General features: G+C 42.2%; 1 long non-coding RNA gene across 5 annotated transcripts; it reads left to right on the top strand.

Annotated features, from left to right (window-relative positions):
* Positions 1–59,850: 59,850 nt before the first annotated feature.
* On the top strand, positions 59,851–126,154 carry LOC139530180 (uncharacterized). Of its 5 annotated transcripts, XR_011665970.1 has the most exons (7): positions 59,851–60,263; positions 66,621–66,676; positions 66,923–67,113; positions 95,948–104,450; positions 105,454–105,556; positions 119,758–119,847; positions 124,661–126,154. It is a non-coding gene; the product is annotated as an uncharacterized lncRNA (long non-coding RNA). The 5 variants fall into 5 exon arrangements; XR_011665968.1 differs by having other exon boundaries at positions 95,948–105,556; XR_011665972.1 differs by lacking the exon at positions 124,661–126,154 and having other exon boundaries at positions 95,948–95,968; positions 96,163–105,556; positions 119,758–120,582.
* The last annotated feature ends 1,374 nt before the right edge of the window (positions 126,155–127,528 follow it).

Raw genomic sequence — 127,528 nt, 5'->3', positions numbered from 1 at the left:
AAGATTCTATACGATTTTTGATTATAACGCACTTTGTTAAAACAACACATAAACCGTAAGTCATATACCATATTAGAACAAAACTATACGCATGAAAACGTCTAAACTGGAATAATAATTACAGCATAAACTAAAATGACAGACATCAGACCCATCTCTTTGGTTCTGAGAGTTGTTGTTGACCACAAGAAACAGACAAACCACAGAAACCTTTGTTTCAAGACATCCCTGCTTTGTGGTCTCCAGGCCTTTTTCTTCAAAACATGCCCATCCAAATTCCAGATGGATTTCTGAAATAATGAATGTCAACATAAAGACGCAGGGTGACATAAAAAGACACGTATTGGATGTATTCCTGTAATATATGGACTTATTTCTCTCTCTTCAAATGTAACTCTTGGTAAAGGCTGGGTAGGGATGGTCCTGTTTAGTTTAATTAAAATGTTCAAAGGAGCGATTGTGCATTTGTGCGTTCAAACACACACACACACACACACACACACACAAACACACACACAAACACACATACATGCACACAGACACACACACACACACACACACACACACACACACACACACACACACACACACACACACACACACACACACACACACACACACACACACACACACACACACACACACACACACACACACACACACACACACACACACACACACACACACAGAGAGAGAGAGACAGAGAGAGAGAGAGAGAGAGCATTTGGGACAGGGAGGACTCATCAATCTAGCCACGTCATATGCCACATAACACAATGCACCGAGTGGTTTAAAAGGGAAAACTGTGGTGATATTCATGTGATTGTAGTTCATGTGATAATTAATTAAGACAGTCAAGACACTTGCAGACAGTCAAGAACATTTAGATATTGATGATGTTCAAATTAGTTACATATTTACAGTGCATATCATATGTAGGCCCAGGAGTTTTTCCTGACCACCAAACCTTGGGTCCCAACTACGTAATCAGGAAAACTCCCGGACCTATTTGGTTTTGTTTAGTCTTTTTGACCACTTCCTCTTACCTGTAGATAGAGTCACTATTTGACCCAATCACAAACATTATGTTGCACATATATACACTAAATTGTATGGACCGTTTTGGCCCATTTATATTGTGTTTCTAAATTCCAAAGGCTGTCCCGTGAAAGGTTCTGATATCTCTACAGTTTGCTCCTCTATCCAGCATTGCTTTCCAATGTGAAGCAAAACAAGTTTGAAGATTGCACAATTGTATCTGCTTCTTTAAATTTACGATCTTTTAAACTGCAGGAGGGTAGAAGGAAAGTGAAAAAAATATTGGTCTGTATTTTGGCAGATGTCAGATGATATGTCGTACTGTCTTCTTGAATATTATTAAGTACTCTTGACCGACAACTAAATAAGAAAACCCACCAGGCATCCATATGTTTGTGTGGGAGCCCTGTCAGCTGGAAAGCGGCTGCAGCAATGCACTGAAATGGATGAATGCAGCAGCATGCCAAACCATGGAGCGGCGTCTGGGGCTGGGTCCGCCACATCTACACAAGGCCCCAGGCAGACACAGGCAGGAGGGGGAACCAACTGGCTATTATGCTGCTCCCTGATGGCCCGGGCTCCATCAGCTCCACACTCTGTCTGCCTCCAGATTTTAACACTTCCCTCAATTAGCCCAGGGAAGATTTCGTTTGGCACGGACAAGGTCTGGATGAAAGGGAGCTTCCTATCCCTGAATGGGGGCCCCAGCCCATGGTCTGCCTGAGAGAGAAGAGACTGAGACCAGGATATGGATCACATCAGAGAGAGGAGAGAGAGGGAAAGAGAGAGAAAGAGAGGGAGACAGGGTTAGAAAGAGACAGAGACAGAATGGGTGAGAGAGGGAAAGAGAGAGAAAGAGAGGGAGACAGAGCTAGAAAGGGACAGAGACAGAATGGGCGAGAGAGTGCGTGACCTGGATGACCTTGGCAGACAGCATCACCTCGTACATCACACAGTGAGGTATTTTCACAATTCTAAGGTCAAATGTCAAAAACTGCCCCAACAGGTCCTCCACTCCTCCAAACCAGACAGATGTGATTGAACTCCACCTTTTCTGGTCGGGCACAGCTGTGGATGCCCGTATGGGGGTGTGGAGTGGAGCGCGGCCTGATTAATTCCCCAACATGCCCACTTATATTTTGGGTCCTGAGAGGAAGGGGCCTGACTGGGCGTGTGTAGATATGCCAGACTGTGTCCACATGCGGCCCTGCTAGCTCCACTGGCTGATTAGTGCAAGCTGAAATGCTCCATCATGCCTTCTCGATGGAAAGCAGGTTTTCTGAGGTTCACCGTTGCTTGCCAGAGCCGAATGCCACATCGAGCGCTTGGATAAAGATTAATAAAAAAAAATCTAAAGTCAGTGGTGTTTTTGCTCATGTTAAACCTTCAAACGCTAATCTGAGATGTTGCTATTTTAAATATGGCTCACTTCTCACCGGAGCCCCTTGCCAACCTTTCAAGTGTGTTTTTCTGATCAGCCGATCTCAGAGACAGTGCAGAGAGACCCGGTTCGATTTACCCAGATCTGACAGTGTGGGACTCAAAGCCAAAGCCCTTTTTTCAATAGCACATTCACAAAAATGGTCTGGTGGCTTAGAGGGGAAAAAAGCGTTCGGTTTCAAGCTGGAGAGGAGCTCTCTCTGTCTGAGATGACATTAGGATGGGCTGCTACTACTCTGTCCTGGTCATGGTGCGCTGTGTGTTGAGTAGGTTCAGAAGTTTTTCGAGAACAAATGACCTGATTAGGAGAAAATGCTTGTTCTTCCCAGTCAGGTCACATCAAAAGTTTCTCTTCTGAGGTGAGTGACCAGAGATTTCTCATCTCAGTACAACAAAATGGTCCCAATATTTAACTGAAGGCCTCGTATGTAGAGTGGTGACTCTGTATAGGATGTCCACCAGTGGAGGCTGCTGAGAGGAGGACGGTTCATAGTAATGGCTTGAATGGAGTCAAAGGAATTATTTCAAAAACATCAAACACGTGGTTTCCATGTGGTTGATACCATTCCATTGACTCCATTCCAGCCATTATTATGAGCCATCCTCCCCTCAGCAGCCTCCACTGGTGTCCACCCACTCTGCCAAGAGTATTTGGTAAAGACCAAGTCCACTTTATGGCAAAAACAGCTCAAATAAGCAAAGATAATTATTTTAGATATGAAGGTCAGTCAATACGGAACATTTCAAGAACTTTGATAGTTTGTGCAGTCGCAAAAGCCATCAAGTACTAGGATGGAACTGGCTCTCATGAGGACCACCACCTGCAAAGGAAGACCCAGAATTACCTCTGCTGCAGAGGATAAGTTCATTAGAGTTTCCAGCCTCAGAAATCGGCAATTAACTGCACCTCAGATTACACCTTACAGAGTTCAAGTAACAGACACATCTCAACATTAACTGCTCAGAGAAGTCTGCGTGAATCAGGCCTTCATGGTCGAATTGATGCAAAGAAACCACTACTAAAGGACAACAATAATATGAAGAGACTTGCTTGGGCCAAGAAACACGAGCAATGGACTTCAGACCAGCGGAAATCTGTCCTTTGGTCTGATGAGTCCAAATTTGAGATGTTTGGTTCCAACCGCCATGTCTTTCTGAGATGCAGAGTAGTTGAACGGATGATTGCTCCATGTGTGGTTCCCACCGTGAAGCATGGAGGAGGAGGTGTGATGGTGTGTGGGTCATTTGCTGGTGACACTGTTTGTGATTTATTTACAATTCAATACACACTTAACCAGCATGGCTTTCACAGCATTCTGCAGCGATACGCCATCCCATCTGGTTTGAGCTTAGTAGGACTATCATTTGTTTTTCAACAGGACAATGACCCAACACACCTGCAGGCTGTGTAAGGGCTATTTGATCAAGAAGAAGAGTGATGGAGTGCTGCATCAGATGACCTGGCCTCCACAATCACCTGACCTCAACCCAATTGAGATGGTTTGGGATGAGTTGGACCACAGAGTGAAGGAAAAGAAGCCAAAAAGTCCTCAGCATATGTGGGAACTCCTTCAAGATTGTTGGAAAAGCAAAAGTTGAAGCTGGTTGAGAGAATGCCAAGAGTGTGCAAAGCTGTCATCAAGGCAATCGGTGGCTACTTTGAAGAATCTCAAATATAAAATAGATGTTGATTTGTTTAACACTTTTTTGGTTCCTAAATTATTCCATATGTGTTATTTCATAGTTTTGATGTCTCCACTATCATTCTACAATGTAGAAAATAGTAAAAATGAAGAAAAACCCTTGAATGAGTAGGTGTGTCCAAACTTTTGACTGGTACTGTATATATATTTTTTAACATTTTGTAGTCTGTGGGTCGCAAAAAGCTAAATTGTCATGACAGGAGCTGAATTAAATGTAAAAGACTTTGAAAATAAAAGCTTGGTATGCAATCAGTGCTCCGTACATTTTTTACAGAGATACGTTTCTTTTTTGTTTGAAATCTTTGAAAAATAACAGGAATTTAGAAATAATATGAAAAGCATACAGTAAACTATGTCATGTGTCAAAATTCATCTTACCTCTTTATTGTTTTATGTCCTGCGGTTTCGATAAGAAAGATTGCGAGTTCAACGCGAGCGTGAGCCTGTAGCCTATAGCCAGTATGGATTTTTTTGATTTTTGCCAAAAATGACATACCCAAATCTAACTGCCTGTAGCTCAGGCCCTGAAGCAAGGATATGCATATTGTTGGTACCATTTGAACGGAAATACTTTGAAGTTTGTGGAAATGTGAGTTGAATGTAGGAGAATATAACACAATAGATCTGGTAGAAGAAAATACAAAGAAAAAACCAACCAGTTTTTTTCTACCACCATCTTTGAAATGCAAGAGAAAGGTCCCAGTTCTAGCCATCACTCGTGTTGTAATTCCGATGTCCACAAGATGGCAGCAGTGTATGTGAAAAGTTTCCGACGGATAACTTGAAGTATGAGCAAACTACATGACATTTAGTGTGAAGTCACCCAGGTACATTTGAGCAAATCGTGAAGGGGATCTTTTTCTGCAAGAATATTGTCAAATCTGTATACTTGGACTTTGATTTAACAAATTTGGTGTCCTATAGGACATACTACACTCCTAATGATATAGTGAAGTCTGGTTACATTCTAGGATCTCTGAGGAATAAATACGAACGTGATTTGAGTAGTTGAAACAATGTTTAGGGTTAGATTTTCACAGATTCCTTTCTTTGCAAATTGAACCAGTGGAAATACAAAATCGATCGTGCATGCTATATGGACCTTTTTAGGATATGAAAAATGACTTTATCTAACAAAATGACACTCCATGTTATCTCTGGGACCCTTTGGATGATAAATCAGAGCAATATTTCAGAATGTAAGTACACATTTAACCTTCAGAGGAGAATTTATCAAACCTATCGCGGTGAAAAAATTGTTTTGTTGTTAGGAGCTCTCCTCAAACAATAGCATGACATTTTTTCGCAGTAATAGCTACTGTAAATTGGACAGTGCAGTTATATGAACAAAAATGTAACCTTTCAGCCGATATAAGACACTTATATGTACCGACATTTGTTGTTTCTCTAAAATCTGCGATCGTGACACGCGGCACTGCATGATTTACAACTGTCCCGTTGACGGGACGCCGATCCCTAAGAAGTTTCAGCCCAGCTGGCGCTATGCAATTTTCTTAATTTTTGAACAGTTTTTTTCTTTGGCCTCCATTGATTTAGTCACCTTAATTCTGGCAGTCCTACCAGGGTAAAACTCCAATACATTTTGAGCAAATTATGATAGAGACATAAGGTTCAGACCATTGGTTTTCTTAGTGGTTTATCTACACAATTAACATTTTATTTTACCCGTTGGCCAATCTTTTATTATCTTACTAGGCAAGTTAGTTAAGAACAAATTCTTAGTTTCAATGATGGCCTAGGAACTGTCTTGTTCAAGGGTAGAACCAAAGATGTTTTACCTTGTCAGCTTAGGGATTTGACCTTGCAACGTTTTGGTTACTAGGCCAACGCTCTAACCCCTAGGCTACCTGCAGCCCTGAAATTTGGTAAAAGATGCGCTTTGATTGGACAACCTACTCTCTAGTGATGGACTAGTCACATCCCACATTACCCCTACTGGTCATAGTGATTACAGGGGAAAACAGTCAGTTGATGACTTATGATCCCATCTGGGAGTCCATTGTGTGACGTGTCCTCCCCAAAGCTCTGAGATAATAGACTCAACAAACACTTTGGCCATATGTAGTACTGCATGAGTCCCACTCCCTGCAGCATACCAGACCTCCACTTAATCATCGTCTCCCAGCCATGTTGAATATGTGAGTGCCCACAGCATCCGGACATAATGTGCCTCTCTTAAGCCCCTTAGATCCCGTCATTATGTATCAATACTCCAATTCATTCGAGGGATAGAAGTCTCCTATCCCTGCTCACAGGGCCTCTGCAATAGTTAGAGAAACAATTTGTATGCAGATGTTTCAATTGAGATCAGATGGACAAGAGGCCATCGCCACATTTGTGTACGGGGATTGTCTGATGGAATGAGGACGTCCATAAAGGAGCATGTGTGTTGTGTTTTGGGATGTGCGGTAGACAAATGGCTGCATTCAGCTTTAGTTACTCCTGTTTTCATATGCTGCCTATGGACAGGGTCCAGTTCGTCTAATAGCGGGCACGGGCAGAAATCACTAACTGTAGTCATATGTGAGTTCATCATTCAAAAAACAAAACAAAAAATGATTGCACTTACCCAAAAAACTGAAACCGCATTAATTTGCTGGTCTGCAAATGAAACTGAAGAATTTACATTCACAATAAAATCTGACAGACATATGGCTTATGTCTTTAAGGGCCAAGGTATTATGTGCAGTTGAGAAAATACGACCAATGCATCTCTATGTTAATAACTCACTGTATATGAGAGAAAGTTTTAGAACAGACAAATAAATGTAATTTAGTGAAGTAAAATGTCATGCAATGACATTTTACGAGCATTATACATATTTTATTTATGTCCAGAGGAAAGGGCGTAGGAGCCCTAGGGAGACAGGGGGGAGACACATGACCCCCCAATGTTAGAAGCAGGTAAAATGTATAATTATACAAACATAATAATAATAATAATAGGCAAGAGTTTAATTTAGAAAAATGAGTCGCCAGATTTGTCGAGGGACTTTTATTTTGAAAAAGCCTCTGTTGCTGGAACTTGTGTCACTTCCGCCGCCCCCACTGACTGCCCTGTTCTCACTCTACAAGCAGTGTGGCAGTGTGTGAATGAGAGAAAAAGCACTGTGCAGCACCACCTTCATTACTCACTGCACCGGGTAAAGTAATTGTTTTTGCAACGACAAAGTCAGTTTAAGTAAAAAGTTTATGGATGTGAATAAATCAAATCAAATCAAATCAAGTTTATTTTATATAGCCCTTCGTACATCAGCTAATATCGACAAAGTAAATAAACTTTGATATAGAATGAACATGAGCAACCATAAGCTTTCTCCTGGCTAGTAGCTTGTTAGCTTTACATTTACAGTTTAGTCATTTTTAGCTGTGTCAGGATATATCTAACTAGCTAACGCTGGCTAGTCCTGGCATAGCGTGAATACATCTCAGTTCTCCAAGCTGATAGAGTTCATAGATAGATGATCTGTCATAGCGTGAAAACATCTGAGTTATCATATATGATCTCTGGTGAAATGATAGCATCTTAAGTCGAGAAGGTATGTATTGCATGTGTCAACTTCATGCAGGAGAGAGGCAGCCATGATGATGTTACATTTTTGATAATTGTGTAGAGCAGAGATTGATTCTTTTCAGTTTGAGCTGTAATACCTACTTAACATTTAGATTTTTTTAAGTTAACTGTGTATGTTGCGGGTTATTATTACAGTATAATAACTGTATTCTAAGTTGAAAATATCACGTTACGTTTCAAACCAAAAAGTATGTAGAGCAGCAGTAGAAAAATACTAGGAAATTAATCATACAGTAGCAGAGAAAGAGTTCAAAATGGTTGTTTAATTGAAAATATCCACATTAAGTCACACTGGTATTCAGTACAGTATGAATGGCCCTCAGACTGATTGGACTACCAGAGTAAGTGCACCTCTGCAAGGCCCCCCTTATCCTTGTACATTTGCCCATTTGTAAGTTAAGATTTGTCTCTATCCTTTTCTCGAAAGTCTCTACAAAATAGCATTTAAAACCTGCTTAAACCCCCCAATCCTACCCTCCCCCAGCCTTATATAATTCATTTTAGTCTTATTTTCAAATACCTGTAGACGGAATGACAGAGATAGACAATAATAACCTACATTTAATAGATTGTGCTGATTTCCATAGTTGTGTCACCGTTGCAAGTCTTAAGGCTATCCAGTAAAGTAATGTCAATGAAACAAACCTAATGTCATCCAACTAATATTAATGTGTTGCTTTGTTGGTATTGATTTATTTCAGCGGATATTGCCAGGTAGGTCACAGTACTGTCTTTGAACTCTTTGTCATTCCTTGGGCAATACTTACGCGTACATCAAATGAATGGGATTCCGCATGAGTTTACATACCTGAAAAAGACTAACAGACTTCATTGACTCGGGTGCGGCCCTGCAATCGTACCTGACCGCAGTTACGGATGGACCTCTCGACACACACACGCACACACGCGAGCGAGAGCACGCACACACACCCGCACACACACACACCCACGCACACACACACACCGCTCCACTCCCTCTGAACAGCTGGGGGTGTTTGCTGTGTGAGTAGGTCACCTATTCTCCTCTCCACTCTCTCTCACACCATAGCCCCGTGTACTGTCTGTGTTTGCTCCGCGTCCAGTTCAAACAGACAATGTTTCCATCCCCAGCTCATTCAACCATACTCAAAGCTTGGCTTTTGTTGCTAACACACATTGCAGCGAGAGAAAAATAGCCTAAGAGCAGAGTTACTTGAAAAACAAGAGCCTCAGTTCATTGAGAAATCAATCGGAATCCTAGTAATGTACCGAATATGTTCTCTCAACGTTCTGTGTCATCTATTGACAATGTGTTGGTATTCCAAGCACTTTCTCACACCATATGAGCATGCTGAGTATGACTTGGGTGCTCTGCAGAAGAGAGATATGTACAGTGCTAGGTCAAATAAATGATATTACTTTTCAGCTTGTTTCAGCATACGGTTTGCTCTCTTTCCCCTCCGTCTCACTCTCTTACTATAACATCTACCCTGTCCTTATTTAAATCTCACTGTTTATCTTTAACATTGTACTTGGGTGTTTTTAAGGATCTTATTCCAATATGGTATGGGCTGATATGTTTAGCTATAAGATTGTGGTTTTCTTTCTTGGCATTGCAACAAGGTACTTTCATTTATACTATCATAACATCAAACACGGCGTATTGATATCACGGCCGGCAGGTCCTCTGTTATTTCCTCACGTCCATTGATGGCTTGGCATCGCAGCAAGAGAGGGAGCCTTCTATTGGACTAACGTATTACTGCAGGATTGAGAAAGTACAGACAGTTTTTACTGACTTCTAAGCCCATGCCATTCTCAAAGCTCAAGGGCACGGTAGGTCATGTGCAGTACATTACATACATAGTCGACAATTTGTTTAACAAGTTTACTTCAAAACCTTTTGTCATGATTAAGCCAGCTCTTATGCTACAGTATACTATTGCTACAGGGTAAAGGTTATAGCCTTCACAGAGCCAACAAAAGTTTTCATGGTCAGGTCACATGGGCAGACAAACCTGCTATTCCTATGCTTAAACACATAGTTTGAATATACTGTGCTGTACGTCACAGCAGTCTACACAACACACTGTGACAAATTGCTGTTATTTTACAGCAACACATTTACAGTTATCTACTGTAATTCAATATTACAGTACAGTACTGTAAAGAGCAATGTATTATGGGGGATCAATGGCATTCCACTACACTGCTGTGGGTGGGGGGAAAACTCTGGCTCATTAAAATATTTGGAGACGTGCCTCGTAAGAGGCTATATTTGTTGCACCCGTTAGTGAGAATGCTGTACCCCACAGAACACAGTACTGTATTTTTTTAATTTGAAAATCTTTTCTTGTAACTATACAATAATTTACTGGCTACTGTCTTGCCAGTAAATGACTGTAATTCACTACCACCCCACAGAATACAGTACCGTACCATATTTTGACAGCGCCAAAAACCTCTTGAACGCTAGTGGGTGCATGGTTTTGTTATTCCATTTCATGAACATATTTTGAGGCGTGCCTCGCAAGAGATTATATTTGTTGCACCTGTTAGTGAGAGCGCTGTACCAAGTTAACCAAGTTAATTGCTGTTTTGCTGTATATGTACTGCACCAATCTGTAAATGATGGTGCATTGTGGAAAAAATCACTGGCTCATTAACATAAACTATATATACAAAACTATGTGGACACCCCTTCAAATTAGTTGATTTGGCTATTTCAGCCACATAAAATCGAGCACACAGCCATGCAATCTCCATAGACAAACATTGGCAGTAGAATGGCCTTACTGAAGAGCTCAGTTACTTTCAACGTGGCACCGTCATAGGATGCCAGCTTTCCAACAAGTCAGTTCATCAAATTTCTGCCCTGCTAGAGCGGCTCCGGTCTACTGTAAGTGCTGTTATTGTGAAGTGGAAACGTCTAGGAGTAACAAAGGCTAAGCCGTGAAGTGGTAGGCCACACAAGCTCACAGAACAGCATAAAAATGGTCTGTCCTCAGTTGTAACACACACTACCGAGTTCCTAACTGCCTCTGGAAGCACAAGAACTGTTCATCGGGAGCTTCATGAAATGGGTTTCCATGGCTGAGCAGCTGCACACAAGCCTAAGATCACCATGCGCACTGCCAAGTGTCGGCTGGAGTGGTGTTAAGCTCACCACCATTGGACTCTGGAGCAGTGGAAACATGTTCTCTGGAGTGATGAATCACACTTCACCATCTGGCAGTCTGATGGATGAATCTGGGTTTGGCGCATGCCAGGACAACGCTACCTGCTCGAATGTAAAGTTTGGAGGAGGAATAATAGTCTGGGGTTGTTTTTCATGGTTCGGCGAGGTCCCGTAGATCCAGTGACGGGAAATCTTAACGCTACAGCATACAATTACATTCCAGATGATTCTGTGCTTCCAAATTTGTGGCAACAGTTTGGGGAAGGCCCTTGACTGTTTCAGCATGCCCCGGTGTACAAAGCGAGGCCCATACAGAAAGGGTTTGTCGAGATCAGTGTGGAAGAACTTGACTGGCCTGCATAGAGCCCTGACCTCAACCCTATCGAACATCTTTAGGATGAATTGGAATGAGCCAGGCCTAATAGCCCAACGTCAGTGCCCGACCTCACTAATGCTCTTGTGGCTGAATGGAATCGAGTCACCACAGCAATGTTCCAACATCTAGTGGAAAGCCTTCCCAGAAGAGTGGAGGCTGTTATAGCAGCAAAGGGGAGAACAACTCCATATTAATGCCCATGAATTTGGAATGAGATGTTCGACGAGCAGGTGTCCACATACCTTTGGTCATACAGTGTGTTTGGAGGAGTGCCTTTTAAATGGCTATATTTTTGTTGCACCCGTTAGTGGGAATGCTGTACCAATTGAACAGAAACAGTTTACAAACACTTAGGTTGGAGTCATTAAAACTCATTTTTCAACCACTCCACACATTTCTTGTTAACGAACTATAGTTTTGGCAAGTCGGTTAGGACATCTACTTTGTGCATGACACAAGTAATTTTTCCAATATTAGTTTACAGACAGATTATTTAACTTATAACTCACTGTATCACAATTCCAGTGGGTCAGAAATGTACATACACTAAGTTGACTGTGCTTTTAAACAGCTTGGAAAATTCCAGAAAATTATGTCATGGCTTTAGAAGCTTCTGATAGGCTAATTGACATAATTTGAGACAATTGGAGGTGTACCTGTGGATGTATTTCAAGGCCTACCTTCAAACTCAGTGCCTCTTTGCTTGACATCATGGGAAAATGTAAAGAAATCAGCCAAGACCTCAGAAAAAAAATTGTAGACCTCCACAAGTCCGGTTCATCCTTGGAAGAAATTTACAAATGCCTGAACCACGTTCATCTGTACAAACAATAGCATGCAAGTATACACACCATGGGACCATGCAGCCGTCATACCGCTCAGGGAAGGATACGCGTTCTGTCTCCTAGAGATGAACATACTTTGGTGCGAAAAGTGCAATTCAATCCCTGAACAACAGCAAAGGACCTTGTGAAGATGCTGGAGGAAACAGGTACAAAAGTATCTATGTCCACAGTAAAATGAGTCCTACATCGACATAACCACAAAGGCCGCTCAGCATGGAAGAAGCCACTGCTCCAAAACCGCCATAAAAAAGCCAGACTACGGTTTGCAACTGCACATGGGGACAAAGACCGTACTTTTTGGAGAAATGTCCTCTGGTCTGATGAAACAAAAATCGAACTGTTTGGCCATAATGACCATCGTTACATTTGGAGGAGAAAGGGGGAGGCTTGCAAGCCGAAGAACACCCTCCCAACCGTGAAGCACAGGGGTGGCAGCATCATGTTGTGGGGGTGCTTTGCTGTAGGAAGGACTGGTGCACTTCACAAAATATATGGCATCATGAGGCAGGAAAAGTATGTGGATATATTGAAGCGACATCTCAAGACATCAGTCAGGAAGTTAAAGCTTGGTTGCAAATGGGTCTTCCAAATGGAAAATGACCCCAAGCATACTTCCAAAGTTGTGGCAAAATGGCTTAAGGACAACAAAGTCAAGGTATTGGAGTGGCCATCACAAAGCCCTGACCTCAATCCTGAATAAAATGTGTGGGCAGAACTGAAAAAGCGTGTGCGAACAAGGAGGCCCACAAATCTGACTCAGATACACCAGCTCTGTCAGGAGGAATGGGCCAAAATTCACCAAACGTATTGTGGGAAGCTTGTGGAAGGCTACCAGAAACATTTGACCCAAGTTAAAAAATTTAAAGGCACTGCTAACAAATTCTAATTGAGTGTATGTAAACTTCTGACCCACTGGGAATGTGATGAAAGAAATAAAAGCTGAAATAAATCATTCTCTCTACTGTTATTCTGACATTTCACATTCTTAAAATAAAGTGGTGATCCTAACTCACCTTAGACAGGGAATTGTGAAAAAACGGAGTTTAAATGTATTTGGCTAAGGTGTATGTAAACTTCCGACTTCAACTGTATGTGGCAGTAGTGCCCTAACAATTCAATGTGTATAGGGATCAGATTAGTGGCAGCAAGTCTTAAACTGTTACTGGTTGAGTGTTTTACCCTGTAATTAGAGCCAGTTTGAAAGCCTTTGTTCAGGCCTCTAATCATACATATGCTCTAATATACAAATAACCAACAGCCAACCTGCATGCACCAATCCCATGTAATTACAGTAAAATAAAAAGATGATTACAGTAGCATTTCCTAGTGCTGGGGAAACGAAGCGTCCTGAAGCATTGACGCTTTACAGCCAATTGTGTCGAAAATAGGTTAATTACGCAAGGCTTTGATCAACACAGTGTACACTAGTGGCACCTGCTGGTCAAAATAATTTAGAGCAGCCAAATTATTATAGACGACATCCCACACTCGCTAGCACGTGTGCAGCTTAACCTTCAGACGTCATTCATCACGTGCTTCTGTTAAAGTGATACAGGCATCGGCACACTGCTTCGAAGTAAACTTCTTAGTGATTTTGACACATGCCGCAAACGTAACATCAAGAACATTTACTTTCTAACAGTATAGTTTGATAATTTTACAGTATTGTACTGTATCGTTGTTCTGATATTACAGTAAATTACAGGAAGCTGGTGACAAGTTACTGTGAATATTACAGTCATTTACTTGGCACTTGCCAGGGATGGGCATCTTCTTCGGTGAGTTTTAACTGCGGTTAGCCTCCAATGTGTTGCATTATCGACCCCAACTGAACTATGGTATAGATCTGTTACACTTTGGGATGCAAAAATATAATTAAGTTAAAATATACATACATTTTAATTACCCTACCAATACTCATTACAACCCATCGTCAATGGCCTGAGAGGACAGGACACTACCACTCAACACACTCTGTAACTCTTCTGATGTCAAATCTCGTACCCCCAAATACTTCTCTGCAGCTGCCACCACAACATCTATTTTCTGTTATTTACGTAACCATTTCTGCGGTACTGTTGATAGCCATTCCTATGATTGCTAAGAAGCCAATCTTACTGAAGCATATACCACTCATTGGCCTGTCCCTCTGTGCTGGCACATATCTACTATTCAGAATCCTTCACCCTTGACTCGTCCTCTACTTTCTTCACTGCCTCAGCATACGACACCTTCTGCACTACTCTGACTCTGGCCACCTCAACCTGCCTCTCTCGCACCGGACACTTCCCATCCCCAGCAAAATGTGCACCCCTACCGTTGACACACACAACTTTATTCACTGAAACGACACAATCCTCTATCCCATGCCCTCCTGCGCACTTCACACATCTTGAAATATCCCTCCTACACACTTCTACGACCATAAAAGTAGCACCTGATTCGCCACAAACGCTCTAACAGGATTACTGATATATCCTAACATGACCTTGTCGGGTAAAGACTCTGACTCAAATACAAAACACCTTGAAGAACGGTTACGGGAACGTTTTACTTGCTATGACTGTGATATTTGTTACTTTAATCAACCTTAGCTTAACTCGCTCTGGACAAGAGCGTCTGCTAAAATGACCAAAATGTAAATGTAAAAATTAACACTTACAAAGCACACTGCTGGGTATAATTCTAATGAGCTCCGCCCTCAAACTATTTGTATTTTGATCAAATTTGGCTTCTTTGGGGGTGGTCATTAGAATAATACCCAGCAGTGTGCTAGGCAAGTGTTCATGTTTACGTTTACATTTTGGTAATTTAGCAGCCACTCTTATCCAGAGGGACTTACACTCAGTGAATTCAACTATGGTAGATAAACAAGAACATATCACAGTCATAGCAAGCAAAAATATGATGTTGCCGTTACTGAGAATGTTGTTGTAGTTAATTGGGCTACTTATAAATTTGCTGCAATATTATAAAATACACATATTTGAATTATAGTATTCAAATTAAATGGTTATGACATACAGTTGCAGTTAAGGCCAATGAAATACAAATGTCAAAATAAGTATATAAACTATTGAAATACCTTTATCAAATGCATATCACAGAAATACTGCCCATCGTTGCCTCTAGCTGCCTGCACTGTAAATCTGCAACGGTATCCAATCTACTGCGTTTCCAGTAATGCACTGTAAATTCTCTGTAAATTCTCTAAATACAACATGTTGCTGTTGTCAGGTGCTCCAGTAATATGCTGTAAATTTGTGTTTCATTAAAGCCTTCTGTGCTGCTAGTAATTGACTGTAATAATATTGATATTAAATATTTTACACTGCAGTATCTGAGTCGTGCTATTGTGCCTCTGACCTACAGTATTATAAGTGAGGTGGATGTCCTAGACTTCTTTAGTTCTAGTGTGACCTAGTGTGTGTGTTCTTTCTGGCCTCAGGTTTGGTATGGTGCTGTATGTCAAACACAGGTGCCTTTGTTGTGTCTGTCTGCAGTCCAGGAGAGTGCTTCTGCCTCCACAGGGCTTCACACACAAAGGAATGTTTAGAGGGATATATTACACACTGACTGCTTGTTTGTCTGGGACCTCGCAACAGCAACCTGACGATATCCCAGTCAAGTCAGGGAAGGATTTCAACCTCTACAGTAGAGTGAATGTTGAACCTTTTTCACAGGATTTGATGTTAAGTTTGAGGACATGACTTTAAAAAATACTAAAAAAGTTCTCAATGTCTTCTAGCTACCATTTGTACTCAACACACACCCTATTTCAACCCCCGTCTTGTAGATGGCCTGTGGTGAACCCCAAGTTCTTCCCAGTGTTTGTGAGTTGATGAAAAGGCTGCTTTCTTGTGTTTCAGTAATGGAGCGTCACATTGAACTTGACGTCCTCACAGAAATGACTGTTATTTCAACTCAAGACAGTTTAGTGCTTGTGGTCGGTCGGTCGGTCGGTCGGTCGGTCGGTCGGTCGGTCGGTCGGTCGGTCGGTCGGTCGGTCGGTCGGTCGGTCGGTCGGTCGGTCGGTCGGTCGGTCGGTCGGTCTGTCTGTCTGTCTGTCTGTCTGTCTGTCTGTCTGTCTGTCTGTCTGTCTGTCTGTCTGTCTGTCTGTCTGTCTGTCTGTCTGTCTGTCTGTCTGTCTGTCTGTCTGTCTGTCTGTCTGTCTGTCTGTCTGTCTGTCTGTCTGTCTGTCTGTCTGTCTGTCTGTCTGTCTGTCTGTCTGTCTGTCTGTCTGTCTGTCTGTCTGTCTGTCTGTCTGTCTGTCTGTCTCTCTGTCCGTCTGTCCGTCTGTCCGTCTGTCCGTCTGTGCGTCCGTCCCCTGGCTTTTCCTCAGCCATGTGAGACTGAGGATGGAAAGCGGTGGGTTTCTGCAGCACAGAAGAGTGACAGTCACTATGGGCGACCCAGATTCCCCACCGAGAGGCTGAAGTCTAGTGGAACTGCAAGCAGAAAGCATTCTGGGGGTTTTGGTGACAGAAGGTCAAAGGACACATTTGGGTTCTGTTGTTGGAGTTTGTCTGTGGTTGCGGTGACGATTATTTTCTCCTCTCCCCTCCTCCTTGGCTATTTTTTTTCTTATTTTCATCTGTGTCGCTCAGTCTGCTGTCTCCATCTTGTTTCTCTCCAGTGTGTGGCCGAGGTGACAACAGATGGAGGCGGACTCAGAGAGGGAGCCATCTTCAAGTCTACGCTGAAGCCATTACCTCAGCTGCCACAGAGATGACAATGACATTTTTAGTCACCGCGTAACTCAGCTATAAACTGGAGCTGTTTGACATGAAAGGCATCCATTTCGTTTTATTTTGCTCTGGTGCATGAGTTCACTACATGCGTTTTCTTTGAGAATTAAGTAACAGTTTGGTCTATAGTTAAACAATTACTCAGAGGCCACACTCAAGTGTAAAACAGGCCACCGTCAGGTCCTGCATGCACGAGGCCCGTCTAGAGAGACTCACTGGGGAGCCATGTTGTTATACAGTGTGATATGTTTATGTGGAATAAGTTGCAATGACTTTATTCCAGAGGCCCTCTTGAGGCCCTTTGCTCCACTAGGAGTTAAATGTAATAAGTCAAGTCTTTATTCCGAATCCAGGGGCCTTTCTTTAATACCGTAAAACAAGCTGGGATCAATAATTAGTATAGTAAGCATAACTAGGCAACAAATCAAATCAAATTTGATTTGTCACATACGCCGAATACAACAGGTTACAGTAAAATGCTTACTTACAAGCCCTATAGCCCAATAGTTAGTATAGTTAGTATACTGAGGCCCACAGCGACCTATTAAACCAGACGGCGATATACAAGACACAGCTTACCTTGTGACACACTGTCTAAGAAACGGTTCGTTTAGATAATACCTCATTTAGCCTCTGTTGCTGTAAATAAATAAATACAGACGCACATGTAAATGCTGAAGAAATAGCATGCAGTGGCTCCAAACACTGTTCCCCTGGGAACTTATTTCTTCTTCAGTGAATTTATTTGCTTTATGGTCAAATCGGCCACCTCCGTATCTGGCGAAGTCAACGTTGCACCAGGGAGTGGTTGGCTATGAATGGATTAAGACTTTTCCATTGACCAGCGGTTTACAGAGGTTATAATCTTGGGTCCCATTGAGTGATTTCCCGTTAAGCCCAGGAAAGCTGTCAAATGTTACTTACTGGAATCCAGTGGAATTTGTAGCTAGCGCTGAGTCGTTGGCAGTGATGTACATGGACACAAAGCTCACAGGAAGTGGCAAATAGGACTGTCTGTGGACAATGAGGTTCTCTTTTATATAGTAGAGAACAGAACAGAACAGGGCAACAAACTAGTATTTATTTGATCATAATGTTTTACTGAAAACATGGCTGTAATGGCTCCCGAACGTACACAGATCTGGCGCCGAGTGTTGTTGGACAGATGAATCATTTCCTAACCAAGTGATTTAATAATTTGAGGGATATATTGAAGCTAGCGGGTGGTTGGTCTAACCCTGGCAGTCTTACATGATATTCAGACCTGCCTTTCATGCACATTGTCATTCTATGCATGTTAAAATAAGATATCTCATCATGTCTGTGTGGTTCAATACAGTGAAGTCTTAAAGCAATATGTTGTAAACTATATGTTTCGATATTTAACCTCTGTATTTTGTTGCCATTTCTGTTAAAATGATTGAGTAGCTGGCCATTACTGTATGTTGGTGAATGCACGCTTGTGTAATGTCATAGTAACACACACATCCACTGCCATAGTCAAATATTTTGCAATCAAGCTGTCTTCATCACCCATGGAATGTCCTCCACTGTTGCATTGAGAGATCAGTCAGTCTGCTTGTTGAGTAATGGCTTGAAAGAGAAAATCAGGTTGCCAAAGAAATCTAAGTAAAGAAGAAGTTCCTAACCCTCCCATAGATGAAGACAGAGTAGGGTGAGCAGATCTAAAATGGACTAAAATGGTTGAACATTTATTCAGGGAGAACGCTGTATGCCTAACAAGTAATATCACCACAGATGAAGAAACGTGATGTGTATTATGTGCTATAGATTGGATGATTTTGCATGTGTTCTAGTTTGAGAAGCCAAGTGGCTAAACCTTGGCTTCTCAAACGGCAGATCAGGACCAGGAAATTCAAACAGCAGATCATACAGGATTCACACATACACACAAGCACGCCCGCCCGCGCGCACACACACACACACACACACACACACACACACAATGGAAGACAAGATCCATTCGATTTTACAATGCAGTTTATTTTCAGCGCCCGATTTGTATTAACGCCTTGAAATCATAGGAAGTTTTATTAACAATGCCCACCAGAGGGTGCTATACCCTAAGTATTCACAGTAAGCTAAGCAGGAGGTCCTGATTCAAACACCCTCAACAGTGGAGTGGATCTGAGCTGGAGTTACAACCGTCCTCCGGTCATTCCGCCATCTTAATTGCAGCGGTCTTAGTAGGAACGCCTCGCGCCATTATCGAGGCGTTTTCGCGCCACATCGACGGCTACTCACGGTCATAACTGGGGCTTAATTTCGATGAAGTGTGAATAGGTGGGTGGTGGTTCTGTTGACTTTCTACATCGTCTGTGTTCATTATTATCATAGCATATGCTTACTGTACACTAAAGACACTCTGGTTAAGAGCACATATGTTCCATATTCTTATTATTATTTGCTACAGTCAGGCAACATGTGGAGGCTAGGTTGAACTCACTGTCTGCATATAATCATGTATCACTAATGTATAATGAGCACTACCTTCCCTTGTCCTCAGGCTCACAGAGTATCTGGATAAAAACTCCCTATTTAAAACTGTATATCAACCCCAGTATTTTCTCAGTTGGTTGTTGAGACACTTCTCTGAGACTGCTGCTGTGTGCCAAATGGCAGACTATTCCCTATAGTGCTATGGGCCCTGGACAAAAGTAGTTCACTATTAAGAGAATGGGTGCCATTTGGGATGCAGCCTGGTGTTGCATAACACAAAGTCTGGTGGAAGCCTCATCTCCCCCACCCTCAACTCCTCTCTCCCCCTGACTGGGTACTTTGATTCCCCCTTCCGTCTCTTTCTGTCTCACTGTTAAAGTGGGTCTAAACTTACAGATTTAGCCTCGGTTTCAATCGTCCTCTCTAGGAAATGCAACAGAGAACGAGATTTGGGTCATGAAGGTGTGTTTTGATGTGGGTGTCTCCTATGTGTGTGTGCTTGCATGTGGGAAGTGTTTGTACATTCACTCTGCCAAAACGGTATACAGTTACAGTCATTCACCCTTCTAGATAACCTGAAACAGCCTAACTACATTTTGTGTCTGGAAGTAGCCAACGTCTTTCTCCAATTATCTTCAGCCGGCCGGTGTGCGACCGTGGCAAAGTTGGAGCTGACTTTGGATAGATCTATGGGGCTAGTTAGGAACCGTCAACAGGGGCAGTTCCTAACTTGCTACTTACATGCTACTGACTCATAACATAGGCAGTACACTATAGTACAGCGTTTCTCAATTTGTACCAGTGAACAGTGAATGATTGTCCTCCTCTTCTTTTAATAACCAGTTATTTTTAACCAACTCATGTTTAAGACAAATGTATCATGTAAAAGCACCACAGGAGATAAAACTTACTACCAATATTACCTCTAATTTTCCCTCTGAAGGTCTGCTGAACGCAAACTTGAACATTGTGAAAATTCTGTGCAACTTCCAGCACGCGTTGACTGTGAACACTGAGGCTGTACCAGCTTTAAGTTACAGTTTCAACAGTGGCCATGTAGGCTACTGTGGCTATTTGATCATATTATAGGCCTACCAGGGTGTCCTACCATCAAAAACAATGGAGAAAATGCATCCTATATGCATGGAAATAGCTGTTCTATCATTCAGCTTACAGTCGTAGCCAATGTGTGGTGTTCAATGTAAGCCTACATTCCATTAGACTTTTGAGAAAAAAAATGCTGGGCTTGGCATTAACTTGTTCATCCACTGTCCTTCAGACGAGGGGGGAACTGAAAATGTTGTTGTCACGTTCTGACCTTAGTTCCTTTTTTATGTCTTTATTTTAGTTTGGTCAGGGTGTGAGTTGGGGTGGGCATTCTATGTTGTTTTTCTATGTTTTGTTCTGATGTTCTATTTCTATGTGTTTGGCCTAGTATGGTTCTCAATCAGAGGCAGGTGTCAGTCGTTGTCTCTGATTGGGAGCCATATTTAGGTAGCCTGTTTTCCTTTGTGTTTGGTGGGTGGTTGTTTCCTGTGTCTGTACCATACGGGACTGTTTCGATTTTTGTTTGTTAATTCACTTTGTTCATTCACTGTCACTCACTTTGTATTTTTTTGTAGTGTTCAGTTTTATATATTAAAATGGACACTTACCACGCTGCACATTGGTCCGATATCTTTTACTCCTCGTCAGAAGAAGAGGAAAGTCGTTACAGTTGTTGCAAGAAACCACTTTACAAAATAAATTATTACAGAGAATCAGACAAATTATGCTACTCTCTGCCTATTGGCTACTTAGCTTATTCAAGCCTGTCTCAAAATACAACACAAGACAAAAAAAATCAAAATGTACACATTTTGTGCTCTTGTAAGAAGCAATCACTCCCCTATTGCTGACTACAAATGATCTATAACTGGGCTAATAACTCACTAAATAGCAAAGTATTTTAACAAAATGTGCACACGTGGCTACATGCAGCTCTTGCTTTGATCTAAAAACAATCTACTCACGACCGCTCATGCTGTAAACACAGTCCAGTTCAAAGTAAATATCACAGATCCATATATGGCAATGGTCTATTTTTATATAGGTTTACTGCAGCTTTGATTGTTTATGCTGCACTGGTCTGTGTAGAGTAGGGGCTGAGTAGTGCGTGTCAATGCAATAGAATCCTATCCAATGTATTCTGCCTACAACAAAATCTCTTGCATAGTTCGTTTTGTTTCGGAATGTTGCATTGAAGTGGCTAATATTGTGTTGATTCGATCACAATTGCCACAGTAAAGGGAAACATTAGTAGTGTTAACAGGGAAAACTTTAGAACAGTGGTCATCAACCTTTTCTGAGTCAAGATCACTTTGAGTCAAAATGCAAGCCGAGATCTACTGCTCAGATTTTTTATTAACGTGACTTAAAAAGCGTAGGCCTATGCGACATTAACCAATTAAAAACAGTACTGTATCAAAGAGGTTTGTGGAGTAAGCCATAGGTCCAGTACATTATCACCTCATATTTATTGAATTGCCTTGCCAAAGCAATGTTATTCAGGCTATTTTTGTAAATTTATATATTTTTAAATGAGGTAGGCTATATGATTACGACGGTAGTAGATCTGTTGTTGTATAACTTGTGAAGCACAGCTGAGTGAGCATACATTTAAATAATTCGCTTTTTATTTTTATATGTCTGCATCTGATGGTCAGTCTCAGTGGAGGGAAAGAGCAGCAGACTGAGGGGTCCGCCTCTCAACATCCCTCCGCTCTCCCATTCCTCCACTGACACTGACCAGAAAGTATCACTACCTTCCAGCTGATGGCGAAACTCGAGAAGCATCTGCCTCATGCACAAATTCATGTTGTTACTCCTATGAACAGAGAAAGTGAAATATTCCTCGATATTTAAAAAGACTCAAGCGGCTAATAATAACAACACAAGCATGTACAGTTGATACACTTCCCTACTCATTCATTACTGCTGCACTGCTTGTTGTAGCGCTGAGTGGAACTGAGAAGGACGTGCATTTTAGGGCTTATAAAAGTGTTGACAGTGCTGAGTAACAACTTAAACTTGAACTTCACTCATAAGAACAGCATCTCTTCGCTGTATTCGTTGACAGTTTCTGTAATATATTAGCACACTGAGGCAGGGATGTGGTTACAAGAACAACATCAGATGTTATGGGCTTTTCAACATAACCTAAGACATCAAAATTGTCATCACATTGTTATTGTTAATGTATTTTCAATGTTTAATTTATTATTTTTCTTCTTTTTTTGAACAGTCTTTTCAATATAGTCTTTTCAGTAGTGGTAGCGTTTTGGCATTCTGATAGCGAAATCATAGCGAGTTGATTTCACTGGTGTGTCAGTGTTTACATTGTTGCTTTCCACTGTTTGTTTTGGTGTTGTTGGTGCTGGAGAACACACTAGTGAGTAGTTTTCTTCCAGGCTGACACTTGCTTCAGGTTCTCTTTCCACAGTAAGTCCATGATGGTTTCTGAGTGTCTCTCTGGGTGTGTTATTTCATGTGTTTTTAACAGGAGTCTCCGGTTCTTTCTGTAGATTCTTTCGTTTGGTGTTTGTACTATGTATGACCCTGGCTGGTCATGTTTTTCAGGTACAATTGCTGGTTGCCATTTGCTGTCTTATCTGGTCCTGACTCGTTCTCCTTCCTTCATGACCGAAAGCTTACGTGTGCCTTGGTCAAAGTCGTTTTTTTGTCTCGGTTGTCTGCTTGTGAGACGGCTCCTAACAAAAAAAAAAAAAAGTTGATCTTAATTTAACCAGGTAGGCTAGTTGAGAACAAGTTCTCATTTGCAAATGCGACCTGGCCAAGATAAAGCAAAGCAGTTCGACACATACAACAACACCGAGTTACACATGGAATAAACAAACATACAGTCAATAATACAGTAGAAAAAAGTCTATATACAGTGTGTGCAAATTAGGTAGGATAAGGGAGGTAAGGCAATAAATAGGCCATGGTGGCAAAGTAATTACAATATAGCAATTAAACACTGGAATGATAGATGTGCAGAAGATGAATGTGCAAGTAGAGATACTGGGGTGCAAAGGAGCAAGATAAATAAATAAATACAGTATGGGGATGAGGTAGTTGGATGGGCTATTTACAGAAGGGCTATGTACAGGTGCAGTGATCTGAGAGCAGCTCTGACAGCTGGTTCTTAAAGCTAGTGAGGGAGATATGAGTCTCCAGATTCAGTGATTTTTGCAGTTTGTTCCAGTCATTGGCAGCAGAGAACTGGAAGGAAAGGCGGCCAAAGGAAGAATTGGCTTTGGGGGTGACCAGTGAGATATACCTGCTGGAGCGCATGCTAGACCAGTGAGCTGAGATAAGGCGGGGCTTTACCTAGCAGAGACTTGTAAATGACCTGGAGCCAGTGGGTTTGGCGGTGAGTATGAAGCGAGGGCCAGCCAACGAGAGCGTACAGGTCACAGTGGTGGATAGTATATGGGACTTTGGTGACAAAACGGATGGCACTGTGATAGACTGCATCCAATTTGTTGAGTAGAGTGTTGGAGGCTATTCTGTAAATGACATCGCCAAAGTCGAGGATCGTTAGGATGGTCAGCTTTACGAGGGTATGTTTGGCAGCATGAGTGAAGGATGCTTTGCTGCGAAATACGAAGCCGATTCTAGATTTAATTTTGGATTGGAGATGCTTAATGTGAGTCTGGAAGGAGAGTTTACAGTCTAACCAGACACCTAGGTATTTGTAGTTGTCCACATATTCTAAGTCAGAACCGTCCAGAGTAGTGATGCTGGACGGGCGGGCAGGTGTGGGCAGCGATCGGTTGAATAGCATGCATTTAGTTTTACTTGCATTTAAGAGCAGTTGGAGGCCACGGAAGGAGAGTTGTAAAGCATTGAAGCCCGTCTGGAGGTTAGTTAACACAGTGTCCAAAGAAGGGCCAGAGGTATACAGAATGGTGTCATCTGCGTAGAGATGGATCAGAGAATCACCAGCAGCAAGAGCGACATCATTGATGTATACAGAGAAGAGAGTCGGCCCGAGAATTGAACCCTGTGGCACCCCCATAGAGACTGCCAGAGGTCCAACAACAGGCCCTCCGAACAATCTCTTTGATGTCAGAATCTTCGTCTTCAGCCTTCTTCCCATTAGTAGTTGTGCAGGTGAGAGACCTACTTCATCCAGGGGTGTGTTTCTGTACTCAAGGAGAGGTATGTAAGGATCTCCGTTGCTGTCTTGTGCTTTTTTTCAACAGGTTCTTCACAGTCTGAACTGCTCTCTCAGCTTGGCTGTTTGACTGTGGAAATCTAGGTCTCTACGTGACATGTTTGAATTCCCAGTGGTAGAGAACTCTGAAATTTCTTGACTCACCAACTGTCTTCCATTGTCGGAGCACAAAACGACGGGCACCCCATGCCTTGCAAACATGCCTTATGACTTTAGTGCTGTAATGCTGTGTTTACATGTTGTCCTACTGAGCTTGGAGATTTCTGGGTATTTTGAGAAGTAATCCACACATAGAAGATATTCTGTGCCGTTGTAATGGAAGAAGTCCACTCCAATTTTGGTCCAACCTCTCTCTGGGACTGGATGAGACATGAGCGGCTCTCTTTGGTTGTTGTTTTTGTGTGTGTTGCAGACTGCACATTCTGTTACAACATAATCAATCTGTTTAGGCATGCCTGGCCAGAACAGAACATCCCTTGTTCGTTCCTTACATTTTACAATTCCATGTGTGCTTTATAGATTTATTTTCCATAATTTAATCTCTCATTTTCTGAGGAATGACACGTTTTTAACTTTTGAACAGCAGTCCATCTGAGTATGTCAAGTCCTCTCTGAAGGTCCAGTAGTGCTGTATTGTCTTTGCAACTTTCCCTCTCGTGTCTGGCCATCCTTTCTTAACTGTTCTGTGGCCAGTCTTAACTCTTCATCTTCTGCTGTTGCTGATTTGAATTGCTGCAGTTTCTCTTCGGAAACAGGAAGATGATGAGCGATGTAGTTGACATCCATCTCACCATCCAGCAATTCCTCTCTCTGTTCCTTCAGGCACGCTCGGCTCAGTGCGTCAGCGATGTGCTTCACCTTTCCTGGTTTGTATGTCACATGTAAACTGTATCTCTGTAGTCTCGTCAGCTCTACAGTCTGGCTGGTGCTTTCTGGAGCGACTTCTTGAAGATTGTTTCCAAGGGCTTGTGGTCTGACTCCACCTGGATCTGTTTTCCATACAGGTATTGATGAAACTTCTCGCAGTCGTTACACCATTACATCGCCAGTAGATCTTTTTCGATCTCTTTAGACAGTCTGTGAGGGATCTTAACATGTAGGCGATTGGCTGACCATCTTGCAGGATCACAGCTCCCAAGCCTTCTGAGCTTGCATCCACAGATAGTCCCTGTTTTTTTTTTTTTTTTTTTTTTTTTACATCTTAGTACTTTAACACTGGTGCATTGCTGACAAGTGTTTTCAAGCTTTTGATGCTCTGTTCCTGTGCAGACTCTCAGTGCCACTGAACTTCTCCTTCCAGCAGTTGTCTCAGTGGTGCGCTGACATCTGAGAGATTTGGGATGAACTTCGCGAGATACTGCAACATTCCCATGAACCTCTGAAGCGCTGCTTTGACATCTGGCTCTGGCATTTCTTGTATCGATCTGACCTTTTTGGAATCTGGTTTCAGGCCTTCTTTGCGTAAAATTTGTCCAATGTAGCGAATTTCTGTCATTCTGATTTTGCACTTGTCCTTATTCAGTTTCAGTTGATGCTTCTCAGTCTCTCTAGTAGCTGTCTCAGTCCCTGGTCATGGTGCTCTGTGTCATCACCCCAGACAAGAATGTCATCCATGATGTTAACGACACCTTCCGGACCTACCAAATGCTGGGCGAGGCTACACTGGAACACCTCTGGAGCATACGAGATTCCGAACGGCAGTCTCTTTTCATCCAGTTGGATTTGCCAGAATCCTTGGTTTGCATCAGCTACTGAAAATACCTTTGCGTTAGGCATTTCACCAACTACCTCTTCAATGGTACATAAAGGATAATGTTCTCTCTTGATGGCTCTGTTTAGATCCTGTGGGTCCATGCATAGCCATATTTTCTTTGGCTTCACGATTGTCACCAAGCTGTTTACCCATTCAGTGGGCTCAGTTTGCCTGACGACAACATCCATCTTTTCCATGCGGTTTAGGACCTTTTCCAGTTTTTCTTTTAGTGCTACAGGCACTTTTCTGGGTGAGTGAACCACTGGTGTGAGTTCTGGGTCTGTTTGTATGTGATGGACTCCTGGAACACATCCAAGCCCTGTGAATAAATCTTCATATTCACTCAAAATGTCAGTCTCTGTCCTTTGTTCAAGCTTGAATATTCTCTCTATTAAGCCCAATTGCAGACAAGCTGATCTTCCAAGTATTGCAGGTGCATCTTGTTCTATCACTTGACATTCCAGTTCAAACACTTTCTCTTTAAATTGACATTCAAGTGTTGTCTTGCCTTTTGGCTCCATCTGGTGGCCAGAATATGTCCCTAGCTTGCAGTTGGATTTTTGCATGGAATCGTCCGTCACGTTCACTTTCAGCATTTTCAAGTCTCTCACAGACTCCTGTATCCAGTTCAACAGTACATTTGTGGTTGATTATTTACAGTGTTTCTGTCCACTGCTCTTTCTCAGTATTTTTCTCATTGACATCCACTAGCTGATCTACACATTGTACTTTGTTCTGTTTCACTTCAATTGTCCCAATGTCCTCATTTCCTGCTGTCATCTCCCTGTCAATGCCCGAATCTTAAGATTTTCTCTCTGTGTGCGTGTGGAGTACGTTTTGGCGTCATGATTTATTCTGTGACATGCTTTGCATATCTGACCGTATGCTGAACACTTTTTTGGTTCATGTTTGTACCCACAACGTGAGCATTCTCCCTGCGACCTCTATTTTACTAGCTGTACAGTGTATATGTCTCTTCGCCATTGCTGTGTTTTCTTTTGCTTATGCACCTTGTGAATGGGTATCTCGACTTCATCATGAAGTATTTTCAGCAAGCTCTGGTTCACTTCACTTGCACGGGCAAATGTCTATTGCTCTAGCTAGCAGGAGATCTGGTTCTCTGAGTAATCTCCCTCGCACTTGGTCATTTGTGATTCCACACACAATTCTGTCCCGTATCAGTGACTCGGTAAGTTGTTGAAACTCACAGTCTTTATTTTTTAAATCAGTCAGTTGACTCTGTTTGTCCTTGCACTCTCGTAAAACAGATATGCCTCAGGTACATCAGAGTCTTTCTTGGCTCAAAGGACGTCCGGAAAAGCTCTTTTAATACATCCAAGTCATCAACATCATTGTCAAAGTCTAAAGTATTGAATACCTTCATTGTGTCATCTCCAGCTACGTGCAGGAATGTGGCACATTTCACTTTTTTGGATTTCTCGGAGATGCCACTGGCGATGATATAAAGGTTGAATGTCTGGATCCACACTCTCCAAGTTTCGACTAGATTTCCCTCTAGGTTCAGAGTAGTCGGTGGTCTCATTTGTTCCATGTTTCTGAATGTTGCGATTTCCTTGTATAACTTTTAAACTTCTGACACCATGTAATATATTAGCACACTGAGGCAGGGATGAGGGTGGAAGAACAACGTTTATCAGATGTCAAATGCAAGTACAGATGATCACACGTAGTAATTAGTAATAGCGCCACCCTCAGGCACTCCAGGTAAGTACATGTACATACATGACAGTTTCTATCTAGCCATGGTGTTAAACGTTTTTAAATCTCACCTTATAAACTGCTGTAGCTTTATTTTATGTGTGCTACGTTACTGCAGACACGTTCATCTGAGCCATCCGATTGGCCAGCGGAAGACCTTTAGTGCACTTGATTTGCTCTTTGGGCCCGCCGGGAAGGCTGAGTTTGTACCTTCAGACATATGAAATGTTTCAAAATGGCAACAGTTCGCCTACCCGGCGTGCAGTGCAGCTGAATCGGGTGCACGTACTGACAACAACCCGAGATGAATTAAAAAAACACGAACCCAAGGCTTTATCTTTCGGTTCTTTACAGAAATGTTTGGCGATCGACCGGTTGGTGACCACTGCTCTAGAAAGATGAGTGAAGTTCAATCTCGTGCTTCTCTCTGTGGGCTTATTTTTCTATGCAGCAGTCTTGGGGCGCGCGCGTGCAGTTTAGAGGGAACATTGCTCACTACTATGACTACAGCCAGATACTTTTTTTTATTCAGTCGCTCTTTAATCACCACTAACCAAAGCTGAGTAGGAGCTACCATCTGCCTGGGGCTTGCACGGCATGGAGCCAGGTCTTGCACGGCACCGCAGCACACATGCATATCATTAATAACTTCATTAGTGCTTCCTGACTACAGCCAAGGCCATGGTTTGGATTGCTAGCTAAGGAGTGTGTGTGTGTGTGTGTGTGTGTGTGTGTGTGTGTGTGTGTGTGTGTGTGTGTGTGTGTGTGTGTGTGTGTGTGTGTGTGTGTGTGTGTGTGTGTGTGTGTGTGTGTGTGTGTGTGTGTGTGTGTGTGTGTGTGTGTGTGTGTGTGTGTGTGTGTGTGTGTGTGTTTGAACGCACTGTGCATGCATGCGTGTGTGTGATCCATGCCTACATGCATGTGTGTGTCTGCGCATGTGTGTGCGCAAGAGAGGGGTTCTCTTGATTGCATCCACCCCTTGGGGTTCAGAAAACACATCTCCTCCAATTGCATCCTTCCACTGTGATGAGAACAATGCGTGCTTGGGACACCCACACCATTCACCATTCCCACTGTGCAGATTGGGTTCCTAACCTCGATAAGGGTTCAAAGACTTCAAAATGATCAAAGATTGACGCTGCACACACTGCATGAAGACAGAATCCATTATAAGGTGAAGTATGCTAACGTGTTGGCTATCACATGTTATTATTGATAGACCGGACCAAAGGGTCTGTTTCACTCTGGGGGAAATCAACTATCTTAGATTATTCTGCACCGGAATGAAAAGGCTAGGCTGTCCCCTCTTATATCTTTGATTGAAATCATGCAATACACGTACATTGTATAATTCATTATCCTTTCCTTCTCTGCTGTATGAGGGAATTTCTAGCACAATCAGTTGGAAGGAAATGAGGCCCCACTGTTAAGAAGAAATACTTCTCTTATACCTAAATAGCTGAAAAGAATTGTCAGCCAGACATGAAACAATACTGGTAGTACACTCTTAGTAAAAGGTGCTATCTAGAACCTAAGAGGGTTTTTAGGCTATCCCCATAGGAGAACCATTTGAAGAACCCTTTTCTGTTCCAGCTAGAACCCTTTTAGGCTCCATCTAGAAGCCTTTCCACAGATAGTTCTTCATGGAACCCAAAAGGGTTCTACCTGGAACCAAAAGAGTTCTCCTAAGGGGACAGCCGGAGAACCGTTTTGGAACCCTTTTTTATGAGTGTACAGAGGGTGTCTTGACATAAGGTTTTGAATGATTACAATAAATGAGGTCTGACTGCGCTTTCTCTCAACATGCAACCAGAATTTTGATGACCCCAAAAATTATACTTCATGTCCACACTCCACTACCCCGGCATAATCAAATTCCTCTCGCTCGCAATCTAGTTTTGGCACCTTTCAGCAGAGCCATAACCTAGTCAACCACATCACTTTCAGCAAATGTGTTAGCCCAGCCACTTGATCTTACTTTTAATCATATGGGCCAGCTGGAAGCTCAGGTCAAAACAACTGTACACTTGGCAGGTTTGAATTATGTTTTCCATCCTTTGTTCAGATCTAGCATTCCAACATGCAGTGTGAGATCAAACCCTTTGAACATGTATTCAGTCATAACCCATTTAGTTGTCTTGAACTGCTAAAGCTAACTCTCTCTCCTCTGCTCTCATCCTTCTAGACCTATCGGCTGCCTTTGATACTGTGAACCATCAGATCCTCCTCTCCACCCTCTCCGAGCTGGGCATCTCCGGCGCGGCCCACGCTTGGATTGCGTCCTACCTGACAGGTCGCTCCTACCAGGTGGCGTGGCGAGAATCTGTCTCCGCACCACGTGCTCTCACCACTGGTGTCCCCCAGGGCTCTGTTCTAGGCCCTCTCCTATTCTCGCTATACACCAAGTCACTTGGCTCTGTCATATCCTCACATGGTCTCTCCTATCATTGCTATGCAGACGACACACAATTAATCTTCTCCTTTCCCCCCTCTGATAACCAGGTGGTGAATCGCATCTCTGCATGTCTGGCAGACATATCAGTGTGGATGACGGATCACCACCTCAAGCTGAACCTCGGCAAGACGGAGCTGCTCTTCCTCCCGGGGAAGGACTGCCCGTTCCATGATCTCGCCATCACGGTTGACAACTCCATTGTGTCCTCCTCCCAGAGTGCTAAGAACCTTGGCGTGATCCTGGACAACACCCTGTCGTTCTCAACTAACATCAAGGCGGTGACCCGTTCCTGTAGGTTCATGCTCTACAACATTCGCAGAGTACGACCCTGCCTCACGCAGGAAGCGGCGCAGGTCCTAATCCAGGCACTTGTCATCTCCCGTCTGGATTACTGCAACTCGCTGTTGGCTGGGCTCCCTGCCTGTGCCATTAAACCCCTACAACTCATCCAGAACGCCGCAGCCCGTCTGGTGTTCAACTTTCCCAAGTTCTTTCACGTCACCCCGCTCCTCCGCTCTCTCCACTGGCTTCCAGTTGAAGCTCGCATCCGCTACAAGACCATGGTGCTTGCCTACGGAGCTGTGAGGGGAACGGCACCTCCGTACCTTCAGGCTCTGATCAGGCCCTACACCCAAACAAGGGCACTGCGTTCATCCACCTCTGGCCTGCTCGCCTCCCTACCTCTGAGGAAGTACAGTTCCCGCTCAGCCCAGTCAAAACTGTTCGCTGCTCTGGCACCCCAATGGTGGAACAAACTCCCTCACGACGCCAGGTCAGCGGAGTCAATCACCACCTTCCGGAGACACCTGAAACCCCACCTCTTTAAGGAATACCTAGGATAGGATAAAGTAATCCTTCTAACCCCCCCCCCCCTTAAAAGAGTTAGATGCACTATTGTAAAGTGGTTGTTCCACTGGATATCATAAGGTGAATGCACCAATTTGTAAGTCGCTCTGGATAAGAGCGTCTGCTAAATGACTTAAATGTAAATGTAAATGTTGAATGAAGTACTTCTGAGATGAAAGCTTGGGTGATCTGGATATAACCTTTGAATTGTTCAGAGACCCATAGGGAAAACAGCATTACAAAGACACAGCAGGTATACCGTTTCTGCATCTCGATGTGCTGTCTGTGCCTGGTATACATTTTTTATTATTGTCTACTTCCCCTCAAGTTTTTGCTCTGTGAAAACTTTTTTCGGTCAGTGCCCCTTCTCTCAGAGCCTGCTCTGCTGATATAACACACCATCTTACTCCACCCCTTTGTCCTTCCTGTCTCTGTCATTGGGGGAGACTGAGTTCTGTCGCTGGTGCAAGGGCCCAGCTCAGCAGGGCAGATGTGTGATCTACAGAGAATGAATGAGGGAGGGAGGGAGGGAGGGAGGGAGGGAGGGAGGGAGGGAGGGAGGGAGGGAGGGAGGGAGGGAGGGAGGGAGGGAGGGAGGGAGGGAGAATTTTCTAGCAGGCAATGCTCTCTTAAAGTAACTGTCCAGTGAAAATCTAACTTTTAAAAGTTAATATTATATTAACTCATACCGTTTTGTGTTGTTGACTCATCCTATGCTCATATTTGTGGCCAAAGCATACATTTTGAGAGAAAAAAAAACACTTAAAAAAAACCCACCTCAAACTTGTATCTCAAACACACCGTTTCAAAAATGCCTGCTATTTCCTCATAAAGGATTATGTCATCCTCATGAGGAGGATGAGCTGGCCAATGAGCAGTTTACTCAGCAGTCTACAACTGTCTACTTGTGTGGAAATGCAACAATTAAAGAGTGAGATGGGTGCGCTGGGTATTGCTTTGGGTATTGAGAATGTTAGAGAAAGATTCCTAGCTGTATCTAGATTATCTAATATAAATAGTATTATTTGCCAAATTCGTACAAAAAATATTAGAAGTAATATGGAAATAAGAATTTTACGTTGCTGTTTATAATAGCATACCTACAGAATCATAAACCAGTAATAGTCACAGCCATCTTTTTGGGAAAAACAAATTTTCTTCATAAACATACAGTAGATGGCTATGATTCTGTTGACATGATTGAATGTTTTGAAGCTCTCAAAAGTTATCTGACCTTGCTGGACCCGTGAGTGTCTGCAGCACAAAGGAAGTGAGTGTTCTGGTTCTGCACTTGTACAATGCATGTTTGTCATCACTGGGTGCAAAAGGGAGTGTATGGGACATACAGTAATGTTATTGTGTACCCATGGGTGTGTCTGGCTCAATACTGTAAGTTCAGAGAGGTCATTTACTGTAGGGAGGGAGAATGTTGTTCAGCCCAGTTACAAATCCACAGCAGGCTTAGCATTACCATTCATTACACCATTGTCTTGCCTGTGTGTTTCATGAGCAGGGTTTTTACTGTAAGTACAGGCAAGGATAAAACGACATCGATCTGTTATATCACTTCAACTTAGACATTGAAATGTCCCCCTGCCTTTGAGTTATAACATGGTGTATTCTCAAAAGGGAGTTAACATGAACAATCAACTCAAATTAAATATGATAACTCAGACAAACCACAAAGCCAACAAATCGGTTTGGTAAACAGAATGCTAGACATTTGTAACAGGCTTTGACAGCTCATGACAGTGTATGACAAATGACACACAAAGTGTTGTGCAACGACTGCAGCCAGGCTGGGAGCTGGCCAGTCAGCGAGCCTAAATCTCTGCAGATCTCGGGTCTGATGCTTGGAGGAACCCTGGAAGTGGAGCAGATCTGAGCTAGCCTAGGACTGAGTCTCACACGGGGACGAGGCGGAAATGCCACTGGAAACAACGGATCAAGGTTGTTTAGGATGAACAACACAATACCACACACACGTGAACATGCACGTAGACGCAGGCGCACATTTATACACGTATATACACACATTACAGTCAGAGTTTCCTCAAGCATGCGCCAGCCAAGCCTAGAATGAAGTGATAAATATTTGCTTTCTGTCTAACTTTTATGGGGGTCTTGTTTATGATTCTCTTCAATACTCTTTTCTACCACTTTGAGTTTTCAAGTGTTGAACCAACAGAGTTATAGCTATGGGGAAGGCCTAGTAAAACTGAGGTTCCAGTTTATTTGGATGATTTGTTTACCTGACTAGAACTTGCAAATCGTTTGATTTCCCTGAGCTGCTATTTCCAGGGGTGAGCGAGTCCATGGAGTCCCGTGATGACCCAGAGTGGCTGTGAGCTCATTTTAATGTATTACTGGGGCTTGATATCTTGTTAAGACACATCTGCCAACCAGCCTAAGCCTGTCGTTGTGTTGTGTAGTTAGGGGTAACAAACAAGAGACAGCAGAGACAACTAGGAGAGACAGTTGGCAGCAGCCTATGGGAGCTCACTGTTAGGGCTCAGACACACCAGTAGTGTTTGCTGGCCGAGAGTACTTAGCGCCGCAGAAAGTAATTTGCAAACCGAGTGCCCACCGATTTTACATGTAGAACCATGTGAAAAATGTCTGCAATCAGACATCTACAGCGGATGATCCCTCAGCAAACAAACGCTAGATCCACATTCGGTCTGATGTGTGCGAGCCTATAGAGTTATCCTTAAAATAGGTCACAGGAAGCAGAGAATAAGGATATAGAGCAGCCTTTCTTAAAGATGCACTGTGCAGAAACCGTTCTGCCATTTCCTGGTTGCTAAAATTCTAATAGTTTGCCTAATTTCAGTTGATCTGAGAAAACAGGCAAGTGTAGTGTAGAGAATCATTGTACCATCTAAACCGTTGTGGAATATGTTTTCCAGAACCAAAAAAATTGTATTTTCAACTGTTTGAAGCTGGTGTACAAAAATGAAAGTAAAAGAAACAAAACTGAACTTAAGAACGGGAAGCATAGAAATAGCACACATAGAACATATGAATGATGGATCTATAGCGCACATTTCTATGTGAATTTTGTTCGGACGGCCAAACAGTTACATATTGCAGCTTTAAAGGTAGACTCAGTGAAATTAAGTTGCCACGAGCAGCACCGCAGATGACCGAGATACAAGACTTCGCTTTCATAGTCACACACAGTATCTGCCCTACTGAGTCTACCTTTAAGGTTGCAATATGTAACTTTTTGGGCAACCCAACAAAACTCATATAGAAATGTGAATTATAGATCTATCATTCTCATTGATTTAGAATAGTAGAACACAAGGTGCAATTTCAAAATGTGGTTGTACATCAGCAGTTTTTCCTCTACTCTTACTGACAGTTACTCAATTAGTTATATCAGCTAACAATTTTTTGATTGTTAACTTAGTCTAGAAAACGAATCTCACTTAGGGCACCCAAAGCGGGCATGTTTTGATGTGCTTGGGTCCCATGAAAACACTGAATTTCTCATTTGAGTCGCAGGCTGAAAACATATATTTTTTTTAAACCTGATGTAGAGCAGTGATTCCCAACCTTTTTCGTTATTGTTCGTTATTGGACCACAAACTGAATCTTACTCTTCCCAGAGTACCCCTGAAGTACCCCCTCATGTGCATGTTACCAGTAAGCCTATGGTCTCATGAGTCTTCTCAGGTACCCCCTGTGGATAGTCCAAGCACCCCCAGGGGTCAGTACCCCTAGTTGGGAACCACTGATGTAGTGGACAGTCCTCTGACTTGTCTGAATGTCCTGGCTTTTGGCTGTGTATCAACCCATGTTGTCAGCCTGAGCGCTAATGTAGCCACCCACGGCATATGGGGCCAAGTTCTGCCACTGCCACATCATTGGATAAGGTCCCTCCCTGTGTGACTGCATTATCTCTTCTTCACCTGAGATAACCCCACCAGATAAGAATAGATTACTATCTATGCGAAGCTCTGCCTGTAGCTTATGTGACGTATTTTATCCATGATAATTATGATAATGTAATCTGAGCCACTGTACACCTTAGGGCTCAACCACTAGCTGAATGGTGCTGCTTACACTGTGTCATGACTTTGTTGGTACAATAGCAGCTTACCCTATAGCAGCTATATAGGCAGGTTGAGATGTAATTATTGACCTTGATGAACCTGTGTGAGGACCCGGTGCACTGGTTGTGCCAACAAAGTGATGACACAGTGCCTAGGCTGCTGTCTGTTTCCTTTGGTCTGTCTTATACATAAACTAAACATGATTTTTATGAGGGCACAGTCACCAGGCTTGTGACATAAGTGGCCAAGTCACCAGCTGGCACATTACTATAATTGAATGTGAATCTATGTGAGGTCACAGTCCAAGCTGTTGTTTTGTCTCAGTCTTCAATGCATCTGTACTTTAACCTGCAATATGATAATCTACCTAAGCTGCTGTCTGCCTGGCTGTCCTTCAGTCTCATGCATCTGTAACAGTGACCTTTAATGAGGACATAGATCTTCTAAGATAGCTCCTTTTCGAGGATCCAAAATCACATCAAGTGATTTAATTAGAGTATATGAACCAGTGAACTTATATGAGGACACAGTCCAAGCTTTTGTCCCACTTTAGTCTCATGTGGGAAAAAAAACTCTTGAAAATACCTCTTTTAACCATATAAGTCATTTCTGACCCCAAATTGGTAATGATTGCAAAGAGTAAATCAGTAACACTTTTTATTTTATTAACCTTTTGTAACTCAAGTAAAATGGTTTAAATTCCCTAAAAAATAAGCATACTGTACAGTGCATTCGGAAAGTATTCAGACCCCTTGACTTTTCCCACATTTTGTTATGTTACAGCCTTATTCTAAAATGGATTAAATACATTTTTTTCCTCCTGAAAATAGCTGTGCAGCGACACTCCCCATCCAACCTGACAGCCTGAGAGGATCTGCAGAGAAGAATGGGAGAAACTCCCCAAATGCAGGTGTGCCAAGCTTGTAGCGTCATACCCAAGAAGACTCGAGGCTGTAATCGCTGCCAAAGGTGCTTCAACAAAGTACTGTGTAAAGGGTCTAAATACTTATGTAAATATAGTATTTCAGTTTTTTATCCTTAATACATTTGCAAAAATGTCAAAAAAATAGTTTTTGCTTCGTCATTATGGGGTATTGTGTGTAGATTGAAGGGAAAAAAGGATTTAATACATTTTAGAATAAGGTTGTAACGTAACTAAATGTTGAAAAAGTCAAGTGTTCTGAATACTTTCCGAATGCCCTGTAATATACGTTTTTGCATGTTTGTCATGTTTTGAACAGATATTTATATGTTTATCCATAGACACTCGTTATGAACATTTATTTGTCCGTTATTCATTCAAAGTGTTGCGTTTCTGTGATACTCAGAGGCTGAGAAATTGGCGATTTGAGCTAATCTGACATACCGGTAGAACCTAAGATGGCCGCTGGCATGGGAGCTGGTGCCGTCAGGCTTTTAGTTCTAACTTTGGAACGCAATGGGCTATCAACTCAGATCCAATTGCATCTAAAAGATGAGACTCTTGACTTGGTGTAGATACGTTGACTGTAAGCTAAATATGTATTTATAATTTTTTTTGTTATGGTGGCTGCAACCCCCAGAGGCCAAATCTGAGGTGGCTCCATACCTTTTCAGCATACATACATCTACCTCTGTGCCAAATGTTGTGCTTTTATCGCAAAGTTTACTATTGTGTTCACATATACAACGTTTAGATCATTTTTCTAACCTCCACATTAACACAGAAATCATGGTAAACGCAGATTTGACATAGTCCTACAATTTCAGAAGGATAAAAAAACGGGTGCCCTTGTCAAACGTAGTGCACTATATAGGGAATAGGGTGCCATTTGGGACACAGCCTTTGACATGAAGCATTTGGAGATCCAGATCATGTGTTTGTCCAGCAGTGACAGAAACACTATATTCCCTCACTGTGAAACAATCTGTTGGCATTAGATAGTTCTGAGTGACACATCAGACCCAGAGCTCTCCTATATTAACCCAGGCCAGGTTTATAGCTGTGTGAAGCGGTGCAGCGAAAGCTTGTGTTCCTTTCCAAACACTGCCACTTATTCAATCCAGAACCAACTTCCTTTTAACATTCAAACTCCTAGAACACGAGAGCCCTGCTGAAAGACTGATTATTAATATGACCAAGTTAAAGGATTTCTGGGCATTCCGAGGCCTGCAAAATTATAGTGGAATGCATGCCTGCAAGCCAACGTTACCATACAATTTACAGTAATAAGATGAAAACCATATAATTATCAACTGATGTATGAAGGCCTGAAGTATGACATGTTAAAAAACATCTTAATCAGCAAAATTCTATGAATTTCATCCATATTGAGCTTCTTGCTGTATTATATAGCCTAATAGAGTACAGCCTAAAGACTTTTCCCTGTACCTTGTGCATGTGATACTCTGAGACTGATCAATTCAGTAAGTGATGTAGTATAGTTAAGCCTAGAGGCCTGTTGGCCAAACCCAGGGGAGTATCTGGTCCAAGTTTTTTATTTTTTTATTTTATTTAACCTTTATTTAACCAGGTAGGCAAATTGAGAACACGTTCTCATTTACAATTGCGACCTGGCCAAGATAAAGCAAAGCAGTTCGACACATACAACAACACATAGTTACACATGGAGTAAAACAAACATATAGTCAATGATACAGTGAAAAAAAATAAAAATAAATAAGTCTATATACAATGTGAGCAAGTGAGGTGAGATAAGGGAGGTGAAGGCAAACAAATATATGTATAAATAAATAAAAATATAAAAAGGCCATGGTGGCGAAGTAAATACAACACAGCAAGTAAAATAAAACTTAAAACACTGGAATGGTTGGTTTGCAGTGGAAGAAAGCGCAAAGTAGAGACAGAAATAATGGGGTGCAAAGGAGCAAAATAAATAAATAAATACAGTAGGTAAAGAGGTAGTTGTTTGGGCTAAAATTATAGATGGGCTATGTACAGGTGCAGTAATCTATGAGCTGCTCTGACAGCTGGTGCTTAAAGCTAGTGAGGGAGATAAGTGTTTCCAGTTTCAGAGATTTTTGTAGTTCGTTCCAGTCATTGGCAGCAGAGAACTGGAAGGAGAGGCGGCCAAAGGAAGAATTGGTTTTGGGGGTGACCAGAGAGATAAACCTGCTGGAGCGCGTGCTACAGGTAGGTGTTGCTATGGTGACCAGCGAGCTGAGATAAGGGGGGACTTTACCTAGCAGGGTCTTGTAGATGACCTGGAACCAGTGGGTTTGGCGACGAGTATGAAGCGAGGGCCAGCCAACGAGAGTGTACAGGTCGCAGTGGTGGGTAGTATATGGGGCTTTGGTGACAAAACGGATGGCACTGTGATAGACTGCATCCAATTTATTGAGTAGGGTTTTGGAGGCTATTTTGTAAATGACATCACCGAAGTCGAGGATTGGTAGGATGGTCAGTTTTACAAGGGTATGTTTGGCAGCATGAGTGAAGGATGCTTTGTTGCGGAATAGGAAGCCAATTCTAGATTTAACTTTGGATTGGAGATGTTTGATGTGAGTCTGGAAGGAGAGTTTACAGTCTAACCAGTCACCTAGGTATTTGTAGTTGTCCACATATTCTAGGTCAGAGCCGTCCAGAGTAGTGATGTTGGACAGGCGGGCAGGTGCAGGCAGCGATCGGTTGAAGAGCATGCATTTAGTTTTACTTGTATTTAAGAGCAATTGGAGGCCACGGAAGGAGAGTTGTATGGCATTGAAGCTAGCCTGGAGGGTTGTTAACACAGTGTCAAAAGAAGGGCCAGAAGTATACAGAATAGTGTCGTCTGCGTAGAGGTGGATCAGAGAATCACCAGCAGCAAGAGCGACATCATTGATGTATACAGAGAAGAGAGTCGGTCCAAGAATTGAACCCTGTGGCACCCCCATGGAGACTGCCAGAGGCCCGGACAACAGACCCTCCGATTTGACACACTGAACTCGATCAGAGAAGTAGTTGGTGAACCAGGCGAGGCAATCATTAGAGAAACCAAGGCTGTCGAGTCTGCCGATGAGGATGTGGTGATTGACAGAGTCAAAAGCCTTGGCCAGGTCAATGAATACGGCTGCACAGTATTGTTTCCTATCGATGGCGGTTAAGATATCGTTTATGACCTTGAGCGTGGCTGAGGTGCACCCATGACCAGCTCTGAAACCAGATTGCATAGCGGAGAAGGTATGGTGGGATTCGAAATGGTCGGTAATCTGTTTGTTGACTTGGCTTTCGAAGACCTTAGAAAGGCAGGGTAGGATAGATATAGGTCTGTAGCTGTTAGGGTCAAGAGTGTCCCCCCCTTTGAAGAGGGGGATAACCGCAGCTGCTTTCCAATCTTTGGGAATCTCAGACGACACGAAAGAGAGGTTGAAAAGGCTAGTAATAGGGGTGGCAACAATTTCAGCAGATAGTTTTAGAAAGAAAGGGTCCAGATTATCTAGCCCGGCTGATTTGTAAGGGTCCAGATTTTGCAGCTCTTTTAGAACATCAGCTGACTGTATTTGGGAGAAAGAGAAATGGGGAAGGCTTGGGCGAGTAGCAGAGGGGAGGGCAGTGCTGTTGTCCGGGGTAGGGGTAGCCAGGTGGAAAGCATGGCCAGCCGTAGAAAAATGCTTATTGAAATTCTCAATTATAGTGGATTTGTCGGTGGTGACAGTGTTTCCTATCTTCAGAGCAGTTGGAAGCTGGGAGGAGGTGTTCTTATTATCCATGGACTTTACAGTGTCCCAGAACTTTTTTGAATTTGTGTTGCAGGAAGCAAATTTCTGCTTGAAAAAGCTAGCCTTGGCTTTTCTAACTGCCTGTGTATACTGGTTTCTAGCTTCCCTGAAAAGTTGCATATCACGGGGGCTGTTCGATGCTAATGCAGAACGCCATAGGATGTTTTTCTGTTGGTTAAGGGCAGTCAGGTCAGGAGAGAACCAAGGGCTATATCTGTTCCTGGTTCTAAATTTCTTGAATGGGGCATGCTTATTCAAGATGGTGAGGAAGGCATTTTTAAAAAATGTCCAGGCATCCTCTACTGACGGGATGAGATCAATATCCTTCCAGGATACCTCGGCCAGGTCGATTAGAAAGGCCTGCTCGCTGAAGTGTTTCAGGGAGCGTTTGACAGTGATGAGTGGAGGTCGTTTGACCGCTGACCCATTACGGATGCAGGCAATGAGGCAGTGATCGCTGAGATCTTGGTTGAAAACAGCAGAGGTGTATTTGGAGGGCAAGTTTGTTAGGATGATATCTATGAGGGTACCCGTGTTTACGGAATTGGGGTGGTACCTGGTAGGTTCATTGATAATTTGTGTGAGATTGAGGGCATCAAGCTTAGATTGTAGGGTGGCTGGGGTGTTAAGCATGTTAAAATTTAGGTCGCCTAGCAGCACGAGCTCTGAAGATAGATGGGGGGCAATCAGTTCACATATAGTGTCCAGAGCACAGCTGGGGGCAGAGGGTGGTCTATAGCAGGCGGCAACGGTGAGAGACTTGTTTTTAGAGAGGTGGATTTTTAAAAGTAGAAGTTCAAATTGTTTGGGAACAGACCTGGATAGTAAAACAGAACTCTGCAGGCAATCTTTGCAATAGATTGCAACACCGCCCCCTTTGGCCGTTCTATCTTGTCTGAAAATCTTGTAGTTGGGGATGAAAATGTCAGAATTTTTGGTGGTCTTTCTAAGCCAGGATTCAGACACGGCTAAAACATCCGGGTTGGCAGAGTGTGCTAAAGCAGTGAACAAAACAAACTTAGGGAGGAGGCTTCTAATGTTAACATGCATGAAGCCAAGGCTATTACGGTTACAGAAGTCATCAAAAGAGAGCGCCTGGGGAATAGGAGTGGAGCTAGGTACTGCAGGGCCTGGATTCACCTCTACATCACCAGAGGAACAGAGGAGGAGTAGGATAAGGGTACGGCTAAAAGCTATGAGAATTGGTCGTCTAGAACTTCTAGAGCAGAGAGTAAAAGGAAGTTTCTGGGGGCGATAAAATAGCTTAAAGGAATAATGTACAGACAATAATAATGTATGTACAAAGTAAAAGTACTCCGCTGATGAAGAGAGCCGGTGTGTGTTTGTGTGTATTGAATATTATGGCGAGGCTGCTGGTTCTACCAACAAGATACAACCTAGCACTGTAGTACCCTGCAAACCATGATCCGTTCTGTATTTTACACCCTGAGTTAAATGTAATGGAGTCTGTTGCACATGTTGTTAATGGTTGCCGTTCATACAAAGACCTGTGCATTGCAAGATATGACCACCTTGCCGACCTGGTAGCTACTGAGGTGAGTCAGGTTGTCTCACCAACAGCGCACATACACATACAGTCTCTTGTCAGAGGAGCCTGGTTTGATGTAGATGATAATGTGTAGATGATTTTATTGTATGCCGAATAGGCAAGATATTGTTGTTTTGGGGGGAGGCCAGAGGGAGGTGGTGATTTTGGAAGTGGGCTGCTCACTCGACTGTTTGCTTTTGCAGACAAGCTCCTCAAAACCAGCCCCTCATATCACGCCTAGACAGCCTGGGATGCAGATGAAGGTAGGTGGCACTGATATTTGGCAGTCTCGGCCACGTATGTAAGCTTACTGTACAAGGCCTCCAGATTGCAGGCCTGCCTAAGACCAGAGCAAGGCAGCTGGCTAGGTACCCACATGAAAAAATACTACAGTTTACTATAGAATACTACAGTACTTACTATATAATTTGAATGTAAACTGTAGTATACTGTAATACTATACTACACACTGTAGCATCCCTCGATCATGTGTAGTACTTCCTATAGAATGTTGTAGTATACTGTAGAATACTATAGTTAATACTACAGTATTATCCGCCCAAAAAATACTGTAGTAAATACTACAGCAATGTCTGAAAAAACACTACAGTCCACAAAAACACTACACTTTTTTAACCTCTACGGGATGGGTGTCCCCAAATCGGGACGGTTGTTGCTAACGTACGCTAATGTGACTAGAATGACGTTGTATACAACAGCCAACTTTCCGGGACATAGACAAGTCGTATATGGGCAGAAAGCTTAAATTCTTGTTAATCTAACTGTAGTGTCCAATTAACAGTAGCTATTACAGTGAAAAAATGCCATGCTATTGTTTGAGGAGAGTGCACAACAACAAAACACTTTTATCATGGCAACTGGTTTGACAAACACTTGGATTCATTATTAGGGGGACAAGGTGACATCACCTTAACTCTCATGTTAATACACCAATGGTGACATGATATTCTCATCGGAGAAAGCGTGTTTGTACAAGGGCTTGGTTTATATAGCTAGATAGCTACTCTACTGGTGCCAAAATTCCACTGTAGAGTGTCAGCAAAAATAATTAAAAGGTTACCCTATTCATCTTTGGCAAAGACACTTATATGTTTCCCCTTTCATCTGTGTCTGATGTTAGCTAGTTACTGGCTAGCTAGGTCTTCAGCCAGCATGAAACAAAAAGGGGAGGAGCGTCATTCAAAACTCTGACACCACTTTTCTATAAAATTCTAATAAAACATGAACACTGTACTGAATATTTCAGTGAAGTCTGCAAAAACACTACAGTGAATACTACAGTAAAGTCTGCAAAAACACTACAGAGGATACTATAGTATTTATACCATAGTAGTATACTATAGTATTTTTTCATGTGGGTACTGCTCTGTTTCGGCGGTTATGGGCAGCCTAGCTGTCTGGAGAATGGTGCTTTTTTGTTCCCTTGAGTGTCCTTGTCTCAATGACCCTTGAAATTGTTGAGTCCTTTGTGATGAAATGTGATTGGTGGATTCAATAAAGCATTTAAAATGAGGAGCCGTGGGAAAGGTAGTGGCAGGTCCACCCAACATGCCTGCCGTGAATTTAACTAATTGAAGATTATGGCAGGGTAGTACGCCGTGCCTCCACCAGCAGATAATCCCCCATCAACGGCTGTCTGGATCCAGAACGAAGGGTGCATTACAGAGAGGGACTCCCCCCACGGAGACACAGACACAGACACTGAGAGGAGGCACTGTTTAATTACCAGTCTGGTAACTGCCTCAGAGCTGGCAGACCGTAGCTTGGAGAGAAACTGGGGAGGGAGGTAGAGGGAAGAGAAGAGAAGGCTGGGGGAGCATAGCGTGGACACAGAGGACTAGGGAGGGAGAGGGCGGAGAGGGAGTCTTTGAGCTGGGGGAGCATATTGTGGAGACTGGGGAGGCAGTGGGGACACTGGGACAGAGAGGGAGTGTATTACGGAGGGTTTGGGGAGGGAATGTCTGCCCCCACTCGCCCAGCTATGGAAAACAGGAACAATAAGATTTTGTTTAGACTGCATGGCTGCGCAGCTTCCCCCTCAAGTTGCCTATTGTCTCCCTGGTTATGGCTTAAGCCTTTGCAGGTTGACAAATCCAGACACATATTGAGTCATTCATGCATCTGTCATTGACAGGGGTGAAGCCCCATGTAGGGGACCCTGCTGGGAGTGTAACGAGCGTGTTTTCCATAAGATGCTATCTCCCAGAGTTAACAGACTAGCATATGATGTGTTTATTGGTTTATGTGAGAAAGTTAAATGCCAATAACTTCACTGTAAGCATTTCACTGTTAGTCTACACCTGTTGTTTACAAAGCATGTGACAAACAAATGTTGATTGGATTTGAATTCAGAACTTGGATCTGATGCCAGTTTTTTGGTTTACAATCCTGTTCATCTTCATGCAATCTGTTGTTAGAAAGCTCCCCTGTGGTCTGTGGGTGGGACAGTTATTGCGGATAGATTCTTCAGGTGGAACCCCAAATGGGGATGCTTGTTATTCAACCTGTTGTATGCAGAAACCATTCCCATCAACGTGCAATTCACGCGAATGTCAGAGTTACTAAAGAAACACAATTCCAGCCTTCATCACTTATACTGGTTAGTAGTAAGCAGCAGACAGATTGCCCAAACTCAATAGAGAGTGGTAACTTTGTACTTGTGGCCCTGTCAATAATCTCCTCTACAAGGGGAAGCCATGGAGAACTTTACAAATAAGTATGGCTTAGTGTGACTTGTGTATAGAGCCTCCAGACAGTCTGGGGTCAAGCGGTAATTAAGGCAAACATCTCACCACAGTTAAAAATAGACCTCACCATTTCTCAGAGTTGGTGTTCACATGAGTGATATGAATACCAGGTAAGAACTCTGAGCCAGCAAGTTGTAATCTTTAAACTAAATATCTAGTGGTTTTGCATTTTGATATGCAAGCGTATTGTCTGACCTGTTGATCAGGCAGTATAAGAAGCTCATTGTCTATAGTTAGAGCTGCACAGCACGTGGGGCTAGGGAAAGCATGTGTCCATGCATTAGAAAAACAGGCTTTCTATCCAACCATAACAAATATGTATTAGGTCTAAATTCACATATATTTCTATTTCAACATCAAGGAAATCAACAAGGTGGAAATTCTAGATCTCCATCCCCTTTCATTTTGTTCCGTACTTGGCGTTCATTCGCTCCTGCAACATTGACTATAAGGCTTAACAGTGAAATAAACTGACATTAAGGCAGAAGTATTGATGTACAGCTGGAATCTCCTGAATATGCAACAGCATGTCCTGTTGACAGCAGTGCCTTGGTTTGACAAGACACTCCACAGTTGTCTTTATTCTTCCGGATGGCTCCATGGCTGTATTGGAAGCAGGGAGCCGGAGCGGCTGTTGGGTGGGCGGGCGCATGGTGGGGCAAAGCAAAGCCTTGTGGAGCTTCCAAAGTAGACTTTCCCTGTGGAGCCTGTGTCAGCACTCTGTAAATCCATGCTTTCTCCCACCACATCTGTTCCTGGATAACATGCAGCATAGGCTAAGACTACGGCTATAGGGCTTTAGGTCTGGGAGACCCTCTTAATCCTGACCAGTGATGACGAGAAGCCCCAGTGTTTCTTCCCAGTCACACCACCACAGGGCTGTTGCACCCACCCTGCAATGTGCTCCCTCCCACCCTGAGCACATCAACAACAACCTGACTAACTTAAGACACATTAAGACACATTCATGCAGTTCTAAGAAAAAGCATAGCTATCAACAAAGGATTTTACAAGAGAATCAGGAATTGCGACATTGGAATGATCCAAAAGCGATGTGAACTGTTGATTCCCATGTATTAGTATTTCATTACACACACAGAGAGACAGTGTGTTCCTTTCAGAACCTCTAGCTCTGTAAGTCCTTACAATCTTTCTTTATACAGAGCACGTAACTCTGCCCTGAGTCCCAGGCTTGGCGAACCCGATCACCCCGGCCCGCCAAGTAATCCCCCTCTCCTAACCTCAGTGATCTCGTCACATGACCAGGGGGCTGAATGGCTGCCTGAATGCGGAATCTGATAAAAGACGTCACCAACAGACTGTCACACTCTGCCTTGGTAATCTCATTAAATCTTGTCTCTCGATGTCACTGCTTGGGTCAACGGGGTTGTTGTGTGTCTTGTCCTACGCTAGGATCAAAATGATAATGTATTTAAGTGCAAAACATGAGTTGGTCAGTTTAAAGCGGCTGGGCATGTTAGTACTACTGCCAGAATGATGAAGCAGCTTGAGTGGACTTACATTCACTCTGCATGGGAGGAAAACATGTCTGGTGTTGTACAAGGGGGGAACATTTTTGGTGGTAAACAAGGGGGGAAGTTGCACGAAATGACCTCCTATGTCCTATATTGTTCACTAAAGTAGTACCATTTCAGAAGCAGCCTTGAACTTATCCTCCTGCAGGAAAAGTCTGCTAGGGCCTGCATTTCCTGTTTTTCAGGCCCCTGGTTGGTTTAACGAGGCTGCTCATGCAGTAGTACAGGTGTAGGTTACTGTAGGCAAGCTGAGAAGTATCTGTGTGACTCGTCATTTCTTCCTCTGAGCTCCCCATGTCCACTGAAGAGACCCCCTCATTTGTCATTGATTGTACAATGTTTGAATTGCACCTTGCCAGAATTATTTTAAGTAAATCAATATGGCTACTGAAAATAGAATATTGAAACAAACAATAAATATGTATCTTGTCAATAGTAGAAACCTTTTTAAATAAGAAGTATAATAGTTAATGTGTATATATTAATTTATGGTGCATGTCCTAAAAAGTCAGAGTGGATATTGACAAACGTGTACCATGACAAATTAAATACATTTGACAATGATGTAAATTAAAATCACTGGTCTAGTTACAGTATACACACCAACAATCATAACTATAGTCACTGAAATACTACTGTAGCTTACTGTGTAGTCATGGATCATGCCCAGTCTGCTTAAAAACTGAGATTTTGGTTATAAAATATTGTGAAATGTCTGTAGAAAACGTTTCATTCCACATTTCATGAAATATTTGCAACATTTCCGACCGTTGTATTAGGCATACTTGTAATGAATGTACTCTATTTGTGCCTCTATAACCATCTCTGAAACACATTTGCATCAGCTTGTTCTGTCAGTTAAAGTAATAATTGGTTGAGTTTGACATTTAATAAATCGAATTGCTTGATTTTATTTTATTAGGATCCCCATTAGCCGACGACAATGGTGACAGCTAGTCTTCCTGGGGTCCGATACATAACGAAAAAGACATCACAGACAAAAATACTTTACAATGTACATACATTTAAAAACATTCAAATAGACATTGCAGACAATATTGGACAAACCTACTCATTCCAGGGTTTTCTTTATTTTTACTATTTTCTACATTGTAGAACAATAGTGAAGACATCAAAACTATGAAATAACAAATATGGAATCATGTAGTAACCAAAAAAGTGTTAAACAAAGTTTCAAAATATAGCCACCCTTTGCCTTGATGACAGCTTTGCACACTCTTGGCATTCTCTCAACCAGCTTCAACTGGAATACTTTTCCAACAGTTTTGAAGAAATTGCCACATATGCTGAGCACTTGTTGGCTGCTTTTCCTTCACTCTGCGGTCCAACTCATCCCAAACCATCTCAATTGTGTTGAGGTCAGGTGATTGTGGAGGCCAGGTCCTCTGATGCAGCACTCCATCACTCTTCTTCTTGATCAAATAGCCCTTACACAGCCTGCAGGTGTGTTGGGTCATTGTCCTTTTGAAAAAAAATGATAGTCCCACTAAGCTCAAATCAGATGGGATGGCGTATCGCTGCAGAAGGCTGTGGTAGCCATGCTGGTTAAGTGTGCCTTGAATTCCAAATAAATCACTGACAGTGTCACCAGCAAAGCACCACCACACCAACACACCTCCTCCTCCATGCTTCACGGTGGGAACCACACATGCGGAGATCATCCGTTCACCTACTTGGCGTCTCACAAAGACACAGTGGTTGGAACCAAAAGTCTCAAATTTGGACTCATCAGACCAAATAACAGATGTCCATGGGTCTAATGTCCATTGCTCATGGTTCTTGGCCCGAAGCAAGTCTCTTCTTCTTATTGGTGTCCTTTAATAGTAGTTTTTTTGCAGCAATTCGACCATGAAGCCCTGATACACGCTGTGGCCTCTGAACAGTTGATGTTGAGATGTGTCTGTTACTTGAACTCTGTGAAGCATTTATTGATGGACTGTCGTTTCTCTTTGCTCATTTGAACAGTTGTTGGCATAATATGGACTTGGTCTTTTATCAAATAGGACTATCTTCTGTATACCACTCCTACCTTTTCACAACACAACTAAATGGCTCAAACACATTAAGAAGGAAAGGAATTCCCACAAACAAGGCACACCTGTTAATTGAAATGCATTCCAGGTGACTACCTCATGAACCTGGTTGAGAGAATGCCGAAGGTGTGCAAAGCTGTCATCAAGGAAAAGGTTGGCTACTTTGAAAAATCTCAAATCTCAAATATATTTTGATTTGTTTAATAACACTATTTTGGTTACTACACGATTCCATATGTGTTATTTCATAGTTTTTATGTCTTCACTATTATTCTACAATGCAGAAAATTGTAAAAATAAAGAAAAACCCTGGAATGAGTAGGTGTTTCCAAACATTTGAATGGTACTGTATAAGTATAGATAGTGTCCATAAAACTACAACTAAATCAAATCAAATCAAATCAAGTTTATTTTATATAGCCCTTCGTACATCAGCTAATATCTCGAAGTGCTGTACAGAAACCCAGCCTAAAACCCCAAACAGCAAGCAATGCAGGTGTAGAAGCACGGTGGCTAGGAAAAACTCCCTAGAAAGGCCAAAACCTAGGAAGAAACCTAGAGAGGAACCAGGCTATGAGGGGTGGCCAGTCCTCTTCTGGCTGTGCCGGGTGGAGATTATAACAGAACTATGCCAAGATGTTCAAAATGTTCATAAGTGACAAGCATGGTCAAATAATAATCATGAATAATTTTCAGTTGGCTTTTCATAGCCGATCATTAAGAGTTGAACATAGCAGGTCTGGGACAGGTGGAGGTTCCATAACCGCAGGCAGAACAGTTGAAACTGGAATAGCAGCAAGGCCAGGTGGACTGGGGACAGCAAGGAGTCATCATGCCCGGTAGTCCTGACGTATGGTCCTAGGGCTCAGGTCCTCCGAGAGAGAGAAAGAAAGAGAGAAGGAGAGAATTAGAGAGAGCCAAGATTTTCAAAATGTTCATAAATGACAAGCATGGTCAAATAATAATCAGGAATAAATGTCAGTTGGCTTTTCATAGCCGATCATTAAGAGTTGAAAACAGCAAGTCTGGGACAGGTAGGGGTTCCATAACCGCAGGCAGAACAGTTGAAACTGGAATAGCAGCAAGGCCAGGCGGACTGGGGACAGCAAGGAGTCATCATGCCCGGTTTGCCGTGACGTATGGTCCTAGGGCTCAGGTTCTCCGAGAGAGAGAAAGAAAGAGAGAACGAGAGAATTAGAGAGAGCATACTTAAATTCACACAGGACACTGGATAAGATAGGAGAAGTACTCCAGGTATAACCAACTGACCCTAGCCCCCCGACACATAAACTACTGCAGCATAAATACTGGAGGCTGAGACAGGAGGGGTCAGGAGACACTGTGGCCCCATCAGAAGAAACCCCCGGACAGGGCCAAACAGGAAGGATATAACCCCACCCACTTTGCCAAAGCACAGCCCCCACACCACTAGAGGGATATCTTCAACCACCAACTTACAATCCTGAGACAAGGCAGAGTATAGCCCACAAAGATCTCCACCACAGCACAAACCAAGGGGGGGGCGCCAACCCAGACAGGAAGATCACGTCAGTAACTCAACCCACTCAAGTGACGCACCCCTCCCAGGGACGGCATGAAAGAGCACCAGTAAGCCAGTGACTCAGCCCCTGTAATAGGGTTAGAGGCAGAGAATCCCAGTGGAGAGAGGGGAACCGGCCAGGCAGAGACAGCAAGGGCGGTTCGTTGCTCCAGAGCCTTTCCGTTCACCTTCACACTCCTGGGCCAGACTACACTCAATCATATGACCTACTGAAGAGATAAGTCTTCAGTAAAGACTTAAAGGTTGAGACCGAGTCTGCGTCTCTCACATGGGTAGGCAGACCGTTCCATTAAAATGGAGATCTATAGGAGAAAGCCCTGCCTCCCGCTGTTTGCTTAGAAATTCTAGGGACAATTAGGAGGCCTGCGTCTTGTGACCGTAGCGTACGTATAGGTATGTACGGCAGGACCAACTCGGAAAGATAGGTAGGAGCAAGCCCATGTAACGCTTTATAGGTTAACAGTAAAACCTTGAAATCAGCCCTTGCCTTAACAGGAAGCCAGTGTAGGGAAGCTAGCACTGGAGTAATATGATCAAATTTCTTGGTTCTAGTCAGGATTCTAGCAGCCGTATTTAGCACTAACTGAAGTTTATTTAGTGCTTTATCCGGGTAGCCGGAAAGTAGAGCATTGCAGTAGTCTAACCTAGAAGTAACAAATGCATGGATTAATTTTTCTGCATCATTTTTGGACAGAAAATTTCTGATTTTTGCAATGTTACGTAGATGGAAAAAATCTGTCCTTGAAACAGTCTTGATATGTTCGTCAAAAGAGAGATCAGGGTCAAGACTAACGCCGAGGTCCATCACAGTTTTATTTGAGACGACTTTACAACCATCAAGATTAATTGTCAGATTTAACAGAAGATCTCTTTGTTTCTTGGGACCTAGAACAAGCATCTCTGTTTTATCCGAGTTTAAAAGTAGAAAGTTTGCAGCCATCCACTTCCTTATGTCTGAAACACAGGCTTCTAGCGAGGGCAATTTTGGGGCTTCACCATGTTTCATTGAAATGTACAGCTGTGTGTCATCCGCATAGCAGTGAAAGTTAACATTATGTTTTCGAATAACATCCCCAAGAGGTAAAATATATAGTGAAAACAATAGTGGTCCTAAAACGGAACCTTGTGGAACACCGAAATGTACAGTTGATTTGTCAGAGGACAAACCATTCACAGAGACAAACTGATATCTTTCCGACAGGTAAGATCTAAACCAGGCCAGAACTTGTCCGTGTAGACCAATTTGGGTTTCCAGTCTCTCCAAAAGAATGTGGTGATCGATGGTGTCAAAGGCAGCACTAAGGTCTAGTAGCACGAGGACAGATGCAGAGCCTCGGTCTGACGCCATTAAAAGGTCATTTACCACCTTCACAAGTGCAGTCTCAGTGCTATGATGGGGTCTAAAACCAGACTGAAGCATTTCGTATACATTGTTTGTCTTCAGGAAGGCAGTGAGTTGCTGCGCAACAGCTTTTTTTAAATTTTTTGAGAGGAATGGAAGATTCGATATAGGCCGATAGTTTTTCATATTTTCCGGGTCAAGGTTTGGCTTTTTCAAGAGAGGCTTTATTACTGCCACTTTTAGTGAGTTTGGTACACATCCGGTGGATAGAGAGCCGTTTATTATGTTCAACATAGGAGGGCCAAGCACAGGAAGCAGCTCTTTCAGTAGTTTAGTAGGAATAGGATCCAGTATGCAGCTTGAAGGTTTAGAGGCCATGATTATTTTCATCATTGTGTCAAGAGATATAGTACTAAAACACTTAAGTGTCTCTCCCGATCCCAGGCCCTGGCAGAGCTGTGCAGATCCAGGACAGCTAAGCCCTGGAGGAATATGCAGATTTAAAGAGGAGTCCGTAATTTGCTTTCTAATGATCATGATTTTTTCCTCAAAGAAGTTCATGAATTTATTACTGCTGAAGTGAAAGCCATCCTCTCTTGGGGAATGCTGCTTTTTAGTTAGCTTTGCAACAGTATCAAAAGACACAAAAGACACACTAAAGACACAAATTTGCACAATAATAATAACAACCTTTTATTGTCGCATACAGTGGATAGGTGCAGTGAAGTGTTTTGTTTCAAAGGGTCAGCCATAGTAGTATGGCACCCCTGGAGCAAATGATGGTTAATTGCCTTGCTCGGGGGCACATCGACTGATTTTTCACCTTGTTGGCTCTGGTATTTGAATCAATGACGTTTCGGTTACTGGCCCAACGCTCTAACCGCTAAGCTACCTGCCGCCCAAACAAGAAGTTGCTCATTCAAAAAACCCAATCAATTATCTAGAAAATCTCATCAAATCTCAGGTCTCTTGTCTGTAGCCCTGGTCAACATAGCTCTTCCAGGAAAATGTATCAGCAGCTGCAACACTTTTATATTCATACCTTCACAAATATGTTTTAAAGCCTTCCCACTCAACAATCAATAAATCAAACTTTATTTATAGAGCATATTTCTTACAGGAGATGCATTTCAAAGTGAAAATAAAATAAAATAACAAACCACATCACATTATTCACTAAAGAGTTTCTGGGCACATGTAAATTAAAATTGTGCTTTAATTTAACATACAAATGGAATGACAGCATTTTCCCTAAAACAGGTCTCTGTTGAAAGGGGTCAGTGATATAAAAAGAATCATGCATAGGCCTTAATTGTCATGGGTTAGTTTATAAATGTTTCAATTTGTCTAATAATTTATCTATATTTAATAAATAATCGTATAGTCATTGTAATTAACCACATTTTGAGAGACAGGATTTAGGCCTACGTGAATAGCCTAAACAAAACAATATTTCATATGTGTATAGTTTCATATGCAATAGCCTATTTTAAAAAGAAGAGAGCAAGGACAAAGTAAATAGTCTAGACCTTGAGATAACCAACCGTTTTACTCTCTACGGATCAGCCTATAACAGAAATGGTGAACACGTGCTGTTGGTTGTCTCAAGGATCTTCTGCAAACAGGTGCAATATTCCCACCTTTCAGTTTAATCTGTAGAACACTGTAATGTACTGCATCTATTTTTCTGTTGCACTGTCTGTGTGGTTGGTGTGTGTCAGTGTGTGTTGAATCTTTGATCTAATATTTTATGGGCAGCTTTGTAAAGACACACATCTGCAGATTTCAATCAATGGCCAAAGCATGGACAAAAACGTGTCTGTCCATTCCCACTGATCTGGACCAAATCTGAACCAATCAAAGACATCTATGTTTCACAAATTTGGACAGCACAGTACAGCACAGCACAGCACAGTACAGTACAGTTCAGTAGAGCACAGCAGAGTACAGTACATTACAGTACAAGTACACATTTGGAATACATTTGGTATACAAGCACACAAACAAGCACACATTTGGTCGTTGGGGACAGGATCCGAATCTGAACAAACTGTAGACGTCTAGGCTGTTTTACAAGTCTGAACATCACAGTACAGTACGCACAGTTTAGTACATTAAAGCACAGTAGAGTCAGTGGTGGAAAAAGTATCCAATTGTCATACTTGAGTAAAAATAAAGATACCTTAATAGAAAATGATTCAAGTAAAAGTGAAAGTCACCCAATAAAATAGTACTTGAGTAATAGTCTAAAAGTATTTGGTTTTAAGTATCAAAAGTAAAACTACAATGAATGACATTTTATTTTTGTGTCAAATTGCCATTTGGCAACTCATCCCTTATGGGATTAATTGACACATAAACAAACTTACAATAATTCACTGTGGTAATTAAATTATCATTCTTCTTCCGGCGTTCTCTGCATTGCACATCACATAAAGAGTGAAATATATATATATATATATATATATATATAAAATACATCAATACATAACAGTAAATAAGGTTATCCAAAGAATAATTATATACCTAGAGCAGTAAAATAATACATATACTGTACATATACACATACATACACACTGCATATATACACATACATACATACATACATACATACATACATACATACACACACACACACACACACACACACACACACACACACACACACACACACACACACACACACACACACACACACACACACACACACACACACACACACACACACACACACACATACATACATACATACATACATACATACATACATACATACATACACACACACACACACATACATACATACATACATACATACATACATACATACATACATACATACATACATACATACATACATACATACATACATACATACATACATACATACATACATACACACATACATACAGTGGGGAGAACAAGTATTTGATACACTGCCGATTTTGCAGGTTTTCCTACTTACAAAGCATGTAGAGGTCTGTAATTTTTATCATAGGTACACTTCAACTGTGAGAGACGGAATTTAAAACAAAAATCCAGAAAATCACATTGTATGATTTTTAAGTAATTAATTCGCATTTTATTGCATGACATAAGTATTTGATCACCTACCAACCAGTAAGAATTCCGGCTCTCACAGACCTGTTAGTTTTTCTTTAAGAAGCCCTCCTGTTCTCCACTCATTACCTGTATTAACTGCACCTGTTTGAACTCGTTACCTGTATAAAAGACACCTGTCCACCCACTCAATCAAACAGACTCCAACCTCTCCACAATGGCCAAGACCAGAGAGCTGTGTAAGGACATCAGGGATAAAATTGTAGACCTGCACAAGGCTGGGATGGGCTACAGGACAATAGGTAAGCAGCTTGGTGAGAAGGCAACAACTGTTGGCGTAATTATTAGAAAATGGAAGAAGTTCAAGATGACGGTCAATCACCCTCGGTCTGGGGCTCCATGCAAGATCTCACCTCGTGAGGCATCAATGATCATGAGGAAGGTGAGGGATCAGCCCAGAACTACACGGCAGGACCTGGTTAATGACCTGAAGAGAGCTGGGACCACAGTCTCAAAGAAAACCATTAGTAACACACTACGCCGTCATGGATTAAAATCCTGCAGCGCACGCAAGGTCCCCCTGCTCAAGCCAGCGCATGTCCAGGCCCGTCTGAAGTTTGCCAATGACCATCTGGATGATCCAGAGGAGGAATTGGAGAAGGTCATGTGGTCTGATGAGACAAAAATAGAGCTTTTTGGTCTAAACTCCACTCGCCGTGTTTGGAGGAAGAAGAAGGATTAGTACAACCCCAAGAACACCATCCTAACCGTGAAGCTTGGAGGTGGAAACATCATTCTTTGGGGATGCTTTTCTGCAAAGGGGACAGGATGACTGCACCGTATTGAGGGGAGGATGGATGGGGCCATGCATCGCGAGATCTTGGCCAACAACCTCCTTCCCTCAGTAAGAGCATTGAAGATAGGTCGTGGCTGGGTCTTCCAGCATGACAACGACCCGAAACACACAGCCAGGGCAACTAAGGAGTGGCTCCGTAAGAAGCATCTCAAGGTCCTGGAGTGGCCTAGCCAGTCTCCAGACCTGAACCCAATAGAAAATCTTTGGAGGGAGCTGAAAGTCCGTATTGCCCAGCGACAGCCCCGAAACCTGAAGGATCTGGAGAAGGTCTGTATGGAGGAGTGGGCCAAAATCCCTGCTGCAGTGTGTGCAAACCTGGTCAAGAACTACAGGAAACATATGATCTCTGTAATTGCAAACAAAGGTTTCTGTACCAAATATTAAGTTCTGCTTTTCTGATGTATCAAATACTTATGTCATGCAATAAAATGCAAATTAATTACTTAAAAATCATACAATGTGATTTTCTGGATTTTTGTTTTAGATTCCGTCTCTCACAGTTGAAGTGTACCTGTGATAAAAATTACAGACCTCTACATGCTTTGTAATTAGGAAAACCTGCAAAATCGGCAGTGTATCAAATACTTGTTCTCCCCTCTGTACATACATTCAGTAAACAGACAAATACAGAAAAAAAGAAACAGAAATCACTTGAACCCAGTCTGACACAAAAAGAAGATGCATATGGTAGACAAGCCTATACACAATATATATACATACACCATTAACCACATAGAAGCTAAATATTTTTACAATTTAATTATAGGTAGCCCTTTTTCTTTTATTCCGTGCTTTATGTAAATATTCCGCAAACGGAAATACACAATGGACAAAAAAAACATCTCCATTTCTCCTCATCACTCAGCCACATAATGCCAGGGTATATCTGGTGTGCTTTCTGGAATAAGAGCAAGTGTATATTGCGGTAGAAAAGGCAAAAGAGGATCAAATGAGTTTCATTCTCCATTTCTTAGAGGTCACAATAGTTACATAGTCTTTCCTCTTCTATTTCACCACAATATCCCTGATCTGACCTGTTTCAATACGCAGAGACAATATCCCTGATCTGACCTGTTTCAATACACAGAGGCAATATCCCTGATCTTACCTGTTTCAATACGCAGAGACAATATCCCTGATCTGACCTGTTTCAATACGCAGAGACAATATCCCTGATCTGACCTGTTTCAATACACAGAGACAATATCCCTGATCTTACCTGTTTCAATACGCAGAGACAATATCCCTGATCTGACCTGTTTCAATACGCAGAGGCAATATCCCTGATCTGACCTGTTTCAATACACAGAGGCAATATCCCTGATCTGACCTGTTTCAATACACAGAGACAATATCCCTGATCTTACCTGTTTCAATACACAGAGGCAATATCCCTGATCTGACCTGTTTCAATACACAGAGGCAATATCCCTGATCTGACCTGTTTCAATACACAGAGACAATATCCCTGATCTTACCTGTTTCAATACGCAGAGACAATATCCCTTATCTTACCTGTTTCAATACGCAGAGGCAATATCCCCGATCTTACATGTGCACATAGCAATCTCTTATTTTTAGGTAGGTTACACATAACATATATCTCACACACAAATTAAAACCCTTAATCAAACAAAAGGTTCTCAATTTTGGTTTATGATTCATCTCCTCCACCCATTTGTATTTTTCATATTGCATCAACAGTTGTTTTTTAATCATATCTATGTATCCCTTCATTTGGTTTTCATACAGATGTTCATAGTCAGACTGTTGTAAAAGGTCAGACATTTCAGTTGCCCAGGCTCCCCGTATGGATAGATCCCATTGGAAAACTTTACTAGCTATTCTGGCAGTTGGCAAATCCAACAGTTTATTCCAAAGTCTCACCATCACGCCTTCCATCTCACCTCACAGGGATCCCAGCCCATGTCCCCATTTATTGCAAGTATAGGTGCAAACTTGTGGACACCGAAAAAGTAACATACTGATATGTTATGAACATGTTCGTTTTTAAAATACCTCTTAGCACCCCACACTCCTGCTGAATAGTACAGAACAGGGCACACGCATGTCTGATACTGTCTGGAATATGTAGCGTAACCAGTATCTTTGAGTGTTTTTGTTTCTCCTATAACTACCCCAAGAGCTCTACTTGCTGAGTCAGCCAGGGCAGATGTTCCATATAGAAAGGTAATATGTTAATCAATAGAAAGACCCAAATATTTATAAATGCTAGTAAACTCAAGAATGTCTTCACCAAAACAAAACTGAAAAACACTTCTCTTAGTAGCTGCTTTTCTAAAATGCATTATCCGTGTTTTAGTCTGGTTGATCGTGAGTCTCCATCTTTTACACCAACTGACAGCACATAATAACATGTTCTGCAGGTCTTGTTCAGTTTCTGCCGTCAAAATAATATCATCAGCATGTAAAAGGATACTTAGCATTTCATCATCATATCTTACTCCAATATTTAACTATTTACTTTATTTTGCCAAGTCATTATTAACAAACAAAGCCAACAGAGTCTGTGATAATGCGTCTCCTTGTTTTACACCCGAGGGCGTGGGAAACCAATCTGTATAATATTCATTAACACGCACACAAGCAATTGGTACTTTGTAAAGAGTGGATTGCTTGATAAAATTTCCCATCAAACCCTGTCCTTAACAAAATATAGGCTAAAAGATCCCTATTTACAAAATCAAAAACTTTCTGGAAATCAATGAAACATGCAAAAGTAGGCTTCTCTTCATGTAATCTATTTCTGATTATTGTACAGACCGAGAAGATATGATCTATACAGGCTCTGGATTTATGAAAAACATTTTGTTCTTCCACCAGAATGTTTTGGTCCTCCAAAAATGTAACTAGCCTATTGTTGAGGATGGATGAATATAATTTATAAATGTATAGTTCAGTGGCACTCTCTAGTCATTTTTTGAAGATTTGGGAATGGGATTCATTATAGACTTATACCAAGTGGATGGCTGTATACTATACTCAAAACACATTTGGAGCAAATCATATGGGACGTCAATTAATTTAGGGGATTTTTAAACCTCATTAGGCAGTTCATCAATGCCAAACGCTTTCCCATTTTCTGCAGCATCAATCACCTTCTTAACTTCTGCCACAGACAGCTCCTCATTTTAGTACTGGTTACATATATAAGAGGGTTCTAACGTTGTATTTTCCATTTTAGTTCTTAGGGAACATAAGTCTATATAAAATTCTTCCTCAAAATATGTCACATTTTCATTACCTAAGAACAAACTAGCAAACCCCTTCTCCCACTCCTTAAGTACCTGTGTAATATCAGAGTTCAGCCCCCCCCCTGCTCTTCCCTGACTTCCATTGGAATGTCGTTTTGGTCCTAACTTGTTTATTTGGCTCCAAAACTGTTGCGGATTTATTGTCTGTATCTCCTCAAGGTGTAATAACTGCCCTCTCTGATATCTCAGTTTCAAAAGGCACAGTCTTTTTTTTTTCTTAAACTCCTTCCTACACTCTTGTATTCCTATCTTTACACTGTAAAAATAAGTACTCAGCCTTGTGCATTACTGACCATAGATACCTTAATTCATCATTCCAATAATGCTTGTTCGGTTTGTAAACGTTCCTGGACTTGGGGGGTAATTCTTATTTCCCATTTTTTCCCATTTCAGAATATATAATATCACAAAATGTTTCATACACGTATAAATCAATTAAAATTCCTTATATTAAGCAAACCAGACAGCACCATTTTCTTGTTTTGATCTATTTACAGATAGCTAGAGGTATGCTCCAACACTCCGACATCATTTACAAATGAAGCACGTGTTTAGTGAGTCTGCCAGATCAGAGGCAGGGGATGACTGGGGATGTTCTCTTGATAAGTGTGTGAATAGGATAATTTTCCTGTCCTGCTAAGCATTCAAAATGTAACAAGTACTTTTGGGTGCTAGGGAAAATATATGGAGTAAAGAGTACATTATTTTCTTTAGGTATGTAGTGAAGTAAAAGTAGAAAAATAAAATAAAGTATAGTGTACTGTATTGTACCCTACCTTACTCAAATATACTATACTGAACTAAACTGTACTGTACTCTACTGAATTAAACTATACTGTACTTCACTGTACTGTACTTTACTCTACTGAACTCTTATGAATACAACGCTACTGTCTTTTACCATACAGTGCTCTACTGTGCTCTAACGCATTAAACCGTGCTGTACTGTACTGTGATGTTCAAACTTGTGAGCTTTGGATCTAGTCCTTACCACCAAATGTGTACTTGTTTGGGGGTGGAGCTCATTAAACTAATACCCAGCATGCTTTACAAGTGTTTGTTTTAACATTTACATTTTGGTCATTCAGCAGACGCTCTATGCCGAGTCAGTGCATTCAGCTAAGATAGATAAACAAAATGTATCACAGTCATAGCAAGTAAAAAAATCTGTAACCATTTCTGAGAATTTTATTGTGATTAAAGTGGTTTGTTGGTTAAAGCGGTTGGTTGGACTCCTTTAAACATAGTTGCTGCTAGTTTTAAAGCTTTTGATAAAGCTGGATGTGCATGTTATAAATTATATACTACACTGTAATCTACAGTTCTTCTTTCCTATATTAAGAGGCTTGAACAACGTGTGATACAATGCTTACGTCATTAAGAATGTATAGCAGTTGAAATTTGGCCATACAATCAATGACTGAAAAATACATATTTTCAACGTCTGTAAATTACGTATTTTCAACATCCGGGAAACACGTATTTTCACCTTTCATTCAGCACCTTAAATGCATCTTATTTCAATGTCCTGAAAATACGTATTTTCGACTTCCGTAAAAGACGTATAAACATGTATTTTCGACATACAGAAAACTATTTTCACCTTTCATTCAGCACATAAAATGCACCTGACGTCAACGTTTGTCTACTGGGGGTTTCTGTCAGCCTACTCTATTTCTATGGATCAACATGTGTAATACATAACTGTCCTTTTCATTCCCGAGAGCCGGACATGATCATGCTCAGATAGGCTATCACACCTCTCCATTGGTCGCCTAGTGATGTTCAAACGTTACTTTTTATTATTATGTGTGACTGTGTGCAGTGACTACCGCAGTTTCAGCCTATGGTTCCGTTTTGCTAGCCGGTGCATGATGCACAGCTCGTGGCTATCACGCTAGTGAACACGAATCGGGATGGCAAAAACAGATGAGAAGCTTTCCCCGGGATTAAAACCCCGTCCTCTTCAAAGGTTCTATATCGTCGGCGTCGGTTTCCTTTCTGTACAGTGCTCTACACGCGCGAAAAATCACACAAAGCAAAACTACAAGTAAAATGGTGTGCTTGAAATGTTTTATTGGGTTTTAATTCAGGTCCTTTTACATATGGAAGTCAGATGGGAGACCTGAAAACAACAACGGACAAATGGTAGGTTTTGTGTTTCCCTTGCCATTGGACACTGATATACTTTTGCATGTTTGCTATTGACATAGCCTAAGGTTTATACATTGTTTTATGTATATGGTTTTTTAAATACAGTGTTGTAAATGTAGGAAATACAGTGTTGCAATATGTAGGCCTAGATCTTTGGTGCTGAAACTAAAGGTTTAAATATGATTGAGGTGGAATAGCGTTCTCTCCTTATTTAAAATAATGTTCTTTTTTTATTTAGCCTTTATTTAACTAGGCAAGTCAGTTATATTGTAATGTAGGCCAGCCTATTATAATGTATTACATTATGAGAATAGCCTCTTGTCGAAAATAGCCTATACTTTAATATTATGCATTGGACTGTGATTCTTTAGTTGTTGATGTCTTGCTTCAATATTAGTGTCCATGATTCTGACTGTCCATGCTTCTGACTGTTTACAATTTTAGCCATTTGTATTGAAAAATAGGCAGTTAATGTAGCTTATAATTGTTTACAATACATTTTTGTGTTTCCCTGACTAATTTCCTTAGTATATTAGGCCTATAGGAAAAGAATATGGCAACATTGGAAATCTTCATGCTGTTCCTTCTCTGTTCCTTCTCTGTTCCTTCTCTGCTGTTCCTTCTCTGGTAGTTCATGTTGTAAACAGTCAGTAGTACAGTATATGTTGTGTAACCAAACACAATATCCTGAGGTAGCTGTATGCTGTGTGCTCAAAAGTTTGAGGCGTGCATTTAGAATGTTCAAGGCTACTGTAATTATGTGTTTATTACATGTACTTAGTAGTTCATTGAATGAAGCTCATATGACAAAATACAACGCTAGAAGAGCCTGCAACTTGGCCTTGACCATTCCTCTGACTGAAGTACAGTATACAGGTTTGATATACAGTACAGGTATACTTGGTGTACCTTTGTCAAACTAGAGAGGGCCTTCAAGATGGGATAGAAACGTGTCATATAACAGTGTCACATATGGCCAGGTGTGCATTGGTAGATGTGGAATAATCTTAAAATATATGGCATGTTTCCTACAATCACACAGCCAGACCTCTTTCTAAGAAAGCCTTAACACATACACTCCCCTACGTATTTATTTGGACAGTGGAGTATGGCTCTATACTCCACCATTTTGGATGTTTTGTATGAGGCGACAATACAGAATATCACCTTTTATTTGAGGGTATTTTCATACATATCTGTTTTACCATTTACCATTTGAAGGTGTCATAAGTTTTGTGACGAATTCACTTATAGTGTATTAAATTTAGTCAAAAGGTCAGTATTTTTTTATTTTGCCTTTATTTTGCTAGGCAAGTCAGTTAAGAACAAATTGTTATTTACAGTTGTGATACAGGCTGGAATCGAACTAGGGTCTGTAGTGACGCCTCTAGCACTGAGATGCAGTGCCTTAGATCGTTGCGCCACTCGCGATAGAACCTATTTGGGCCCATATTCCTAGCACGCAATGACCACATCAGGCTTGTGACTACAAACCTTTTGGATGCATTTGCAATTTGTTTCGGTTGTGTTTCAGATTATTTTGTGCCCTATAAAAATGAATGGTAAATAATGTATTGTCATTTTGGAGTCACTTTTATTCTAAATAAGAATAGAATATGTTTCTGAACACTTATACATTAATGTGGATACTACTATTATTGCGGATAATCATGAATGAATCAAGAATAATGAAGGGAGGCATAAATGTCACATCCCCCCTAGCCTCCCCTGTTATTGGGAATGGTGAGAGGTTAGCATGTTTTGGGGACATTTATGCCTCTGTAACTTTCTCACTCATAATTATTCACGATTCATTCATGATTCATTCATGATTATCCTTATGACACCTTCAAATGGAGGGCCTAGAAACATGAAGTGCATTTATTTCTAAATGGTAAAACAGATACGTAAGAAAACAGAACACCCTTAAAGAAAAGGTGACATTCTGTACTGTCGCCTCATAGAAAACATTTGATCTCAAATCCAAAATGCTGGAGTATAGAGTTGTAGCTTCGCTGTCCAAATAAATACATAGGGGAGTGTAACAGTAAACTTCTGGTCTGTGTACGAACGACTTGTTCTCCCCTGTTACCTCCTTCCAGCAAGGCCGTGGCGAGGTTGGGAAGGGGAGGGAAGCCGCATTGGGATTTCTGTCCTGAGAATATTGCTGAAGACATAATAATAGCAATATTAACAAACACACACAAATCGCAAAGGGAAACAATCTAATCTAAACTGTCAATTTTTACACATACATCGTGCACTCTTCTCATGATCCTCATTTAGCTTGGGAAAAGCTCTGGCAGATTCTTATTTTCAATTGATAGTTCCTGAGGTTTGACATGTATTAGCCGGCATTGCAGTGCGCTCTCATTAACGTTGACCTCACTCATCAACTGAGGCTGTACACTCCCAGTCAAGACAAGTGTTACCAAACAATTATCAGTCACTGAATTTCATTGAGTTGATGGCTGACTAATGTAAATAACTTTTGCTGTGTGAGATATTGAGATATGTATTTCTGCTTTGGTATTTAACTTTCACAGCCATGTCACATCATTTCCACTAAGTCACATTCAACCTATTTTCATTGCTGCTGCTGCCCTGGCTCACCTAGGAAATGACAAGTGTGATGCGGCTTTGGGGGTCGTTGACCCTGCTACAATTGACTATTGACTGTCATCATTCAGTGGAGAACAGGGACAGACAGACAGAGAGAGAGAGAGAGAGAGAGAGAGAGCTGGTGAATGATGTGTTCTGCCAGACTAACCCGTAGACCAGACTCAGACTATTGACCATAGCTGACTGGTGGGGCACATCCTCTGTGTAGCCCACTCTCCTTTCCTAAAGTCATCTGTCTCTGTGTTGTGTAATGTCCAAGTCAAATACATGTGAAAAGTCCAAGCTCAGCACATACAGTATGACTAGTTACTTTACTGACAGTACTGGGTGCTTAGAAATGGCCGTTCGCGTTACGTTGGCATGGTTTTTACTGTGTGTGCTTTTCTTGCTGGGTTTCCATGTGATTTTCCGATGACTTTGAAAATGGCCTTTCAAAGTAGTGCATGTTTATCTGTGTGTCTGTGTTTCAGGCCTTTATGTGCATGACCTAATTCTGCAGCGAGCAAATAATCTGCAGTGAAGGCTTTCCTCTGTCTCTGTGTGTGTGTGTGTGTGTGTGTGTGTGTGTGTGTGTGTGTGTGTGTGTGTGTGTGTGTGTGTGTGTGTGTGTGTGTGTGTGTGTGTGTGTGTGTGTGTGTGTGTGTGTGTGTGTGTGTGTGTGTGTGTGTGTGTGTGCCTGCATACACCCTCTCCCTCCCGCCCTCCCTCAACGTTTCCTTGTATGAGCCGGCAGAGAGAAGGAGAGGGAGAGAGAGGGAGGGAGAGAAAGGGAGAGAGGGGGGAGTGAGAGCACACTAAGTTCATCTGAGGACAGGGAAATGCTTTTCTTTCCAGTGTGAATCATTTTGGAAAAATGAGCCTCTGGACTGAATTGCCCCAGCAATTTGGCATGTTTCTCCATTCTGCTTTATTGTCTATTTTGGCTGAACTCACAGTTCTTCGTTTTACTGCCAAGAAAACTTCAGGTCCTTTAAAGATACAGCAGGCAAACCACGTCCTTTAAGCAAATAAAATAAATCTCAGTAGAATGCTGCCATAGCTTCCTGTTTATCTCTGAATTCCAAGGGGAACTGAGCTGGTTCTCCGAGTCTGCATCCATCCAGCGCCCAGGGAGAATTAGTCAGTTTGCGTTTAAGAGGCAGTTTGAAGAACACCCCTTTTTTAAAAGGATTTAAATGTTGGTAAAATGGACATTACATGTTTAATACGTGGTGTTGGTTTTGGTTCAGATCTTTCTTTATGGTAAGTGAATTTCCACACTAAAGATGTTGCCTTTGATTTCAGAAAGAACCTTGAGTTTATCGGCTGCTCATGCACTTATCAGTCAAGCAGTTTGGAAAACAAATGTCTGCAGTGCAGTGAAGAAGAAAAATAAAGTGTAAGAAGGGTGAGGGAGGGAGGGAGGGAGGGAGGGAGGGAGGGAGGGAGGGAGGGAGGGAGAGAAAGGGAGAGGGAGTCAGTCCCCTCTCCCACCACACAAATCATTTTGCTGTCTCCCCCCCTGAGAGAGGAGAAGAGACAAGGGAGAAGTCTGAAGAAAGGAGAGAGAGAGAAAGGGGAGAGAGGGAGTGGCCTGTGTTGGGGTTTAGATGAGGCAGTGGTGGACCCAGTCAGCAACGGCTGGGTCTTTAGTGTCTCACTGTGTCTCCCAGCCAGCCTCCAGCCCTAGCCTCCCAGCCTTCCAGCCTCCCAGCCTTCCAGCCTCTCAGCCTCCCAGCCCAGTCTGAATTATGACACAACAGGGATGGCAAGCAGACTAATTACAATGACTGATTGCCTCTCTGCTGGCATTTCATAGACAGTGATTGTCATGTGAGTGAGCAGGTCTGGAGACCTGGAGGAGGAGGGAGGGTTTTCATTAGCTTGCCTCACTTCCTTTGGACAGAAACGGATGCAGATTCAGATGTGATTGGTTCAGGGCAAAGACAATGTGTTTTTTTAATGACATTTGGCGCCAGACAGAACTTGTGTGAGGAGGCTAGAAGCCAGAAATACAGGTGATTTTGTAAAAAAGAATGGTAGATTTGCTGTTCAGTCTTACTGTGCTGTGTTAGAGCTAAACTATTACATTTGTTAGTTTTATTAGAGTAATATCACGTAGGGAACAGACTCTGGATTATGAATGAAATTGGGTGATCTTTTGCATGGTGTACTTTTTCCTAAATCAGCCATGTCATTTATACTGTGTTATAAGGAAGTAATTGATCTTAGAACCAGCTGAGCTGAAAAGGTGCTGGCTTCTAAGCAGCAAGAGACAAAGTGATATCCATAGGAGGCCTCTTAGAGGTTATTGAAATAAGTGCAGAATTCTCCCTCTATTGACTTCTCATAGTGGTCATTTATGAGATGTGTCTCTGTATATTACTGGGCATATTTATTTTCAAAAGGAGAAAAGTAAGGCCTTGAATTGTCCAGTTGTATATTAGTCAGTCAGTCAGTCAGAGAGCACAGTGAAGTGTGATGTGTGTGTTAAGTGGGAGCTGGTTTGGGTTGGTCTGGACGGCTTTGTCCACTGCTTTGGCTTTTGTTCCTTTAATAATGAATTCTGGAGGCCTTGGCTTGAGCTGGCCTGTCTCATAGCAACTGAAGACAGAGTGGTGGCGAGGCGAGGCGAAGGGAGAGAAGGGCAGAGACAATCACGGGCGTATGTCTGTCTCTCGTGGGGCAGACAGACAGACCACGGCTCAGTCCAGCACACTGAAGAATACTTAGCATGCAAAGTTGATGAAAACCTATTTGCTTTGTATAATGTGATCTATTACTTCCAGATAACACGTCATTTTTTAACTGTAGCTGTGTCATTGTCTGGCATCACAGCTTTCATGTTGTCAACCAATGTTCCATTACACCGTTCCACTTATTTCTTGTCAGGATCTTCCCAAATGAACCAGGGACAAACACATGCTGTATATGTACATGTTGTAAAACATGGAATATACATGTAGTAATACAAAGAGTCTATGACCTCAAATGGGCATCTAACCTTATGAATCAGCTGTCGTTGATTAATGGAAGCCTGTTCCCCTGTATATTAATATTTGTCCTCAGGTCAGCTGGCACCAGTCACCCGAGACGGGTGTGCGTGTGTGCACATGCTGTGTCTGTTTGTGTGTGTGCTTCTGCGCCCTCGTTCACACTGAGCTAGAGTTTTATTAACGAACGGCAGACCGCTCGAGGCTGGCAATGTTTGCCCTGTGACCCAGACACTACCTGTCTGCTGCCATGGTTACAGGGACGGAGCAGATTTAGTGGCCTGACTCCAGGGATCACTTTCTCTGCGTTAACAATCAACCCTGCACCCTCACGGCCATAAAACAGCCACCCTGCTGCCCCACGGGCCACGAGAGACCAGGACACATCAACCCTGGTGCCCTGACGGCTGTTAAAGATGTCCTAAGTGCCCTGTAAGATTAGCTGTAGGCCTAATTGCTGTGGTGTCAGTGAGCGTCTCTCCCTTTGTGATCGGGTTCACTTGGAGCTGTTAGCCCTGTTAAATGAAAGAGCGCGTGAGTATCTGATACCATTTGAAAGCGCTTCTTTGGTTTGCTATTGCATAATGAACTGGCCCGCAGTATGGAGCATAGTGCTTTGTTATGAAGGGAAAATATCTTGTCACATTGTGCCGTTGTATTACGTCCAATGGATTGTTAGCGTTGACTGTTGTGTTCAAAGACCTTTGTGCTGTGGTTAGATACTGTATTTCACGATGTGTGTGTTTTTGTTTTTCAGTGTTACAGAGGGTGGCAAGAAGTCCAGATGAAATGGACTTGAATGAAGCAATACAGGTAAAAGATTAATAAGAAGAATGTTCACAGAGATTCACAGTGCTGTCTCATAATGTGCCCTCATATTAAACATCAGATGGCTCTAGAACCAGTTTTCTCTCTCTTTGAATGAAGTACTGAGCTGGCCAAACCAGCTCCCTCTGAATGAAGTTCGGAACTTGCCTCCTATGCACATATCAAAACCAGCCATATCCACACACATTAGCCTCTCTTTCTTTCTCTCTCTCTCTCTCTCTTTCTCTCCAGTGACTTGCATTGTTGCAGGTGTCCACCAGATGCTGCAAGCAGACAGAGCCTTTGCGGAAAAACCACATGATTTCACATGTGGGAAATCATATGATTTCACGTGACATTTCCACATGTTTTGCACATGAGAAATCATGTGTTTTTGGAACACTTGACGTTTCACATGACTTTTCACATGTGGATTTTCACAGGTAATGCCCTGCAAACATAAATGTATTATAATGATACACACACAGTGCTTTTAATATACATAGTTTTCAACTTATGTACATTGTATATGTTTAGTTATACAGTCATTTTTATTCAACATGACCTTTCCTAAGATTTGAACTCACAACCTCTTGGTTCACAGCATTCTGATCTTGCTGCTATGCCACAATGTCTGTGTCAGTAACTGATTTCACCTTTATTTTTTTTCATTACAACCATGACCACTGATTTGACCTATGAACCTGAAAGGGATACTTTGGGATTTTTGCAATGAGTCAGATGAACTTGTGGATACCATTTTTATGTCTCTGCGTTCAGTTTGAAGGACCTTGTTAACTAGCATGCTAGCAGATACCCATAGACTTCCAGTCATTGTGCTAACACTAGTTAGCATTAGCTCGCAATCAAAACAACCTCTAACTTCCTTCATATTGGACATAGAGACATAAAAATGGTATACACGAGTTCATCTGACTCTGGGGAAGTAGATTACCAAAATCCCAAAGTATCCCATTAATTAAGTCAAATAAATGACCATACAAAGTCAAACAGAAAAACAACAGGAAAGTTGGACAAACACATTTAGATTGTAGATACTGCACAAAGTATATCTTTTTTTGAAGTATAAACATTCGGCGTGATGAAATAGTACTTACCTGATGGTGATTTTTTTTTATTGAGGGTGACTACAATACAACATTGAAAAGATGAAAACATAAAACCACGATACTGTTGGAACACAGTTGGAAATTTCAATCAAAAGTTTCAATCAAACAGAAAAACAACAAGAAAGTTGAATAAACACATTTAGATTGTAGATACTGCACTTTGCCTTTGCATTACCCATATAGATCATACAAAGACATTATGCAGTATCTGCATTTAGGGGTCATACTGTAGGTCAAATCAGTGGTCATGGTTGATATGAATAAAAATGACTTAATAATAAAATGATACGTCAGTGCATTATCACTACAACATATTTGGCTGGCTAGCAAAAAAACGAATGCCATTTTTCACAGTTTCACTGTTGGCGTAGTTGCTCCGTTTTTCTTTGTAGGGAATCATATGAAGCGAAATGCATCATACCGGCTATATTTCTGTATTCTTGAAAACTTGATTACTAACACTGATGATTGTACCTTATATTCAAAATATTGGAAAGAGAAATATCTCATAATACCTACAAGGTACCAAATTGTTAATATGTACAGTCATGGCCAAAAGTTTTGAGAATGACACAAATATTAATTTCCACAAAGTTTGCTGCTTCAGTGTCTTTAGATATTTTTGTCAGATGTTACTATGGAATACTGAAGTATAATTACAAGCATTTCATAAGTGTCAAAGACCTTTATTGACAATAACATGAAGTCGATGCAAAGAGTCAATATTAGAGGTCGACCGATTATGATTTTTCAACGCCGATACCGATTATTGGAGGACCAAAAAAGCCGATACCGATTAATCGGACGCTTTTTTAAATTTATTTGTAATAATGACATTTACAACAATACTGAATGAACACTTATTTTAACTTTATATAATACATCAATAAAATCAATTTAGCCTCAAATAAATAATAAAACATGTTCAATTTGGTTTAAATAATGCAAAAACAAAGTGTTGGAGAAGAAAGTAAAAGTGCAATATGTGCCATGTAAGAAAGCTAACGTTTAAGTTCCTTACTCAGAACATGAGAACATATGAAAGCTGGTGGTTCCTTTTAACATGAGTCTTCAATATTCCCAGGTAAGAAGTTTTAGGTTGTAGTTATTATAGGAATTATAGGATTATTTCTCTCTATTCGATTTGTATTTCATATACCTTATAGGCACTTTAGTATTGCCAGTGTAACAGTACAGCGTCCGTCCCTCTCCTCGTTCCTACCTGGGCTCGAACCAGGAACACATCGACAACAGCCACCCTCGAAGCAGCGTTACCCATGCAGAGCAAGGGGAACAACTACTCCAAGTCTCAGAGCGAGTGACGTTTGAAACGCTATTAGCGCGCACCCCGCTAACTAGCTAGCCTTTTCACATCGGTTACACCAGCCTAATCTCGGGAGTTGATAGGCATAAACAGCGCAATGCTTGAAGCATTGAGAATAGCTGCTGGCAAAACGCACGAAAGTGCTGTTTGAATGAATGCTTACGAGCCTGCTGCTGCCTACCATCGCTCAGTCAGACTGCTCTATCAAATCATAGACTTAATTATAACATAATAACACACAGAAATACGAGCCTTAGGTCATTAATATGGTCGAATCCGGAAACTATCATCTCGAAAACAAAACGTTTATTCTTTCAGTGAAATACGGAACCGTTCCGTATTTTATCTAACGGGTGGCATCCATAAGTCTAAATATTCCTGTTACATTGCACAACCTTCAATGTTATGTCATAATTACGTAAAATTCCGGCAAATTAGATCGCAATGAGCCAGGCGTCCCAAACTGTTGCATATACCATGACTCTGCGTGCATTGAACGCAAGAGAAGTGATATAATTTCACCTGGTTAATATTGCCTGCTAACCTGGATTTCTTTTAGCTAAATATGCAGGTTTAAAAATACATACTTCTGTGTATTGATTTTAAGAAAGGCATTGATGTTTATGGTTAGGTACACGTTGGAGCAACGACAGTCCTTTTTCGCGAATGCGCATCGCATCGATTATATGCAACGCAGGACACGCTAGATAAACTAGTAATATCATCAACCATGTGTAGTTAACTAGTGATTATGATTGATTGATTGTTTTTTATAAGATAAGTTTAATGCTAGCTAGCAACTTACCTTGGCTTCTTACTGCATTCGCTTAACAGGCAGGCTCCTCGTGGAGTGCAATGTAATCAGGTGGTTAGAGCGTTGGACTAGTTAACCGTAAGGTTGCAAGATTGAATCCCCGAGCTGACAAGGTAAAAATCTGTCGTTCTGCCCCTGAACAAGGCAGTTAACCCACCGTTCCTAGGCCATCATTGAAAATAAGAATGTGTTCTTAACTGACTTGCCTAGTTAAATAAATTGGCCAAATCGGTGTCCAAAAAAAACGATTTCCGATTGTTATGAAAACTTGAAATCGGCCCTAATTAATCGGCCATTTCGGGTAATCTATCGACCTCTAGTCAATATTTGTAGTGTTGACCCTTCTTTTTCAAGACCTCTGCAATCCGCACTGGCATGCTGTTGATCAACTTCTGGGCCATATCCTGACTGATGGCAGCCCATTCTTGCATAATCAATGCTTGGAGTTTGTCAGAATTTGTGTCCACCCACCTCTTGAGGAGAGGTGAGACAAGTTCTCAATGAGATAAAGGTCTGGGGAGTTTCCTGGTTATGGACCCAAAATATTGATGTTCTGTTCCCCGAGCCACTTAGTTGTCACTTTTGCCTTATGGCAAGGTGCTCCATCATGCTGGAAAAGGCATTGTTCGTCACCAAACTGTTCCTGGATGGTTGGGAGAAGTTGCTCTCGGAGGATGTGTTGGTACCATTCTTTATTCATGGCTGTATTCTTAGGCAAAATTGTGAGTGAGCCCACTCCCTTGGCTGAGAAGCAACCCCACACATGAATGGTGTCAGGATGCTTTACTGTTGGAATGACACAGGACTGATGGTAGCGCTCACCTTGTCTTCTCCAGACAAGCTTTTTTTCCGGATGCCCCAAACAATCGGAAAGGGGATTCATCAGAGAAAATTACTTTACCCCAGTCCTCAGCAGTTCAATCCCTGTACCTTTTGCAGAATATCAGTCTGCTCCTGATGTTTTTCCTGGAGAGAAGTGGCTTCTCTGCTGCCCTTCTTGACACCAGGCCATCCTCCAAATGTCTTCGCCTCACTGTGCGTGCAGATGCACTCACACCTGCCTGCTGTCATTCCTGAGCAAGCTCTGGACTGGTGGTGCCCCGATCCCGCAGCTGAATCAACTTTAGGAGACGGTCCTGGCGCTTGCTGGACTTTCTTGGGCGCCCTGAAGCCTTCTTCACAACATTTGAACCGCTCTCCTTGAAGTTCTTGATGATCCGATAAATGGTTGATTTAGGTGCAATCTTACTGGCAGCAATATCCTTGCCTGTGAAGTCCCTTTTGTGCAAAGCAATGATGACGGCACGTGTTTCCTTGCAGGTGAACATGGTTGACAGAGGAAGAACAATGATTCCAAGCACCACCCTCCTTTTGAAGCTTCCAGTCTATTATTCAAACTCAATCAGCATGACAGAGTGATCTCCAGCCTTGTCCTCGTCAACACTCACACCTGTGTTAATGAGAGAATCACTGACATGATTTCAGCTGGTCCTTTTGTGGCAGGGCTGAAATGCAGTGGAAATGTTTTTTGGGGATTCAGTTCATTTGCATGGCAAAGAGGGACTTTGCAATTAATTGCAATTCATCTGATCACTCTTCATAACATTCTGGAGTATATGCAAATTGCCATCATACAAACTGAGGCAGCACACCTTGTGAAAATTTATATTTGTGTCATTCTCAAATCTTTTGGCCACGACTGTACAGTTGAAGTCGGATGTTTACATACACCTTAGCCAAATACATTTAAACTCAGTTTTTCACAATTCCTGACATTTCATCTTAGTAAAAAATCCCTGTCTTAGGTCAGTTACGATCACCACTTTATTTTAAGAATGTGAAATGTCAGAATAATAGTAGAGAGAATGATTTATTTCAGCTTTTATTTCTTTCATCACATTCCCAGTGCGTCAGAAGTTTACATACACTCAATTAGTATTTGGTAGCATTGCCTTTAAATTGTTTAACTTGGGTCAAACGTTTTGGGTAGCCTTCCACAAGCTTCCCACAGTAAGTTGGGTGACTTTGGCCCATTCCTCCTGACAGAGCTGGTGTAACTAAGTCAGGTTTGTAGGCCTCCTTGCTCGCACACGCATTTCCACATTTTCTATGGGATTGAGGTCAGGGCTTTGTGATGGCCACCCCAATACCTTTACTTCTCCTCTGCTGTTTCCTGAAGTCCATGATAATCTCCTTTGTTTTGTTGACTTTAAGTGAGAGGTTGTTTTCCTGACACCACACTCCGAGTGCCTTCACCTCCTCCCTGTAGGCTGTCTCGCTGTTGTTGGTAATAAAGCCCACTACTGTTGTGTGAATTTGATCATTGAGTTGTAGGCATGCATGGCCACGCAGTCATGGGTGAACAGGGAGTACAGGAGGGGGCAGAGCACGCACCCTTGTGGGGCCCCAGTGTTGAGGATCAGCGAAGTGGAGGTGTTGTTTCCTACATTCACCGCCTGGGGGCGGCCCATCAGGAAGTCCAGGACCCAATTGCACAGGGTGGGGTTGAGATCCAGGGCCTCAAGCTTAATGATGAGGTTGGAGGGTACTATGGTGTTGAATGCTGAGCTATAGTCAATTAACAGCATTCTTACATAGGTATTCCTCTTGTCCAGATGGGATAAAGCAGTGTGCAGTGTGATGGCGGTTGGATCGTCTGTAAACCTATTGGGGCGGTAAGCAAATTGAAGTGGGTCTAGGGCAGGGGTGGACAACTCCAGTCCTTGAGGGCCTGATTGGTGCCAGACTTTTTCTCCATCCCTAGTTAACACAGCTTATTAATGAAATTGCATTCTAAACTGAAGATCATGAGTAGGTGATTATTGGAGTCAGGTGTGTTAGCTGGGACTGGGGCATAACTGTGACACCAATCAGGCCCTCGAGGACTGGAATTGCCCACCCCTGCACTAGGGTGACAGGTAAGGTGGAGGTGATATGATCCTTGACTAGTCTCTCAAAGCACTTCATGATGATAGAAGTGAGTGCTACGGGGCGATAGTCATTTAGTTCAGTTTCCTTTGCCTTCTTGGGTACAGGAACAATGGTGGTCATCTCTGTTTATCATATATGCATAGTCACTTTAACTATACATTAATGTACATACTACCTCAATTAGCCCGACCAACCGGTGCCCCCGCACATTGGCTTCCCGGGCTATCTGCATTGTGTCCCACCACCCACCACCCGCCAACGCCTCTTTTACGATACTGCTAGTCTCTGTTTATCATATATGCATAGTCACTTTAACTATACATTCATGTACATACTGCCTCAATCAGCCCGACTAACCGGTGCCTGTATATAGCCTCGCTACTGTGAATAGCCTCGCTACTGTGTATAGCCTCGCTACTGTGTATAGCCTCGCTACTGTTATAGACTCGCTACTGTGTATAGCCTCGCTACTGTGTATAGCCTCGCTACTGTGTATAGCCTCGCTACTGTGTATAGCCTCGCTACTGTGTATAGCCTCGCTACTGTGTATAGCCTCGCTACTGTGTATAGACTCGCTACTGTGTATAGCCTCGCTACTGTGTATAGCCTCGCTACTGTTATAGCCTCACTACTGTGTATAGCCTCACTACTGTTATTTTTCACTGTCTTTTTACTGTTGTCTTTATTTCTTTACTTACCTATTGTTCACCTAATACCTTTTTTAAATTGTTTTATTCCACTGTTGGTTAGAGCCTGTAGGTAAGCATTTCCCTGTAAGGTTTACACCTGTAGTATTCTGCGCATGTGACAAATAAACTTTGATTTGATTTAATTTGATCTTGAAGCATGTGGGGACAGCAGACTGGGATAGCGAGAGATTGAATATGTCCGTAAACACACTAGCCAGCTGGTCTGCACATGCTCTGAGGACGTGGCTAGGGATGCCATCTGGGCCGGCAGCCTTGCGAGAGTTAACACGTTTAAATGTCTTACTCACGTCGACCACAGAAGGAGAGCCCACAGTCCTTGGTAGCGTGCCGTGTCGGTGGCACTGTATTTTCCTCAAACCGGGCAGAGAAGGTGTTTAGTTTGTCTGGAAGCAAGACGTCGGTGTCCGTGACGTGGCTGGTTTTCCTTTTGTAGTCCGTGATTGTCTGTAGACCCTGCCCCATAAGTCTCGTGTCTGAGCCGTTGAATTGCGAATTGTTTGTGTTCGGCCACATTCTCAGTCACCTTTTCATGGTTAAATGTGGTGGTTCGCGCTTTCAACTTTGTGCAAATGCTGCCATCTATCCACAGTTTCTGGTTGGGGCAGTTTTTAATAGTCACAGTAGGTACAACATCTCCAATACACGTCCTTATAAACTCAAGTCACCGAATCAGCAGAACATTTCCCAGTCCGCGTGATCAAAACAATCTTGAAGCGTGGATTCTGATTGGTCAGACCAGCGTTGATTAGCCCTTAGCACTGGTACATCCTGTTTGAGTTTCTGCCTATAGGAAAGGACTAGCAAATTGGAGCCGTGGTCAGATTTGCCGAAAGTAGGGCGGGGGAGGGCCTTGTATGCATCGCGGAAGTTAGAGTATCAGTGGTTCAGTGTTTAACCAGCGCGAGTGCTACAGTCAATATGCTGATAGAATTTAGGTAGCCTTGTTCTCAAATTTGCTTTGTTAAAATCCCCAGCTACAACAAATGCAGCCTCAGGATATATGGTTTCCAGTTTGCATAAAGTCCAGTGAAGTTCCTTGAGGGCCGTCGTGGTATCGGCTTGAGGGGGGATATACACGGCTGTGACAATAACCGAGGAGCATTCCCTTGGGAGATAATTCGGTTGGCATTTGATTGTTAGGAATTCTAGGTCAGATGAACAAAAGGACTTGAGTTCCTGTATGTTGTTACAATTACACCATGAGACGTTAATCATGAAACATACACCCCCGCCCTTCTTCTTCCCGGAGAGATGTTTATTCCTGTCGGCGCGACGCACAAAGAATCCAGCTGTACCGACTCCGACAGCATATCCCGAGAGAACCATGTTTCCGTAAATCCCTGATGTCTCTCTGGAAAGCAACCCTTGCACTAATTTCATCTACCTTGTTATCTAGAGACTGGACGTTAGCGAGTAATATACTCAGAAGTGGTGGGTGGTGTGCGCGCCTCTGACCAGAAGAACATTCCGTCTGCCTCTTCTCCGGCAGCGTTGTTTTGGGTCAACCTCTGGAATCAGTTCAAATGCCCTGGGTGGTTCCGACAAAGGATCCACTTCGGGAAAGTCGTATTCCTGGTCGTAGTACTGGTAAGTTGACAACGCTCTGCAAAGTTTTCCTAAGGACTAGAAGCGAGACAGCCCTCTCTGTCGAACAACAGATAGTCCCAAAAATTAATCTAAAGGAAGTTTGTTCTGAAGTGTTTGTCCTATATCTGAGAGATACAGTGCATTCAAACCCCTTGACCTTTTCCACATTTTGTTACATTACAGCCTTATTCAAAAAAAAAAATTCCCCTCATCAATCTACACACAATACCCCATACTGACAAAGCAAAAACAGTTTTTTAGAAATGTTAGCAAATTTATTATAAAAAAACCCGGAAATATGACATTTAAATAAGTATTCAGACCCTTTCCTCAGTACTTTGTTGAAGCACCTTTGGCAGCGATTACAGCCTCGAGTCTTCTTGGGTGTGATGCCACAAGCGTGGCACACCTGTATTTGGGGAGTTTCTCCCGTTCTTCTCTGCAGATCCCCTCAAGCTCTGTCAGGTTGGATGGGGAGCATGGGGAGCACAGCTATTTTCAGGTCTCTCCAGAGATGTTTGATCGGGTTCCAGTCCAGGCTCTGGCTGGGCCACTCAAGGACATTCAGAGACTTGTCCCAAAGCCACTCCTGCGTTGTCTTGGCTGTGTGCTTAGGGTTGTTGTCAGGTGAACCTTCACCCAGTCTGAGATCCTGAGCACTCTGGAGCAGGTTTTCATCAAGGATCTCTTTGTACTTTGCTCCGTTCATCTTTCCCTCGATGACTAGACTCCCAGTCAAAGAGTTCAATCTTGGTTTCATCAGACCAGAGAATCTTGTTTCTCATGGTCTCAGAGTCCTTTAGGTGCCTTTTGGCAAACTCCAAGCGGGCTGTCATGTGCTTTTTACTGAGGAGTGACTTCCGTCTGGTCGCTCTACTATAAAGGCCTGAATGGTGGAGTGTTGCAGAGATGGTTGTGCTTCTGGAAGGTTCTCCCATCTCCACAGAGGAACTCTGGAGCTCTGTCAGAGTGACCATCGGGTTCTTGAGCAAAAGAACCGACATATAGAGTACCAGTCAAAAGTTTGGACACACGTACTCATTCAAGGGTTTTTCTTAAGTTTGACTATTTTCTACATTGTAGAATAATAGTGAAGACATCAAAACTATGAAATAACACATATGGAATCATGTAGTAACCCAAAAAGTGTTAAACAAATCAAAATATATTTTCTTCAAAGTAGCCACCCTTTACCTTGTTGACAGGTTTGCACACTCTTGGCATTCTCTCAACCAGCTTCATGACAATTATTTACTTGATTCTGGGCAGCTTTTAGCAAAACACAGAAATGCATTATTGCCTATACGTCTGTGGCCATATCTTTTTCACACTCTGTACAGTACCTAGACATTTGAGTTTGCTAGCGACCAAGAGGTTATGAGTTCGAGAACCATTGGCCTGGCCCATCCAATCAGAATCAGATTTTCCCCACAAAAGGGCTTTATTTATTACAGACATAAATACTCCTCAGCACCCTCCAGCATGGTATTTGCACGCTCCCTCAAAACTTGAGACATCTTTGGCATTGTGTTGTGTGACAAAACTGCAAATTCTAGAGTGGCCTTTTATTGTCACCAGCACACCTGTGTAATGATCATGCCGTTTAATCAGCTTCTTGATATGCTACACCGATCAGGTGTATGAATTATCTTGGCAAAGAGATAAGCTCACTATGTGCACAAAATTTGAGATAAATACGTTTTTTGTGCTTATGGAAGATATCTGAGATCTTTTATTTCAGCTCATGAAACATGGAACATGGGACATTTTACATGTTGTGTTTATATTTTTGTTCATTATATTTATTTAATCTTTACGGCAAAGTCCAGAAATGTGTTCTTGCCCATCTCCATTATGTCAAGTGCAGAGGTTATGAGTTCAAATCCCAAGGGAGGTTCAGTCCCAACTAATTATCGTCTGTCCCTTAACTTAATCTAGCTGTAAAAATACAGTAACTACTTGTAGATTTATAGTATTGTCACCGCAACTAGACAAAAACATCCAGGGGACCATGACTGTTTAAATTGAATTAATGTCAATTATGCTTTTCAAAGTAAAATATTGTGAATTACATTCCACACCTGGGTTTTCACAGAGCTCTATATTCATTTATTCTGACCACAGTACCGCCAAGATTTTGATAAACAGAGTTGGCACTTGGATTGGAACCGGTGCTATGCCCACAAATAAATTGTTAATTTACATCAAAATCAACCTTTTGCAATACCCATCTTGGTCTCCGGACTTGAACCCCATTGAAATACCGTGGTTTGAATTGAAGAGGGCAGTCCATAAGTGCAGACAAAAGATCTGGAAAGATTCTGTGTGGAGGAACGGTCTAAGATCCCTCCCAATGCTAATAAGTGTGACCCTTATCTTGAGATTTTATTTTATTACTTGTTAAACAAAATCTCTTTCTCTGAGCATATGTATTAGTATAAAATCATAAGATTTCCTATTTTTGTTAGTGTACAATATGCTGTGGCTCAGTAGATTATTTGTATTATTTATTATATACAGAAATTGAGAAAAATACTGTATTTTCCCATTAATTAACATACAATTATGATATTTCAGAAGGAATTTTGAATTAAAAAAGAGCAGTATTGAGTAGCTTGGATGAAAGGTGCACAGAGGTGCCCAGAGTAAACGGCCTGCTCCTCAGTCATAGTTGCTAATATATGCATATTATTATTAGTATTGGATAGAAAACATTCTGAAGTTTCTAAAACTGTTTGAATTATGTCTGTGAGTATAACAGAACTCATATGGCAGGCAAAAACCTGAGAAAGAATCCAAACAGGAAGTGGAAATTCTGAGGCTGGTGGATTTTCAACCAAGATCCCATTGAAATTACAGCGAGATATGAATGGGTTTGCACTTCCTACGGCTTCCACTAGATGTCAACAGTCTGTAGAACTTTGTCTGATGACTCTACTGTGAAGGGGGGCCGAATGAGAGAAGAATTAATCACCACTGCCATGAGGTGACCATTCTTTGACCATGCGCGTTCACATGAGAGTGAGCTCCGTTCCAACGCTCATCTGAAGTCAATGTAATTCTCCGGTTGGAATGTTATTCAAGATTTATGTTAACAACATTCTAAAGATTGATTCAATACATCGTTTGACATGTTTCTACTGACTGTTACGGAACTTTTGGACATTTGTCACGTTTTAGTGAACACGCTTCGTGACTTTGGAATTGTTTACCAAACGCGCTAACCAAAGGACATTATCGAACAAATCAAGCATTTATTGTGGACCTGGGATTCCTGGGAGTGCATTCTGATGAAGATCATCAAAGGTAAGAGAATATTTATCATGTAATTTCTGGTTTCTGTTGACTCCAACATGGCGGCTAATTTGACTATTGTTCTGAGCTCCGTCTCAGATTATTGCATGGTTTGCTTTTTCCGTAAAGTCTTTTTGAAATCTGACACAGCGGTTGCATTAAGGAGAGGTATATCTATAATTCCATGTGTATAACTTGTATTATCATCTACATTTATGATGAGTATTTCTGTTGAATAGATGTGGCTATGCAAAATCACTGGATGTTTTTGGAACTAGTAAACGTAACACGCCAATGTAAACTCCGATTTTTTTATATAAATATGAACTTTATCAAACAGAACATACATGTATTGTGTAACATGAAGTCCTATGAGTGTCATCTGATGAAGATCATCAAAGGTTAGTGATTAATCTTATCTCTATTTGTGCTTTTTGTGACTGCTATCTTTGGCTGGAAAAATGGCTGTGCTTATTCTGTGGCTTGGTGGTGACCTAACATAATCGTTTGTGGTGCTTTCGCTGAAAAGCATATTTGAAATCGGACACTTTGGTGGGATTAACAACAAGATTACCTTTAAAATGGTATAAGACGCATGTATGTCTGAGGAAATTTAATTATGAGATTTCTGTTCTTTTGAATTTGGTGCCCTGCACTTTCACTGGCTGTTGTCATATCATCCCGTTAACGGTATTGCAGCCATAAGAAGTTTTAAACACATTTTACACATTTTCCCCCCCATCAAAATTACATAGGAAGGTGCAATGTAGCACGTTGTTACATAGTACTGACAACTTTTATACCTGAAGATGCACAAGTTGAAAGATTTGCACGAGTAATTTACATTGTGCAGTGATAAGCATGTAGCTAGAAGGAAGGTTTAATCACAATTCATTTTGAATTTGTTTTTAAATCTAATGTTCGAATAAATATACACAAACAGCAAACTATGTAACACAATTTTATTCAATTGTTACACACATGTTATTCAAATGTGCACAATACAGATGAATAATGTAATAATAGTCCTAATTCAATTGAATAATGTATCCTATCAACACTGGAAGTTGGAAGTTGGAACTTATTTTATTTTTTTTATTTTAAACACGAACTACAGATCTTCAGATTCCACATAAAATACACGACACAGTATTATATTTTACAATCAGTTTTGTATTTTAAAATCATTGAAAGAGTCCCACAACAGGTTTTGCTACCCAGTAGCTATATAGTTCTGTCTCGCCGTGCTTAAGGGCCTTCATCTGTCTGTCAGAGAGGTGTGGCTGGTCCATTAGAAAGCTGTGTGTGGAGATGTTGAGCTGTGTGTGTAATGATGTGAGCAGAAGAGAGAGGAGGCTGAATATAGAGACTGGCACCTCTGTGGCAGCCTGGTAAGGCTCTCTCTCTCTCTGAGTCTCTTCAGCCCCTTCAGCCCCTCGTTTGGCTCTCACACATTGTGCCATTCAGCCCCAGACCGTATATTCACCCTGTTCTGAGACTAGGCAGACTGCTATTGTGTGCGCGAGCTCATTTGAATAGCCTTCAGTATTTTGTGTGAGCAAGTCAGGGCTATTTGCATTTGTCACAAAGGTTTACAGGTCAATTGAGGCAGGCTAGAAAAATCGCACATGCCAAGGAGAGTGTTTTTCTCCTCTCTCTCCCTTTCTTTTTCCTCTTCCTCATCTTCTATGGTTGTTAGGCACCTCATTATGTAAACTTCACCCCTCCCTCTCTCTCTCTCTCTCTCTCTCTCTCCCTCCATCTTTCTCTCTCTCTCTCTCTCTCCATCTTTCTCTCCCTATCTCTCTCTCTCTCTCTCCCTCAATCTCTCTATCTATCTATATCCCCCTCTCTCCCTCTCTCTCTTTCTCTCTCTCTCTCTCCCTCAATCGCTCTATCTATCTATATCCCCCTCTCTCTCCCTCTCTCTCTTTCTCTCTCCCTCAATCGCTCTATCTATCTATATCCCCCTCTCTCTCCCTCTCTCTCTCTCTCTCTCCCTCAATCTCTCTATCTATCTATATCCCCCTCTCTCCCTCTCTCTCTTTCTCTCTCTCTCTCTCTCCCTCAATCGCTCTATCTATCTATATCCCCCTCTCTCTCCCTCTCTCTCTTTCTCTCTCCCTCAATCTCTCTATCTATCTATATCCCCATCGCTCTCCCCCTCTCTCTCTCTCTCTCTCTCTCTCTCTCTCTCTCTCTCTCTTTCTTTTTCTCTCTCCCTCCATCTTTCTCTCCCTCCCTCCCTCCCTCCCTCTCTCTCTCCCTCCATCTTTCTCTCCCTCTCTCTCCCTCTCTCTCCCCCTCCTTCCCTCTCTCTCTCTCTGTCTCTCTCTCGCTCTGTTGATTATATAGTGCTAAGGGTCTGAAATACTTTTGTTGGCATCCAGGGTGCCAGCTGGGGATCAGTTAGTGGAGAGAGAGGTGTGCGGTGTGCCAGCCTTCCATTCCTGCCCTGTTGGCTGACAGACAGACAAACAGACCACAGACAGGCTGGACATGGTGGGTGAGGGAGGCTGGTGCCAGGCCAGCAAACCAAGACAGCACTCAGACAAACACAACTAATCCCTTTAATTAGCCTAGCTCTTTGGGCTCCCTATTGTGTGTTGCTAGTGTGTGTGTGTGTGTGTGTGCATGCGTGTGTGTGTGCGTGCAGGTGCGTGTCGCATGTGCGCATGTGGATGCCAGTCTCAGAGAACATTTTTGAGCGACCTCATACACAAGGGTTGATATGTTTGTTTGGGTGTGTTGGTGTGTTGTACTTCTTCTGTCTGCTGCAGTACAGCCCGATAGAACCCATATAGTGAAAAGGCAGTGTGCTCTGTTTTACATGGTGTGTTGACAGGATAGGGGTGTGTCTGTCTCCAGCACTGTGCTGTACGCTGCACTGTGCTGTACTGTGCTGTGCAGCGTGTTCGTCGTCAGTGTGTGCGTGTGTGTGTGTTTGTCAGTTGGTGGATGATGCTGACAAGGACGATGTGACGTCTTCTCAACAGACAGTGTGACAGTGAGAGCTAGGGCTGGGAATTGCCAGGGTCCTCTCGATTCTCATGATTATATGTGTTGCGATACGATACTGTGATTTTATTGCGATTTGATGTTCCAAACATATTACTCACCATATGTCTGCTGCAGACGGACTAGAGAGCCATGAGAAAACCAGTTTGGATCAGTCATGGAAATAAAAGTGCTGACAACAAATTGGCTCCCTATTTAAAAAGAAGATGGAGAACAAGCTATGAGGGAAAAATAATAGAGTTTTGGTGCAGGTACAAATCAAATCAAATTGTATTTGTAACATGCACTGAATACAACAGGTGTAGACCTTACAGTGAAATTCTTACTTACAAGCCCTTAACCAACAATGTGGTTTTAAGAAAAAAACACCTAAAAACATTTTTTTAAATAAAAGTAACAAATAATTAAAGAGCAGCAGTAAAATAACAATAGCATGGCTATATACAGGGGGTACCGGTACAGAGTCAATGTGCGGGGGCACCGGTTAGTCGAGATAATTGAGGTAATATGTACTAGATAATTGAGGTAATATGTAGCTAGAGCTATTAACTGACTATGCATAGATAATAAACAGAGAGTAGCAGCAGCGTAAAAGAGGGGGGGGGGGGGGGGGGGGGCAATGCAAATAGTCTGGATAGCCATTTGATTAGATGTTCAGGAGTCTTATGGCTTGGGGGTAGAATCTGTTTAGAAGCCTCTTGGAACAGTCTATGACTAGGGTGGCTGGAGTATAGAGGTCCTGGTATAGAGGTCCTGGATGGCAGGAAGCTTGGCCGTTCACACTACCCTCTGTAGCGCCTTGTGGTCGGAGGCCTAGCAGTTACCATACCAGGCAGTGATGCAACCAGTCAGGATGCTCTCGATGGTGGAGCTGTAGAACCTTTTGAGGATCTGAGGACCCATGGCAAATCTTTTCAGTCTCCTGAGGGGGAATAGGTTTTGTTGTGCCCTCTTCACAACTGTCTTGGTGTGCTTGGACCATGTTAGTTTGTTGGTGATGTTGACACCAAGGAACTCGAAGCTCTCAACCTGCACTGCAGCCCCATCGATAAGAATGGGGGCGTGCTCGGTCCTCCTTTTCCTGTAGTCCACAATCATCTCCTTTATCGTGATCACGTTGAGGGAGATGTTGTTGTCCTGGCACCACACGGCCAGGTCTCTGACCTCCTCCCTATAGGCTGTCTCGTCGCTGTCAGTGATCAGGCCTACCACTGTCGTGTCATCGGGAAACTTAATGATGGTGTTGGAGTCATGCCTGGCCATGCAGTCATGAGTGAACAGGGAGTACAGGAGGGGACTGAGCACGCACCCCTGAGGGGCCCCCGTGTTGAGGATCAGCTGGGCGTTTGTGTTGTTACCGACCCTTACCACCTGGGGGCGGCCCGTCAGGAAGTCCAGGATCCAGTTGCAGAGGGAGGTGTTTAGTCCCAGGGTCCTTAGCTTAGTGATGAGCTTTGAGTGCACTATGGTTTTGAACGCTGAGCTGTAGTCAATGAATAGCATTCTCACATAGGTGCTCCTTTTGTCCAGGTATGAAAGGGCAGTGTGGAATGCGATAGAGATTGCATCATCTGTGGATCTGTTGGGGGCGGTATGCAAATTGGAGTGAGTCTAGGGTTTCTGGGATAATGGTGTTGATGGTGTTGATGTGAGCCATGACCAGCCTTTCAAAGCACTTCATAGCTACAGACGTGAGTGCTACAGGTCGGTAGTTATTTAGGCAGGTTACCTTAGCCTCTCTGCGCACAGATCCCTTTAGCGGGATCATTTCCCTAAACAACCACTGAATTGCAGGGCGCCAAATTCAAAAATATTACAAAAAATATTTAGAATCATGCAATCACAAGTGAAATATACAAAAACACAGCTTAGCTTGTTGTTAATCCACCTATCGTGTCAGATTTTGAAAATATGCTTTACAGAGAAAGAAATCCATGCTTTTGTGAGTGTATCAATCAATGCTACAACAGCTAGCCCCAAATTAGCATGGTCACGAAAGTCAGAAAAGCAATAAAATGAATCGCTTACCTTTGATAATCTTCGGATGTTTGCACTCATGAGACTCCCAGTTACACAATAAATGTTCTTTTTGTTCGATAAATATTACTTTTATAACAAAAAAACGGCATTTGGGTTGCGCATTATGTTCAGAAAACTACAGCCTCGTTCCGGTGCTGAAAGGCAGAAGAAAATTCCCAAACGTATCAGATACAAAAATATTACAAAAAATATTTATAATCATGCGATCACAAGTGAAATATACCAAATCACAGCTTAGCTTGTTGTTAATCCACCTATTGTGTCAGATTTTGAAAATATGCTTTGCAACGAAAGCAATCTAAGCTTTTGTGAGTGTATCAATCAATGCTAGAACAGTTAGCCTTATATTAGCTTGGTTAGCTTGGTCACGAAAGTCAGAAAAGCAATAAAATCAATCGCTTACCTTTGATAATCTTCGGACGTTTGCACTCACGAGACTCCCAGTTACACAACAAATGTTATTTTTGTTCGATAAATATTAATTTTATAACAAAAAAACGCCATTTGGGTTGCGCGTTATGTTCAGAAAACTACAGCCTCGTTCCGTTCGACGAAAATTCCAAAAGGTATCCGTAATGGTCGTAGAAACATGTCAAATGTTTTTAATAATCAATCCTCAGGTTGTTTTTAACAAACATAATCGATAATATTTCAACCGGACCGTAACCTATTCAATAAGAGAGAAAAGGAAAATGGAGAGCTCCCCTCTCGCGCGCAGGAACTATTCAGAGGACACCTGACTACTTTTGAAAAATCTCGTTCATTTTTCAAAATAAACGGCTGAAACTATGTCTAAAGCCTGGTCACAGCCTGAGGAAACTATTGGAAAAGGAATCTGGTTGATACCCCTTTAAATGGAAGAAAGACTGGCCAGGAAACACAGATTAAAAAATATATATATCACTTCCGGGTTAGATTTTCTCAGGTTTTTGCCTGCAGAATCAGTTTTGTTATACTCACAGACAATATTTTGACAGTTTTGGAAACTTTGGAGTGTTTTCTATCCTAATCTGTAAATTATATGCATATTCTACGATCTGGACCTGAGAAATAGTCTGTTTACCTTGGGAACGTTATTTTTTTTTAATTAAAAAATCTGACCCCTAGCGTCAAGAAGTTAGTGTTCTTGGGCACAGAGACTATGGGGGTCTGCTTGAAACATGTTGGTATTACAGACTCAGACAGGGAGAGGTTGAAAATGTCAGTGAAGACACTTGCCAGTTGGTCAGCGCATGCCCGGAGTACACGTCCCTGTAATCCGTCTGGCCCTACGGCCTTGTGAATGTTGACCTGTTATAAGGTCTTACTCACATTGGCTACGGAGAGCGTGATCACGCAGTCGTCCAGAACAGCTGATGCTCACATGCATGCTTCAGTGTTACTTGCCTCGAAGCGAGCATAGAAGTAATTTAGCTCGTCTGGTAGGCTTGTGTTACTGGGCAGCTTGCGGCTGTGCTTCCCTTTGAAGTCTGTAATAGTTGACAGCACTGCCACATCCCACGAGCGTCGGAGCCGGTGAAGTACGATTCAATCTTAGGCCTGTATTGACGCTTTGCCTGTTTGATGGTTCGTCAGAGGGCATAGAGGGATTTCTTATAAGCTTCCGGGTTAGAGTCTCGCTCCTTGAAAGCGGCAGCTCTACTCTTTAGCTCAGTGCGGATGTTGCCTGTAATCCATGGCTTCTGATTGGGGTATGTACGTACGGTCACTGTTGGGACGATGTCATCGATGCACTTATTGATGAAGCCAGTGACTGATGTGGTGTATTCCTCAATGCCATCGGAAGAATCCCGGAACATATTCCAGTCTGTGCTAGCAAAACAGTTCTGTAGTTTAGCATCTGCTGAATCTGACCACTTTCTTACTGACCGAGTCAATGGTGCTTCCTGCTTTAGTTTTTGTTTGTAAGCAGGAATCAGGAGGGGAGAATTATGGTTAGATTTGCCAAATGGAGGGCGAGGGAGAGCTTTGTACATGTCTCTGTGTGTGAAGTAAAGATGGAGTTTTTTCCCCTCTGGTTACACATTTAACATTATGGTAGAAATTAGGTAAAATGGATTTGAGTTTTCCTGCATTAAAGTCCCCGGCCACTTGGAGCGCCGCTTCTGGGTGAGTGTTTTCCTGTTTACTTATGGCCGTATAGAGCTCATTGAGTGCGGTCTTAGTGCGAGCATTGGTTTGTGGTGGTATGTAGACAGCTACGAAAAAATACAGATGAAAACTCTATTGGTAAATAGTGTGCTTATCATTAAATATTCTACCTCAGGCGAGCAAAACCTCGAGACTTCCTTAGATTTCGTGCACCAGCTGTTGTTTACAAATATACATAGACTGCCACCGCTTGTCTGACCTGAGTCCGCTGATCTATCCTACAGACAACTAGCACAATATAATATCATCAAAGTAAAAAGCAAATTTTGGTCACTTTCAAGTAATATATGGAATTTGATCATAAGATGTCTAGTGGCCTTTTTGGGTACTTCAGATTATCACAGGTGTCTGTAATTATCTCTTGCCCTGTGTGTTGCCTTATCACATGTAAAATACATTTTAAAAATTATAATAAGATGTTTTTTTTATTTTTTATAAGAACGCTGTAAACATTATCCTAAATATAAACCATCAACTTAGTGAATACATTGGTACAACTCAGTGAACACACTTTGATTTATTGTACTGATTTATTGTACTATGTCAATATGTCTTTGTTGTAAATGTTGTGATCAGGAGCACACGGTCCTCATGAGCTGCTGGGGCCCATGACGGCGGCTCTGTTGTTTTCCTTAAAGCGGGCGAAAAATGTGTTTAGCTTGTACGGGAGCAGTGGCGGATTTAGGCATAGGCTACATGGCGCAGCCGTCCAGGGCGGCATCTTGCCGGGGGCGGCATAGGGCACCTGCACAAAAAACGAAAAACAATTATGTTATTAAATATATATATTTTTTTTTAAATAAAAAATGTATATATATTCCGAATGGTGACATTTGCATGATCGGTTTTCTATTGCTCATTTGCACATCACATCAATGATATAATTTCGGCCTCCCGGGTGGCGCAGTGGTCTAGAGCACTGCATCGCAGTGCTATGCTGCGCCACCAGAGTCTGGGTTCGCGCCCAGGCTCTGTCGCAGCCGGCCGCGACCGGGAGGTCCGTGGGGCGACGCACAATTGGCTTAGCGTCGTCCGGGTTAGGGAGGGTTTGGCCGGTAGGGATATCCTTGTCTCATCGCGCTCCAGCGACTCCTGTGGCGGGCCGGGCGCAGTGCGCGCTAACCGAGGGGGCGGGTGCACGGTGTTTCCTCCGACACATTGGTGCGACTGGCTTCCGGGTTGGAGGCGCGCTGTGTTAAGAAGCAGTGCGGCTAGGTTGGGTTGTGCTTCGGAGGACGCATGACTTTCGACCTTCGTCTCTCCCGAGCCCGTACGGGAGTTGTAGCGATGAGACAAGATAGTAATTACTAGCGATTGGATACCACGAAAATTGGGGAGAAAAAGGGAAAAAAAAAAAAAAAAAAAAAAAAAAAAATGATATAATTTCACCGTGTGGGACTGTAGGTCAATTAACCTTGTCGGAGTGGGTGCTCTGATTCTTGTTTGTGAGCTAGGCAAGCTACTGCCTGGGAAGGTCTCCCACTCAGAAGTACGATATGGGGAGGGGGCGGAGGTAGGTTGACCTCAGGTCTCCCCACTGGAAGCCCGAGCAAGGTCCCCAATGCTAGCCAACTTTAGCCAGTTAGCTTGGGTGCTTGGTTGGAACAAGCATGCATTGGCAGGCAAGCTGCAGTAGCACAAGGAGGCTACAATTCCCCGTTTATCAGTGCAATTTTGATGGCCAACTAGCTGAAAAAGTTTAGAGGGTTTATCTAATGTTCCTTCGTTAGATTTTAGCTTAGCATTTGTTGTTGATCTTGTTGATGTGCATAACTGAGGGTGAGTGCGCCTACCTTTTCATGGTTGTTTGATCGATAGGTCTGTAAAGTTCCCAAATGTAAAAGGACTCCCGTGGTGTTTACATATTTTGCAGAAATCTATTCAGGTGTATTTTGTGACTTTTGGCAAATGCGTGCTAATGATCTAAAGGCACGCTGTTGCAACTGCCTGTAAACACTAAGTCATGTTCAAAGTGAATGATGGCAGGGCCGTATGGCAAATGGCCTGTTTGCATAAAGGCCTACTGTAGCTCTAATTGGTTATAGTTCACCGGTCTGTGTAGACTCCGGTCCTGGACAAGACAGATGTTTTTATTCGGTTTTATTTACTGCAGTGTCTATTAATTGTCCAAACGCACGGCTGCTTGAGAATTTTCAGAAATGCCTTAGTATACGTAGTTCCCAAACATTCTAAGAATTTAGGAAACACAAATATTACCATGGTTGTTTGTCAGATAAAAAAAAAAAAGTGTAATATACTTCCTGGAGGTGTAAATTAACAGATTTTAATAAGATGTCATGTTGCTAAAATGCATGTCAGTTCCACTTTAAATGCAACAATGTTTCACACACATAAGATATTTCAAAGAGATGGCTAACAACAGCAAGCGTGCTGCAGTAAAAAACACAGTTCCACTCACCAGATGATGATCACCTTCTTGTTGAAAGTTATTCTTGAAAAGGGAGAAGCTAACAAATTAGCAACAACATCCTCTTCCTCTTGGTAACACCTGCTGCAGCCGCTGCAAACTAGCCAACTTGCCGACAACAAAAGCTAGCTAGACTGTGGGAGAACTACTGCTCGCAATTGCGCAGTGACCTGTTGGCCTTCAAGAAGGCAGAAGTTTCCATACATTTTTGTAAAGACGGTCCCACACATTAAGTCGAAATGTGATTGGTTGATTCCACTGTCACTCCAAAATGTTGCCCTAATATAGTTGAATGGTAGATGCCTTTATCTAGCTGCTGATGGCCTAGCCAATGGCTGACTTAGCTAGCTAGATTTATCTCCCCAGAGACCAGCAGAGAAAACACTTGATTGGATCTTTCTCATCAGTGTTATCCCTTTCCTTTGGTGAGATTTCATCATTTCATCATTATAAACCCTTAGCCTTTCTCTGAAATGCCCATTGTATAATGCCCATTGTTCCCCCTGTGTTAAGGTTAGTAATAATTTGTAGAGTGGCTCTGTTCTGAATGTCTAAAGAATTCATATGTTGTTCTGAAATATGAACACAGTAATACTGGACATTTTGAACTCTTATGGTGGTGATTTGACAAATTACAATCATGGTCTTAAATTGGACTCGCATATTTCCGGTCTCTTGTCCCCCTCCCGGTCTTGACTCAGTCTCGTCCCCCCTCCGGTCTTGGTCTTGACTCGGCCTCCCCCCCCCCCCCCCTCCGGTCTTGGTCTTGACTCGGCCTCGCCCCCCCTCCGGTCTTGGTCTTGACTCGGCCTCGCCCCCCCCCCCTCCGGTCTTGGTCTTGACTCGGCCTCGCCCCCCCTCCGGTCTTGGTACTTGACTCGGCCTCGCCCCCCCCCTCCGGTCTTGGTCTTGACTCGGCCTCGCCCCTCCCTCCAGTCTTGGTCTTGACTCGGACGCAATTCACTCTGGTCTTGGTCTTGACTTGGCCTCTCCCCCCCTCCGGTCTTGGTCTTGACTCGCCCCCTCCGGTCTTGGTCTTGACTCGGCCTCGCCCCCCCCCCCCTCCGGTCTTGGTCTTGACTCGGCCTCGCCCCTCCTCCGGTCTTGGTCTTGACTCGGCCTCGCCCCCCCCCTCCGGTCTTGGTCTTGACTCGGCCTCGCCCCCCCTCCGGTCTTGGTCTTGACTCGGCCTCGCCCCCCTCCGGTCTTGGTCTTGACTCGGCCTCGCCCCTCCCTCCAGTCTTGGTCTTGACTCGGACGCGATTCACTCTGGTCTTGGTCTTGACTCTGTCTCGCTTTAGGTGTTCTCGAATATAACACTGCCTTTAGCTATTAACCCCAGTTATTCCTCATTATCTGAACTTGGCTGGGGCATGAGGACAGGGTAACCCGGGTCATCTTTACTACACCACCTCGTTCCCTTCCTACCCCTGGCCGGCACATGATGGCACTCGATGCCAGACCCACCCCTCCCTCTCTCACTCCCTTTCTCCTCCTCCCTCCCTTCGCCGCGGGCAGACCCAGGCATGGGATCTCCATCTGTACACAAAGGAGCCTCCTCTATCTGCATACGCTGCACATAAAAGAGCCTTTTGTCATGGGCTCTGCACACATGACCGTCCGCCTTTCACCCCCTGGAAAAAAATACCAATCTCTCTCTCCGTCATTCCGTCATTCAACTCCACCCCCAATCGTCCCCAGCCCCCCAACCCCACTCCCTCCCTGCCAGAGTTTCGTCTGCAGCAGAAATGATTAAACACTCACTTTTTTAAATAAAGAGATGCATAAGTGAGCTATACCTCCCTTATTACTGTTAAGTGATTTTCAAGTTTTTATTTTCGAGATGCTAGTCAAGTCTCAATTTCTCGCTATGTACATTTCAAGTTTTGCTCTCTTGCTCCCCCCTCTTTCTCTCATGCTCTCGCACTCTCCCTATCTCTCAGTTTATCTCTCTATTTCTCACACTCTCTCTCTCTCCTTCCCTCTCTCTCTCCCCTTGGCCCTTGTTGTGTGCAGCACTCACAGTAAGTCACAGTGGACTACAGCATCTGCTGTCCTGAAATATGAATGCGCTCTAGTTTTTGTCTCCCCTCCTCTCCCGTCTCTGACATTTAAGTGAACTGAATGGGCATTAGTGTTTGGTACCATGCCAGGTTATCACCCCCATTACTGTGGCAAAGGCACACTTGGGATTGCAGACTGTCTGAGAGCTGCTGGTTTTCACACTGTCATTGTGGAGCCGTCTATCTTTTCACCCTCCTGTCCTGTAGTTGTGAGAGCTGAAGAAACAGCAAATTGGAATGAATGAACCTGTCAGAAAGGAAGAGAGTTAGTGTCATTATGAGCCTCTGCCGCCTGCACTCTATGCTCCCATGTGCTTTATTGAACAGGTCTCAACGCGGGTCTGACCTGATAAAGACCTAAGGGATTCAAAACGTCAAAGTACATTGGAGCATTGGAGTTTCTTTTTACATTTTGCTGCGTATATATGTTTTGATCTCCGGCACCTGCTTTAAACACATTGAACGTATGTAATACTGCATATTTCATTTTGTCCTATACTTGATGCAAACATGGCCATTCAGCAAAGGTGCTTTCCTGCAGTTTCCTGAGTCCGATGAGCTGGATTTCTCAAGAATTGAATCACATGGATATCTGCCATTTTGGCAGTGAATGATGACAGATAGATATTCCGTTGGGGAAGAGTCAGCGTCAGTTGGGAAGGGGTAGAGAGTGTAAGTAAGGAGACCGTGGGGACACACGTACACTGTTAAGTGCACGGGCCATAAAAATGCTCTCCTCAGCAGTTCCTCCGAAACACTGCACTGATGCCTTCGCTTTCTGTCCAAATAAGTGTGGATTTTGGAACGCTCCTCCAGCCCATCTTGCTGTCACTGCACAGCTGGTGCCGGAGCTGTGCCACGCAGGAGTGGAACTGTTTTCCGTACAAACAGTGCCATGTCCCCTCCGTGACCCCTGTGTGGTTTGAGAGGTCAGGGGCTGCCATGTAGCCGACTGGGGTGGCCTGTCCACACCTCTACCCACACCCTGATGGGAGGGCCAAGGAGTCATCTCCTTTCCGTCACAGACAGACAGACAGATGGCAGACATACAGACAGACAGGTCTGCCGGGACATGAGTGGTTTAGTTCACACTGGGTGAATGTCTAGTGGGTTAATTTATAGTGTGAGACAAATTACAGGGATTGTAAATTACAGATGTGTTTATCTTAAGAGTTATTGGGGCGATACTGTAAAATATGGTATGGAGACTTAAAATGTCATTTGCTGTTTAGTTTAATTTGATGTTTTAGTTTAGTTTTTTAATGTTGGTGACTTACACCCATGCAGATTGCCGCACAGAAATTGTACACCGCTGAACCGTGATGCTGAATGTTATGCTCTTTTTTAATTGACCATTATATTATTTCACAATTTAAAAAAGTACTTTGATGTCACGCAATAGCCCAGTAGTTAATAACAAACACTCCGTTCGTTGAATTGTTCACCAAAACAATGCCACGTTGTCAAGTTTCCTCACTCATCCAACCGTACAGGCATGTGCACAGATAGGGCTCTACCTTTGCAGAGCACATGCCCCTTTTCCCTTCCAGACTCCAAAGTGCCCTTCTGTGTGGTGGTATAACCCCCCCCCCCCCAACAACAACAAAAATATATATATTTTTAAGACAGTTTTTTAAGCCACCTGGACTGGCAATTTTAAAAACATTACAATACATTCATTACAGAATTCACAACACACTAAGTGTGTGCCCTCAGGCCGCTACTCCACTACCACATATCGACAACACAAAATCCATGTGTGTATAGTGCTCGTGTTATCATGTGTGTGTATGCATGTGTCTGTGCCTATGTTTGTGTCTCTTCACAGTCCCCACTGTTCCATAAAGTGTTTTTTTAATCTGTTTTTAAAATCTGATTGTACTGCTTGCATCAGTTACCTGATGTGGAATAGAGTTTAATGTAGTACTGGCTCTATGTAGTACTGTGCGCCTCCCATAGTCTGTTCTGGACTTGGGGACTGTGAAGAGACCTCTGGTGGCTTGTCTTGTGGGGTATGCATGGGTGTCTGAGCTGGGTGCTAGTATTTTAAACAGACAGCTCGGTACCTTTCAGCTTATCAACACCTCTTACAAAAACAAGTAATGAGGAGGTCAATCTCTCTTCCACTTTGAGCCAGGAGAGATTGACATGCATGTCATTAATGTTAGCTCTCTGTGTACTTTTAAGGGCCAGCCGTGCTGCCCTGTTCTGAGCCAACTGTAATTTTCCCAAGTCCCTCTTTGTGGCACCTGACCACACTGCTGAACAGTAGTCCAGATGCGACAAAACCAGGGCCTGTAGGACCTGCCTTGTTGATAGTGTTGTTAAGAAGGCAGAGCAGAGCTTTATTATGGACAGACTTCTCCCCATCTTATCTACTGTTGTATCAATATGTTTTGACCATGACAGTTTACAATCCAGGGTTACTCCAAGCGGTTTTGTCACCTCAACTTGCTCAATTTCCACATTATTCATTACGAGATGTAGTTGAGGTTTAGGGTTTAGTGAATTATTTGTCCCAAATACAACGCTTTTAGTTTTGGAAATATTTAGGACTAACTTATTTCTTGCTGCCCATTCCAAAACTAACTGCAGCTCTTTGTTAAGTGTTGCAGTCATTTCAGTCCCTGTAGTTGCTGACGTGTACAGTGTTGAGTCATCCGCATACACAGACACACTGGCCTTACTCAAAGCCAGTGGCATGTCGTTAGTAAAGATTGAAAACGTTCAATAGCGACCTCCATTTTAGACCGCCGAGCCAGCTAAGCTAGCTGGACTTCCGTGTTTCTTCCCCTCTGCGGAATCTGGAGGGATCCCGGGACAGAAAGCAGCGCTCACAGCAACTATGCCCAACAGAGCCGCAGGTTCCAACATAAAATAAAATAATATAAAAACACTGTCAGCTTTACAAAAACAATAAACCAAGGTCTCTCGTTCAGCTTTCAACGTTCAACAGCGTTCAACAACAAACAGACGTCGCGCTCAGGTGACGTCACCAGTTTCCCAAGCGTTGATTATAGTAATTGTAGGCTAGAGCATTTCTCACAATTTTCTATTCATTTTCTCTCATTAGTGGCTTATTTAAGCAATAAGGCACGATGGGGTGTGGTATATGGCCAATATACCACGGCTAAGGGCTGTTCTTAAGCACGACGCAACACGGAGTGCCTGGATACAGCCCTTAGCCGTGGTGTATTGGCCATATATCACAAACCCCCGAGGAGCATTATTGCTATTATAAACTGCTTACCAACGTAATTAGAGCAGTAAAAATAAATGTTTTGTCATACCCGTGGAATACGGTCTGATATACCATGGCTTTCAGCCAATCAGAATTCAGGGCTGAAACCACCCAGGTTATAGTTAGGGATAGTGTAGAGCAGCAGCTGCATACCTGAAGTAACCTCATCAAAGGTTCAGCCAGGTAGAATACATGATAGTGGCAACAAATGGAGTTAAGTTGGAAATAGGAATGGTAGGCTCCATTCACTGGTTGAATGGGCAAGACAAAATATTGAAGTGAATTTGAACGGGGTGTGGTAATAGGTGCCAGGCCAAGAACTGCAACACTGCTGGGTTTTTCACCCTCAACAGTTTCCGTGTGTATCAAGAATGGTCCACCACCCAAAGGACATCCAGACAACTTGACACAACTGTGGGAAGCATTGGAGTCAACATGTGGAACGCTTTCAACACCTTGTAGAGTCCATACCCCGACGAATTGAGGCTCAATATTAGGAAGGTGTTCCTAATGTTTTGTACACTCAGTGTATTTAGTCTATTGATTTTATGTAATGAAATATTAAAAGTAATAATTGCTCAACAAGTCTGTGACAGCGGTTGCGGGAACTTTTTTGGGTGTTCCCTTTTGTTTGAGGACATGCCTCCCCCAAAAAGTCTGTGCACCGCCCTGCAACAGTCATTTTGGATCTACTGTGTTTGCCTGGTACAGAAATGAAAGTCAAATTCATTCTGATCCATTTCAACTGTGATTTCTCCTCAATGAAAGACCTCATTCTGGAGGTGTTGTCAATACTGGAGGAGTGTTACTGCTGTAATTGATTCCACTGCCACAGTAGCATCGCCAGTACTGTTAGACCAGCAGCTGACAGAAACCTTAATGAAACAGCAATGGCACCTCTTAACTGGACCTGCTGCTGCGACACAGTTTCATATGCTGTGTTAGTATCACTGTGTTAGTATCACTGTGTTAGTTCCACCCCCTGTCATAAAGCCACGTCAGATTAAGACAGTGGCAATGTATCTGCCAGACTGAGCGATTTAGGTTTGGTTAGTGTTCTAAGTAGACACGCAGCACAGTCTGTGTGTTAAGATATGGAGAAAGAGCATGCAGAGTGTATGTGTGTTAAGAGGTGTGTGTTGTGAAGCAGAGACAGCAAACAGGGAGTGTGTGTAAAGAAGCGGGAGAGAGAGTGCTAGTAGCAGCCGTAGGGTTCGGCTAGTTGCCGGGAAATCCTCTCGGAGTCCTCTCGGCCCTGTCCATATGCCCGGCAAAGGTGCTGTGACGTGGCAAAGAGTGGTCCTCGTTCTCGGTAGTGGCGGGCAGAATTTCCCCCACAGCACCAGGCTAGTGCCAGGCTCGCCCGCTCTTAGCTTGGCACAGGGGAATAATGAAAGCGAGTGGCCCAGGCTGTAGCCTGTGTGAAGGGTGTACTAGAAGCTAGCAGACCTCTCCTCAGAGGGGGAGCTCAGGGATGTAGGGGACCATGGTTCCAGACACATACCGGCTGGTTGTAGTGGTGGTCAAGCATGGACAGAAAGGAGAATTTACTTTTTATTGTTACGCTTCAACAGATCAGAAGAATTTGTCTTTTTGCTTTTCTGTTGGTGTTTGTTCTTCAAATCTATGTATTTTACTGTAAGTTAAGGTTAGTTGATTTTTCTTTGTAAGATTGTGCATTGTCTTTGAATAATGCATTTTTATATGTGTTGTTGCATCATATCAACGAGTATCACTGATAAATGTTTAGATTTAGCTGAGAATGGGCAACAAGGCCTAATATAATGGTCCCTTGATATTATTCAAAAGGCATATTTCAAATCATATGAGCTTAAATCATTAGCGTTTAATCAGATAAAATAACAATGTTACCTTCATTGTAAAAACCTAACTCATGTCTATCCATTTCAATGTAATACTGTAGATTTTAACATGCAACTTAATTCAAAAAGGCTGCATAGGTCATTTTTCTATTTGAATTTCCTGTCACCCGTTCTGCTCAAGGTCAAGATAAATTCACTTTGAACCTACCCCTGATATGTTATAGCCCTTTTTATGTTGAGGAGCTCTGACCTTTGCTATAGTGGTGTTGTTGCTATACTTAGACTGTACTGTCCACACAATATCGGCTTCCCGAAGGGCCTTGAGGAGGGTCATGTCTAGATGGTATACAGCTTTTGTCATTTTAGCTAACCCTTTTCCTAACCTTAACCTAATTCTCCTAACCTGCTACGTTAATTCTCCCGACCTGCTGCGTAAGTTCTCCTAACCTGCTACGAAAAATCCATTTTGACAAAAGCTTTATCTCTCCTGGACAAAACACATAAGGAGTAGTCACTACAATCTGGGTGTGTCCCGCTTCTGAAGGTTGTCCATTTTGAGATCTGATATCGGATGGGATCCATTTTGTTTTGCAAGCTCTCAAGCAGAATCTTTCTCTCTCTCTCTCTCTCTCTCTCTCTCTCTCTCTCCCTCCCTCCCTCCCTCCCTCCCTCCCTCCCTCCCTCTCTCCCTCTTTCTCCCTTTCTCTTTCATTCTCCTCTCAGAATCCGGTGAGGCACAGCAAGGTGAGTTTAGCTCTGATGAAATGTCATATCTATTTGTCTTGCTCTTACATGTTGAAGGCCATATACTGTACATTCGGTCACTGTATATTTGTGTGTTTATTATGTTTAATTTCACATAATATATATGTCATTTGTTAAGTTATGTATTAGAGTCCCTCCCTATTAGCTTTTGATGAAAGTTTTTGCGTACGAAGGTGACTAAACACAGCGAGAACCAGCCAAATGCAACATAAGTTGGATGATAAAAGGACAATAATCTAACATATATTATTATCGTAATAGCGTAAGTACTTACATATGATATAAATATAACAAAAAATGACTTGTCTTGAATATTCCCCTGCAAACAAATGGTCAAATAGTTCAAAGCATTTGAATGACTATACTCTGAAGTACTCTATGCATGAAAGCAATTTATAAGCTCATATTGAATCATGAATCTTCATGAATCTTGAATCTTGTAAGTTATTCCAAAATACCTTGACCTTGACCTTTCATTGGAAACTTCAAGTTTATGAAAGCATCTCTGTCTGAAGAAAGCATCAACACATGGTTTGATAATCACATAGCTCATTGCTTAATGACTGAATTTCACAGATCAATAAATTCAGATATAAAGATGTAGATGTTAAAGTGTTAAATGTTTTTGATAAAATGTTAATACATTTTGTAGTAGTAAGTGAATAAGTATAATTTGCAGCATTGCTTACCATATTAAATGATACTGTGCAGTTCATTTTCATAAATCCAATGATTATTTCTACTTGTAAATATTGTATTTTATTAAAAAGGAGTGTTACTCGTTGCTTTGCAGGCGCATCGGAAATGTGAAACAGGTTGGCATGAAAATAAACGAGTCCTACTTTGCCTGAAGGGTGCGCAGGAGCTTCTTTCCTTTGAATAAATGTTTTATTGGAAAATATGCTATTTTGAAAATGTGTTTTTCAAAATCCCTGTTCAATATAATAAGTGTAAATAATTTGTTCTCATCCTTTTTGCAATTCCAATCATGGGAATATGCTCAGCCTTTTTGTTGGCAGGCAAATAAATAATGACTTACAATTTAGCTTTAAAAATATATATATAAATCATAATGTGTTATTATTACACAATGATGAAGCGGATTTGAATTGTTCATGTGCTTGGCAAATTTAAACAGATTATTTTGTATAGCCCAATTTAAGTTTGGAGTAATTTCTTCTAACCCGATTGATATTCACTCCTATTTTGTGATATCAATTACTATCTAATCAATATATTTACAATTATGTATTCATTCCGTATTAATCATATAGTAAATCTAAGCTATTTGTGGTAAAAAGTGACGCATTTTGATATTGAGTCAGTACAACATATTTTATTATTATTATATATACTGTATTGAAATTTTTTCCAATTACCTCTGGCTCTTCATTATAAATGTATTCGAAATTGTATTATCATTAGAAAGACATTATCACAAATTTTCAATTCAAATATATGGATACTATACTTTTATAATGTTATATTGGACTGTGAACACATTTTAAAAATACAAAAATATATGTGACTAAAAGTTAACCCAAAATGATAATACCACATTCTTGTTGGTGATACAAAATCAAAAGATTTAGTAACAGTGTTCTTCATGCCTCGTTTGTCAAAATTCCAGAAGTCATTGAATTAGTTGTGAAAAATAGATTTTTTTAAAGTTACACTTCAGGGGTGTCGGTGAAGGGAAATATTTCACAATTACACTTTTCTTTAACGTTGTATAATATTCAACTGTTAACATGTAAAGCACATACCCATCTCATTTTTAAACATCACCACCACCATCTTTTTCTCAGACCCATAATATTCACATTTCGTATTTGTTTTTCAGCAGAAAATGTTATCATGACGTTATGAGTGATTGCATAGTATGGACACCCAATGAAATGAAACAATGTCCGTTTAGTTTCAAGAATTTTTATTTAAGCCTTCATTTTGACAGAGAGTAATGCTGAGACCAAAGTCTATTTTACAGATGAGCCCTGTATACACATCAATACACATGAATACACATCAATATTCATATCAATACATGAAAGCAAAACAAAATCATAGAAAACAAACATATTATTCAGTAAAAAAGGTCCTCAAATCAGCCTTTCGAGAGGCACCAATTCATACAGCTTTAGAGAGCCTTGGAGATGATATTCCTACAAGCAAAGTACCCCAAAAAATATAAAAAAATATCAGATTTAGTTAATTCAGTGAAGATGGAAGGGATCTTTAGAGTTAGCCATCCCTGAGACCCGGTCTAGTATCTTGTACATCTGTAATGAATATGTAGGTTTACTCTGTCAGGAGATATAGGGTTAAGTCAGCTTTCACTTGTGCACATAGACACAATTCATTTGTCACCCACTCAATACATACGTGTTAATTGAAGACAGAATGTGTGGGGAAAAAAGCATGGGCTGTTGAAGGAGTGTATCATATCGTGGTAGTTCTATCCAGGATATCAACACTGGATGTCTTCTGTCCACCATTTTGTGATCAGAACTTTATCTAAATGCCCCCATTTTATGTGCTGTGGAACACTTGCAGCGCAGTAATACGGCCGGTCATTTTGAGGGACTACTCCTATTGAATCTATTGTTGTATAGGGTATAATGATTCATGAACATTGTGAAATGACACGTCACAGACACACATTAGCTAATCATAAATACTTTTGAAAGGACATGCCCGATTTCAAGTTAAAAAGTTTCCCATATTTTAATTCTCATGGCAATACTACAAAAAAAACTATTTGTAATTCAGAATTGATACTCAGTAATTGCAGTGATTGTTTTTTCAAGTTTGTATAGATAAGAACACGTATTGCTCATTTTTCTCAGGCAACGTTGCACCCACCCCTTCCACTCTCTTCTAGTGTCTGCGTTTGTGTGTTATCCAAACACATAGACAGAAAGGGAGAGTGGCGGTCACACTCTGCTGCCTGAAGTGACAGGCCAGAGGTCAGAGGTCATGGGGTGTTAATAACACGTGATGTGTAGACCCTGTGAGTGACGTCCCTCAGGGGATAACCCCCTAATCGGCATTAGTTAATGTGTTAGTAATCTTTACCTCCTTAAAGCAAACAGCACTAGGCCCTCAATGGGTCTGCCTGGCCTCCCGTGTAACGCTTTTGACCCCAGGGTCATGGCCTTTGTTCCCTGCTCTATGGGGAGTGCCTTCAGAGGTCTCTGGTGTAATAGAGAAGTTGTTTAGACACGTGCGAGGCTGGAGCAAGACCACCTCATTGACTCACTCGGGCCCCTGTTCCTAGAGAGGGAGACCAAGTCTTTCATCCCTGCGTACGTAGGGCCAGCCGGCATTGTGGTTTGGTGTTATCCTCCTAAATAGCTTCCTTTAAAATACCAATTGTTTCTGTGTTATGTGTCACTGTGTGTGTCTGGTATCCTGAGGCATTGCGGTTCCTGATCCTGCACAGTCAGAAATCTGGGTTTTACTCCTGTTGGTGACTAATGGGTAAAGGAGTGTAGATCATGTCTGTCTATGAGGAGCTACTGCCCACTGCAATTTCATATTCATCAGCCTTCCTTTCCTTTCTGTTTCCTGTGTTTCTAGACACTAAAGAAAAACAAACGGGCTCCTAATTATTTCTTGACTCCCCTCATGTGACCTACATGGAATATCAAGCGTTAGGTGTGACAGTTTTGAAAAATGGGTGTACAGTGACTGTTACTCTGTGACTCCTCTTATGTATAAAATTATGGAGCATAAAAAGTTTACGAGTGAGGGGAAAAAAAGACATTTCAATGAGATAAATCAGAGAATGCCATGATTATACCTTTTGCATAGATTCTTTATTGCATTTAGTTTGAACTTCCCTTGGCCGACACTTTCATTTTAAATGTTCTTTCCTGTGTGTTCAGCAGTGTGCATTTGATAATTACCCATACTCAAGAGAAAGGTTAGAAGTGAGATCTCGATTATGGAATCCAACAGTCTAGATTTGGCATGATCAGGAATTCATTTTACGCCAAAATAACATGTGATTTCTTACACATTATTTTGTTGATCATGATAAGATCCAACATGCGTACTATCAGAAGTTATACTTTTCTGTAGGGCCAGTTAGAAAAAATATTGCAAGAGCTTTTTACCATATATACTAGTGAAATACTACTGGGTTAAAATCTGTCGAATGCAGTTATCTGTACAGGATCTTCATATGCAGTTATTGGATATTATTTTAATTGTTTTGTGATAGATTGAAATTACCCAAGACTACAAAGCAGTTCTCATATTGATTGTGCTTAAAGGCCCAGTGCAGTCAAAAACTAGATTGCCCTGTGTTTTATATATATTTCCACACTATGAGGTTGGAATAATACTGTGAAATTGTGAAAATGATGATAATGCCATTTTAGTGTAAAAGCTGTTTGAAAAGACTGCCTGAAATGTCAGCCTGTTTTGGTAGGATGGTGTTTTGGCCCTCCATGGTGACATCCCCATGTGGTAATTAGTTAATAGACCAATAAGAAAGACATTTCCCAAAAACTCGCCTACTCAGACCACTCCCAGACAGTCCTAGCAAAACTCTTGCTTGAGAAATTTAGCTTAGCTATTTTTATTTATTTTTTGACTATTTTATTGAAAACAATCACAGTAAGGTACTTAATTGTTACCCATAAATAATTTGATACTAAGATACAAATTACTGCATTGGACCTTTAACATTTTATGTTGAATTATGAGTTTGTATTCCAAATACTTCATTACAAATTATATAACCAGCTTGTCAACTAAGAGTCAAAAGACTAGACAGAGACAAAATGTTTGATGATTTTTCCTGGAGTCGTTATGGTTAGCTTTTTGCAAATGTGTAGTATTTGAATACGTTTTATCAAGCAAAGTTATGAATGTATCACAATGCTTTACAATTCTGTATGAAGCCTGCAAATGACATGGCGGCTCCGCCATTTTGTTGAACATTTCCTTGGATGTGACTGAGGGACTGAATCTGTATTCTCGCGTTGATTGCCAAGCCACAATAACAGACATGTTAGTTAGTGTTCTACTCTGATCATGTTCTCCTTCACCCTCCTCTCACTGTGGATTTGTAGCATTGCAAAGCATAACCAGGAACATAGCTTCGACTAACAGGTTGGATATTTACTTGATTAACCATTTTAATCTAAGTTGATATTATCTAAAGTTAATACTGAGTAAGATGCATAGCATACAGTAGCATATCATATTTATTAACAATACGGTTAAACAATCCCTTCAAATACTACAGACGGAATAGTTACATTTACCTCCCTGTTCTTCCTCCAAGCTTTTTTCTGTTGTACTAGGACATCATTTGTTTTTATAGCTGTATTGTTTGCCAAAGTTCTTATGCACACCTGTGTACGGTTGCGTTCCTTAAAATATATCTTAGTTGAAACATAACTTCATGAAAACCTGCCATGTTAACATTTCTTAATTTATTATTTGAAAAGTGTTTAAAGAAAGCATGGTTGGGGTCATTTACAAATATAAAACACAACGTATAGATAAAATAAAAGTGCATGTAATTAATTACAGACAAAGGCAGCCCAAGTAGAGGAGAGGGAAGCGAGGTAGAGGCACACAGTGGTAAAAATTGGCAGGCCACCCAAAACCAAAACCCTATCCTCAAGTGAACTTGTTGCAAACGCTAAGTGCTACATGCACGCTAAGCTAAATGATAACTACAGACAGTTCCAAACCAACCATCTCAAACAAATTCATAGTTACATGTCCATTTCTCCTACATCCTCTACAGAAACTGAACAGGGCTGTGCATACAATAAAATACACAATATTAATATACATCTACAGTAGCCACAAACTGTATGTGTCAATGTTTATGCTTAAAACCAAAGATGTGGATTTTTCAATTGGCTAAAACACATGGCGAGATGTGACGTGAGGCTACACTGCTTTGGATGGGGTTCTAGGGATCTACTGAAGCTCAGACAGGCACATCCAAACCAGTGTATCTCGTTTTTAAAAAGAAGACTGTAAAGACTGCTAATAACGCCCTAACTCAGCTGGACCATTTCGTCAGTAAGTAAACACAAAGAGTGTTTTTTTTGTTCCTGCTAGCGGCAGGTCCATTTAATGTAGCCACCTGTGTCTTATCGAACGTTGTTGTGAAGAGAGGAGGAGAGGAGAGTGGAGAGTCCTCGGAGTAAGCGAGCGGAGGAACCGGTTGTCTGTTGCCGTGCTGTTCTAGCGAGGGAGCCAGCAAGGAACGAACGGGTGGTTACGTAAGGAAAGTGCTCCTCAAAGACCCACTCTGCAGATGAGATGAGAGCCCAAAACAGGAACAGCCATGTTGGCTAGTCCCGTCTGAGCTAACCTAACAGCACAATGTCATCCACAAACCAACAGAAAGTTACACACAGTTAAAGAAGCAAAAGAGTAGTTTCCCCCACCTTTTTCTCTGCTAGGCATGCAATCTCCTGCTATACTTTTCATCTGGCATTAAAGACATGAGGCATCAAAATAAATCCAGAACAGGAGACATGCAGAGATTTGACCCTTTTTCCTTTTTCTTTCTTTCTTTTTAGAGCTCCTGATACTTCGGGGCAGAGAGGGGAAAAAAGTTCAAGCTTGTGAGCCCAGCCTTTGCCGTTATTTGGAACCAGAGCCAAAAGAGGCAGGAAGTTGTTTTACAATAGTGTTATAGTAATCTGCCACAAATGGGAAAAGCCAAACGCTGGTCACACAGTGGAGAAGGTGGTGGGACAGAGAGAGGGAGGGAAAGAGGAAGTATGAAAAAGACAGAGATAGAAAAAACGAAAATCAAAATAATAATCGGTATGTACTAAGATGGTGGAGGACTGGTCTGCCATGCTGTTTTGTAGTGTGTGTGTGTGTGTGTGTGTGTATGCGCGCGCAAACAGCAGGGTGTAGGGAGGGTGGAGCGCGCCACAATGCAGGATTCTAGATGATTCCAGGGTAAGGGATAGTTTAGAAGCAAATATACTCAACAATCTTTTCCTATTTGGACAAGGTATCCTGTGCCTTTTTACCCAGAACCCCTCGTGTTTTCTGTGAATTCTCAATCACGTTGTAATCACAGCAGCTGTTTTTCTTCCAGTAAAGCAGTGAGGTCTCACCCAAAACGCTTATCAGGCTTTTTACTCCTTGCCAAAATAGCTGTAAGGGTCGTGCGATGTTTAGCCCCTCGGAGAAGCAGAGCCAGGGCAGGAAGAGGACAGTCTTACTGTACTGTACTGTAACTCTACTAACCCCGCTCTCTACCCTGCCACGTGCTACACTACAGTATTATACTCAAGTAGCTCCCATTTTTCCATATCTGCTTTTTGTCTTCTCAATGCTGCTTTCACGCTAGCTGCTGTGGCATGCTAAAGAGTTGATACTTTCTGTCTGTGAGCCATGGCTTGCTGTAGAATATGATCCAGACAGACTGTTGCAGCTTGACGAGAGAGAGAACTACAGTACTGTACTGTACTGTACCAGATAAGGTTAATCATTTAACCTGCTCTCAGAACTGTTGCATATTTCAAATGTCCTTAGGCAGGGCAGTCCACTCTGAGTGTTTGTACGTTCTCTTTTTTTCGTTTCCTTATTTTTTATGCTCTGTTCTGTAGCTGATTGCCGGGGTGCGGAGAGTGCTAGTATGGCGTGAGTGCGTGCACTGCGTCTGCGCACTGCCGGAGGAGTGCATTTCTGTGTCATTCTTCCTCCTCTACCCCCTCCCACCCTCGACTGCTTTCCGCCCTCCCACTCTCCCCCGTCTCTCTCTCTCTCTCTCTCTCTTTCCCTCTCTCTATTTCCCTCTTGGTCGCCGTCTCCCACCCTTCTCTCTCCCTCCTCCCTCTCTCAAGTGCATATACAGTTCCTTGCCGTGTTGGATGTGTGATGAAAAAGTGGCTGGCTCTCGTGCTCCGCCGCACCTCCTATTTCATCATCAGTCGAGCTTTTCTCTCCTTCACTCTGCGCTTGCTGCCTCGTCTCTTCTATGGCTCGCTCCCCTGTTCTCAGCTCCAGCCGCACGCAGGGGGGAGACTCGAGCTCTGTGGGGAGAAAAAAAGAACAAAGGTTTGCTGCTATTTCTACAGTCAGGGCCTCCCCACAGCCCGCCCTTCGATAGAGGAGTTTTTTTTTTTTTTTTTTACTACTAGCTGGATTTTAACCCTCTGCCTCCAAATATCTACACAACGGCTCTGCAAAAAGCTGGCAACAAGTAGCTTTTTTGGGGCCTTTACGTAGTTTTGAGCGGCAATTTTTGCATCAGTTTGGATCTTGGTGTTATTTCTTCTTTTTGGGTGTTATTTTTTCATCTGCATTAATTCCCAGAGTTTTATATTTCTCTTTGAAAGAGTTTGGCGGTGTTTATTTTGAATGTGTTATTATTTTTGTCGTCGTTTGGCCGTGTTTGTATCTCGCCACGTGATGAGCCTTCTTCCTCCTGGAGCTGTGTTCGTACGGGCGTCATTCCTACTGGGTAAGCCCTCTCTCTTTTTCACGCTCTTCCTTCTAGTGACTGTCTGTGGATGACAAGCAGGAGAACGTGTCCAGTCTCTGAGCGTGTCGTACGTCTGCGTGTTCAAGACGTGCCCTTCGTGAGCGCCATCGGTTCTCTCGCCTGGAAATACTGCACCTCCCTCTTCTTCCTCACTCTCGCTGTTTCTCTCCCTCTTGCTCCCTCTCTTTCCCTCCCTCGTTCTCTTTCTCTCTGTCTCTCTCTCTCTCTCTCTCTCGCTCTCTGTCTCTCTCTCGCTGGCTCTTTTTCCTAACAGGGGAGTGAGTGCTGTGCTGTGCTGGAGCTCTTTCTGGGACAGGAGCCAATTCCAAACAAAAGACAGGAAAAGGCAATGACAGAAAAATGCAGCGATTGAATTTGGAAAAATGTTGCGGCGAAAACATAAGAAGTGATTGTGCATGTTGTTTCGTGCCACCGATGCATGCTTGTGTTAAGTGTTAAAACTGATTTCAGGGGCTGGGACCGCTTGGGGAACGGAGGTCTGATTACACTTTGTCGGGTAGCGAAGGCATTCGAGTTGGGAAGACGGAGAGAGTGAAGAGAGGAGAGGGGGGGGGTTCCTTTTTTCCAGACTGCTGAATTATTCATGTAGGCAGCCAAGGCTGTGACTGGACTGGTTGTGCTATTTGCATGCATCAGACATGCTGTTTGTCTGTTTGCTAACATTCCTCATTCAAAGACTTGTTAACTAGCAGAGGGTTTTAGCTGGAGCCTTCCAGACAGCCTCATGGCCTCCTTTTGTTGCAGGGCCCGCCAGGCCTGGGCCCAGCCTACGGCGCAGCCAGGCGAGGTAGCACCAGCCCAGGCTTGGGCTCTGGGCTGAGGCTGGGCTGGGCTGGGCTACGAGGGGGACTGCCTGGGGAGTCACCTGGCCTGCGTGCCTCTCTGCCTGCCTGGCTAGCTTGCTGCTCTGCCAGAGCTGCATGGGACACAGAGGCTGATGGATTTCTGTTCTCCTCAACAGAGATGTGGATCCAGCGTGGAAAAAAGAGAGGAAGAGAGAAGCTGCTCAGAATTTCACCCCCGGATTCGGAACGTTTCGGAATTGCCTCTACTGCAGAATATTTGTAAGTAATACCTGTTTCTTTATGTGTGTGTTTAAGTGTGTGTGTGTGTGTGTTTAAGTGTGTGTGTGTGTGTGTGTGTGTGTGTGTGTGTGTGTGTGTGTGTGTGTGTGTGTGTGTGTGTGTGTGTGTGTGTGTGTGTGTGTGTGTGTGTATTCATTGCGTACATGTGTTGAATTGTGTATAGTATCATCTTTGTTTGTAACACTCATTGTACAAAATAATGGAATTCATACACTTTGGTACATTTTTTATTTTGATGCAAGTGCTGAATCAAAAACCGCAATCGAAATCCATTGCATACAGTCGTGCATTGCACGAAGGTAGTACTTTATGTTGGTTATGAAAGCGTTTTTTTTCATGGCAAATTACCATGTATTAGTACTCAAACTCAAAAAGTATAATACTGTGACCTCTACACAACACAGTTATTTAATAATATTGCAAATGTGTTTTTCTTAAAACCAGAGGTATCCGTTAATGGTCCATTGATTACTGCCAAGTTAATCTGATTTCGTGGTAATCGCGGGGTCACGTTTGTAGAGATATTTCATGTGAGTGATGCGGTTTTGGGTTAGGTGACAATGTGTGTGGAATGATACATTGTGGTACCCAATTTGTTCAATAATGTTATCTTTCCCAATGACTCATCTGTCAATTAAGGCTGGGTTGGAATTATGATTTATTTACAGGTGTATTTGTTGTTCGTCAAAGTCTTGATTTATATTGATACGATTTTTTATTTTGCATGGGTTATTTTAAACAACAGGAAAAGGCGCATGTGTGTGTGTGTGTGTGTGTGTGTGTGTGTGTGTGTGTGTGTGTGTGTATGTGTGTGTGTGCGTAGCTCCTGTTGCTCTATTATACCCCTTATATATACAGCAGCATAGTACAGCATTTTTTGTACATACCTACATTTTCAATATATGATTGCAATTATAATACAATTAGTAAAAAGTCAAGTCCCTGCAATGCACAGATATTTCCGTCTGATAAATTATACTCTGCTCATTTTTCTTAACAAAAACTCATATCGAAGCAAATAAGTAAATCAGACTTCTAATTTACACACTCACACTCATACAAATATATTCAGTGTGTTATGGTCTTCTCATTATAATATGGCTGCTATGATTTTGTTATGCATTTGGCTGCTACAAAATAAATGAGAATCTAATTATCTAGCTATAATAATAGTTCAGACTAGATATTATGTGTTGCTGGCACAACATTTTATTTGAGCAGATCACACTCAATCACCATCTTTTCCCCAATACCCTTCAATTGTATCACTATAATGCTATTGAATATTTCACTTAATTGTCTCATGGACAATCAGTCTGAGTATACAAGCTTTTCACTCAATTATGTGAAATGCCTATCTGTGAGGTTTTGAGCAATTTGTCACGGTTTTCATGAACATGGGGAATTTGGTTACATTGGATGTTGAACTTGCTCTGTCTGTGTGCTCGTCGATTGATAAACAAATCTCGCAGTGCATTGCCAGTAACAACACATGCCTGCTTAAGACTCTGCATTCTAAAAAGCATAGGCCTAATTATTACCTACTTTACGCTTTTTCAAATGATGGGCGGGGAGGCCTTTACTGAGAGGCTTCGTGTTAGTAGTTTGTATTCAATCCAGTACAAACATGGAAATTCATGGTCACAAAGGTAGGCCTAATTTAGCCATGGATATACTGTATGTGCCCACTTGCTTACCTTCAAAAGTACATGAATTGGACTGGCAGTTGAGTGCGCCACCTCACCCCTCAGGCCTTTTTGGCGGGGGTGGCTGTGTTCCAGGGGTAGTTAGCTCCGTTGCATGTGGAGGGGCAGATGGCAGGGTCATAAGCAATTGCAGTATTTTCTCTCTCTCTCTCTCTCTCTGTAACATTATACCTGCCCAAGCATAGCTCCTGGACAGCCCTTCACATACTGTGAATTGAAGTCCATTATACTGTACAGTAGGTACACACAGATACAGACAATTATTTGGGTGGACTCAGCATACGAATGTGCCCTTGTACACCACACACACACACACACACAAACGCTCATGCACACACATATACACACACAGATCGTTAAAACGTGTAAAGTCGCAATTCTATGAGTGAAAATGTAAAAATGATTATTTTCTGTCCATTTCTAATAATTAATCATTGAATAAATGGTGTTAAACTACTGTATCGTTCCTTATTTCATTACTGTGTGTGTAAGCTGTGAACTGTGCGTAAGCAGACCACTTATTGTGTTGCAGACCACTTATTGTGCTGTGAATTTGAACTTGAGCGTTTGAACTTGAACGTAAATGTGTACTTGAACTTGACCTTGCATTTACTCTGGGTTTCCTTTGTGACTGACATTTCCTGTCGATTGAGGTTGGTCCTATAGATGACATAGCATTTCAACATAATATCTGTATTGGCAGTGAAACCAAGCGCAGATGTAGTTTGTGGTTTTTTTGTGGGTTGTAACAGTCTGGAAAATCAGGTAATAGGATTCTTTCTATATGACAAATTATTTTCAAAGGCCCCAACTTCGATAGTTGGTTTTGATTAATATCACACACGTAATAGGTCTTACTGTGTTATATTTTCTTTGCAAACAGTTCTTTTGTCAAAATTGTATATAAATGGGATTACTGATTGATTATTGATTGCAAGGTGCTTTGAAAGTATAGTAACGGCTAGCCATTTCCTTCTGTTTTGACAGAAGAGTTTCGTCTTACATACTGTCCTGTAAAGTTCAATTTGATGCTGCAACATGTTGTCTACCGTCATTCAAATACATTGGCAATACAAAAGGTATACAGACACGTCCAATGCAGCATAAACGTATGCTGCTCGAATACAAAGTGGTGCTCTCTGTACGACGGTGCTAAATGTAATAACTAATTAACTTATACAGACAATGGCAGTAGACGTGATCCTCATTGGAAATACGACACTTGTCAATGCGTGTGTGTAACTGCATAATTACTGTCAGAGTTAACCAGTTAACTCAAGTTCAGTTTTTGTCATTTTAGTGCACTATTTTCTTTATCACGATTAATTTTAGTGCACTATTTTCTTTATCCCGATTAATTTTAGTGCACTATTTTCTTTATCACGATTAGTTGCATTGTCTGTAAGCGTTGAAAATACACTGAACACATACAAAATACATGATCTATACAGCTAACAACAACAATGTGATGTCAAAACAAGGTGACTTTAAGGTTAAAGAAAGTGTGTTTATCAATTGAACTGATTTTGCTTACATTACTTTGGACAAAATCAAGATGTCAATATTCTTGTAATGATTTCTGAAGAAATTCTGAATTTGCGATTAATTGCACCAAATCCTGCATTAACTCGTAAAAAAAAAAAAAAAAGTGGTTAACGACCTTAATAATGACACAATGCACACACATATATTTTTTATGAATGACTGTACTGAGTGCAATGACCATCACAGACTATTTGATCACGTAAAACGTACAGTATATTCTTATCCCCTTTTGTTAATATATTGTATGTATAATTCTTGTACATTTGGGGGAATTAAATAGGTCAATGCTGTTTCACAGAATTGTGAGATATAAATTAGGTGTGTGTGTGTGTGTGTGTGTGTGTGTGTGTGTGTGTGTGTGTGTGTGTGTGTGTGTGTGTGTGTGTGTGTGTGTGTGTGTGTGTGTGTGTGTGTGTGTGTGTGTGTGTGTGTGTGTGTGTGTGTGTATATTTGTGTCATTCATTTAATTAGATTTATTTAACCAGGATAGTCCACTCAGTAACACTTGCCACTGTTTTCCAGGGAGTTCTAGGTTCCATAGAGTCAGTGTGTGTGTGTGTGTGTGTGTGTGTGTGTGTGTGTGTGTGTGTGTGTGTGTGTGTGTGTGTGTGTGTGTGTGTGTGTGTGTGTGTGTGTGTGTGTGTGTGTGTGTGTGTGTGTGTGTGTTCGTGCATGTGTGTACGTGCGTGTGATATTACTTTATTCATGGTTATTATAAATATATTTGATAATTACAGTATGTTAGCAGTTTAGAGGCTTAGTTATACTATATTAGATAATCTCATGAGTTTGGACTGGACTGAAACTAATCAGGACAGAGTTTCTCTTCTGAGTAGATAGAACGAGTGTGATCAGCCCAATTCACATCGTACGGTCAATTCTAGACAAATATAATGTTCATACTTAATAGTCATCACAATTCATATTGTCTATCATCAAATGTGTATATTTCTCTGTTTAAAAAAGATTTCTAGCAGTAACTCAGGGTTTGGAAGGTAGCCTACTGCATATTGGCTCTCACATTTCAGCTAATAATCGTTCCTTGTTGCCTATAGTCTGTAATTGCCGCTCAGCCCAGTCAAAACTGTTCGCTGCTCTGGCACCCCAATGGTGGAACAAACTCCCTCACGACGCCAGGTCAGCGGAGTCAATCACCACCTTCCGGAGACACCTGAAACCCCACCTCTTTAAGGAATACCTAGGATAGGATAAAGTAATCCTTCTAACCCCCCCCCCCCTTAAAAGAGTTAGATGCACTATTGTAAAGTGGTTGTTCCACTGGATATCATAAGGTGAATGCACCAATTTGTAAGTCGCTCTGGATAAGAGCGTCTGCTAAATAACTTAAATGTAAATGTAAATGTAATTCATACTCAATTTAGTTGTCAGCATAAAACCATTCATTCTCAGTTCATTCAATAGATTTTAGTGGAGGAATGAGATTAGCATCTTGTTTGGCATTGCAAGCGTAGTGCAATGTGTACATTGATACTTAATGTAATGAATAGGCATACTGTACAATTGTGATCCGTATGTCATACGACGAAGGGAAACATAATTCATTTCAGCACATCACTTTTTGATTATTGAGAAATATGTATTATCGGAAAAGTAGGTTTGTCCTGAACCAATTGGATTGATGATCCATGGTTGATGAAAAAAAAGTGAAAATAGATTTAACCCTGTTCTTACAATAGGCCTACATTTTCTCCACAGTAACTAGGTTTCAGCATATGATGTGTATTTTTACCCAAATGGTCTTTTGAGGCTCTGTGTGGTTTGACTCATGTGGCACAATGTTCTATGTACTCTTACTCATACTGAAAACGAATCACCCACCAGCACAACGTAACCATGAACAACCAGTGCTTTGTTCCATTTGTTTTGTTAAATGGAGAAATTGTCATGTAGAATAATTTGATTTATATTCATTAGAGATGTAGTATTATTGTGATTTGCGTCCAATATTTTTCTGCTCTGATATTAAGCACAGATCTGAGGATGGTGGCAATCACAACCAAAATGTCCACCAGAAATTCAATTTCTCCAGATAGGAAGCTAGAAATGATTTAACTGGTTCAACCAGCTGTTATTCCTATGACATTTAGTGCACAGTGTTTTTTTTATCATGTTTTCCTGCATCTGGTTGATCAGCGGACCGGTAGGCCTAAATACAGTGCAGGCTTGTGTCATTTTCAATCTTGCCTTGAATTATTTCTATGGTATTATTTTATGTAATCCACTGTATCTATTAGATTAGCCCCAAAAAATGACATCACATTCTGAGTTATGTATATGAAACGATGTATTGACCATTACATTTTATTTATTTTAGTCATTTAGCAGACGCTCTTATCTTATTTATCTTAAGATAGCTAGGGGGGGCAACCACATATCACAGTCATAGAAAGCACATTCTCCCTCAAAGTACATTCTTCCTATCAGCAAAGTCAGAGCTAGTAAAAAAATTTAAAGTAAGACATGCTGAGCTGGATAGAGCCCTATTTAGGTTTTGGCTAGCTGTTGTAAGCATTTTAAAACGTTGGCAAAGTCCTTTGCGTCCATGTGACTAGTTGCTCAACTGAATATGAGATGCAGGTTTACAGTATTTTACTTTGCAGGTTTTGTGATGGTACTTAGGCCTAGGTTTTAAGACTGTATTTATCTTAAGAGGAGATAGTCCTATACTGTACACACAAGCCTATATGCCCATCCGCATAGGAATATGGTGAGCTTGTAGTTTCAGCTAGCCAGATTCTATATTGCTGACAGATTGCAGAAGTCAACACTGTTGTTCGTTCATGATCAGCTCCAACAAGCCCCAACTAGCTAAATGGATTCCAATTTTCAACTCTTACTATTATGACAGTTAGTTGGTAGGAGCAACAACCTTGGTACTTAGACCTGCATGTACTGACCTGTAAGTCACAAGGGAAGGACAGTATTTAGCTGTATGTACAGTGCCTTCAGAAGGTAATCACACCCACTGACTTTTTTCCACATTGTGTTGTGTTACAGCCTGAATTTAAAATATATTAAATTGAGATTTTTTTTGGCACTGGCTTAAACACAATGCCCCATAATGTTAAAGTCGAAATTTTACTAATTAATTACAAATGAAAACCTGGAATTTACTGAGTCAATAAGTATTCAACCCCTTTGTTATGGCAAGCCTAAATAAGTTCAGGAGTAAACATGATCTTAGCAAGTTACATAATTAGTTGCATGGACTGTGTGCAATAATAGGGTTTCAAATTATTTTTGAAAGACTACCTCATCTCTGTACTCCACACATACAATTATCTGTAAGGTAGTCGATGCAGTGAATTTCAAACACAGATTCAACCACAAAGACCAGGAATTGTTTTCCAATGCCTCACAAAGAAGGGCACCTATTGGTAGATGGGTAAAAAAACAAACAGACATTGAATATCCCTTTGAGCATGGTGAAGTTATTAATTACACTTTGGATGGTGTATCAATACACCCAGTCACTACAAAGATACAGGCGTACTTCCTAAATCAGTTGCCGGAGAGGAAGGAAACCGCTCAGGGATTTCACCATGAGGCCAATGGTGATTTTAAAACAGTTGTAGTTACTCCACAATACTAACCTAATTGACAGAGTGAAAAGAAGGAAGCCTGTACAGAATAAAAATATTCCAAAACATGTATCCTGTTTGAAACAAGGCACTAAAGTAATACTGCTAAAGATTAAGGAAATTAACTTTATGTCCTGAATACAAAGTGTTACGTTTGGGGCAAATCCAATACAACACATCACTGAGAACTACTCTCCATATTTTCAAGCATAGTGGTGGCTGCTTCATGTTATGCGTATGCTTGTAACCATTAAGGATAAAAAGATACAGAATGGAGCTAAGCACAGGCAAAATCCTAGAGGAAAACCTGGTTCAGTCTGCTTTCCACCAGACACTGGGAATTCACCTTTCAGCAGGAAAATAACCTTAAACACAAGGCCAAATCTACACTGGAGTTGCGTACCAAGAAGACGGTGAATGTTCCTGAGTGGCCAAGTTACAGTTTTGACTTAAATCTACTTGAAAATCTATGGCAAGAACTGAAAATGTTTTTTTAGCAATGATCAACATACAATTTGACAGAGCTTGAAGAATTTTGAAAATAATAATTGGTAAATATTGCACAATCCAGGTGTGGAAAACTCATAGAGACTTGCCTAGAAATACTCATAGTTGTAATCGCTGCCAAAGGTGCTTCTACAAAGTATTCTCAGGTGTGTTTTCATTATTGGGTATTGTGTGTAGATGGGTAAAAAAAACGGTAGGTGGGGGGCAGTACATCCTGTATAAACACAAACTCACTTCCTTGACAACCGCTCTGCACTGCTCAGCAAAGCGCAAGAAGTATGAATGCCCCGGCCTGACTTCTGCTGAGGCCGTATCACCGTAAATGCTGCATGGCCAATGCAGGAGTCTGATTGACCATGCGCCCAGATGCACAATGCACTTCTCTCTCCAGAATGCGCTCATTCCCAATTCGTGCACATTCATTGTTTCATAACTTAATTGTGTGAATTGTTTGCGTTTGATTGTTATTGTATATCAATTCCCCATTACATATATCATCAATAGTACATTTACTGTTAATTCCTATAATTTATTATCTACAATGTTTGTTATTTTGGTTACGGTCATTTATTTTTATGCATTCAATATTATTATTCCAGTCGTCCTGTTCTCATTGTCGGTGTGGACACATTGTTTGCAGAGTGCACAAGCTATGCTACACTTGTGAGAAACAAGTTTTGGATTATTTGATTTCATTTACGAGTTTTGACAATTGAGTCTTTTGTTTGGAGCGCTCCTGTCAATGTTGAGTAAGGACGCGCACGCATAGAAATATTCCTATAGGCTACCTGGGCTACGAGCAAATGTAGGGATATAAATGTGCCCATTTGGGGATCTAGTAGTACTTCTGATTGGCTTAACGCACCACCACTAATGACCTGTGAAGCTTCTCAAAGTAATGTTTTATTCTCCTCAAACAGCAAGCAAACAAAGTCTGTTTTCACATCCATTGACAATTAGAATAGTTCCTCAATGTAGTTGATAACCACTTCAGAGTGAAAGGGTAACATGTCATGCTCTGAAACGTCATAAAATAGGCTACTTATCAGTGCTTGACTTGAACTGAAATAGGTTCCGGTACTCATTTTGGGTGCTGGTACTGTTTATATTTAGGTGCAGGAGCTCCACAATACTTCTGAGCTAATATTCTATAAGGGGAACAGGAGCTCGAGCAGTAGATCATTTGAGGTGCCGGTACTCAGCTCCGGTGAGCTCCTGCCCAAGTCAACCACTGCTTGTTATCCCAAGCGCAATAGCCTACAGCTGTGAATATCCCGACGCGGGAAACTCTGAGGGCCCAGAATATTTTATACAATGTTGCAAATTCGCTAGCGCAAGCTTCAGGCCGGACCCATTTAGTTAATAGTTGACACAATGTTTCAAGTTCCTTGCAGACTGGCCATGTGTAGCCAATGTGATTCATAGGATATTTATTTTTATCAGGATATTTTCTACCTGCAGGCTGCAATGTTTTTATTTGTTGGCTTTATTTAGGCTATTTTTACATAGTTGGCAATAGCAATATAAGTTCCTTTTTAGGTTTGCATCATTTTCATTGAGATTTGGATAGAATTTTGATTAACCACATGACAAGGATTTTGAGATATGAAGACTTTATTATAAACAATGTTTTAAAATGAAAATTTGCATATGAAAACCATAACTGGCACACAGATCGGTAGAAATAGTAAGATAAATTGGAATTCCACATGAGAAAGGTTGCTGACTCCTACTGTAGCCTATTACTGGCAACTTCAGGAGAGAAATGGCAGAATCTGGGAAAGCCAGCAGGAATGGGAGGACAAAAGTTGGGTCAGGTTAAGTTTTTTTTTCTTTCTTCTGGTTAACTAGATCTCTGGCGCCCTCTTCAGGCATCAAACCGTAAGCTTAAAGCGTCAGACAAACTGGAAATAGTTGATTTTATTAAAACACATAGGGTGTGTATATATATATATATATTTTTTTTTTTCACCTTTATCTAACCAGATAGGCAAGTTGAGAACAAGTTCTCATTTACAATTGCGACCTGGCCAAGATAAAGCAAAGCAGTTCGACACATACAACAACACAGAGTTACACATGGAGTAAAACAAACATACAGTCAATAATACAGTAGAAAAATAAGTCTATATACAATGTGAGCAAATTAGGTGAGATAAGGGAGGTAAAGGCAAAAAAAGGCCACGGTGGCGAAGTAAATACAATATAGCAAGTAAAACACTGGAATGGTAGATTTGCAGTGGAAGAATGTGCAAAGTAGAAATAGAAATAATGGGGTGTAAAGGAGCAAAATAAATAAATAAATACAGTAGGGGAAGAGGTAGTTGTTTGGGCTAAATTATAAATGGGCTATGTACAGGTGCAGTAATCTGTGAGCTGCTCTGACAGATAGTGCTTAAAGCTAGTGAGGGAGATAAGTGTTTCCAGTTTAAGAGATTTTTGTAGTTCGTTCCAGTCATTGGCAGCAGAGAACTGGAAGGAGAGGCGGCCAACGGAGGAATTGGCTTTGGGGGTGACCAGAGAGATATACCTGCCGGAGCGCGTGCTACAGGTGGGTGCTGCTTTGGTGACCAGCGAGCTGAGATAAGGGGGGACTTTACCTAGCAGGGTCTTGTAGATGACCTGGAGCCAGTGGGTTTGGCGACGAGTAAGAAGCGAGGGCCAGCCAACGAGAGCGTACAGGTCGCAGTGGTGGGTAGTATATGGGGCTTTGGTGACAAAATGGATGGCACTGTGATAGACTGCATCCAATTTATTGAGTAGGGTATTGGAGGCTATTTTGTAAATGACATCGCCGAAGTCGAGGATCGGTAGGATGGTCAGTTTTACGACGGTATGTTTGGCAGCATGAGTGAAGGATGCTTTGTTGCGAAATAGGAAGCCAATTCTAGATTTAACTTTGTATTGGAGATGCTTAATGTGAGTCTGGAAGGAGAGTTTACAGTCTAACCAGACACCTAGGTATTTGTAATTGTCCACATATTCTAAGTCAGAACCGTCCAGAGTAGTGATGCTGGACGGGTGGGCAGATGTGGGCAGCGATCGGTTGAAGAGCATGCATTTAGTTTTACTTGTATTTAAGAGCAGTTGGAGGCCACGGAAGGAGAGTTGTAAAGCATTGAAGCTCGTCTGGAGGGTTGTTAACACAGTGTCCAAAGAAGGGCCAGAAGTATACAGAATGGTGTCGTCTGCGTAGAGGTGGATCAGAGACTCACCAGCAGCAAGAGCGACATCATTGATGTATACAGAGAAGAGAGTCGGCCCAAGAATTGAACCCTGTGGCACCCCCATAGAGACTGCCAGAGGTCCGGACAACAGGCCCTCCGATTTGACACACTGAACTCTATCAGAGAAGTAGTTGGTGAACCAGGCGAGGCAATCATTTGAGAAACCAAGGCTATATGGAGAAATACACGTTAAAAAACAGACGACTTTCGGTCGACCAAGATTTCTTTTCAGGGACAGACCTTGAGCTCATGAATGTATGTGTAGATATAAAAACAACTAATGTTCTTTGTTTGTTTGTTTGTTTACAGAACCCTTTATATTTTATTTGTCATACAATTCTTGTGTTCAATTATACTCTCCCATGTAAATTAATTAAATAAACTTGAATTTGGCATGTTTAAGGCTGGCCTCAGTTATAGATTGTGTTGTCCACAATCTATAATCTATAGCTTTCCAGGCTTACAGCACTGAGGCTGAAGAAGACTAGAGTGGGTAACAGTGGCCACTACAGGTCCTCTAGTCTCTGTGTAAACCAGGATTATATGCAATACACTGGGGCCAGAGAAGGCAGAAGCAGAAAAACTGTGTAGGTTTCCCCTCAGACCCCCTAGCCATGCCCTCCTCTCCTCTCCTCTCCTCTCCTCTCCTCTCCTCTCCTCTCCTCTCCTCTCCTCTCCTCTCCTCTCCTCTCCTCACACATGGAAGCCATTAGCTCATTATGCCGCTGACCACTGAGGATTGGGGGCCATTTTATTCTCTCTGCGTTTATCGGGATGTCATCAGGCACGTCACATGAGATTTATCCATGAAACCACACGAGGTCCGCCGAGACGCTGAGCATAGTAATAATGACATAATATTGGACTGGGGGAGAGTTTGGGGGATGATGTCGATTTTCCTCCTCTAACGCTAGAAGTCCCCCATGTAGGCCCTTTTGTCTCAACTTTGACCTGCACTCAATCAGTTTACCTCAACAGACCAAATGAGCGACTCAAATCACCAGCAAAATAAACTTGCATTCGGGCTGGTTCCAGGTACTAGTTAGTCATGTTTTAGATAGTTTGTAATGGGTAGTGTACCACGTCCAAAGGGCCCCTTAGCACAGTATGCATCGTTTGGATGGATACTTGTTTTATGTACCTGCCAGGCTGAGTGATATTCCAGATAGCATTTGGGCTGAGAGCCTCTACTAGTTTTTCTTCCAGCACTCATATATTCCCTACCTTTTTTGGCCTCAGTCGTCGCCATGGCGATTTTGTCCTAGAAAAATTGCAGACTGCAGAAGTGTAAAGTTAGAGGTAGGCTACTGGAGCAGAGTGTCAGAAGGTTTTTCCAGAAACCTCTCACTTGCTATTTTATCCACTCCAATCCCTCTCCTCGCCACCATTTTCTCAAACTAAAGACTGCCAGTAGGAGGAAATTGTTAAGCTTTTAGTTGTGTGTTAGATTTAGTACTTTTAGTCAGTGAATGTATCTGAAAATGTTATATCTTGATTACATGATTGTAACCATTTCTAGGTCTTGTAATTTGTTGGATGGTGATATTGTTACATTTACGTCATTAATTGTAACAACAACAAAAAATTCAAAGTGAAGGTTATTGTGGAAATGCATGTAGTCATAGAACAAGTGAATACCCTCTCACACTGTCAAGGCAAAGAAAATGAATATGGACCTACAGTATGCTCTTACTTGGAGTTTGGAGAATACAATTAATATAGTTTGTTGCTTGCTGTTAACAGTTGGGCATCTTTGTAAAGCCTTTATAGCTCAAATGGTTGTGTTTTACTATGCCATCCTACAGTGTGTCTTGGTTCACCCACACATCACAGATACTGTATGTCCCCTGCCCTCTGCAGTCTGCACCTTCTTCTTCAAGCCTTTTGACTTGTCAACACAGTACAGTTCCACTGCCTCTGCTCCGTGGTCACAGGAGTTGGGTTACTCACAGCAGGGCCATAAACATGCACTGGCATAGGGCCATCTTGCCCTACTGTAATTACAAACATTAGAAACAATATATAAAAGACCCTGGCTGCCTCTGCAAGGCTACATACTCCAACTGCAATTAATGTCCTTGTACAGAATTATCACCCTTCAGCAGCACGGCTAAGTGGAGGCTGGTAATTGGTGGTACTCTCCTCCAGTCCAATAGGAACAGCCCTTTACTTCTCTCCATGCTACCACCTCTCCTTCTCTCTGTACTTTGTTGAGAGTTGGCTAATGATGATAACTAACTACCCCCGTCCTCCGTCCTTTTCACCTCCACACTCGCCATCACATGGGAGATCTGTAGGCACACACACACACTCACACTCACACTCACACACACACACACACACACACACACACACACACACACACACACACACACACACACACACACACACACACACACACACACACACACACACACACACACACACACACACAGAAACACACACACACACACACAAGGGCCCCCCGTCCATTAAGACAAGTCAACAGTTTTTCCATAACATTCCATAAACTCCCTTTAATATAGGTCAACTTGCGCTACAGAGAGAGATATCAAATCCTCCTCATTCAAAGTTTAGCTGTTCCACAAGGTCTTAGACCAAGGGCTGAACAATTCAAACAAAATTCAAATTGCATGTTTTTGTATTCTTGACAAAGTTCTGCATTTTTGCCTGTCACGCACATCCGTGTACTTTTACGGGAAAAGATGTAGCACGATAATACAAAATGTACATACGTTTAAATTCTTCTTTCGCTATGCAAAAAAAAGAGGCCCGTGATTTTGTCAGGTAATTTACCTTCATGGTTAGAACTGTCTCCATTACGGCGGCAAGCCTGGAAACTTGTATACCGTGTGGGTCCGAGTCCCACTTGCAACAAAACAAAATGTAAAAAATTCCTACTGCTAGTCTTTGAGTCAAATAACGAATATGTGATGAAGTAGATGATAATAACAAAGTATGTAAAACATAGTACATTTAAATGTACACGTCTATGTAATATGTAATATTATTAGCAGTGTGTCCAGGTAAAGAAAGAAGCACTTCGTCATTATTGAATCCTCATTTAAACAATGTTGGCTGCCCTTCCCTTCTTAACACACTACCACAATAAGTGTAACTTCTACATTTCAAAGAAAAAATTGATATAATCTGTGATTCCAACCCTTGCAGCCACCTTACACTCTGAGCTATTTCACCAGTCCTTATAAGGCATTTGATGGCAAAATGTTGTTGTGTTGGTGTTGTGGTTGCTAGGATCTTTGTTGGTGCTCATGCCGATGAATGTTTTGGTGTGTGTGTTCAGTGTTCAGCGGAGGGAGCAGAGAGATTGTGGTGTGGTACATCCTGCACTAATGAGTTTCCTTGCCCAAGTCAGACCATGGGGAGAATATGGGGCGAGCTCATTAGTCAGCAGACTACAGAGACGGGAGGCCCTGGAACCAGACTGATCTCGATCTATCTCTCTCTTCTTCCTCACTCTCGCTGTTTCTCTCCCTCTTGCTCCCGCTCTTTCCCTCCCTCGCTCGCTCTCTCTCTCTCTCCCTCCCTCTCTCTCTCTCTCTCTCTCTCTCTCTCTCTCTCTCTCTCTCTAGGCTGCATGACTGACTCAGACCTTGGCCGATGGCACGGGACTTTTGGCCAATCAGAGAACCCCATGGTCAGACAGACGGACAGCCCTAGCAGTAAGTAACTTATTGTAAGCTATTTTATAATACAATTTGTAATATATCATATCGTATAGATTTGGATTTGTTTAGTATTTATGACTGCCTCATCTTAATTTGAAATAGCAATTAGCAAGTGCAGGTGGCTAAAACACACAAACACACACACCACACCACACCGTACCTAATCTTCAGAATCCATTGGGGCATAAAAAGTTCTGTGTCTAGCCAATCAGCGCTATCTCTCTCCTGTGCCTGAAACCGTTACAAAATGGTGTCCGCTCTCTGCCTTCAGCTCCCTCCAGCCCCCTGCAGCTCTCCCATCCATTTTGTGTGTCTCTGCCAAAGTAGTCAGGTAGCAGGATGAGAGGAGAGAAAGAGAGAGAGAGAGAGAGAGAGAGAGAGAGGAGTTGTCCAGAGAGAGAGTAAAAGTGAAGGGATGGGGTAGGCTAGATGGGGCATAGAGAAGAGGGCACTAGTCCAGAGGATATTGGGTGGAGAGAGGTATGTTAATGTACAATGACAGGTAGGAATACAGAATCTGCTCTTTTCTTATTTGGAGGTTTAATTGTTGCCGACTGACTGACTGACTGCATACAAAAACAGCCTTGAAGACAGCGCCGCTGGACCCTTCCCAGCTCCTCTTCTCAAAGAGCTGACCTTGGGCGGACGCCATAAACTGTTATTTTCCATTGGCCCAAAATGTGATGCTGGCAAGGCCTGCAGCTGCACAACCCCCCCCCCCCCTACCCCCCCCCCCCCCCCCCCCCAGCCCCCTCCGTGCCCCGCCCTGGCTCGACTCCCCCAGCAAGTCTGTGCCTGGCCTGACCCGTAACACAACCTGCCTGGCCTGCTTACGGTGCAGAAGAGCCGGGGCCACCCGAGCTCTATCCAATGCCCCTACCGTTTCCCCAGGCCTAACTCCAACCTCAGCCCCAGTTCCAGCCCCATGCCCCATCCTCAGCCAAGCCTCCAGCCCCAGCTCCAACCCTGACCCCAACCTCAGACCCACGCTAAGCCCCAAGCCTCCAATCCTTAGCCAGTTCTGCCCGCGGCTCTGGAATTCTGCACATGCCAGGCATTCGATTAGAAAGACATAATAGTGTATAGATCCCATGCTGCCTGGCCATACTACCACGGCTATATGGATAAGGGACAAGGCTTCAAAGACCCATGGTCTTTAGCTATGCTAAGCTAACTGTGCATCATTCCTTTATTAGCAACGTTAGCAAACTCAGATATTGCCCCCTTTTTAGCAATGTGGGAATCTATAGCCTACAGGCTACCAGTAGACCCACATAGACTCAACAGAAGCCTAAGTTAGGCTGTAGAACACTGTTCAGACAGTCAACACCTCCATAGCTCAGTTCTTTCGTCCTCTCTCTCTCTCTCTCTCTCTCTTTAATATCCTTCCTCTAATCTGCCCATGTGCTCCAGTATGGCACAGAACAGCCTACATATTGTATTTGTGGTAATGAATTATAGATGATATTGCATAACCGTTCCCGTTATAACCTTATCTGTGAATCATCTACCCAGAGACATGCAGCATGGATACATTTCCCCATGCTTGCAGTCTAGACCGGACCTTGTGGAAATGATACTGTGAAGTTGCCTGGCCTCTGGTGGGCCTGCGTTTGTTTATGGTTACACACAAAGCAGATGGCCGCGCAACATGGTCGCATATCTCACACTAACACTCGCTGACACTGCCACAAGCACACACACTCACCCACGCACACACTCACACTCTCGCACACTCACACGCCTGAGGAACAATCGAGGTGGACTCGTGAGCTATTTATTTGATCTCTGATCTCTCTTTCCATTCTCCCGTTATCAATGGGTTTTATGATTGTCCCATATGACTCATGAGGATACTTAACCTGAGTAGCTAGCTAGCATTGACAACAGTGGTTTACATGGCAGACCTGATCCTGCCAAGGGCTCAAATGGTAAAGTACAGCAGCTAACTGTAGCTAACTGTATGTAAGTTAACTGTATGTCGGCTATAGTTAACATTAGCTATTTGTAGCTAACAGTACAATAGATAACTGTACAGTAGTAGCTAGCTGTATCATAGCTAAATGTACAGTAGCTAACCATCCTAGCTGCTAACCTGTTCATCAAAGTTACTGTATATACTGTAGCCCCCTGTCCTCCCACTCTCTCAGCCAGTTCAGAGCCAGGGAGAGCGAGGAGAGGAGAGGTATGTGTCCCACCCTCTATTAATAGATCTACGACAGATGGAGCTCTGTGTAGGCAGGGCGCTCCGCGGCAGGCGCTAGTCTCGTCAGATGGCCAGGGGCTGGGGCACCGTCAGATCGAGGGGTGCAGGGGGGACAGCCAGAGTGGAGGGGTGGACGTGTCAGAACTGTTGACTTGTCTTAATGGACGGGGGGCCCTCTGGGTCACCAGGAAGATGCATGGCTCCATCAGTGCTTCTGTTAGCATGGTGGCTAGTGGGTATTAGTGGGACTATGGCCATTACTGAGACGAAGGACAAAGGGGCGATAAGACTTGAGGAGTGAATAGAACAGGAGCCATAAAGCAGGTGGGCAGAAGAGTATTTTGGGTCATATTGCTGATCACACAGTCCCTGTACAATAGTTAGCCTGGAGGCTACAGTTATGGCTGGCCTTTCTGGATTCTTTTTGAGAGAGGACAAAATGCCATGTTTCTCTGTGCTGTAGAATTGGGAAAATCACATTTCTATCACATTTGTGTTTGTGTGTGTGTGTGTGTGTGTGTGTGTGTGTGTGTGTGTGTGTGTGTGTGTGTGTGTGTGTGTGTGTGTGTGTGTGTGTGTGTGTGTGTGTGTGTGTGTGTGTGTGTGTGTACATGTTTTACTATAAAATTCAGAGAAGTGGGGACATTTTGCCTGTCCTCATATGTAAAAAAGCTATTTTAGGGGTTAGGTTTAGGGTTGGGATAAGGGTTAGTGTTGTGTGTGTGTGTGTGTGTGCGTGCGTGCGTGCGTGCGTGCGTGCGTGCGTGCCTGTCTGTCTGTCTGTCTGTCTGTCTGTCTGGCTGTCTGTCTGTCTGTCTGTCTGTGTGATGAGAAACAGCTGGTGGGTAAAGCTCCCTGCTCCGGGTGATCCCTGCTGCATGCCTTGTCACTGCCATGACTGAGGCCATTTTTCTTCTCTAAAGATGAGGTTGGTGCTAGGTCAGCTAATGTTGGTTAATTCTGCTTCCATACCATTCCATTCCATGTTAACGAGGATTTGCTATGTGCTAGATTATCACAAGATATTTTCTAATCGTACAGTCAACATGCACAGCTGAATATCACTCCATAGACAGACACACATGCACAGCATACACACCAGGACACCTCTCAAGGCCCATATCAGCACCAGAGGTTATAGGGAGGTCAGCTTGTCTGACTTTGACCAGAACCCCCCCCCAGCCCATGTGTAACTGGACCTGGTCTGCCAACCTGCTCCCTGCGCTATGCGTCTCCCTCTCTAAACCTGGTATGAATAGATGTCCATGCCTACTCCCTCCGTTAACCCAGGGGGCTAAGAAGCCATGTTTCCCCTTTTAAACGCTCTGACGTGTCTGTCTGGATACCTCCTGTCTGCACCTGGCTACCTCTCTGGGCTACACACAAACACACTGATAGAGACACACACACACATACAGATACTCAAACACACACACACACCGGTCTACAGAAGCTCTGACAGGGGGAATGCAGAGAGGGGTGTACGTTTGAGGAGAGGGTGTGTGCGTGTGTGTGTGTGTGTGTGCGTGTGTGTATGTGTGCAGGTGTGTAGGGAGGTACTGTGTACAGTATGGAGGGCAGGAAGGTCTGTGAGCCTCTGTCTGTAGACAGCCACTGCTTAGGTTAAGTATAACTATGAGAAATCTAAGATGTGTCAAATAAATGATATGCAGCTCAGGCCTCCAGCTATGCATTTGGTTTGCTAACTTACTAAGTGGTTAGATGTCAAGATCAAGCTTCTTGGTTACAGCAGAGACATTCAATCCCCTCCTGGATCAAGATCCCTGTTTCCTTCATAGTTTTGTGCAGGTTTTTTTAAATGAAATAGCGCCCCCTGTTTGCACATTAGGTAATACCTTATATGGTACAGAAACAGTATGATGGTATGAAAATCTGAACCCTAGTGCGGACGTGCGTGTGTGTGGGTATGTGTGTGTTTGCGTCTCACTGGATGTTGTCAGCTGGTCCATGTTCAAAGGAATTCCTTTACCAGCATAGTGTCAACTATGGATCATAACTCTACAGCCATCTGCCATATTAGAAGATAATATCCAATCAGCAAGCTAAGGTCAAGTGTTTTCACCTTGTGAACCCAGACCGCTCCTTTCCAGTAAACATGTATTAAAGTGTGTGTGTCCATGTGTCTGTGTGTCCATGTGCGTCCATGTGTGTGTTTGTACCTAGAAGCCAAGCCTCCAGTGATCCACTTACCAGAACAGTAAGCAAAGCTATGTTTAATAATGCAGGCAACAGAATCCTCCTTACTACTGAGCCGACACAATGGGCCTCTCAAGACTCTCTGTACTCTCCTCTCCTGCTCCTAGGGGATAAAGCAGCAGAGGAGCACTATCCAATGTGATTGAATGACTTGACAGCAGGCACTGTGAAGTGAATGAGAGAATGTATGTGCGTACTTGGATGCATACTTCTGCATCAACACACCAATTGCATTTTCTTTTCATTTCACCAGGCAGTTGATTGAGGGAAAAACTAATTTACAACAATTACCTTGTTCTTACATTTGGTTGCAAGAAGCCAAATATCAAGTTTAAGTTTTCCCCTTTCTACAAGTAATAGATTTTTCCTCTTGGGTCCTTTCAGATGCTGCTACCTGACAAGCTGCTTAGAGCCTAAAGGAGAGAGGAGGAGGAGAAGGTGATAGGCCAGTGTTTTCCCCTCTCTCTCTCTCTCTCTCTCTCCCTCTCTCTCTCTCTCTCTCTCTCTCTCTCTCTCTCTCTCTCTCTCTCTCTCTCTCTCTCTCTCTCTCTCTCTCTCTGCGTGTTAAGGAGCAGGTGTGAAACATTAACAGCAGCAGCTGCACTTTTCTGCTGCTGCGCTGCTCTGCACACATGTGGTTCAGGATATTCACCACACTGTCTATCTGTCTGTCTACCAGTGTTAACACACTCCTCTCTGGGATATGCCTAGTGTACACCAGTTACCAGGAAGACATTTAGGACAGGTTTTCCAGAAGCACATTAAGTCTAGTCCTGTACTCAATAGCTCTTTCAATGGAGGTTCTCTATAAGTATGTTTTTTAGTCCTGGATTACACTTATTCTTTGTCTGGAAAGCTGTCCAATTGAGTAACAGAGTTACACGTCAGACAATCCCAGTATCTCTGTGTCAGACTGCTTGGAGGTGAATGATTCTGTGATTGTGTGTTCATGCTTCAATCCTAACCATTGTTCTGTGTCTTCTGAGGTGTGTTGCAGCTGTCTTCTTCTGGTACAGGACCACACACGCCCCCTTGGTGACCGACTGTCTTTGCCCCAAACTACTTTCAGTAACCATCTCTGTCGGTCTCTCCATTTGTACTTACATCTGTCCTGTCAAAACAAAACTAGAAATGACATCTGATCTCCTTTAAAAAAAAAAAAGAAAAAAAGTTGTCTTCCTGACCTGGTTGACTGGGACCAAGGTACTGGTGTACCAGTGTAGACCGCCGGGTCTATGATGGTCCTTTGGGGTGAGGTAGTAGGTTGTATAGTTTTAGGGTCATACCCTTCCTGTCAGATAACTATACAACTTACTGTCTTTCCTGAAGTGGCTGTAATATCATCCATCATCTCTGCAGCGCACTTGCCACCTAGACCTCGATGGGAATATGTACTATGAACCAATTAAAGTTGATAACATGTTTGTAATGTCATTTATATGGTATCTATGCATCATTTGGTTCTGTTTTGGTATGGCTCTTTGTTCATTTCAATACTTTTGTTTGTATGACGTAGTTATTATTTTGCCATGAAAGTGATCTTGCCTCTCTGATGTTCGCACGGGGTGAGGTAGTAGGTTGTGTGGTTTCAGGGTAGTGATTTTGCCCCATCAGGAGATAACTATACAACTTACTGCCTTCCCTGAAGGGCAGCAATACTACACCAGACAACTGCAGAGGGCGCTGTTGGGCACCACATGATAATCTAGCATTGGAATGAGGTCATCTAGCTTTTGATCAGCTACAGAGGTGACTGCAGCGTTTCAGGTAAAGTCTACTGACAATCTAGTATTACGATGTAGCTACCATGTTATTTGATCACTTTGAAACTGTATTTATTCAAATAAGTAATAAAAATTATTATTTTATAAATGTCAACTGTCTGTACTTCGTCTTTCATTTAGCTGTGTTTGGATTTAAGAATCATATGAAACTCTTCAGCAGATGATAGACAGTACTCTAGCTCCCTAGTCCTAGCCAACACCGCAGAGAGATAGAGAGGAGATAGAGTGTGTTTGCCAGTCAGTATCGGGCCAATATGGGTTTCAGACGTGCCTTACTGTCTAGGACTGCAGTCTGTCTGCTGTATCTCATAGCAAGGACAGATAGATTTATTGCCCTGGCTGGTCCAGGCCTGGTTCAGGTTCACACTGGGACCTTCACCTTATTGCCTGGCCGGACCATGAGCAGCTCACAGGCAGATAGCTGTAGCTCTTTCCTTGGTCTCATGGGTGGAATGTTATTCATCTATTTCATTATTAATAAAGATTATACATTTTTTAAACATCTAAAATCTGGTGTTTCTATGTCAAACAGTTTTGTTCCATTTCAGTCTTGTGTGATATATATATATAGGGATGCGAAATTAAAATGAAATAAACATCAAGTCTATGTCTGACATGGTATAGGTGTCTTCTTTTATTAAGCTCATAACAATGTGTGTCTGGTGTTTCAAAGTAGATTTGTTTAAGACTACTAAGAGTCACTGTGACCCTGATTTAGCCCAGTGCAGTAAAACGTTTTGAACTGGGTGACCGCTTCAGCAAAGCTCATCACAGCTCCTTGATACACTATCTGAAAAAAAGCATAAGAGTTAAGTATAATTTACCTCAACAAACAGGACAATGCAACGGCACTCAATACAGATTTAAAACATCTGTCACGCCAAGAATTTCTGGCTCTAGTTACATGTACATCAGCCACATTTTCCATTGATATTGATTATAAATACCAGTGTATACAGTAGTCCGTCTTCAACTGGTATGTGTGTGTAGTTTCTCACTATGCGTGTGTAGTTTCTCACTATGCGTGTGTAGTTTCTCACTATGCGTGTGTAGTTTCTCACTCCTTCAGTGCAGCTTATATTAGTATGGATCCTGCGCCTCTTACCAGTCCTCTGACCGGCCACCATATTGAATTGATGTGAGTCTTGGCCCTGGTGACAAAGAAGAGTGAGCTGAATACTAAGACACATGACACAATGGCTCTGTTCACTCTGTCAGGGAGACACTCACCAGCCTGTTTCACCTAGCATCTAGACTACATTTTTAATTTCAAGTGGTGACTGCCTGTGGGGTGAGGTCATATCAATCCTACAGTGGCTGTGTCTTCATTTGCGTCCTTTTCAAGGCATTCACTTAAATTAGTGTCCTCTACATTTACATTTTACATTTAAGTCATTTAGCAGACGCTCTTATCCAGAGCGACTTACAAATTGGTGCATTCACCTTATGATATCCAGTGGAACAACCA

This window comes from Salvelinus alpinus, chromosome 9 (assembly GCF_045679555.1).
Source record: "Salvelinus alpinus chromosome 9, SLU_Salpinus.1, whole genome shotgun sequence".
NCBI lineage: Eukaryota > Metazoa > Chordata > Actinopteri > Salmoniformes > Salmonidae > Salvelinus > Salvelinus alpinus.
The sequence above is the reverse complement of the archived record's forward strand: the minus strand, read 5'-3'. Positions and strand labels throughout refer to the sequence as shown.